The sequence below is a fragment of the Xiphophorus hellerii genome, chromosome 8 (genome assembly GCF_003331165.1).
Source record: "Xiphophorus hellerii strain 12219 chromosome 8, Xiphophorus_hellerii-4.1, whole genome shotgun sequence".
NCBI lineage: Eukaryota > Metazoa > Chordata > Actinopteri > Cyprinodontiformes > Poeciliidae > Xiphophorus > Xiphophorus hellerii.
This window is the reverse complement of record NC_045679.1, coordinates 16,100,082-16,244,260: the sequence shown is the minus strand read 5'-3', so window position 1 is coordinate 16,244,260 and position 144,179 is coordinate 16,100,082. Positions and strand designations below refer to the sequence as shown.

General features: G+C 38.4%; 1 protein-coding gene and 1 long non-coding RNA gene across 4 annotated transcripts; one reads left to right on the top strand and one right to left on the bottom strand.

The window, feature by feature from the left end:
• Nucleotides 1-59,669: 59,669 nt before the first annotated feature.
• On the bottom strand, nucleotides 59,670-131,106 carry LOC116724790 (uncharacterized). Of its 2 annotated transcripts, XR_004340278.1 has the most exons (6): nucleotides 131,003-131,106; nucleotides 111,530-111,731; nucleotides 102,507-102,575; nucleotides 75,458-75,613; nucleotides 65,608-65,699; nucleotides 59,670-63,782 (listed from the first exon to the last, which is right to left on the bottom strand). It is a non-coding gene; the product is annotated as an uncharacterized LOC116724790 (long non-coding RNA). The 2 variants fall into 2 exon arrangements; XR_004340277.1 differs by lacking the exon at nucleotides 102,507-102,575.
• Nucleotides 130,954-140,444, top strand: tbx3a (T-box transcription factor 3a). Of its 2 annotated transcripts, none has more exons than XM_032570529.1 (7): nucleotides 130,954-132,128; nucleotides 132,947-133,214; nucleotides 133,611-133,757; nucleotides 134,995-135,071; nucleotides 135,402-135,559; nucleotides 136,970-137,595; nucleotides 138,648-140,444. In XM_032570529.1, the coding sequence occupies exons 1-7, from the start codon at nucleotides 131,737-131,739 to the stop codon at nucleotides 139,089-139,091; spliced, it is 2,112 nt and encodes a 703-aa protein (XP_032426420.1). In that variant the 5' UTR covers nucleotides 130,954-131,736; the 3' UTR covers nucleotides 139,092-140,444. The 2 variants fall into 2 exon arrangements, with proteins under 2 accessions (XP_032426420.1, XP_032426419.1); XM_032570528.1 differs by having other exon boundaries at nucleotides 132,947-133,229.
• The last annotated feature ends 3,735 nt before the right edge of the window (nucleotides 140,445-144,179 follow it).

Genomic DNA, 144,179 nt, shown 5'->3' with positions numbered 1-144,179 from the left:
AAATAAGTTTATTTCTGTACACTTGCATTTTCTGCCCTTGCTGAGTGCAAGGTTGTGAGGGTTAATGGGACTGAATCATATAAAGTGAACTTATCAGATTTAGTTGAACTGAACTGAATTCACCCGATATTAATTCAATTGAAATTAATTAAACTGAACTGAATTTACAGAATTAAAGTGAAATAGAGTGTAAAATAAGTGTAACTAAACTACTTCAGTAAAGAATGACAGAGTAAAACTGGCGTGATTTAAAATGTCAAATTGAATAAATAGATATTAAGTTTGACTAACATATTATGAATTGATCTGAATTAAACTGAACTGTTTGAGTTGAATTATTTCAATTGTAGTGACTTGACGTAACCTGAATGGAACGAGTCTAATTAAAATTAGGATTAAAAGACCTTTGCACGTTTAAAGCATGTCAAAATCATTAAACAGTGGCAAAAATAGTTTTAAAAGGTCAAAGCAGCAATGCAAGAATCTGAACTTATTATCAGTAGCTTTGGGAATGCCCAATGCTTCATTGACAGCAGAGAATATTTAACTTGTTCCCATTTGAGAAAATTATACCATTGTTATTTAAATTATACTTGGATGCATTTAGCTATCTGAGTGTTTAAAGTGTTTAAATGCACTTTAAACACTCAGCTTGCATTGTAATTTATTATTTTCTCTGAAATTCATCATCTCCTGTGTTAATTTGCAAAGTAGATTAGTGGAATTGAAAAAATGTTTTTTTCTTTGGTTGTTCCCCTTGTTGATCAGAGGGGAACAACCTGTCTGACTGTCACATATACTTTTACATTCATTGTTTTTTATGATAATTAGCTGACTTGTCAACTTAACTGTGACAAGATACTAACAATTTTAAAATTTCTCTTAAGTCTTTTAGCACTAATGGTAATAAGATTGGTCACAACAATCTGACATATCTCAAAGCAAACGAAACATGGAGTCCAATCAGGGCCTTGATGCCACGTATCTATAGTCTTGGGTTCTAGTGTCATTGTCAGGAGAAATACAGATGACAGCCTTCTCCAAGAATCAGGGAGATTTATCAGTCTGGCAGATGAAAAAATATGTAGCCTGAAAGTGTAGTTTAATTTGATATTGATGGTAATTTTTCTACGGTTTTTAAAATCTGTTAAGATTACTTTTGACTATTTTTAATTTTAATTTTATTTTTTTAGAACTGTTGCCATACACAAAGATATACTTTACAGGAAATTTGCTGAATATTTAAATGCATTTAAATATTATATATTACAGACTAGAAATCCAAACACCATATCCTCACCAGAGGGCCCCAGGAGAATATGGCCGAGCTGTTAGATTGCTTGAAATCCTGCTTGTGTCTCACACAAACAATGTTTAATGATTTCCTCTCCCAAACATACAGATGTGGGCAGACAAGGCATCATAAAAGCCTTGCAGATAGTGCTAATGGGGCCGTGGTTGTTAATGGGGCCAGCAGTACTCTCATTGATAAATGATGCTTATCATACTCAAAGCACCAAGGATTTGTTTCACTTTTCCCACTGCCAATTCTTTGATTCAGCCACAGATAACACCCTAATGACCTGTGGTATTGATGTGGCTTACCATGCTTGTTGTAATTTGCCGAGATAAAGGCAAACATTTTCCTGTTTCATCACTGAAAGTACAGTTTTGGTGTGACCATGCAACGCCTGGTTAATGAAATATAATAAAGTGAAGAAATTACATTGGAAAAATAAACAGGATGTCTGCTAATAACCCGGCTGTCACTTATTGTATTTCTGGAATATAAATACAGCTCATGGTTCTTTTTTGAGCAGCCTTCTCTTTGCAGAGTACCATACAACCATTTGCCAGCCCCACATTTAGACCTCAGCTAAATGGGTGTAATTACATCATGTTTGCCTCCTACCTCATAAGAGGGGATGGAAGTAAAGGGGGATGACCCCTTACATCCAGAACATGACCTGGGAATGTAGACATGCAGCCTGTGACAATGGCAAGCATGGTGACCTGTCTAATGGGCTACAGCTGATGCCCTGCAGCATCCATCTGTTCACTTCAGTTCTGTAGGTCTTAGACAGTGCTAATCACGAGGTAAATGCATTTTTACATAGTTTGTACATGAGTTCTGTTTCAAAAATGAATGCCAAAACTTTACTGCTCATCCAAGTTTCCGCAAAAGAGCACAAACTGGAAAGCAGCACAAATGCACTCCTTCTTCCGAGTGATATTTTATAATATCTGTTCTGATATGGAAAAAAAATACATCCCTCTTCACTGCAAACTGGAAGAAATTTATGTCCTGTCATTTAATATAGTTGTCTTTTGATGCTTAATGCACCATTAGGACTATGTTTTATGTACTGTTTTATGCTGCACTCACTACCTAAGACCTGATTATGAGCAGCTTGATCAATATCCTCACGTATCTGGTTCTGGAGGGGAGAGAGAGGGTTCTTATTTAGGAAGTAAATTGAGCCCAAACTTTCCTGTCAAAGCGGTAAAAGACTTCTTGAAAATTTGTGGTAAATTAGTAGCAGATGTGTATGTTTATGCAGATAAATTGAATTATCTGGGCTTTGTTGCCCAGGCACTGGGTCCTCAGTGGCCCTCTCTAATCATGCTGTCAGTGATTTAACTGGCTTCAATGGGTATTGCCATTTCAGGAGAACTAAGGCAGGCACCAGGAAATGAAACACGGTTGCTTTAGCATAGATTGTTTAAATAGTGACTTAACTCTCCCTTCACCAACCACAAAGTTAATCTCCTTCTTTAATGTTATGAAGGACAGGATGGATTAAAAAATGCATACAACATAGAATGCACATGATGAAATATATCCTTATTGTTTGCCGATTCTTAATTTGAGCATTGATCTAATCATGTGTACAGCACAACAAGCACTTTTCACAAGCAATTATTTCATAAATATTCATATGCAAGATACTCATTTAAATGTGAAATTCTGATATTTTGCCAGTTTTACATTGTTCTTTCTTATTCCATCCATCTTATTCGAATAAGAAGTTGCCATATTATGTTAAAACAATATAGTTTTAATTTGCGATGACTGTGGTCACACTGCGTGATTTTGAGCCAAAAGGTTTTGGCTTTAGTTCAGTACAAATAAAGAGTTAAATAAAACTGTGTTTGGACTGACATAAAAAGTTCACCCTTTCAATAAGGGTTTTCACTTAAAGACTCACTGACAAGATAAAACCCCTAACAGTTTTTTAAAAATTAACCATTTTACCATTGAACCATTCTGTGTACACAGAATCCTTTAATAATACATTTTTCTTAGAGACTATTATAAATTCCATGAAATTATAGTATTTGTCTGTAGTAATTGGGCCAAACGGCAAGCCAAACTGTAAACAACTAAGGCTGAGTACACAGAGGTCATGGGGTCAACGCTCTACTGCTAACATCGTAGAAGGAGTCTACAGACAAAAATAAGAAAATCTGAAATAATGTTCTTTAAGCTGCAGGACATGCCCAGCTAAACATAATAGAATCCAACATGAACAATGTATGAGAGAATGTCTGAGGAAATGAAAGGCTATGTGTAAAAAAAATACCACTGAAGACTGTAATATTAAAAAAAGGCACATCTAAACTGACACCACATACATTGTGTTCCCATCATCACTTCAGCAAACTCTAGTACTTGCAAAAATGTTGGTTTAAATGAGACCTAGATGTTCCTGAACAAAATTAACACTACATGGAGTTACTATGGAATCACCTCAAGTCATTCCACATTTTGACATTGTTCAAATAACACTGGAAAACAGATTTGCTTCATCTTCATAAACTAACTGCAATGAACACCTGCCCATTGCTGATGCTTGTATGCCATTCACTGATAATATTTACACCAGCTCTGAATTGTGGCAAAATTCTGATGCCAAACCACTTTTCAACATTCTCCTATGTCCAAGTTACCCTTAGTATTTAGCTTTGTAGGTCAGTTTTTGAAAAGGGTTGAATATTCTATGTCAATAATCTGTACCAACATAGCAAGTGGGAATTCATTTTTGAAACAAAAATTTGCTTTCCATTTTGCAAAGGAAAATGGAAGTTTCACCACTCTGTGATGAAGCTTGTGTCAAGGCCCCACTTCATCCTTTAGCAGACCCAACCCTCGACCAGGGGAAGGTCCTTTATTATTCCCCGTCAGGTCTGCCATTTTTCACCTTTGTCTAAAAATACAATGGAGGAGGTGGGGAGGTCTGAAAGATTGCTCAAGAATTGCCGGAACAAAGGGAGCGAACTTGGAGGGGCTAAAAATACAGCACAGCGTGTGAATACGATAAAGGACTTCATGAGAGGACGCTGACAAAGCTTTGCTGACTTTCAAGTGGGAGAACAATGTGGCAGACACTTTCAGGGCGTTTGGCTGCTCGCGGTGGCGGCTGGACGGGCTGTGAAGCAGGATGTCGACATCAGCCCTCATGGAGAGAACTGAAGGCTGCCTAAAGACAGCATATGAGACAACAGGGAGCAGATCATGATTGTTATTAATATGAAAACTTGAGACTTCTTTTAGCTAAACTGTTATACTTGTGATTGTGGTTGCAAAGACAATACAAAGCAAGAGAAATAAAAAGGGGGCTGAGAAAGGGCATACCAATAGCTGCAACATGAGAAGGGCCCATGACCCCTCATCTCATTGATTTAGACAAAGAAGGACTGGACTTAATTACTTTCAATTTTCCCCCTGCCATCACTTTCTCTGTTGATCACTTTTCCCAGAAAAGTAAATGCATGTGGGCGTGTGTATGTATGTGTGTTAAGTTGTGTCTCTCAACATAATATGTTGTATGTATTTATGGCTAAATTTGTAATTTAGTAGTGGATGCTGTGCTCTGGAAATTCTGGGCTCCCTCGTCTGTAATCTGATTTCGATGGCAGTGCCTTTAGAGGTGGAGACAATCTGATTTTCTGCTTTGACTGAGCGACTGGTTTATGTATGTATGCATGTGTGTGTTTGATGCAGAAGGTTAAATACTTTTAAGGCACCACCACTCAGGTGGTCAGTATCTTTTCTGGTGAGACATTATAAGAGTATTTAACTGGGCATGCTACAAAAAATAAGGTCAATTAGAATGTAAGGAGATAGGATGAAGTCTGTAAAGAAAAGAGGAAATTATGGAAAACAGCAAAATCTTCCTGATTCCATCAAAAATATTTTAGGAGACATCACCAAAAAACCTGGAGCATCTTTTACAGCTGTTACACAAAAATGCAATGTAGATAATTAATAAATAGCTGCTCTGAAAATGACTAAAATTATAGCTCAGTTTTTTTGTTTTGTTTTTTAATGTGGTGTTTTGTTTTGAAATTGTAGGTATTTGAAACCTTGATACCATTTGAAACCAGTAACCGGTTTATGTTTACTACTTTTGTTTCAAGTGGTATCAAGATTTTAAATATGTACAATTTCAAAACTGCATATTTTCTGCCATTCTGTTCTTTCTGTTCAAAGTAAATTTAAAGAGATAACAGAGAAAGTCATGGAGTGACCAGTGTCTTCCCAGCTGTATACAACATAATGTAGTTCCTTGCTCTCCCCCGATGCTTCCTGCCAGATGGCTGACACTTTTTTGTTGCTTTCAAGGCAGACAAATTCACCTGTATTGAAATACTTTTAGTTGCAAATAAGTACCGACATGGCAACTAAGTATTTTCTAGACAGTCTGTATCGCCCAAAACAGAAAGTTACATGTAGGATTTTTTTAACAAATTTTTTTAATTTTTGAAAGATAAGTTAAAACAAAAAAAACAACAACAAAAAAAAAAAAAAACAGACACTAGAAGGACTCAATCCTGAAATACATTCAACTCCTGGTCTAAATTGATTTGGTGGAATTTTTCTGTTTGGTTGAGAAAACAGAAAAAATTGCTTTCCAATTATTCTGTTTCTAAACAGAATAATGCAAAAAAACAAAAGTGGTTTAGAAACAGCACATGAAGTGTTTGAAACCTTTGAGTTGGACATTCATAGACTAAATCCTACATGAGAGTTTACTAATGATTCAACTTAAAATATGATGACCATATGATATATAACATTCTCTACTGCTTCTCTAGTAATGACACCTACAAGGAGCCCTGACATTGTGCCTTTAGACCTTAACTGACTTGATAACATACAGTTTTCAATTAAAAAAAATCTCAAAGCAAAACTTCTTGAATGGATGCTTTGTTGATTTTAATTTAACTGCTTTGTCTCCCAGGGTACAGGTATCGCTCACAACATGTTTGTGTTTATATTAAGATTGACATTGAAATATAGCTATTAGCAATCATGCTCCTGTTTCTTTAACTCTAGAAAAATAAGAAAGAAATCACACAAAGCAAAAAACTGGACATTAATCATTGTTTAAAGATTAAGACTTTATTAATGTCTTAGAGAAGACATTTGTATTTGGTGTGTAATCTGCCTCAGTATATGTTCTCTGGGAGGAAGGGAAGGATTGATGAAAGATAAAAATCACATTCATCAAATAGGAGGATAAGAGAAAACTAACATGTTCAGGAATTAGAGAAAACATTAAGTTATAGGAAGCCTCCCAGGAAATCCTCAGCAAAATATGTAGATTATATAAAATAAAATAAAAAAGCAAGAATGGTAGACAAACAGGTCAATCAACTGTGCATGCATACACCCACAACTAAGGAGAATTTAAAGAGACCAATCAACATGACAGCCATGTTTTTGGACTGGGAGGAAGCTGTAGTATCCAGGGAAATACCACAAATGCACCGGGAGAACATGCAAACACCATGCAGACCCCGAGACAGCATTACAGTACTGTTGACTTCTTGCTGAATGGCAACAGTGCCTCTGTGTCGTCCCTAGTATTATGTATTATGACTCCAATATGCATTTTACAAAGCATACAAATTTATTGACAAAACTAAATCTTTTCTGGAAGTATAGTATATTTTTCAATGGATTATAATAGTGCATTTCCCAAAATAAGTGTGAGCTGGGTCCCCGACTGACTTGATGCTTGGTCCTGTTTGATCCAGATTGGAGCTTTTGGTATATACTGACAACTAAAAACAAACCATCATCCGAATCCTTTAAAACACCCTTATTGGATAATCAATATGAATGATTAATGACTCACAATTGCTGCTTAAGATGGATGAGTTGGACTTCTCTTTTACATGATTTAAGACTGCTCAGTTGCACCACACGCATGGATGCATGCATGAAAATTCAAATTAATACAAACATTCCTCAACATGGTACTGTTTACTGTAATTAGTATCAGTCCATTTGCAACCCACTGACCCAGGGTGACCCACCAGATCTGGGTCAACAGGGACAAGCTGCCCCACAGTGGAGACGGATGGGGATCAAGGTAAGGCAGGCCATCCATGTAAGAGTGCATTGTCATGTGTGCCAGTGTAAGCGGGGCGGAGGATGGATGTCTGGGGCTGAAGTGTGTGTGTCTACCAGGTGTCTGTTAGCAGGTGACAAAGGCTGGTGTGCAAACTGTAAGTGTGTCTGTGCACGTGTGGGACTTAGTGGCTGTGTGAGCGTACTCCTCATTGTGCTGGACTTCAGAGGCCCAAGCGTCTCCTGCTTCCTCTCGGAGGGTTAAAAATAATGTGGTGTGCAATGAGCAACGAGGAGCAAGGCGCAGACAGCAAGGAGCCAGAGCGTCACACATACACACACCCTCAGCTAATCACACTTGCTCCCGCACACACACACACACGCCGTACAGTAGTTCTCTATGGATTTTTTCCTGTTTTATTGGTAGCTCTCTTACAGACCAAAGGATTGTCATTCAAATCACTCATACTTCATCCTTTGTTTCAGAACAGATAGAAAGCAGATTTCACATCTCCTTAGACCTTTTTATTTTCATGTTTTATAAATACTTAATACTCCCACCTCATTTTGCTTCTGAGAAAAATAAGTTGCTCAGAAGTTAGTTTTTTTTTATTAAATAAATTCCATTGAAAAAAAACAACAAAAAAACAGACAGCTTTGACAGCATTGATGAACTGCACATTGAGTCTTGATCCACAAATAAAGATACATTTAGTGACACAAGGTGGCACTGGGATCTTGCTGGTGACTAAGTAAATCTTTGACTCTGGCGTACCATGTGCATGTTTACGCTGACTATCAGAAAATTATGAAGAGAGCACCAATGACTCACAGGTAAATGTCCTATCGCAGCTTTCTCCATATCTTTCTTGTCTACCCCTCCCTCCATCGCGTGAGGAAGCCAGGGCGGCAGCAGTCTCTCTCCGCCCTGAGATAAGCCTGACTCCAGTCAGCCCTGCGCACCTCCTGTCATCTGTCTGGTCTCCTTATCAGCTGGACTGTGCAGAACAGTGGTGTTGACGCTCTAATTAAACCCATGCTTTCTCACCTGGCCCCAGCACACAAGTGTCTTTGATCTACAAGTAGAACTTTTTGCTACATAATCTTACAAAAGGCTCTGTAGAAAATTGTCGAATGTTAAATGTTTAATGTTAAATATATTTGTCTTCTCTCTGTAGGAAAACCTGAAGATGTTTCCTTGAAGATTGTGTGAAATCCTTTTTATAACCAGAAGAAATAAACCACACAACAGTGTTTATGTACACTGTGTAAAAAGTTAAAATGTCTAATAATAAATCAAATACATTTTTAAACCTGCTTTTTAAGTTATGATCACCAAAATTATTATTTTTTCCCTAAGTTGCAGGATAACAAACATTTTTTTCTGTTTTTTAGAAATATTTTATAAAACTCAGTTTAGAGGGTAACACACATTTCCTTACATTTGGTAATATTTGGTGGCCTTTCAAACTGTATAACTCAAATATTTTGGGTATCTTCCCACAAACTTCTTGCGGTAGTTTAGAATTTATACCCATTCCTCTTGGCACACAATTTCAACTTAACATTTCTTCATTTGCACTAGAACACCATTCCTAGACCGAGTAAAAGCTATTCAGTTCTGCCTTATTTCACCACTAAAGTCCAGTCTTAATCTGACTTGAAGTGGGGGCTAACTGGCTGATTGACCATTACCATGTCCAGACTGTGTTCTCTTATGATGGTGCCAAGCTGAGTTTATGATATGTACAGCTCTATTATGCTGACTTGAAGAGACACAGTGGCTACTGCAACACCAGACACTGCAAACAATGATTTGTATATTTTAAGGTGCATTTCTGCTGGTACGTATTGAAAATCTTGATCGAAAAAAATGATTACTCTTTGATCAAATTCTTTTAGCACTTTTCTTAATAAGGCGGTATACCAGGGACGGCCATACTACAAAATTTTTCTTCAACTTTATCTGATGTTGGTGTGTACAAAAGTGGGAGTCTTACACTTTTATGTTCTTTTGACTCATGCATTTCAAAGATGAATTTTCACACCTTTCAGTGTTCTTATCAGTACCTCTGACCTAGAGCAATTAAATCACCTCCATAGAGAAAAATCAATATTCACAGACTTAAGCCATGACCAACAGGTTACATGGTTCCAGCCATTAAGGTAAGTAAAATGGTCTATTTTGCCTCAATTCAGTGTATCTGAAACAACATATGTCTGATAAGGAGACTGATAGAGGTCTGCAGAGACACTTGAGGAGAGGGTTGCATACAAAAGGTATACTCATAAATGTTTATAGCTCACCATTAAACTTTGCTTAGATGTCGGATGTGTCAGTCGCTGATAGCAGAGCCCTGTCAGTTGATTTATGGCCTTCCTTGAAATTGCCTTAGTGACGCCTGGGAAGGATGACTAACCAACTCAGGTAGGGTCAACAAGCTCAGACAGTCAGATAAGAGAAAGGCAGACACAGAGACAGAGACAGATAGCCCCTGGGACGGACAAAAAGAATGAGGGTCGCTTCATGTAAACATGGCAGACATCTCTTGATCTGCCCTGAAGACACAAGACCAGCCGCAAGCAAGTTTATCTGATGATGCTATTGTTTATCCCAATTTGATACAGAGGTCGTGCAAGTTAATATTTAACATTATGAAATTAATTTGAAAACCTTTTTTTCCCCCCTAAAATACTACATCAGTCATCTATTTTAAGTGTCTTTCGGTGTGTTCTTGCTGGCAAAAGCTCTAATGTGGCATTTATCCAGCATGATATCATTACACAGAGTGTGTCCATCTTTTGCACTTTCTCTCTCCTAGTTGAGATGTCAGGCCTCAACACCATTTGTCTCAATCAGCTGCCACAGCTTCCATTTGGCCTGTGCACCCATTCAATATTGAAACCAGCAGCTTCTAGTTCAGACATTAAAACTTGCACACACATGCAAACGCACCCAACCAGCAGAGCACCAGCATGTCTTGCAGCCACACATCTCACCATAATGCCATTTAGTATAATAGCTCTGCGAGCAAATAGCAGTTAACTGTGTTAACGTCTGAATCTGGTTCACAATGCCTATGTGAGCATCTGTCATCTTTATCAATAAGCTGAGGGTCTGACGTGAATCCAATTTTCTCCCCAAACCTCTTGTTCCGATGTCATCTGAATTTAGATCCAAACACAAGCAGTTAGTGACAATAATGTCACAGGTGCTTGTCCTGTCCTCTGACCTCGAAGGTATGTGTGTTTGCAGAGATGGACTTTCTCTTCTCCCAATTAAGGTACAACGAATCTTGTCAGCGCTGCCCTGAGCTGAACCCTGGCCATAAAAATAACACTAATTTTCAGGAGGCGAGTTTGAATTTTTTATTTTGTTGGGAGGTGGGGTGGCATTGATGGTTGCAGAGCTGGGTCTTCCCCCTGACACTGACCTGCTGACCTTCTTGACCTCCGAGGTGGCTCGGACAAAGGAAGCCTTTCCCTTTTAATTCTGCCCAGGGAGCGTTATATGGGACCTGACCCTGTGCTCCTCTTAACCTTTTGGACCTCCGGCCTGATGTCCATGATTTAGGGCAAATTTCATTACATGCATTCTCCGGATGAGACTGTTTGCTAAGAGGATACGGCAAAGTCACAACTCAGCCTGATTAAAAGTCAGGTATGGCAGACAGACAGAACACACACTCAGATGACCAAAATGCATGATTCGTGGAACTGTAAGAGTACATTATGAATTGATGCAGAACAAGTAAACTCGTATTATATTGTGCAAATGAAAGGGTAAAGTAATACAATTCTGTAGACTTTATAGGGAGGTGTGGTATACCAGGTGCCAATGGTGTATAACATGCTAATGCAAATGACATTCAGTAGTTTGCAAAGGTATTCTTGAAAATTTTCACATTTTGACATGTTACAATCACAAAGTTCTATGTTGAATAATGATTAAAAAGTGAAAGAAACAAATCTTGGTTTTCAAAGTTTTAGACAAAAAAAAATATTCTATCAGTTCCTCTTTGCACGACAGATAAAACCCAGTCAGCTTGAACTGAGACAAACTTTGACTTATTTGACTTAGCCATTCTAGCACATATAAAGGGTTTGATCTAAACCATTTAATTGCAACTTTACCTAAATGGTGAAGGTCCTAGTTCTTGTCAACTCTCACAGCTGTTAACATTTGAGATATTTTCGTATTGCTATCCATCTTCCCATGAACTCTAACCACCTTCCCTTTATCTGTTGAAGACAAGCCTCTATGCACAATAATGCACTACCACCTTGTTTTGTCATGGGTATGGTGTTTTACGCCACTCTTCCTTTAGTCCAAAAGTTTCAATATTGGTCTTATGAGATCACAGTACATTCTTCCGCATGATTGCTGTTTCAACCTAACATATGTATGATTTTCTTTCAACAATGGTTTTCCCCTTGCCATGAAGGACACTCAAAATCTTCTTTCTGAGCTTTGGACTCCTGCGGTACCTCAAGAGTTAACATGTGTTTCTTGACTGCTTCTCTTCCTCCCCAGATTGAGGAAAGATTAACCAAATGGCTAAGTCATGAAAGGTTTGGAGCTATGCTATGCATGTTGTATGTTGGAAGGATGGTTTGAACAATGCTCTGTTAGATGTCCAAAGTTGAATTGTTGTTTGATAATCTAAAACTGAATTAATCATGTCTCTTTCCTTAATTTTTCTGCTGTGTTGCTTGGCTTTTACACTGCTGTTTGTTCTCTAAAGGTTTGAGGCCTTGAGATAACAGCTGAATGATTACACACTGATTAAAATGTTCACATATCTCCCTATTAATGACATAGGGAGCCTATTAATGATAGCTGGATCCAGAAGGCTGTACCAGGTATAAGAATAAAGATTGCATACAAATGCAAATCCCATTTTTAATTTTTTTTTATTGTAAATAATTTTCTAAGAAATGCATAATTTTTCTTTAGCTTTGCAATTATGGCAACTTTTTGACAGTGTGTTCCATAAAAACCGTATTACTATACTTTTCAAGTCACTGCACATTGTATGTATTTGCAAGATAGGCTTTCAAATTGTGGGAAATCTAAGTGGCATAAAGTTATATTCTCATTCTCAATATACTTTCAATCACCCTCAATGCATTTAACTCAGCAGGGAAAGTTTGCAACATCCAGAAAAAAAACAGACACAGGTGCCAACAGTGAAGGAGACAAAGGATAAGTGAGAAGTGTAAGACAGGAAAGACTCTTGAGGGCTCCTGCCACAATTGGCGCCTCGTCCTGTGTGCTGTCTACCTGTCTCTCTCCCTAGTTGCCATGTTCTTGTCAGTGTTGACACCCTGTCAGCCCCACCTAGCTGAGGGCCTGTAGGTAGTAGGCAAGCAACTGTGGTGGAGGTACACAAAGCAGGCAGTCTGAATGGGAATGACTGGGCTTGGCTCTAATGGAGCCAGCCTTCCAGACGCACACAATAGCGAGGCCTGAGGCTGGGGCCTGTAACTTGAAGCCTCGGCCTGGTATTTTAAGAGGCCTGAGTGGCTCTGGAGCCAGTTGTCAATCAATTGCCGTGCACAATCAGGCAAAAACAAGACTTGCCACAGTGGAAAAACTGAGACGTTGACAGGATAGAAAATATTGACAGAAACCCCTTAAAATGAGACTCAATTTTTTTCACACATTCCTGAAGCCTGCACAACAGACTCTTTTCAGCTTAAGCTTTCTGATATCAAGTACGTTAATCAATAGACAACGTAGGTCTTTCATTATTATTACATTCACTTGCATCATTTTATATTGAGGGAGAGTATATCTCTCTCCTCTATCCTCTTGCTAAAACTGAAGATGTGGCAATGCTACTCTAAAAGATGGATATCTTTGAGAGTAGAAAACTGCAATAATTGTTGAGGCCCTGCATTTTTTTTATTTGGCTATTTCTTGTGCTGACTATTCTTTATTGTCAGTCAGTGTGTTGTTACCTGTCCATTTGCTCTGCAGTTTGATTTTTTGGTGGTGTTGCTGATAATTGTACTACACAGTCTCTTCTTATATCTTTTCATCTCTAGCATTGGAACATGTAATTCCAAAAGTTCAATTCCAGCTAGAAAGAAAGAGAGGGACAAAGTGTGTATAGCTTTAGTTATGTTGCATCAACATGTGTCTTGGACCATACTCTGCTCCTACTAGAGTGAAATTCAGGATTGCCTCATGTGAGTGAAGAAGAGCTGAGCGCTGCTAAAACACTCCATTGCATTATTTGCGGAAAGGGATGGATCCGTTTTCTTTTAAGTGGGGTCGAACACTGTATAAATGAGCAATCAGTGTCTTACCTGCATTAAAGGGATCAATCAGAATCTCTGCAGTTAAGTTCTGTTTAAAGGTTATAAGGAGTCAATATCTTATATGCAGTAAATAACGCTTGTAATAAAGAACACCGACATTGGCAGGACCTAGAATCTGATGCTAACATCTAGCTCAAAAAAGATATAGACCAAACGTGACTTCTACCTTTTTCAAACAACTCTGATCTAAAGAACTTGCTGCATGAACTGTGAACTCTGTCTCAAAGAAAACATCTTCACAGTAAAAACTGGTGTGACACAAAGGTGATTTAATATAGAAATGTAACTGCTTAGAAGTTTTGAGCAAGTTTGCTTTTTTCACTCATGCTGATACAGATATCTGGTCAATACTGATGTGAAACAGAAAAACAGTGTTGAATTGATTTAAAGCTTTCCTTATTTCTAAACACAGACACAAATGTTCTAAATTAGAAATGTTTTTGATAGCTCTGCACCAGTCCAGCATTAAATACACAAATAGCTTCACAAGCTTGGTAAAACATGTAAAATCAGCACAAATTACTTTTTTTTTCGGTCATTGCAATTAAAAGTATGCCAGGCAATGTTAAATAAATAATAAAGACATGGAAGCTGACAAAACAATAGGTTAACTACCATTGTCAAACTTATAAAAAATAAACTGCAACAACCCTGTCAAATGGTTCAGAAGTGCAATTAGGAATTCTAGACATAATGTTATATAAGTAATAGCTCAGAGCAAAAAGCATAGAATTAAAATGAATAGATCTGCCCTTATAGATCGAGCACATTGCCACTGATACTCGATTTCGAAATTTTTTTTCAACACAGATACAGATATTAATATCAGATTGGTGCATCTTTTGTTTTGAGGGATCGATTTGTTTTTTTGTTTATTCAAAAAAAATTTTTTTTCCATACCCACTAAATCCTTGCACTGGGCAAGATGCAGGACAAACATTGGACAGATCACTGTCCATCATATTTCAGATGGTGGGAAATTCATCTCGACGAGTTCTTCGCTGAGTAAAGGTTTGAGTGACTCTGACATGAAAACTTCTGAATGAATCTCCAAACGTTAATCAGTCTCATTCCTTACTACCACTCCCTATTATACCCAACCTTATAAAATCAGAGGTTCCTGTAATCCTACAACAGACTTTAAAATTGCAATGTCAAGACAAAAATCTTTTTTCTGGGAGATTTTGAGGACTTGAATGGACAAATTAATGTATATTAACAAAAAGTTGGTAAGAAATAGTATCTTAATAATACCACTATTTATCATTTTCCTTAATAAATAATGGTTGTCTAATTGTAATCATGCTTTTATTAAACTTTTACTTAACCATCAAAGCCCTGCTGGTGATATGTTGGCTATCTGGAGACTGGACACAATATGTTGCTTGAGCCAAGAGACACTTGAGCTGGAGGTGTCTGAGATTAAAAACATGCAGGTCTTGACTGAAGTGTTGCAACTCTTTCTGCCAGCAAGATAGAGATTAGAAGTGACCAGTGGTACCATCAGAGCGCGGTGCCTGCCACGTGTTTGTCAGTGAAACATGCATCCAGACACATCTGCAAGCACTTGACGGGGCCTTTTCCTGCCGCCCTGTTTCTGAGGGGTCTGGAAGGTTGACACGCCGATGCTGACCTTATTGTGCCCCACCTGTCACTTAACCTTTATGTTAGATGTCAGTTCTCCCTGCCACTGTCGTTCAATCGCCCCAGCCCTGATGCCAAACACCATGCACTGTTTAAATAGTGACCTCAAATTTCAGCCTGTGAAGAGAAGCAGTCACAAAGCAGCCAACAAGCAAATGAAATATTCCCTTGAAGTAAACTGCAGAGGTGCTGAATTTGGAGTGATAGCAGCATGAGAAATAAAGAAACTAGTGTGTCATGTTGGAACAAGGGCTTCATGTTAACCTCTCTTTGTTATAATTAGAAAAAGACCCCCTTACCCTGCCTCATAAAACTGAACAGGAAATTGTGAAAACTACTACTTTCTCACCCAAAGCAGTTATGTTCCTCAGTCTTTGAAAGAGCAAGGGTGAGTGTGATAAACTGTTTAAAAAAGTTTACATTTTCTTTGCCTCTGGAGCCTTAGAAACACAAGCTCACGCTGTATAAATCTGTCAGGGCTACAGGGCTGAGCATATACAGAGTCTTGATTTACACGTTCCAGATGCAGGATTAAACTTCGGTGAAGCGCTGGAGCATCACACACACCGCGCTCCGTTCGTTGCCTTGCTCCCCTTTGATGAAAATCTCTCCTGCTTTGATGCCGACCATTAAGATTCCCCCAACAAACAAACAAAAGCTCAAAAGACAGTCATACATAGACTTCCAGGGTGGTATGCACTAACAATGAAACACATCTGTCCAGTTTGGGTTAGACAATGTATTTTATGATCGTACAAGAGAAATTCCCAGCTCATGAAAGCAGGCGCACTGTCAGAGTTTGAGTTTGAGAAGATTCCCCAATGGTTTAGTACAATAAGACATTGTCGATTATGAATTCAAACATTGCTTCACATTTGTCTCCTGAGTGAACTTGCATAATGACACATTTTAGAAACAAAAGGCTTACAGAGAGGAAGAGAAGGCTTGTACTGCGGTGGGTGTGTGGGGGTGTGTGTGCGGGGGGGGGTGTGTGTGTGTTATGCTCTGGCTGATGTGGTGTAGCCACACTCCTATTTCCTTAAGGGTTTAGCCAGGGGTGCGTAAACAGTGATCCTATGGTGCTGGGCGGAACAATTCAGTGTCAGAGAAAAGGTCAGCCATCGCTGTTGAGCTCCATCGGGTCAAAGAGAAACACAGAGAGAGCAGGCTAAAGTGGTGAGGGCCCGGAGAATATGTTTCCAATAGACCCTCGTCAGGCTGTGTTAGCATCTGTGTACAACACGTGCACCACAGGGATCATGACCCTCCACTTCCCTTTCCCTTGTTCTCCCCAGTGGGCAAAGCAGCCCTGCAAGGTCACCACAGAGCTGAATGGGGCAGAGGAAGGCACAAAATAAACTGACTCCCAGCAAGCACCTTCCCCTAAACAACCATCCCCTCCTCTCTCTTTCAACACACAAATATGCATATACACCCCCTGGACATTTCTAGAGAGGAGAACACCAGAGAGGTCCTACCCCATCCCTGCCAGGGTCACTGACAGCCTGCAAAATCACACCAGAGCCCAAAGTATCAGGCCAGAGGGAATGAAGCAGGCAAGGGCCACACACATATTTCCTCAATGGCAGTGCATGTGTGGCGCTTATGTTGCTGAAACTGAGCAACAATATGCAGTTTGTGTGACAAATCATTGTTTGGGTGGCACAACGAAGTCATAGGTTTTGCAACACAGACAGAACACAAAGGCCACATGACACACTAATAGGATTACAGAGAAAGTAAATATATTGTTCTTTAGATTACAAATTAAAAACATATTTTTGAGTCCTATTTAAAGTAAGCATTATAGTTAAGGTGGTTCATTTTTGCCACTTCACTCAAAGAAACAAAAAGTGTCTTGAAAGTGTGTTCATATCCCTGGAACCATTAAATATTTAACACGGTACAAACTTTAATGTATTTTATTGGTCATTTTATGTGTAAGTCCAAGTTATTCTTATAGAATATGCAAAACTGTCAACTCCGGGAGATTATCGATGTTTTTATGAGACAATTGTGTTTTTTCTTATGTATTTCATAACTGGCTCATATCATCAGTAATTTGATCTAAATGGTAAAAAAAAATATATATATCCAAGATGTATTGGAGTTATCTGTATTTTATTTGTTTGTTATTTCAACGTTCAAATTATTGGACTTTCTAGGGTCTTAAAATAATTTGATCTGGATCAGAATACAAAAAATTACCACATATTTTCAAAAATGTTTAACATATGACCAAAAACATATCATTCCGCTTCACAGAGGAAAAATAATTATTAATTAAAATGCACTACCTCCCTTAATTAGCTTGTTTGTGGAGGAAATGAAAGGGAAGGAAGCCTAATCAAAATATGTGTTTTTCTCCAATACATGGCCATGAAAATAACAGGAAGGACTGGAGGAGGGCAGGAGGTAAAAGAGAAAGGAAAAACATTCCAGGCTAATTTAAATACAGTCTTATTAGTCTAATGACCACAGTCTGTGATCACTACTCATCACCATTAATGCCACAACTCTCTCGTGCTTTGATTGCCCAAGGCTTGGCTTTTTCCCCCCCTTAGCCCACATTCGGCTGGGGAACCAACGCATTTTCCCTTCCGCTACACATGAAATGTGACATGAGGACGCTAATACATGTGGAAAAGGGATGGAAAGCAGGGATGTGAGACACTCTGAGCTCCTCCTTTCACGGTTAATGACATGACGTGCTGCACGGAAGCCAAAAACTCCACTCTTTTTAAAAGCCATCAGCTCTGAGGCATGTTTCTATTAAGGAACACTCCTAAATGTTATAATAGGTGGCCCTAACGAGCTTTGGCCTCGCTCTCCTATCTGCCTTCTTCAACTACCATATTGGCCGCATTGCTGATGCTTATCAAAATGATGAATGCGGCATTAAGTTCAAATGAGTTGGAAGATTGGGAAAACGGGGAAAGCTCGTGTTTATCATTGCATGATTTGGTCCTGTTTTCTGCTTCACATTGCACAAAGACTGCTTGTTATTTTAACTGCATGTTTTTCGGAGGTCTTCAATTGTGTAATAAGACTATAATATATGAAAAAACATGCTATTCTTATGTGGATCGTTTGGGAAATTGAGGAAAAAATCCTTTTAGTGAAAGAAAGATGAAGAGAGAGAAGAGTAACTGTAGTGATTGGCTAGAAAAATGAAGATTCTGGCCACACAAAGAGGACCACATGGCTCAACTAGACTGTTTTACTTTAGCGTTCATTTTCTGGAATATTCCCCCTCTCTCACAACACACACACACACGCCCACACACACATAGTGCCCTTTAACCCGTCTATCTTTTGATAAGAATGAGTTAAAGGCTTTACTCATCAGTGACATAAATATTGTGGTGAAGTTGAGCTATTAATAATTTTTTGACACATTTCTTGAATTAATCTGAATCCTCTTGTTAACCACACTGGGATAAAATTAAACAGACGGACCCAACTACATACAGGCATCCCACTAATATTTGTTCATGTCATCATGATGTTGTCACTTCCACAGTTCTCATTTAATAGTGTTCTTAGGCTTCAAAGCCTCACCCTGACTCTTCTAAACAGGCCTAATATCAAAATTTAAGTCTGAGTGGATCTTTAAATCCTTTTCCAGAAGGAATTTGGCTTCAGTGGCTCACTGTAATATTCAGTAATACTTCAACGCATTGATGCTTTAGAAGGCTTTTTTTCTGTTGCTCAGTGATACTCTGTCAGTGGATATGCAAAACTGGCTTCACTGTGGACTGGGGGTATCGGTGATTTATAGGTTTTCATATTATGACAGACTTGAGCACTGGTGGTTCCTGGATTATTATTTTGTGTCAAATGGGTAAAACTGGAACACATTTGGGTGTTCCACCGTAAAATAATCTGAAGCACAAATCAAAACCAGACAGGCTCACATTCTGGTTCTAGAAAGCTCTTAGACCTCAACCTTTTTTAAGATTCTGTGGAGTTTGCCAATAAAAATAGTTCTGTGCCAGGAAAGCAACCAGTTTAAATTCATGCAAGCATTGCTGATAGGAAAACTGGCCAAGTATCCTGCCAGTGTTATGCCAGCTGTTATTGGCTACTAAAAGTTTGTGTTCCACTTGTAAGTTGATGGGGAACATTTAGCCAAGTATTAGTGAGGGTAAATGTTTGTAATAAAATCCATGATAAATTCCAACTTTTGCACCAAATTCTTGTGTTGAAATGTATTGTACATTTGTATTTTTTAATCATTCCATCCTCAAAATATGTTTCAAATTACATTAATGACATTCATACCCCTGCGACAGACTGGAGACCTGTCCAGGGTGTAGACCCGCCTCTCGCCCGAAACGTTCACTGGAAATAGGCACCAGCACCCCCCCAACCCCACTAGGGACAAAGGTGTACAGAAAATGGATGGATGGATGGACATTCATACAGTGTATGTAAACTTTTGACAGGAACTCAGTCTTATAATGTTATAGTTTTCTCAGAAGCTGTGGAATGTATTTTTACAGATTATATATTTTATTGTTAGAAAGTGCCTTGCTACCAGTTTTTACAGCCCTTATACAGCCCACAATAAAGAGGTGCTGTCAAGGGCAAAACCCTAATGAAGGAAAACCTTGGTTTATAATATGACAGCAAATGATGTCTGAAGTCATTTTAAGCCGTGGATTAACAGTTATTGTTATTTGAGCACCACCTGTGTTTCTGCTGCTGCTCTATCCCCAGTTTGTGATAAATCCAAAAGGCCAGCGAACATTAGGTGAAAAAATGAAAGTCGCACGTCTAATGTCAGAATCATGCGGTGTGCTTCCACTCTGCTTGACAGAGTGACACAGCTGGCAAAGAAAAGAGCAAGCACAAAGCAGGCAGCGTGTTAAATGACCCTGGGATGTGAACAACCTTGGTGACTGGGGAAGGCCAGCATTAATTAACGCTGGGCAGCAACATTGGCTGTCAGGGATTGTTGCAGGGGCACAATCCCTAGATTCCACCCCCTAACCCTCCTGTTCCCTCATGGGTGTCCTAGTCACTACCCATGTTACTACCTCAATGAAGACCCTCAGGAGAGCTTTTCACCCCCTCTCACGCCAAGCTCGACCTCACGCATGATAATGAGGGGGATGTTTGTGGGACAAGAAAACCGACCCAAACTATGCCAGTTTTAGCCTGCTCACACCCCCATCATCATTACTGTCAGCTCCTTTAATCTCCACTCCATCACTGAATCAGTGTTCTACTTTTGTAAATATACCACTTAAAATCTCATAAAACTTCAGCTTGTATGAGATTTTTCTGCAAGATATACTTGCTCGTTTATGCATGACCGGACTAACATTTTCGCTTCTCTTACACACTGATAGGATCTGGGCTAATTTTGCCTCGGCATGGTGTGCTGGAAGTGAGAACAAACCTTGCAGCAAAACATGACTGCCGATCATTTATTGAGATTTTGGAACGATGCCTTTCATACAATGATGTTGCAACAAACTGCATCTTCTCCCACAGTGCTGCTTTCTGAGGCTGTTGCAGCACTACGGAATTATTATTCATAGCCAGCAGTTTATGGATTAATTTATCACCCACATCTTATTTGTTTCCTTTAATCAAGCCTGGGGGTGTGACTATGGCCTTGGCTGGCCACCAGTTCTGGAGCTTTATTCCTCTTCACACGGCCCTAGTGTTAACGCCGCTGGCCAAGTTCACAGATTTGACTGACTGTGGACTTAATGCTGCTTGCCTTGTTTTCAGCACTTGTCCCTCCAGATTTGCCACCCTGGCTGCACAATTTCCTCCAATTCTAATTATTCATCAGCTCATTATGCCCGTTCCCGGGCGCCTCCCCTAATTAGAGGTGGCGTAGGGTTTGGTCCCGGGCTAGCCCCAAGTCAGGGAACCAGTTCAGAACCAGTCCAAACCCTGCGCTCATAAAGACTGGGTAACTGCCAGCCTCTTCAGATGCATGGGGGTTGTGGGTGCTGTCTTGACAGTGTGATGTGACGTGCCTCAACACAGTTTCCTTTTCCTCACACAACACACACATTATTCACGCCATTATGTTCCATATCTGTTAGCATAACCCCTAGATATTTATAAGAGCCCTCAAACTAGGGAAATTCTTTCTATTGGTGGTGTTGTGCTTTGCCTGCATGGTGTGACTTTTTTGTTGTTGTTGTGTTGGTTATGGAGCTGTGAAGCAGAAATTGGAAGGCAGGGCCACTGAGAACAATGTCAGTGGGCAGGGTAGAGGAGCGTAAATTATTAAATCATTGTTTCCTAATTAGCATCAGGCGTTAGAGAAAAAAAATCTTGCAAGCAGTGAACAACTGAACTTTATTGTTAATGTGACAGCAACTAAGTCATCACTGAATAAGCAGAACACGAGCAGCTAACAATCACTAATAACTGTGATAAGAAATTTTTATGTTCTGTTTTAAATCGCTTGATCAAGAAGAATGAATAATTTCTTATAATACTGATGCATGTCTTTTCTTATGGAATGAACTTCTAGTTCAATGTTTCTGTGTCAAGCATGTGTTTCCTTCTTGAATGAGGAAGAGTTCTTCCATGTACTCTTAGCTTTTCTCTCCAGTAAATAACACTATTGGGTATGTGGTTTTATTTGTGACACTTTATTTAGCACATTTTTTTAAACATAGCTACCTTTTACTCTATGTAGTCTTTGTTTTTCTTTTCCATAAAAATTACTTCTGGCTGTCCTTAGCTGTGTTTCCTTTTCGAATGAATCCACCGACACAGTCCTTCTGTATTTAAAACCACTGTGTTCTCTTTGATTTTCTTTTCCCATAAGGAGTGATCCAAGCCCAATAGTTTCATGCTTAGCTGTGGCTCTTTCCTGGACAAGGCCTTGACTGGACTACCTCTGCCTGAAAACTCCATCTGATATGTCTTTCTTTTTCATAAAGAGCGCACCTGGTTCGGTTTCTCTTTTTTAAAATGTGCTTCTTAAGAAATACACTAACAGAAAAATCAATTAAAATGGCTCAGATGGAGTTCTTGTTGTCAATACCTCATGCTATTTTTTTTCCACAGAAAGTACTCGTGGTCCAGTGTTTCTGTGTTTAACTGTGGTTTTACCTTGGCACAGCAATAGGCTGAACTGCTGCTGCTCTTAATTTTTCTGTTTCCCTTTCCCAGAGAAAATTATCTTGGCTCAGTGTTTTTCTTCCTTTATGAGGCCTATAATAGATCTACTGCAGCCTATGTGTGCTCTTTGTTTTTCTTTCCCACAGAAGGGATGCCTAAACCAATGTTTTGTGGAGGGTTTTTCTGTGTCCATTTCCTGCACTCTTAATTCCCAAAAAGGGCAAATAGATGGGTCATCCTTAGTCTAGGTCTACTGCTTAAAGCTAGTTTTTATTTTGCTCAAGTTAAATAATTACTGCAAACTCAATGGCTTGATGCAAAAAGCTGAGTTTCTAGATTGAGCACTCTTCTAGAAAAGGCCTGTAAACTGATTTTGACTGAATGGGATTATCATTTATTTTGAATTTAACTGTATGTATGAAAACTAACAGTATGATTAAACTGATTTGATTTAATGTTGGCCAGTAAATGTATTTAGGGTGATAGTGAACATCAAATTATTTATCCACTGCAGTTTGATTATTTCCTGCAGCACCACAGGCAGAAACCAAAGTGACAACATTTTGTCACCAGGCCTAAATTAATACTTAAATTGAAAGACCTGCTAAAATAAAGTATTTGTGACATCAATGTGAGGCTTCCCTTGATAGCCTTGAGGTTTTATGTGGCACTGTTATTCAATTAACTTTTCTGGGTGACTTTGCTTGTGTGTTGTTTGTTCAGTGCTTTTTGCCCCTTACCAGACCTGCTATCACCGTTAAGTGTTACTCTCCACCTTCTACTCACCTTTCTCATTTTCTCACATTTCCTACCTGATCTTGTCAACTATAACTGGCCTGCAGTCAGGGAGAATGAATGAACAATTCCATAATCACACAAACTCATGATGGTGAGCAGAAAGTTTAAGGATGCAAAAGTGAATGCGACATACAGGAAAACTGCACAGCCTGATACACTTACTCACACTGTCATATGCAAACATACGTGCAGAGAAAAAATGTAACACGTGTATGAGAACAGTAGTGCTAATTAAAGCCCTCACTGCAAGCAAAAGAAATATGTAATGCTGACATTTAGTCAAGGGAGATTTGGGGAAATGAGGAGAAATTCTAGCGCTCCGCTCAAGTTGGGCCTGGGGCTGGCTGGCAGACAAAAGGACAGCGGCAGGCAGAGAGGCTGGGATAGAGAGCGGCGGAAAGGTCATCTCCGTGAAAAGGCTAACGTGTCAGTGCTTTTGTTCCTGGCCCTCGGAACATATGTTTGGCCCTCCTCCACGGCCGCCCTGGCTATCAGGATGAAATCTAACCCCCAGCACCCCAAACGCAAGAACAAAACTCGCTTAGACAGACAGGCTGATACACCCACCCACACACGCACACCCACACATACGGTGGTTATGTTACTATACCACAGTTGTTTAGGGTAAATGGATGAAAGTTGGGCTGAAGGTGTTGCCTTACTCAGTGCCAGAACACCTGTCTGCTTCTGTGCTCAGAAATAGATAGCAAGATAAGCAAAAGGTGACAAAAGAGGATAAATCAGCAAGTGTGTTGGCAATGGATGCACTGTTTGAAAATTGGATTAAGGTCCATATAGAAACGTTTGCTAGTTAATTGACTAATGGCAAAAGATAATTAACAACTTTAACCATTTTTTTTCCTTTTATAAGCTGATAAGACAGCAACCTGGGAACCCACTGAAATTTGAGATGAGCGTACATCATAAGGATAACGATGTGCTGTATTTCACACCTGGAATGTTCTCATTTACCTCAAGTGTTCACTTTAAATATCCTGAGATTTTCATGATTATGTTCATTTAAAATAATCCATTTTAAAAAGAACCAACAAAAATGCATGTTTTAACCAACCAAGCAAGCTCTTTTGCTGATTGGCCAAACGGTGTTTGCTAAAACACACTAACATAAGTACTTTTTTTCCAAAAGTTAGCCACACTTGAAAAATTATACCATAAAGTTCTATATCTTTCCACACTTTTCAAAAACTGTGGAAACAGTGCATCACTAAACGTTCACTGTTTAGTGAATGTGTAATTTTGTAACGTACTAATGCTGTTTTGGTCCTGGTATTCAGTTCTTCTAGATTAGGGACTAGAGGTCCTATGCTCCTTAAGACTGCACTAGTGGTGGCAGATTTTGTTTTAAACATGACCTGCTTAGACCTGGTCATGTTTAAAACAGAGATTTAAAACAGTCTTTCTTTAGTTGAAAACAAAGGATAATTGGCTCAACTGCACTACCCGGAAGACAAAATGTAAGTCTACATCCTATAAAATGCATTTACAAGTTATAAATGTTAAAGTTGTGTTTTAGGGTGTTGTAGCAGCAAGCTTAAGTTAAATTTGAAGCTTGTCATTTGCATCTTATATAGATTACATTTTTGATTGAGTCCAGTCACACAAATTGCCTTCTCACACATCCCAATCCACGAACCATAAAGCAGATCAGTTATTCTGCTCCCCTAATCCCGACTCAGTTTCTGCCTCAGTCTTGCCCCAACCCTGGCCCCCCACCACCCTAACCCTCACCCTCAGTTAACCCTTCACACCAATTGCAAGTGCCAAGCACGATGACCTATATTTGCATGAAGCCTGTGTTGGCAGATTGGGTTGAGGGAAAACTCCACCCACTAATCACTGCCTGGTGGTCAGCCAAGTACACCTGTCAAAAGAGGTAACAATAAGGCAGCAGCAATAGCTCGTGATGTAGTGGGATCATACTCATTGAAATTACCATTTTTTCATAAATGTAGGGTAGAGTAAGATGTGTAGTTGTGTGCATTTAGGAACTCATCTTCATCTTTTAAGTTATAAATTGAGACAGATTAAAGTACTGAAATAAAAGCCAAGCTGGAAATTGTACAAATAAATAAATGATGGTGTGAGAGCAGAGTGAAAATGGCAGCAGAAGATGCAGAAGACAAGAAAAAGACAGTGATTAGGCAACAAGAGCAGTTTGATAGGCCCTCTCTTCACAGTCTCTCTGGACCCTAGAGATGAGCCTGAAAGGAGGTAGGCAGACGACATGGCAGCCTTTCAGCCCACATCAGACTGTCGCCAGCTTCCTTGGCTCACCCAGGAGACCATAGCGTGCTCGTTGAGAGAGCGAACAGATTCATAAAAGCTATTATTGCCCAGATGGTTTGTGCTCTTCTCAGTTCAAAAGCTGTCAGAGCTCAATGTTTGGTGGTAACAAAGAAAACAGAGGAAGGAGTTATAGTACTAGGCAGAAAATAATAAGTTATGATTCATTTTCAGCTCACCTTAAACTTGCCAGGCTTTAAGAAAGGCCTCACATTTTTATGTTTATATACATTGCATTGCAAAAGCACTTACTACTAGTACGTATTAAAGCTTTGTACATTTTGTCCTGTTACAACCACAAACTATTTTATTTCAGGAGAAATTTATTTAATAACATGATTGTGAATAGAAGTAGAAATAACCTTCATTGTCTCTCAGTGAGAAATTCTGGTGGTGTCAATGTAGAAGGAAAAGTACACATGGTTGTCACATAATTTGCAATAAAAAAAATCTGAAAATGTAACATGTATTTCTCATGGGATCAGCCACCCATGGGTAAATGAATTATTCTTTTTTTCTTTTCTCAATACTTTACACTCTGTCTGAATTAGACGTGAAAAGCCAAAAGTCATGATACAAATTTGTATTTAGATTTTGACCTTAACTTTAAATAGCATGTTATGTTGTATAATTTTAGATTTACCTAATTTTGAAGAAATCAGTGTTTACTTTCACATTGAAGTTTTTTTTTTCCCCAGAAGGCCACATTTTGCTGATCATGAATGATTTGTAAAATATATAAGAATAGTACATTGTTCAAAGGCTCATCAACTACTTTGTCCCTGTGGAAAGAAACACATTCCCACAAGTTGCCTCCGCTTTTTACCACCATGGGGATGGTGTGTTCTAAATGTAAAGTTTTGCCAGGAACTGTATGAAGTGTTTCTGTCTAACGTCGACAAAGCATAGAAACCTTGTGCACTAATTCTCAGAACAGCCTTAGCTTTGTGTGCTGACCAACGGAGGCGTCTCACAATCAGGGCGTGAAATGCTAAAGAGCTCCCAGCTAACACGTCTGCATGGTGTTTTCTCCCCACTACTGTTCATTTGACATTTAGTAAATCATCACTGCAGTCATGCCCTCAGGAAACACTCACTCTCTTTCTCTTTCACACACACACGCATGCACGCCCACATGTATGAACACACACCCTTGATGATAACTGTTTATTAACAAGTTAGGTGACCTGATTTCAGCTGGTTGCCAAAATTACAGCATGCAGAGGTGTGTGATAAAATCCCCTGAAGCCTGCTGACATTTCATTCAACTGATTGTCAAAACAACAAATTGTAAACATTTTTTAAAATGATTTCTAACTGAATTTGACTATTTTTATACCACTCATTGTTGAAAAAGTCTATAATTCATCAGTTTAAATAAAATGATAACATTTTTGAACACAGTGTTACCGTCCACATGAACAGACATTTACTGACAGACGTTCACATATCATAGACAGGTGCTAAACTTCCTCCAAGCTCTTCAATCAATGTTTAGCCAAGGGGGTGGAGAGAGAAAGATGCTAAAAACCAAAGTGATGTAATGGCCATAGATCCGTCTGTTTGCCTCCCATTGCTTTCCCATGCACATGCTGTCAGCAACTTGGTACCTTGAGAACATTTTCAGACATTGACAGGTGACTAAGAGCATTTAAACACCCCACCAGCAACGTTTATGTAGGCATATACTGGCATGATATATGTCTGAACATCATGGCAACCTTGACTATTTGCTATGAGGTTTCATTGCATGTTGGAAATATCACTAAGTAAATCCATCCCTTTATCCACCCATTATCCTACATGCGTATCCCTGGTGGGGTTGTATTTGGAAAAACTCTTCCACAGTAAGATGCATTAGTTGTGTTAAGCTATGTGTAGGTGTCTTAAGTTGTTTATTGCAAATCATAAGCACCTTCTAGCTTGAAAAGTTTCCCCCAAAACCTAATTGCAGTCAGCTTTGAATAATTTTAGGATCAAACCTATTTTTAAATATGCAGGATTCAAACTATGGTACTTTTTTCTCCTGTCATTTTTTGAAGCCACACTGCTTGCACGATGCAAAAGTATCCTAGCAAGGGTATTTCCTCAATTTATCAGCAGGACTCACTTAACTGCTGCAACACAGATCACCACCCTCTTAATTAATGCAAATGCAGCAAGCAAGCAATGGACATTGCAGATAATCCTTTGCCTTTGTCGTTATATTGTTTTATCGAAGTGCTTTAAGCCCATTGTCTATATGACTAGCTAATAAAGAGCTCTTAATGCCTTGTCTTGCACTCATAGTGCACATTTTCCTTTTAATCCATAAGCTCTTAAGGCGTCCATAACTGCCTTATGCACGTCAGGCCAGAAGTGAAACCAGTAAAGGGTACTAAAGCAACCTTTATAGTCCATACACATTCACACGCACTTAATATCCAGGAGTGAAGGGAGGAGAATTGACTGTGTAGATGAGAGCAATACCCCGCAATCAAATAAATATGAAGCTCAGAAGTGAGACATTTTAATGCTGGCCTTGAGAGCCCTGAGTGGGCAGAATCAATAGAATAAGAAAACATAATATATTTTCCCTTTGCGTATACAATTTGAAGGGCAAAATATACTTTGAAAATACAATAAGGCCTATAAATTATAGAAATATGAAAATGACTCTTCACTTTTACAGTGTCATTGAGAAAACAGGGGAAAAGACAACCACAATGACTTTTACAGTGCTGCTTTTTTCCCCATGTTTGCCTTGCAGCCTTTTGGACATAAACTTAAGTGTTTGACAAAGATGTGATATATTCTAATCTCCAAGGTTCCACCTTAACTCTGGCCCCTCTACCCACCCCAACCCTGCCCCAACACCTCAACATCGCTTTGGGGTAGGAGCTGAGCACTCCCTTGTCTTCCTAAGGACAATGAAGCAAAATGTTATGTTTGGGTTGCATTGCCCTCTCTGACACAATAAGGCTTATCTGGACTCGGATTCAGATGAGACTGAGGGAAATGTCCACGTTCAAACCCCACAGGCAGGATGGAGAAACACGCTGAGGTGGGGACTTAAGAGGAGAGATGCTATGACTCTCACATGGCAAATCTACTGCACCTCCCCTCAGGGTGTACGCTGCATGAGTGTGTGTTGTGTAGAAGTGGGAAGGGGTGGGTTTGGCCATCTCTGCAGTAGTGGAACTAACATGGGAAAGGAACAGACAGAGGGAGAGAAAGAATTGAAGAATAGGTCATTAAAATTATTAGTAAGGGCAGAGGTTGAGATATGGCCATTGCCTTGAGCCTTTGGTCATATTCATAACGCAGATGAGGAATTAAAATGTAGAAAAACTACAACAGAGAGGAAAATCCTCACATGGGTATTTGAACATGTATGACACGTTCTTTATTTGCCTTATGTCATGGATGGAGATATAAGAATGTTCTACTAATTCAACCTTAGACCATAAAAGTTCGCACCCTTCCATTGTCTTGGCAAATATCAGGGGTCGGGTTGCAGGGGCAGCAGTCTAAGCAAAGAGACCCAGGAATGGGCCAGCTCCTCCAGGGGAACCCCACAGCATTCCCAGGCCAGCTGAGAAACATAGTTCCTCCAGCATATCCTGCTCTGGGTCTCCTCCCAGTGGGGTGAACACCTCACCAGGGAGGCATCCTAGAAGTATCCTAACCAGATGCCCGAGTTACCCAACTGACTCCAATCGATGTGGAGGAGCAGAGGGTCTGCTCTGAGCCCTTCCCGGATGACCGAACTTATCTCTGAGGGAGAGCCCAGAAACCCAGGAAGTTCATTCTGGCCTTTTCATCTTTTGGATCAACTCTCTCTTCACAACATATTAGTACAAAGCACAAACAGTCAACTCATCCTACACACAGGCTGAGAAAGGCTTCAACACCCAACAAAATACCAATCAAATTTATTCTTGTGGTTGTAACTTGACAAAATGTTAAAAAGTTCATTAAAGTACTTAGAATTGGTTTGCCCTGGCATATTTCACTGTTTTTTTCTGTGTAGTCCCCTGGTCAAACATCTTACATGAATGAAAAATGATTACTTCAAGCTACACTGTCTTAGTGAGTAAATATGGTAAATAGCACTATACCTCCCAAATATCTATATGTTGGCATCATTTTGAACAGCAAGTTTAAAGCACTACTTTTTTCATTAAAGACTGTACAAACTCAATAATGAGAGTTATGAATAAACTCTGTGTATGACCTCTTTTATGTTTGATACTTTCGACTGTTTCCAGATGCATCATCTCCATCTTGCCCTTTCTAAATCAATCATCAGTTCAACTTCGGCCTCAGGGGACAGCTCCCTTCCCGTCTGGGGATCGATGGCTGTCTATCTTGCATGCCTTCATCATACTTTGGCAATGGCTATGTGTTCATAAATGTTGTGAGCCATTTTTCTGTCGCATGCACATAGTTGTTTAAGGTCCCACATACTTCTATGTAGCACTATGGAGAGCACAATGACTCTGGCAGTTTTACACTCCCATGACAACTTTCCAACACTGTGACCTTTGACATACTTCCTGCTGCGCTGAAATACCCCCTCTTGTTACATTTCAATGGATCAGGAGTTCACAGACTATTTGTCATCGTCCCAAGGGGCTTGAGGAGTATTAAAAAGCTCAAGAGGAGGAGAAGCAGGTCTGCTGTTATAGATGGGCAAAACTGTAAGATTACTATGAGCTTTAATAAGTAATACACTTCAACAAAGCCGTTTTGACCCAGTTTCAATGTAAATCCTGAGTAATTTTTTGCTTGAATGCAGGCAAATTAATAAAATACTTAATTTTTATTGGATTTAAATCTTGACATATTTAAGCAGAGAATGTTCCTTTCACAAAAGGTCCAGGAAGACTGGATTCTAAATCCTCTAATCCTGCATGGATTTTAAAATATTTATTAGGAAAGCTTGCAATGTACTCTACATTGTTTTCATAGGCAATCCGCTTTAAGAGATTTTTTTTTAATCTAATCAAAATATTCCATTTTTATTTAAAGAGTACATGTTGAGAGCATCACATTTTAAAATGAAATGGAAGAAAGAAATTGTAAAAGAATCTAAACTAATGGGAGACTCTCAAAGATAATCTTTCACCTACAGATAGGTAATGCTTCAACTTCTTTGAAAATAGGAAGCAAGTTTACATTTTGGTAAGATGTAGTACAGGATGTGGGGACTTCTCCTCTATAGTCTTGTTTGTACTGTGCAAAATGTTTTCTTTTGAATATTTATTGTTGTGGATGTATTAAGTTACCTTTAGAGAGCATTTCTCTATTACTTTGTCAATAGCGGATTCAAGATATTCTCTGACCTGGGGAAATAAAATAAAAACTATAAACAGAATGAAGCTGAGCATCAATGCATTCAATGATCTGCAAATATCAATATTCTATTACATACAACAACAACAGTACCTTTCCTAAGCCACAGCCCCTGTTAAAATTACACCTGTGTGCATTTCTTTTATCCCAGCATGTGGTCATGGTTCAAGTAAATATAAATACAGAGAGTGATGTGGTGCAGAAAAGGGAGACTGTATGCATTTGAATGGACAGAGAGCCCCTCAAACAGAAGGGCTAACAAGAAGAAGGCACACCAACGCTGTATTAATTTTTCATAACATCATGCTCAATACAAAATGCAATAAGTGTTTCTTGTAAGACGACTCCTAGGCACTTATAGCACTTGAGTATGCGGCAAGGTTCTCCTCTGAGGTCCGGATTGCGTGTTTGTCTGATTTCCGTGGTGGGATGATATCTGATGCCCAAGATCTTCGGAGTGTATAGAATACTGTATACACATGGTGTGATCTGAAACCACCAAGGATGCCTCTGTTTCATACTCAGTTCATAATGAACATTAAATATTTAACTCAAAATTGAATATTTAAACAGGCAATCTTAAATAATACGATTCAAAAAATATTTAGAGTTCAGGTTTTTTTTATTAAAGTAATGCAACATTAGAACAGCATGAGGTTATACATTTTTGCAAAGTCTTTAAACCTATGCATTTAATTTTCTGAAAGAATTAATCTGTACAGTGGGATAATATTTTTATTCTTATTCAACTTTTTTCACATTTAGTCTTCTAACCACCATGTCCCTTCAAGAAAAATGAACATGGAAGCTGAAGAACAATTTTCAAGTCTTGGAACAAATTAACAATTGGATTTATGCTTTAGGTTCTACAGTATGAACCTTGATCTAAACCAATTGATGATTTTTCTGGTTATATGTTTAGAGTTGTTCTCCTTCTGATAGGTGATCATCTGCTTCCCTAACAGTGTCCTCCAGGATTGCCCTTTATTTAGCTTCATCTTCCCATCAACTCTGACCAGATTTGCTGTCCCTGCCGATGAAAAGTATTCCCACAACATTATGCTGCCACCATCACACTTTATCATGAAGATAAAGTGTGATATATTTAGGATGGTATAAGGTGTTAGTTCTGTTCATGCATTTTGCATGTAGGCCTTTCAACAGATGGACAGCTATAATTCCCAGTAGTTAAGCAACTTTTTCTGAACCGATCCACCTTGTTGATATTCAACTTTTAGTTTCAGCATAAATTGAAATTTATAGATAATAAATATCTGACATACAATTGTTCCAAAGGATTAAAATAAAATACTTCATCATAACGAGACTGTATAGCCGGCAGCTAGCAGAAGTCTCATCAATTCTCATATGAGAATTGATGAGACTAAAATAAACTCTGGAGCACATAAATTAAAATCAACATATTAGGCCACACAAATATTGTAACTCCATTTATGAAACCCAGTTTTCCTACAAAACAGGAGTATGTATTGAGAGAATATAATTTCTATAATTTTAACTAAAGGCTGCAACAACTTTATACCGAGTAACCCCAATTCATTTAATTTAGCAAACTCTTTTTTGCTAATTGGTTCAAGTCCGAAGGAATTTGAGTAATCTCACAATTTGCACAAGTCAGCTGTACGTTTGGGAAGGCCTTTGAAGGGAGGGTAAAGAGAGACATTGACATGCAAATGATTGTCTTGAACTTTATTGAGCGGGTACATTTAAGTTAATTTGCCGTTGGGAGTGGCTAATGGAAGTAGGCTCCTCCAGTAACTCTTAAAGAGTCAATCCACCTGATTTAGAGGAAGCAAGTGCATAGATCTCTTGATTGACAGAGCTGTTACTCTTTGTATGGCAACTGATGGACGGAGAGGAAAAATAAGAAGATGGGAGGGAGCTTTTTTAGTAGGTCTGGGTTCTCCAGCACATCAGGACACTCATGTATGGTATATTAAAAAGTGTTAGCAATATCCAGGCAGGAGAAGCAGCCAAGTGTTGTTTTAAAGCCTTCAGGGTGAATCATAAATGTTGCAGGTGGGACTTTATGAAAAATGCAATGCATACACTCCTTAGCTAAAACAGAGTACTGCTGTACCTCTGGGAGTGAAGTATGCTGTTTTGCCATCATGCTAGGATTACACTCAGGACAAGGAATGAGCTTGTCCAGGATTACACTGTTTAAAGCAGAAACTTGTTCAATTTTGTAGCTGGAATTTAATTTTTCAACTGTATTTGCTTAGTCAGTCTTTGATTTTGGTCACATCACTGTAGGCCTAGGGTGGTACAGAAGATTGGTCACAATTAACAAGGCTACAGGGATTTTCTATTACTTAAAGCCTAGTTCACACGTAGAATTTTTAAATTATCAACCAATTTTCAAAACCTGAGAGCCTACACATGTGAAGATTAAAAATATAAAAGTATAAAAGGGCTGATTGTATCATTTATGGCACAAGTGTTAAACTCCAGTCCTCAAGGGTCAGTGTCCTGCAGTTTTTAGATGTGCCACAGGTACAAAACACCAGAATGAAATGGCTTAATTACCTCCTCCTTGTCTAGATCAGTTCTCCAGAGCCTTGCTAATGACCTACCGTAATTATTATATTCAGGTGTGGTGCAGCAGAGGCACATCTAATAGTTGCAGGACACCGGCCCTTGAGAACTGGAGTTTGACACCCCTGGTTATGGTGTTCAGCAACACGCAGGAGCAACAAACCGATTTCACTCACAAACATTAAGTTTCCAGACAGTAAATTCCCTAAAATCCTGAAACACCATACATGAATTTAGAGTAACCCAGCATGGCAGATGATTTGGAGACAATGGCGGTAGTTTGCGGAGTTCTCTTAAGCAATGAAGAACATTACAAAAAAAAAAAAAAACACATTGCATAAAAGAAGTGCTCTATTTGCTGCACTACAGATGAGTTGTTCAGTTTTTTCGTCATTAACCTGTGTTACATAGAGTTTAGATTGTTTTCTGTTTTGACGTTTCATTTAGTTTCACCAGTTATATTATTTAAAGTTTTATTTGTTTTAATGATACAAAATATTTGCATTGCATTTGACTAGGGTCAAATTCAAGCCCTGGCTGAATGAAGCCAGTTTATACATTCATTGACAATTCTTATGTCGATGAGTTGATTATAACTCATTGACATAATAACTTAATTCATTTAATTACCTAGATTTTAACACGTTGAAAATCAATCACAGATTTTTGCATGCCAAGGTTCCAATGGGAATCTTTGTATTCATGAGTTTATACTGTGCCCGTAAAGCTGACGCACAAGAGGCATCCACAAAAAACAGCAATGAATTACGAAGCTGCTTCTCTTGGCCCAACTTGCTTCATTTTTTGAAATAAGTCAATATTTGCTTCAAAAAAAAAAGGGACGCTGGAAATGTGGTGTTCAAGTTGGGCTAAAAGAAGTTAGCCGAACACCAAAGCTTTTCATGCCTAAAATACCATCTCAATGCACAACATGTTGCAACAAGCGTGGACGTCTGCTATGATGATGTTGGAGTCCGCAGTCCACATTTCTAAAAAAAGGTATTTCTTCAAAGAAGTTACATAAATGATCAGGGGTTCCTGAAACACTGAGGGATAATCCTTTGCTCAAATGTCTGTCAATAATTTAGCAGCAAAAAGGGTTTGTGAATTGAGAATGCTACTTATTTTGTTGATATAAAGTTTTTGATAAAATGTGATTATTTACAATTATTTAGTTACAGATCAAAGATTTTAATTGAGTCGCACCATTAGTAGAAAACTATATGATTTATTATTATGGAGAGATTTGCCCAGGGCAGCTGTGCATGCAAAAGCAAACACTATTGGGTAACATGACTAACAATTTGGATAGGTGTAGGGGTCAATCACTTAACATACCATGAAAGAGAATTCAGATTAACTTTGTCTCCTTCTGAGATCACCAGGCTTCTTTTGTGTTACTCTGATACAATGTCCATGCATGACAGTGTGACTGAGCACAAATATCTTTTCTTAAATGTGCTCGGTGCTCACACACGCCTGTCACTTCGTGTGTGTGTGTGTGTGCTTGTTTGTCCTTTTATAGATGTGTGTGAAGGACCCGGCAGAGGAGCTAAAAGTAAAGCGTCAAGCCATAATTGGGTTACAGGGACCAGTGATGGATTAAAGCACGGCTTGGGAGACGCTGGAGCAACATTAGGGTGTCTGAGATGTCAGGGGCAAAGCGCTCTCATTAATCGCCTTGGCCCTTACATTACTGCATTAGTTGTATTAGCAGCTAGGAGTCGGCAAGCACTTTGGGATTTCTCGCTGAGGCAGGCCTCGTGCCGTTCTTTCCTTTCTAGTTACTAGGCTGAAGTGGGCATGATCTCTCTTTTTGCCTTGGGAGAGAAGGAAGTCCAATTCATTTGTTTGAAATGCCCCTTTTATATTTACAACCATTATTTCGATTTTAGCCAATAGCGAGAGTATAGATTTACCATGAGAAACTCAAAGTCAGGAGTGTAAAGTTTCATTGAAAGTTGCTAGGTAATTTAAAGTAAGTGCACTCACACAAATACACACACACACAAACATGCGGCCACTTGCCCATTTTCCCAATCAGTCATCTCACTTCTTAATAACCTAACAGTCTTCCTGTGTGAAAATTGATTTTTAGGAGCCTGCTGCATGACCCAAATCCCTGCCACCGCCAAACATAATCTGAGTCCGCTTTTTCCTCTTTCATGTCCATCCATCTCCCTTGCAGTACATATCTTTACACTATAGCTGTTATTAATAAACTGAAATTGATTTTCCAGTGTGGTAAAAACATAGCATGAGCGGTCAGAGCGGTGTAGGTGACTTGACCCTGTTGGTTATTGGCTGAAAAAGTGGGTGGAGTTTTAGCCTTTGCCTGATGGAGGGGGAAAAAAGGTGGAGCAGCGGTCCTGACGGAAACACAGATGAGGCAGTATTGAGTAACATTAGCGATCCTTAACATTCAACCCTAGTCTGCTCCCTCTTAGAGAAGTGAGAGGTTTATCACTCCGCTAACCCCAAACATCACCAGGTCCCCCACTTCTCCAATCCTCCAGAGAATAAAATATATAATTTAATCACTGATAGCGTGGCTATGATTGCCTTAAAACTGCAAACCCCAACTGCCCATGAAATCAGACTTTATGACCATGTTATTATTCTTTGACCCTAAACATCATGAAGCATTCACTTTGAAGGATCAGGCTTAGTGTCTATCTTTTTTTTAATATAATTTTGTTTCTTGTGTTTTCTTTCAAGTCATTAATAAGTTATGTGTGTACCAAAGCAGTTTAATTTGCTTCAAATATTTTAAAGTAAATCAAACTCACGTACAACCTTCAGAAAAAATTCAAAAGCAGAAAGACCAAAGTTAAAGAAATCACCAAAGAGTAAACCTAAGGGAGAAATTTACAACTTCTGGCATTGCATTTGTTCAACAGATCTCATATCGCTGGCACAATGACAGTAAAGGTTTCTGCAAAAGTGCAGCATGACAGAGGAAGTTCTATATTATCTATCCAGAGTGGATTTTAAGCTCACCAGGACATCTGTGCATTGGATTTTCAGTCCAACATCTTGTACCAAACTTGTAAATTACCATGTTATCATTGAATGGTGATGATTAGCTTAGTATGAACCTAAAAGATCCCACTTAGCCCAAACCTATAGACCTTTGTGTCCAGACCTGATCCAACCTGACTGACCAACTGTAATTAGAAGTCTGAGCCAAAAGTAAATCCGACATATTTTAATCTGCATCCGGTTTAGGGCCATGAGTGCAATAGCTGTACAATATGCTGCACTTGTTACAGCCTACCTTATCTCTTTTTTTTTAACAGGGGTGGGCACAGTTTTCAGGTCCACCTTATCTCATGCATAAAATTCCTTTGAAAAACAGATTTCCATTACAATGGGCGTTTTTTTAAAAGTTGATACCTGATCCACTTTCGACAAATGAAAAATAACTTACAAGAACAATTGACCATTTAAGCACCATTTAATCTGTGCCCTCTGAGTGGGAAAAGGAAAATCCCATCATATCGTTTTCTCATGAAAGGATGAATGGTGAGGGTAGCATGTGCTTGGAGATGGGCAGAGGAAGGACTGTTATAGGATCGCAATCGCATTGACTACAATTTCCCATGTGAGTGCTTGGGTACCTGATCTGTGCAAAGAAATACTGGTCCCCTTTTCTTTTGTTCCTCACATACGATTGCGCTACGACAACACACACAGCCCCCCACACACACACGTACAGGTATCCGTTTGACTTGTGCCTCTGTTCACATGGAAGGGGTTGTCCTCCTGCTCTAGGATGAGGTATTAGCTTTCCCCGGAGGGAGAGTTCTAATTAGGTAATTGACTGATGTATAAAGCAGGTGCATGTATCCGTTACAGCTGGCTCGACCTGTTCATTATTAAACAGTGACCCTCTCCACCACTCGTGCCAAAGCCTTCGATACAGAGGAGAAAGTGGCCAGGAAGGGCTTTTACAGGGATCAGCATACTCGTAATTACACTTGCCGGTTACCTGAGTCTTTCCCCGTTACTGTTGCATGCTGAACAAGAGCTGTGCTCCTCCTTTTTCCCATAAACCGACTGCTACAATGCTGTCATTAAAAGGGATTAACAAAAGTTTTCTAAGATGGAAACAAATAATTTCAATTGTGCAACAAATCAGTGTAATTTTATACTGAGCTAAACTCATGATCACTGAGCTGCTCAAAATAGTGTATCATGACAGCTCTGAAAAGTTTTCATCCTCACACATTTGTTTATTGACAGGCAAATGAAACTTGAGCTACAGTAGGTCAGAAAGGAGTGGGAAGTTTTGCCAAGAGCCAGCAGGCAGCACTTCATTCTGACACTTTGACATCAGTAAAATATATAAAGTATTGTGTTGCTGTTAGGCCTTGAGGCCAGTTTACTCACATCAGTATTCCCACAATCTAGATATGGATTGATAGCGGAGAAGAAAATTGATTCAAAGGAGTGTGTGTGAACATTTTGTGTTTATGCTTCTGACAGCAGTTTTAAAATGTGAGCTGACCAATCCATTGTGTTTCTGCTTTGGAAAGACAACAAATGGTTTTTGGGAGACCATTTTTTGAAAATGGCTCCCTCCTCCTCACTCTCTTAATTAAAAAAAAAAAAAAGATTCAACATTGTTCTGCGTTTTTCATGTCATCCTATGTTATTCTTACAGCGTCACAAATACCTACTTCTATGGTTTGTTTAGTGCTACATCCAGTTGTGTGGACACACGGTTTTTCTTAATAGTTTATAAAAATGTATCTTCTTCATCTCCATGTGGCTGGGGTCAATCCCTATGTTTATATATTAATGACTTTGCATTAGTTGGCAAGTTGTTTACTTAGCCGTTTTATCCATTAAGCTTTATTTTTTAGCTTTTTTTCACAAAAAAATATACGTTTACTACTACCATTATTGTTTAAAGTGTTTTAAATTGGATCTCAATGTTGTCTCAAGAGATAAGTTTGCAAATACAATTCAAGTAAAATGAATTATAAAACATTTAGGCAAACTGAACTTTGGCAAAAACATTACTAAGTAACCTAAAAGATGCTGTTTAACCAAGAACAAGGTTTGAGTTCAAATCTGGAGCTTAAATTATTTAAAGCACCTGCAGGAAATTGAAAGTTTGCAAGGGAATCATAAGGTAAATCTAAATAAAACCACATGAACTAGCAGTAAAGAAAGAGACGTGTGCCATGAACAATATATTAAAGGGAGCTAAACCTACATGACGTAAGATTGCTGAAAACATGAAGAAAAAATATATATGTAAAGTTACATTTTAATACTGAATTTTAAAATGTATGGGCCCTAGATGCACAACACTTTACTTTGTAAAGGCCTTTTACAGTGCCTTATAGAAGGATTCATTGTCTTTCACATTAAACCACAAACTCCACTGCATTTTATTAGGATTTTACATATTCATGTCATATTTTAATAAGCACCAACATACCTTACAAAAGTTATACATCTTAAATTTTATCTTGAGCTGACCATGCCAACATTTTCCTCACGCAAAGTATTGGTAATAACACAGACAGAAGAATTACCAGCACAGGTTTCATTCTGTGTCGGATCAGAGACAAATCTCTTGTAATGCACATCACAAGCCTCAGATTTTTGCACAGGGATTGGTTTCTGAATAATACTGATTGTTTATTTCCATACAATCTCTAATCTAATCTGATCTAGTCTAACCTAATCCCATCCACAGTGATCACTGAGATCCACACATGCTAAATCTCCAATCCCTCTGAACTCTATTAAGAGTGAAGACATTGTCTTAACATTTTATTAATACAAAAGATGAATAAGTTCAAGACACATTTAAAGATTTCATACAAATTGATTACCATTTTGAGCTGAATTATTTTACAGCCTTAGATTAAGATATGCTGAATTATACTGTAGCAGTGTAGATTTTGCTCTCTGTATCAAAAAGCATTCCCTTCGTCAGAGTCAGTGTTGTAGCAATACAACATTTTTAAACGTCTTTGTACTAATCCAAGATACTTTAAATCAAATTTTTTTGTGATTATTCACTGTTCGCTCTGATATCTACATCTGTTACAGACTGACTGGTAAAAAAGCCCATAGCTTGAAATGCCCAAATCCAATCATGAAGGTTTTGCAGTTATGAGATTCATCAGACAGATGTAACCACTAGACTGCAGGATTGATTGACCCATAATCCAGTCAAGATTGTCTGGAGATTTGTTTGATGAAGGGTAAAATTGACATGGATTTTATATGGACTTTGTTCCTCTTTTGGGGATTTTTAAGGCCTCCGGTTTTTCAAGCATTCAACTGAAGCCTTTCAACATTTGGCCTTACAAGTTCAGTTGTATCATGTTCTAAGTGTGCTGTCTGCAAATTAATAATACAGAAAAAAGACTGGCTATCCAGACAAAATGGATCTCCTCATTCAAAAGTGGCCATTTAAAAACAAACAGCTTCATTGGGAAAAAAAAAAAGTGATGGATGTGGTGAAAAACCTATATCCAGATGTTGTAGTGCACATATCCAAATTAAAACCTTAAGTAGTAGTGGAAGTGGTGGGATCTAAGCTCACCCACTGGTTAACATCAGTTGGTTACCATGGAGACTCAACTCTGGTTGGTGTTGTGAGGTTGCTGTCTGAGAAATCCAGCTGATTTCTAAGGCAATATCTCCTGGTGGCTTGGTCATGAATACATGGAACCTGTGCTGCTCCCCTCCAAAGTGCTGTTGGATGTCTTATATCTGAAGAACAATATAATATGCTTAGAAGAGAAAAAATATTCATCATTGATCAAAGCAGTCTAATCAAGTTTATTTGCATAGCACATTTCAACAGCAGGACTGTTCAAGGTGCTATACATGATTAAAACAGAATATAGCAAACAGCTATAAAACAAGTCATAAAAATTTTATTTTGTCAAACGCCAAAGAGTAATCATTAACAAACAAGTTGACTAGTAACCAAGTTGACCCTTAGGTCGTTTTTATTAACGAAAACTTAAAAGTTTTCGTTAATAACAAATATGAATAAAAATGAAGCTGAAAATTTAATGTCAAGGAGCCCTTCCAAATTCAAATATTTGAAGCTCATCACAAACGATAAATCATGAAAATATTATTGGGAACATTATGAGAGGAGTTTGCTTGCTGTTAAATCACAAAAGATCTTCATAAGTTGTTGCAAAGGCTGTAAGTAATTTCTGCCAGACCATATTACTAAAATTTAAGTTAAATACCGATTTTATTTTCAAAATTAATGCTATAGGTGTCTCATTTTCGATTTAATCAAAATCATTTTACCCCTAAATCTAAAACTGTATCCTAGAAATTTTTGGCATAGGATAATTTTGCTTTAATAGGAAACATTTGCCTACACTGTCTGACATTACATATCCTAAATTGACCTTTAAGTGTTGTTTTAGAATCAGTTTTTATTGTTACTGACCCCTAACCTAATGTGAAATCTAAAAACATGCCATTAAGTTACTAAAGAATGTTAACTTTTGACTTTACTGTCTAATCTCTGGAGTGAGAAGGCGTTTGCTGATATTTTTCACATTAAACTTCAATGTCTTGCAAAAGCATAGATGGAATGACTTCAAGCCCAGCTGACACTGCACAGGTACTTTGGTTTCAGACTAGATAAAGTGAAGTGCTAAAGGCTCACCTCGCTCCATTCTGAGTCTGAACTTTAACCCTTCAGAAACGCAAAACTAACAGAACACTGACTCACAACCTCTTCCTTTTGGAAACACTTTGGAAACACGTTTGGCATACATTTGAATGGAAAATCTGTGACATATGGGAGCTATGCCCTAACCCTTGCAGATGGCAAGATAGGGCATCATGTAATCCCTCCTCCATGATCAAATGTCTGCCTCCATGCACAGAGGACCGTTAAAGTGGGAAAAGTGCAAATAAAAATCATTTTATGAGATAGTAAAGAGGGAAGGAGCCCCCTGTCTTAGGGCCTGGTCAAGTTCGGATTTGACGATAACGTTCCTCCCTCAAAAGATCTGAGCAGAAAGTGTCAGCAGTGATGCTCTAGCAGTTCGGCTATAACAGAGGCAGATGATCATCAAAAGAAATTATGTTTTTAATTTCTTTTTATTTTATGCTAAAAAAAATAAATGACACTGAAACAATAAGAGGTGAACCGCAAATGATTTTGAATCCAAATATTTTTACCATAGAATCCATCATCTTTCGGTCAAAATACACCCAATCTAAGATTAAAACAGTAAATCTGATTAGACTTCTCCTTCATCTTTACCAAGAGTCCAGAAAATGTGGGAGTCATTTTGGTGAGTTGGATCCAGCTTATTTAATTCCTCTCCCTGCAGGTGTGCCTGTACAGCATGTGAAACCTGAGAGTAGATTAAAGTACCAATCTCCTAAAAGGGAAAAATGCTTTTAGGAACTTTTAACACTGTGTTTAACAATGTGTTTTTAGTGCCCACTAAACCCAACACACCACACCACATGGCCAAGAAGGGGAGAAGGAGCATCCTACAGACGGTGAGAGGAGAGAAAGACAGAGGGAGGCTTAGGCTCATCACCTTGCTTCAGAAGAGCATACATGGATCATATTCATGTAGTTCTTTGTTGAACAATTGATATAATCTGCCTCTAAGACTGGTAAACTACTTATATACAGTATATATATATATATATATATATATATATATATATATATATATATATATATATATATATATATATATATATATATATATATATATATATATAGAAATCTAATGTCTGAAACTTTTGATATATTACTTCATAAGTATAAAAAACAAAACCCAAAGGTGTAACTGTAGAACTAACTGGGTTATTCTCCAAACTATCAGGATAAAAAAAATACTCAGTATTTAAACCATAAATTTGGGTTTTTCTAGCATTGTATATTCCTTTACACACAATCTTATTATGTAAATGACTTTCTGCCGTTTGATACTACAGGATGTGCTATAACATACCAGCTTCTTCTAGAAAATATCTTTTCAAGAAAACCTTTCACAAATAATGTCCTTTTTATGATTTTGCTTGAGGCTTGTTAGAAACCATTTGGTAATTTATTTATTGATTTATTTCTTTTACATGTCCTATCCTGGATTGTGGCTCTCAGAATTGTTCTATGAGTGTCAAGGTGAGGCCCACCAGATCTACGTCAATAACTGGAATATTACAGCTTTTGCTATGATCCTCCACTTGATAAAACTTCATTAAAAATTGCTCTGTTTATTTTAAAGGTAATGAAAGAGAGAAAGGTGGAGAGAAAGGGAAAAAAGAGGTAATTGCAGGTCTAGAAGTGTACTTCTAGGCCAACATTTTATCTGAAAACATCAGAATCTAAACAAGTGTGTGTGTGTGTAGTTTATATATACTTTATATTATAATCTTGGTGTTATTTGCTTGTTTTTATGTACTTTTTCTGTTGATTTTTTTACAAGTTCAGGGTCACCCTTCCCTTCCATACTTCACTCATCTCAGTTCATCAAGTCAGAGATTGAAAGAATCTGTAAGCATATCTAGTGATGCCTTATTGGAAATCAAGTTCTGGGGGTCACTTATCTCATGGATTGACCGACCTGGACTTTATCTAAAGCTTCAGATCAACTGCAATAGTTTCATGAAAAAACCTGCCCTCAGTCCAGTCCAAAACACTCCACTTGCTCCAGAATTTCTCATAATTACATATTATTACACATTAGTCATTTGTGTAAAAAGACAAGATTTTTCCAAAAAGGAATATGACAGGTACGGTAATTAACAATTTTACTTGTAGCATGAATCATATAAAAGTGAACAAGTTTTTTCCTATCCAGATGCAAATACAGATACACATATCTTTAGAGTTGATGAATATTTAACTTTTGTTTTTTAGAATCTTAGACAAAAAAAATTGCACACCAACTACTTTAACAATCCAGTTTCCTTCAGTGGAAAGGTAAAATAAAGTCTTAAAACTTAAATGTTTACTTTTATCACAAATCCTCACATCCACCGATCACAACTGGCAGGGTCAGAAAATCCTAAACAGGAATAATAGGTCAGGTTAAAGTTTGGAGTCAGCTAATGAGTGGCAGGGTTAAAATGGCTCAGATATGCACTGATGCAGGAAAGTTGAAATATTACACAAAAGATTTTGACGATGGCCTCACAACGCACAGGAAAAACAGGAAGACTGCAGAAAAGGTTCCCATGAGTTATGAAACAGAGTATGAATGTTGCTATAACAGAACACTGAAATGCAGAGCAAGGATGTGCTTCTTTCTGGAGCAGTAGTTTTTATTTTCTTTTAATATATCAATAAGGAAATAACAGTCAGGGAAAGAAAACTGAACTTACTTTTTGAAGAAAACTGTTTAAGACTAACCCTATAGAAGGACATTTTTGTAATTGTATAAAAGAAAGACGCAGCGTAATATGACAAAGCCCCTGACAAGGGTGTTTTTGACCTCTTCATACCTGTGCTTGTAAAAGCAGCCACAGGGGGTCCCAACAAGGGAAGAAATGGAAACCATGTGACACAAGACAGTGCCTATAAATATGGTAGAGATCACAGGGGCAGTTTATACAGGGGTGGGCAGACTGCCTTTTTACCAGCGCGTCTACAACATCTTTAAAAGTTTCTGTCGTGTCATATGAAACCAATAAAAAACGAAATACTTCCTCTCTTGCAGAGAGAAGAAGCCTTAACCTAGTTCAGCCCTCTTTTTACTAATCTGCAAGACACTCTTTACCTTTGTTTTGTTTGAGCTTTTCTTAGCGTTGCTTTTATGGTGTTCAAGGTTTTATTTGTCAACCCCCTGTGCTCTTTCTTTACCCTCTGACTGCCATATGTGGGTCTCTTTGTCCTCAACACCTTTGCAGGCTCTTGACAGGTACGTTTACAGGAGACAAAATATAATATATGCAGTATGCTAAGAATAAAAATGGAAGCAAATGCAAAAAATGCCTTGCAAAAATATTCACAACCCTTTTTAATTTTCCAAAACATTGTCACCTGACTAAACTGATAAGCTATACAACCATCAGAAGAATATACAGTACGAAAGAAAGTGCCCTGGTCAGATTAGAGCAATTTTCATCTTCTCAATCTCCATGCAAAATGGAATACAGAACAAAAACTAACATTGAAAAGAACCCCGATCATATCATCCCTGCCAGGAAAATTTGATGTTGGCAGCAGTATACTATGGTGATGCTTTACTTCCTTAGAGAGAAGGAAGTTGGACAGAGTAAATGGCAAAAATGTGGGAAGACAAGTACATGGCAGCGCAGGAAGAAAACTGCTAGATATAAGATTGAAACAGAAGTTCATTTTCAACCAGGACCTACACATTAGAGTTACAATGTAGTGTTTTCGACCCGAACATATTACTGTGCTAGAATGACCCACTCAAAAGTTCAGAACTAAACTTTCTTAGGAATCGGAGGCATGAGTTGAAAATTGTTGTTCGCATGTGTTGCCCATTCAGTCCGACCCAGTTTGACAGATTTAAAGCTATTTTGTAAAGATGTTTTTCTTAAATGTAAAAATGAAAATGACTGCCATGTATCTCTCTCTTTTGGTTTTACAATGATGAACTACTTTGTCAATCAGATAAAATCATAAAAAAAATAAAATATTTCACAAAATGGGAAAATGTTAGTTGGATGTGACTACTTTCTCATGCATTGTACATCTGTTTTACTGTTCAAAAAATTTAACATAATGAGCAGACAAAAATGACAAAATGACTTTTTATTTATTTTATTAAATTATCTGATAGTGAGGGGGAAATGCAGTAAGTAGCCACAGCAGTTACAGAATATTGTTTTTCCCCCCTGAAAAGTTAATTATTAATATATATTAATTTAGAAGATGGTCTAATAAGGAGCTGTAGTTTTTCTCTCAAAGAGAATATCCGCTCAGACAATATCAAACAAGCAAACAATGTCATACGTTACATTTATGAAGGTAAACTTATAAATTTAATCAAAAATTAATTTGAGTAAACCTATACTTTAGCCAAAGAATTTTAAAAACACAATTGTGTTTCTGAAAATGTGGAGTTTAACTATATCTTGTCACTGTAATGACTGCACAAAATCTAAGTTTTCCCTCGTTAAAGGTTAGACTTGTCTCGAAGAGTCGACATGGTCTTAAAAACACACACCCCACTCTCCCCTTGATGTATCATTGACATGGACAGTAGTGGACTGAAGACTCCTACTCTGTCTTTCTTTGGGACAATGACCATCTTTAATCTGGCCGTAGCCTGCTAATGAATGGGGGTGGGCACACAGCCCAGGGAGAGGAAGGCAATTTCTGGAAATGATTACAGACTCATTTCCTTGTTTATCCTGCCTTTGAAAAGAGAGAGAAAGACTCCCCCCAGCTCCCTGCCCTCCACCCACAGAGGTCCTCCACTTATTGTGTCACTACCCCCACCTGACTCCCTCCTCCACCCCAACCAACAGCACTTGTCAAATCTCTCATTGGTCGTTTGTCAAACGCCCTTGCTTTAAGCTCTTTCACTTTTGCTCCGGAGCTTTGACAGATTTGTCTCAGTCAGTGAGCTATTTTCCTCATCCCTCTATCCTTTCTTACCACCTCTTGTGTTGTCTCTCTTTCTTGCCCTCCCAACAATTGTAGAAATGAGGCTCCCACTTGTAAACAATTTTCCTACAAGATCAAGCTGGGTCCCATACCTTTTTATATAGGAGCTCCAGCCTGGCCCGGCTCTTGTCTTCTTGAAGTGGACGAGTTGGCCCAGACTGAAGCTAATGGCTGGAAATCTCTAACTAACCTCTCCAACAGCTGTCTCCAGGGTCCCCTCTTTTTGTGTCCTCTACTTCAGCCTTGTGTCCCCTAGGGTTTTTGTCCCTCCTCGCCCTTTTGCTCTCTCCATCGCTGCCAAAAAGTAGGGGATGAGTGCACTAGCTGATTGGGGAAATAACCTTCAGGAACTTTTCCAGAAATTTGCCTTTTCCTTCAACAAGTGGCTCAAGGCCGGAAGAAAACTGAGGCGGTATAACAGGAGGTAAAATGAGGCTCAAAAGCTTTTTTTTTAATTCTGTATTTCTTCTTTTCTCTTCCCTCCTTTCAGTAAAAGAAGAATAAGAAAAGACCCTCCACTGGACAAGTCTTTCATTTTGAAACATAGGTTCAAAGCCACTGAGAGATTTGGGGCTTTTGTGAAGGGTTCAAGGTAATGATGAGAGGGGAGGAACAGCATTCAATTCCAAACAGCTTCCTGGCCTATTCTGTAGAAAATCTCTCCAAGCCCTCGGCTGTAGGACCGAGACTTAATCCACACAAATCTACTCTAGTCCGAGAAAAGCTGTTTCCAGTCTTCAAGTGGGTGAAAGTACTGCTGGAGTGGAGACTGCTGGCTGACTGAGGAGTCCTGGTGGCTGCTTGTGTAGCTTTCTAGCAAATGCATAAATAGAAGGTCAACAGTCCTGCTGAATTTATAAGATAATGGGCACCATCATTAACAAACCAATGAATTTTCATAAACAAAGTGGTTTCCTAAATGGGTTGAAACTAATGTTTTAAAGTAAAAAACAAAAATACATGAAGATACACTTTTGCAAAAAGTTGGGAAAGTTATTTTCCCTACTTGAGAGAATGTATGAACATGGGGTCAGTGTGTGAAAAGCAAGCAGTTATAGACTTATGTTTAGGATATGTCAACCTAAATATGTTTGTTGAACGTAAAAGTCAAGTGTAGCAATAATAAGTCATGATAAACCATATTAATATTTCTAAACGTTGATGGAAACTTTATTACAGACTCAAGGTCCAACCAAAAACAAAACACAACAAAAAAAGAAACAGTCCAACAGACGCATATATCCACAAACATCAAAAAGCAAGATAACATAAAATTGGTCTTAAAGCCACCTACAGTTTAATAGCAACTGTACCAATGTTCCCACAACTGCGACCAGTATCGTGTCTGCCCATAAGGATGCAGCATATAGAGGCATACAGTATGCTTCAAAATGAAAAAAAAAAAACCTTCTCAAAGCACAAACTGATTTTTTGTGAAATGATATTAGCCTGAGCATAAAACATACGACACTGCCTGTTATTATCACCATCATCTGCCAGATGTTTTGTAATGAAATTACCAAGATATTCCATTTTAGAATGAATATAGAATGAATTCTACTTTTTAAGCTGCAGGATGTCTATTACACATTTGAAAACAAATTACGTGATTTTTGTATATTTCTCAACTTTATTCACAATCACAGACAAATATGATTTAACTAACAATCAATGGAATGACAAACAAATAAAAAAGCCAATAGAAAAACATGAACTGAGTAATTCTGTTCTGCTAGGTGTTATAGGGCATGTTCTGTGATAAGGGAATGAATAAAACCTTAGCTAAACTAGTTGGAATCTGAAAATGTCCAGCAGGTTGAAGGGTTCTCCTAAACCTTTAGAAACTTTTCGTTCCTCACAAATTTAAAGAAACAAGTACTATCCACCTATTCTGTGTTACAAGATAGCATTTAAAATGCCTTTTTATAAAAGAATAGATGTAAAAAGGCATGTGAAACCAAAGCTAAGAACTCACAAGATATGAGAACTAGAACCACCAGTAAAGAAATAGAAAAAGAGTACTTTACTTTGGCCCTGTGACAAAGTGGTCCAGTTTGAGTTTACCACTTGTCCCTTATTCTTATCTCTGACTACTTTAATCTTTCTATAGTTGGTCATAATGCTTTAATTGAAACACTAAAGCATTACAACTTTGCTTCACTCATCATTCCGGGTTTGTTTGTGGTAGCATTATGTTGCACTGTACATCTATGCAAACTGGCTAACACTTTTAGCTTCAGTTAAAAGTGTTAGCTTTAACTAGAAGTGTTAGCTTTTAGTCAAAGCTAACACTTCTGGACCCTTGGATGAATATGCTTCTTTTGTTTCAAGGTATGTTCATGGTATATTATTAGTTTTTGCTTTTTTACTCACCGTTGTTTGTCCCTTTTAGATGCAATAGCTTGAGCAGGTGTGGGGGAGGGGCCGGCCTAGCATTTCCTGCTTAAATGGCTGGATGATGTCATTGATTGCATCACTGGGTTCTACCAAATGGAGGGTTTTCTTTTTTTGTATGGTATTGTTTGTTTTTCTTTAAAGTAACCTTTTGAGTTGTCATGTATTACATGTTTTATTTTGCAGAGTTATGTACATGAGTTTGTAAGTAAGACTAATATTCTTACTCCTGTTTCTCTGTTTAGATGTTGTTGTCTGGTTTGACCTGTTAAATCATGGCGTGGTCTAATGAAGTGCAGGTGTGTTGCCAATATAAGATCAGAAATATTTCAGCTACTCAAGATGGATGTCAGAGCTTTAAAAAATACTAACCAATAAAATTCACCAGAATAACTTGGAACTTGGAGCTGATGCTGTTTTTTACTTACCTGTTAGACCACTTGACTAGACTATTTCACAGGCCCAACACAGTCAACATGGATTTCTTGATGCCTCTGCTAGGCTACAGCTAGTCCCCTACACTGGAGTGTCTTATGAATGCTCAGGCTAATTAGCATGGCCAATGATGATAGCGGATAAAAAGTTTTCCAGTAATGGTAAGTTGTTTATCTTCCCTAATCACATTAAACGGTCTATACACAAACACTATGTCATAAAATATGGTGTGAAAAAGCTTAAAGACTGAAAGATGCTCAAGTACTGTGGCTCTGACCAAACCCAGTCATTATTTTGGCAACATGATGCTTTACTTTTATGAGCTCTAATCAGACTGTTCTGCAAAAGTGCCAGCTTTTGTATAAAAATATTTACTTTCCTGTTTGTGTATTACTGGAGCCCATTTGCAGCAGGCTGGTACCACCTGATGACTGTTATCTTGCAAAATCTCTTTGTCTTCTAACAATATCAACAAAACAGGAAAACCACTTTTATGGAGTTCCCCATCTAGATCCAAACCAAAATAAAAGTATATAGAAAAACAAAACGAAAGTCGATGGGTTTTACTTGACACTTTTCAAATTAGGTGCACTTAATCCATAATTACAACTTTATAACCCAAAATATACTAAAAGTAGTTACTTTTGTTGTACAATTGTTATATGAGTATTGCAAACAGAAATATTCACAGATAGCTTATGAATCAACTAGATGTTTTGACTCTGTGTCAGTCCTTTTTTACATCAATGCACACCTCCTTTTCATACCCACACATTTTCCTTTTTTACTCAGTAAACAAATTATTTCAAATACATGTTCTAAACTAAGGTATGCCCATAATTTCTTTAAATATTTGATACATTATGGAAATAAATAACCATAAAAAAGCTAAAATGTCACATATAGTTTCAGTTAATTACCTATGATTTTATAATGCAGTTTTTTTCACTGATTGTGGTTCCAATCCCCAGTTAGGCTAGTCAGATAGTCATGCAGGTATTATTAATTGGATTCACGTTATCATATCATCATACAATAGACTGTGTATGTTATAGAAAAGTACTTTAAAGCATCTTTGCTCCCAGGCGGTGACAGTGGGAGTATTTGTAGCAGAAACGAAAAAATCTTACTCATTGTGACAAATCTCTAGTATGTGTATAAAAATGTATGTTCTTACCATTGATTAGCTCTATCCATAAATAAAAACAACTTAGCCAGTAAATACAAAGTATAGCGTGAAACATGGATTATTCCTAGATTATCATTCTAGTCAATGCCTTGAATGCTATTTCATGTTTTAGTATTGTGTGTTTTTAAGATGATGAGACTTTCTTTTAAATGAACGTCTGTAAAATGAGAGGCGCTGCTATCGTCAGACACTCAAATGCCCTGAAGAGGAAGGTGACAACCTCCCATCGTGCCCACCATGCCCTCTTATTGTGGATGACACATTTAATTTGGCCTGGCAAGTACAGTAAGCATTTGACCCAAGAATGCATTAGCTGACATTCTAGACCAACTGGCACAAAGACGCACACTGCACAGGGCCTCACATACCTGCTCAAGCTGCACCGACAAGCTGGGACCACAAAATGCTTTTGGAATATAGAACATAGAAATGCAGCTGAAAATGTATTGTTTTAAAATCCAACTGACCTACAAAATAAAATATGTTACACTCATATGTAAGCAAATATTCGTATGTCACACTTAAATACTGTTACAAAAAAAAAAATGAAAAAAGATGCATAGTGTTACACAAATAACTTGAAAATATATAAATATGTATGTTTATACTCACATTGTTCATGTGTTGTCAGAGTGATGGTGGTCACGAGCCATGAAGACTGATGAGCAAGATGCTGGCTGACATGCCCTGGAAGAAATGATTTGTTGTCATCCTTCATCACACCTACCTGCTTTTTTCACACTTGGCTTCTTTCACTCTTTTCCGTCCCTCCCTCTTACATATTTTTTTTCACCTTGCTGAGCACATATTTCACTGCTTCAGGACTTTATGGAGCCATGTCTCCCCCACGCCTTCATCTGGTCATCAAACATGGGCACCAGCTCACGGTGCCATCCTGTTTGCCACCTGCAGAAAAACAAAAACACAAAACAAAAACCTGCTTCCTTCATCTGTCCTCAGACAAAGAGCCCCAGCATCCCCTCTCTGCCCTCCCTGTCCCTTGCTCTGTCACTCCTGTCTAGCTTTTCACTTACAATTAGCTGTGGCGGGCTTCGCACTCATCAACTGTCGCGAGTTTAGCACCCAGTCATGAAGGGCCCTGACAGATCAAGCTAAGGCACCCTGACACCACTGGTGTGAAAGAAGATTCTAATTCTGGATAATTAGCTGACGAGAGCATGTAAGAGGGCGAAAGGAGGGTGGGGGTCTGCTGAGGCGAAGTGGCACTGCGTCGTAAGCACTTTCTGTCAACTTAATGTTGATCTCTGTTCAGTCTTGCCGTCTCGCGTCCATGCAACAATTTATATCTCTATCTGTTTTCTATATTTTCCTTCACCTCTCCCAGCTTACTCTTATTTACACTTTCCTGCCATTTATTCCTGAAGCTGCATTCTGGTTTTCATCATAAATTTATTCAAAAATTTGTCAGGAAATCCTTTTGTTTTGGTAGTTTCCGGTTGTCCTCACTCAACGTAGAGACACATATTTAAAATAAGACTGTATAGTGTGTATGTCTTGTTCAGGTATAAAAGACATAAACAAAAAAAACTGAAGATGTTGAGTTTGGAGAAGGGTCTTCTTTTTTGATGGCATCCTCTCAGTCATGACAATATAAAGCTCATCTCAATATCGATAGTGACACCAGTGCTTCAGTAATATTCAGTTTGTGGCAGGCTTGTTCCACAGTGGTTTCTGGGTTGTTGCCTCTATTAGACAGCAGTGAGAACAGTTATCACAATGCTAAAATTAAAGATATGTACTTTCTCTATATGCCTCTGTAATGGACTGGCAATCTGTTCAAGATGCACCCTGCCTTTCGTCCAATGAGATAGGCACTAGTTTCCCTGAGACCTTGCAAGAATAAGTCTGTATAGACAATGGAAGGAAAACTACGGAAGAGGATTAGGGCCACCAAAAAACAAAAAGAATCTCACAAAAAAAAGACTTTAAACTCAGAATTCTGACTTTAAACTCAGAATTCTTTTTTTTTTTTTTTTTCGGTGGCCCTAATCCTCTTCCGTAGAAAACCTTGTCAGAAGTCCTTCTTTTCTTTCACTTTTTCTTATGACACTGCATAAGAAAGCGCATTAAATTGTCCAGCTGCTGAAATGTGCCATACAGACAAATGTCTCTGGCTTTGTATTAAATAGCAAATAGTGCAAATTAAAACAGGAGTGTGACCTTGTGATTTGCTTGAAGCTGATTTGGTGATTCCATATGCAGATTCTATTTGGATGCCCCTGGTGCCTACTTGTTAAAACAGAATTGTAAAATGCCAAGATATATAAATCCTTTATAGAAGTTGTATTTCATGCCAGAGGAATGCGGTGAAAAAGAGAGAACTATTAATGCAAGTATATTTCCAATGGTGGTGCTAAAAGCGGTAATAATAGCTTGTGAAAATATAAGCAATCTTAAACATATAGAAACACTTAAACAGATTTACACACAATAATACCAGAAAGCCTCATTATCTTGGAGCAAGTCTTGATGTAATGTGGAGATAATGCAGAGTGACACTTGTGATGTCACGTTCTTCGCACTACCGGCTGGGTAGTTAATGGCGATTAGAGGCTGTGTGGGGCTTCTGATTGGTGTAAGAGGACAATGTGACAAATTCTATAAGCATGTATGTGTGCATCTATGATATCTTTATTTGTGACCTGCCCAGACCAGACATGGACCACATCAGTGCATTTATTCAAAAATTCAGAAACGTACCTCGGATGACGGATTATGCATGTGGATACTTTCAAGCATCTTCTGTCTCCAGCTTCCCGGCCTTAACAACACATTTACTGAGGTAATCATCCATGAGTGTCTACATATCAGACCGTGACCCAACAGTTAAGACCGGCGCTGGGACCTCCATGTGCTGGACACACAGTTTGATCCATTCAACTGTGGAGAAGGTGGGCCCCAGCCACTAGGCTCGAGCCAGACACAATGGGGAAGATGACGGATTTTGAGATGATATCTATTACTGTTAGTGACAGCAGTCCCAGAAAGCGAGCTTTGACGCTCCCAGACACTGACAAGCCATGCAGAGTGACACTGATGGCTGTGGGCACAAATCAGAATTGCTTTACCGCATCGGCAGCGCCTTTGATGCAGCTATGCTCTCCCTAACCCTAGCAACAAACCTGTGCCTTGTGCTGCTATCATCTGAACCCAATAGTGAGAAACTAGTACTAAACCTCATAGTTAAGTAGGTAGGTAAAATAACAGAGAGAAAAACAAGTCAAATGTTAGTATTATGGCACAGAAAGGGGCTTGAGCTTTTTTTCTTGCTTTTTTTGCCTTCTTTTTTGTTTTTGTCTTGTTTAATTTTTTTTATACTGGGAAAATAAATTAAAAAAGACAGTCTTTTGAAAAACATTGCAATGTCTATCATAATGGTCTAAAAAATGTCAATGATTCTTCGACTCTTTGGTGCCAACATAGTGGCAGTGCATGTAGTTTTAGAACAGATACAAGTAAAATGTACAAAAAATGGGAACAATGACGTTCCACAATAACTTCTCTCCTTATTGCAGCAGATTCATGTAATTTTTTCCAACTTCTTATCACTGATGTTGACTATACAGATGGAAATGACATACAGTAGATTGTCTGTCTAGCCATTGCTCAAAGTAGTGGCAATGCGTTAAGGCCTGGCACTCATTTTCCACTTCAGTCCTTGTGTGGAGTTTTCACAAATTACAAACAGATTGTCATTTTAAAATGAAGTACTTTCTTAATTTGAACATTTTATATTTTGTGTCGATTTTTTTTTTTTTTAAGAAAAAAACATGGCGATGATTTTAAAAATATAGATACCGTAAGTAATATTGGGTTAAATGTCCCTTTACCAGTTGCAAGAACCACTTTAACTTTTGTAGCCATAAAAAGCTTTATTCTGATTAAATACATTCCCTCTAATGAGAAATGATGGCGCTCGTTTTGATTGGTGGATTTTCCGTCACAGAGCTAATGCTTAGCTTAGTGGGCCAATTCCAGAAGCTACATGTTAGCCTGCTTTGCCCATTCTAAATCCAGTTTTGATGTGTTTTTGTGATAACAAGGATCCAAAAACAACTTTTTATTTCCCTTTCTTGCTAATTTCCCATTGAAAGACTTTGATATCTAGTTTTAAAACAAGGTGATATAAAAAACACTTTCTGTAAAAATGCTTGCACAACTAGGTAGAGATAAGCATGTAAAAGAATGAATAATGAGTCCACAACGGCATCAGTTGTTTAACGTGTGTGTGTGCACACGCGTGTAGGGGTGTGTGCATATGATCACCAGCATGTAGCTCCTTAGAGCAAGAAGGGAGAGGTAGTGGTCCCCGCTGAGCTGAAAGGCCTCTGGCCACCATGCCAGCACAATCTCTTCAGCACGTCGGGACCCCCATCGCTTGCATGTCTCCTTTTCCTTCTCTGCCTCTCGCCTTTCCCCCAACCCGCGTTTATTTCTGTCAGCTTCCATATTCTTGTCTTCACAGCGTGTTTGCTCGTACTCACAAGACATTTCTAGTCCGTGCAGACGAAGAGCTGCCGCCAACAGTGGGGACCCCTGGTGAGATGGTAAACAGGCACACCAGCTTCTGCGGGCAGGCACTCCGGTCGTACACGGGGCCTGAGGCCATGTCGAAGTCAGACCTTCCTCTTATCGTTCCCCTCCACAGGGATGATCACTATCCCTTTTGTGGCCCTGGTTTGACACTGCCTGTCCTGTGAGATGTACCAACACGGGCACCCGGCTCTTCCCCTGCAGTCGTACGGCCTCCATATGCACACATCACTACAATGAGTGTCCTTCGGTGAAGACCCCAGCTTTCCCGATTTTAGAGATATTATCTGAAAAGATTGTTGCCCGTGGATAGCAACAAAAGGTCAGAGAAGCATTCACTGATCATGACCATGATAAACACAATGCAAGCTCCAAGTAGCAATTGTGAATTGAGAGCTTAACTGTAATATAGCGTACATACTGAAACGAGTTTAACTTAATTAAGTGCCTAAACCTTTCTAAAAAAAGATGTTCAACAACTATTAGAATTTGACAAATATTTAAAAGAAATAACATTGCATTCAGCAATGTACAAGTGTGTAAAAAGACATCCTGTGAACTCTCAGACAGTGTAACGAAAACATAAATAACATACATTGCAAACTATAATTCAGTGTTACCATTTTACTAATTACAACCAGTTTACAACTTCATAAGTAATCTTAAGATATTTTTAAGAATAACTTCCCCATGTTGAAATTCTGGTCCACACAAAAACTCTGTTATTTAGAGAAGACCATCATTCAGCTTGATAATCAATCCTAAGGTCAAGGAAATACGAGGTAGATGAACCACATGGGAGCAGGCAGACGGAAATTGAAATCAGGGGTGGACAACAGGAAAGTTATAAAGGTGGATTGCATTGCTTTAAGAACAAGAAATAATAATAAAAAAAAACTATGCATGCTAAAAAGTATTCAGCTCTGATCTGTATCTGTAACTGTATACAGTACTTTTGTTAGATTTCATGCAGCTGCCTCAGTGTACTTTATTACTTGTCTTTATCTTTGCAGCTTCATTATGCTTCAGTCACTGATGAACATCTTGGAGCCAGGACGGCTGTCCATCTGCCCTCTAATGAGATGAGCAGGAAGGAGGTCTTCAGGAATTGATGGCTGTCATTCTTGTAGGTTTCCTCCTGCTCCAGCCTCTGTACATCAGTTAGAGGAGGAAAAGCCCGTATATAATGACATGAGGGTTTGTTTCACTGATTTACAGCCCTGACTCACAGCATACCCTTACTGCAGAGAGAAATGAACATTTGCCAGTGAATGTGAGTATTAACAATGTTTCTGCACAACAACCTTTTCTCGTGAATATGCTGGATAATGAGCTATGGGTGACAAAATGTTTCTTGACCTAAAAGGTTTAAGCATACATTTCCAAAATGCATCAGTTAGATTTATGATGCAGGAATTTTGAGGATTATAGAGCAAATAATTGTGGAACCCCTAACATTGACTTTTTCCTCTCAAACATTAGATATTTCTTCCCACTGAATAAATAAAAAAATGATTTACACATTGCCAAATTTATCAAAGTTGCATGGGGGGGCTATAGTAAAAATAAATCTGACTCATGAGCCAGCAAAAAATTCAGCATTAGTGTTTTACAACTTTTTTCGAAACTCACGGAATATCAAGGTATCTATTATAAAAAATAAAAATCTGATATTTCTTTTCTGGAAGAGGAAGTTAAAAATATACGTATTTACAAATAACATAATGACTGTGTTTTACTCCACAGACTGGGTATCCTGGTTTAGGGACTAAAAAGGATTCATAGGACAGCCAGTGTATCACTTTGTAAGACCCGAATGTGGACCTCCATCGCTGCCCAACAGCCAGAGTTTTCTGACAGATCGTAAAAGATAATTGCATTGCCTGGGCTTTTTAAAGTTTAGCCGAGGAGTCCTCCAGGGTGGGCTAGGAGACCTAAATGTGATCCTGCAAACACATTGAGACTAGATGCAACCACAGAACAGAGAGCAGATAACACATCAATTCTGTTCAGCTACTTATGCAGGTAGAGAAAGAAGAAAGAAACACTTTCTTCTGCAACCTGTAAGTTTATTACACACTTACAGGTGTGAAGTAAAAGATAATTTCACACCTTTGCAGCATGGTGTGAAATTACCTGCAGAGGTAATTTCTAGCATACCTCTGCAGTTTGTGGCAACATGGAATAATCCTGTAAGTAAGTATGGAAATTTGTCAGATTACCTGTGATTACAGCTCTGCAAATGTGTGTTTGTGTGTATGTGTGTGGGCCTGGGCAGACCCAGACCCAGCAGCCTATAGGGAGTTGTTGCCCCGTAGGCTTATAGCCCTGCTATAACTTCATTAGGTGTAAGTAATGGCACTGAAGTCCAGGAGCTCATAATGTAGAACCAGAGGCCCCATCGGCAGCCAACTATACCCCATCCCCCCCACGGATATTGCTCTGGTATGCATGTGTCAAATATTTAGTTGCACGGACAGAATACATGACATTGCGTGTGAAACTGAAAGCATACTGAAAATTTGAACAAGAAAACTAAATAAATACATTAATTCTTACCAGACACATACAGGTCTACAGAATAAGACTTGTATGTGTGTGAATAAATGCTTGGATCGAATATAGATAGGTAAAAATAATTGATCCTAAACTCTTGAAAATCCATACAATTCACACCACTGATGTAATAAACACAGTCCAAACATGGTCAAAATTCTGCTGACAGGCAGATTGAGGTTTTTCCTTTGTTGAGGTGAATGAAAGGATGAGCAAAAATGTGCTGCTTCTTCAAAAATAATATATTAAACTCCCAGTTTAAAGCAACTTAATCTTCAACCATTGCACTCTCAGGTGTAACAATCGATTTCAAGAGGTAAAGATTAAATTGCCTTATCTCATTATCCATATATCCCATTGCTTTGTAGGTTGTCACTCACCCTTGGCAGTCAACCAGATGAAAACAAAGTCTGCAGATAAAGGAGAGTTTCTATAGAGCTGAATTGTCATTATAGAAGTTACAAGGTTGAATATGCATTAAGAAGTTGGGATGTAATGAATTATGATACATGTCACAAGAGGGAGATGTAACAATTTTGTTCAAGATAACAATATGAGATGAAAGTAATAGTTTCACAAAATGCTTTGTACTTTATAAACAGCTTTAAAGATTATGATAAAGAACATTATGTTTTTTTTAAAAATGTCTGACTACGTGCATTGTATTAATTTGTTTTCTTTACAACAAACAACATTTCCTACACATTAACTCTTTTATAACAGGATCAACAGGCTGATGTAGCATCCTGAATCAAATGTTGGGGACAAACTGGATTTAAACATTTTTGGTCTGTTTTTTAGCAGAGGTGTTGCATTGCAATTTGGGAGTAAATTATTTATTGACAAACAAACCACAGTTTGTAAAACTGAAGTGTCATGTGTCTGTTCAAGTGGTGAGCAGCACAGGAGCACAACAGGGGACTGTACTCTCACCATTCCTTTTCACTCTGTACATCTCAGACTTCCAGCACAAAACAGACTTCTGTCATCTCTAGAAATACTCAGATGTCGTCTGCTTTGTAGCATGGAGTAGAAACAATCATCTTGAATGTGAACCAAAAAAAAGAGATGATTATAATTTCGATGGAAACAGGGTGAGATCAAATACTATTTCCTACATTAGAGAAGAAGTGGTGGAGGAATATAAATGCTTCGGTTTTCAACTGGACAATAAACTGGACAGCTTTAAGCCCACACTTTCATGTAGAAAAGTCATTAGAAATAGCTGTCAGATGTTGACAGGAATTGTGAGACAGAGTTTACTTTGATGTGAAATATTGTAGTCATTTTACGAAAACTCACTCCATGAGATCTTGCTATACCTTCACTAAACAGAATAATTTCTTATCTAGATTTTTTTTAATTTACCCACCTTTGAAACCTTTTAGGATGTTATTCTGAAAGACAGCATTCGATATTTTCCTGGATGTTTGATATAAAACGTAAGAGAACATCCATCGGGAAGCAGAGCCTGACTTCTATGCCATCTACTACTTGTCTTTACTGGTTTTATTTGAGTGGACCAAAAGATATGTCTTATTTGAATAATCAGTCTGGTCATAGTCAGCCACACACACTGATTGAGGCACACATCTCACTGCCAGCGTTGGGCCCTGTTTATTTATTTGTTATATGTCTGAACTTGCCTGTCTTGATGTTGTTGTGTTGTAAGTGAGTCAGAAAGGGGGCCCTTAATTTAATCAGTGGGCTCTCCTGTTGGATTGAGACTATCCCGCAGATCTATGGTAATACACAGCCCGGGGTGGAGGACAATTCCATTAGTGGAGGACAGTGACTGGGGCTGATAGTGCTACAGATAGGACCCCCTTCCTTTTTCCCCTGGCTCCCTTTGGCTGACTGGCGCTATAGCTCCTTCATCCTCAAGTTTTCAGAAGGCTTTGTGCAACTCGGAATAAATCTAGAGCCTGCAAAAATAATGTAAAATAAAATATTGGCATATATATATATATATATATATATATATATATATATATATATATATATATATATATATATATATATATATACTGTATATATAATCATAATCTAATTTCTTAGCCATTTATTACAGAAGTGCACATGTAAGACTACATTTTTATTATTTTGATCATCATCTTAGCATCACTTGTGTGTTGGTGTATCAAAAAATGCATCACAATTTGTGTCTTGTTTTTAAAATATATATGTTGCTTACTTTCTCTTACCATTTCTGGTCTTTTTCCTATGTCCAAAAACAGTTTGGAATAAATATTGAAAGCTAAATTAATTAAAATGTAGGTCACCAGGATTTTCATTAATGCAGACAGAGCATTTGCATAACATAGCATTAGATTGACAATGCTGTTTGGGGGTTTTCTGCTGTATTTGAGTAGCACTGAAAATACAAAAATTTAATTCCGTGCTCTTTCCCCGTTTTGGAAAAACAATGGATTATATTGGTCTTAGCAGAGTACAAGGTGTAAATGAGACAAATGAAACATAGTCAACCCTTTAACATTGGATCAATACAAGATATATATTTTTTATTTACTTATTCATTGAGACTGTGTTTACACCAACATAGACACATAGTAAAATTGAGATTATTCTTATACAAACTTATAATTTTTAGCTTTTGGGAGCTAAAAATTAGAATTTAAAAAAAATACTTTAGGGTTTTAACAAAAGCCAAGGAACACTTCATTCATGACTACTATTGCTTTTTATTGTAGAAACATAACAGCCAAGAAAGATATTAATCGGTTCTTTCCCCACAACTTAAATGATGGTATTCAGCTTCCAATGTAAGCTTAAAATATTGTATGAATAAGAAGAACTATTCAAACACATCAAATGAAACATATGAGCTACGGTTATTTTTCAGAATCTCGTTAGCCTGCCTGTTGTATCTGCGCTCTGAATCTTCTTCTAGGCTTTGATGAGGTTATTGATTATACTCCTACAGGTTGACCATTGGTATTTGACTGGAATCATCAGTGACTTTTTGAAAACCAAAATCAGCTTAACAAATGTTCATACCAGTGCAGTAAAGGCCCAAGGCAGCATAAAACATGTATTGCTCCAGTGTGTATGCTATTCAGAGACATTCACAAGGCATGGCTAGATTTAGTTTACATTTTTCAGCCAACCTTTACAAAGTTGGGCCAGCAAATGAGTCAGACTTGGCCAGGCTCTGATAAAGCCTGTGATGAAAGCCCACCACTCTTGTTTTTATTGTCCACTCTCCACCAGGCGGAGTGTTGTGGGAACTCTGGAGACTTGTGGCTGCTGTTTGATCACACTCTGGGAGTCTGACCTGTCACTAAGTGGTGGCAAACACAGCCCACACACAGAGCAGCGAGCATCGACAAATCTATATGTGTGTACGTGTTTCCCACACACAGTGCCGCATACCTCACCAGAGGAGGCAGGTCACAACATGTCAGAGTGTTGAGGATTCATAATGGCCATTTAGCCTTCAACAGCTAATATCAGCACTGCTGATTTACAAGGAATTGGGTTGTTCTGTTCCTGTACTCAGGAGCTGCTCAGGGCAAACCTGTTTGAAATTAGACTGTATTAAAGTGTCACACTAAGGAACACAGATACTGCACCCCTTTATATGTGAACCTTGATGATAAAAATAAAAATAAACTAATTCCAGAATTTGATTTCTAACCATCACAAACCTTGGACTCGTTTCCATAGTTTGAAGAATGCCAATTGGTAACCAGCTGTTTGCAGCCAGAAAGAGTGACAGGGACCGCAGGGACCTACTGAAACTCTAGGGAATGACAGAAGCATGGTGACAAGAGATGACGGCGCCCTCTCTCATGCTTGTGTTCCTAAACTGCATAGGACAGCACCCTCAGCAACAAGACAAGATGGAGATCATACACAATGCTAGGCTAATAGCCACAATATGCTCTGTTGAAGTCAGCTTTGATAGAGGCTTGGCTCCATGATCACTGCTGATAGGGGAACAGCGTGACTCGTGGATGTCGGATTGCATATCGGAAAACAGTAATGCATCGTCAAACTGGTTTCCAAGACTACAATGAGAACTGGGCAAAAAAATTTTATAAGTTACAATAGTGTTTAGTGATGGGTAAGCAATGATGAGCTACAGGATTTGACCTTAAATTCAACTGGAAAACAAATTTCTGAAAAGTGTCACTTAGGTGCTAATGGAGACTGTGTTTGGTGTTTGTTGGATATATTTGTGGCAGTGGTGGAGTGTACACAACATGTCCATGCAGATTTGACTAGACAGCCAAGCAGATAACATTCTGTAACAACTCTTTAAGCTTAGCTTCTTTAAAAAAAAACATGCACATTTTACTGGCCTCTGTGACCAACTGGAGACCAGAGAGACATTGACATGACCCAGATAATAGGCCCAAAGTCTTGCCTCCACAATTTGATCAATTTGCAGTTTCCTCACAATCGCAGGCACCGTGCTGTCCCCCGCAGCTACTCTGAACCCCTCTTCCCTCCCTTCCCCAACACCCATCCATGCAGACACATTGCATAGTCGCCACAGCAAGATGCGCTGCCTTTCTCCCCTTTTCCCCCCAAATCACTGCTAAGCCTGCATGATGCCTGCTGCCGGGACACAAACGTGCTCTTGCTCCTGTCATCTCTTAGCAGGCACAGACAGGAGAGAAAAAAGCTGACAGTTTGTCTTGTACCATATGCCACGTGGCAGCAATGCCTAACTGATATGGCCAGAGTTTGGGTCACAGCCAACGGCTCCTTTATTCTATCTATTTTATTTTCTTTCTTCCTTGTATGTGCGTGCATCTTGAGTGGAAATGTTAAATATAATCGCTGTGCTGTCAACAGGGTGGATTTACTGCCTCAGCCCAGCAAGACGAAAGAGCTGTGTTGGCTGTTATTTAAAGAATAATAGTACTCAGATATCTTACTCTTTAGTGAAATTGCTCCACTCATTAGACATAGGCAGTGGTATACAAAAAGATATTTTTTTTTCTGCAGAAAAGGAGAGTTAACATTTAGTTAAATCCCCTCCTCCCCTTTGCCTGAAGAAATATTAGTTTTCAGCACATCCTCTCAGTCATGAATGTACCTGTGGGGTCTTTTCTTACACAGATCTAGGAGAGGAATTTGAGCAATGCTGTAGGTAGTTTAAAATTGACTTGTGTAGTTTTGGCTTAGTGAAAGCAAATTTGTTGCTGATGATGTTTTTAACCCCTAAGATAGCACAGCTTTGATCCTTTTCCACACAACTTGAAGAAAGGCAAGTCACAGACCCTGAGGCTACCCACAAATGTCAGACAATTAGGTGTTTGCTTACACCTTGGATGGGAGTGAGGAGGACATGTTAGGGTGAATGTATTTAGAATATTTGGACAGCAGGTATGGGAAACTGAATGTGATATGCTCAGTGCCTCTAAAACAAGCTGTAAAGTGTAATTTTATATAAATAAAAACACAAGGAGAAAAAAGCCAGCTGAGGGACATTTAAAACAATAAAAGATCACTAAAATCAAACAATTTCAATAAACCCCATTTGCAAATTAGACAAAAACCTCCCAAAAGTGAATGAACAACATACTCAAAATCTCTATAAATATAAAATGTCCAGGTGATGATCTTGGACATTGTATTTCATCAAACAATACAAAGCAGAATAGTCGAACACTCAATACTGCGGTTTTATATTTTTGTACTTGAGGTTAAGCTTGACTTCCTATTTTGTTTAGGTTTCAGTGTTTTGTGTAACTTTGGTAAAACTTCACTGCAAGATCTGATCAAGACATTTATTATTGTATTTATTAAGCTGGTATTGAAAGTAGTTGTCTTTATCATGTTCTAAAATGATTTAAATGACTAGTGTAACAAAGGCCAGTTCTAAATGAACCCTTTATGTAAAAAAAAATAGCAAAGTGGCACAGTTATTATTTTAAAAATATTTACACCAAAGAAACCTCTTCATTCGATGGTCCCTGACAAAAAGCCTATGGATGTCAACATTAAAGATGGTGCTGCTCAGTAGTTGGTTACAGATGACATTTCAGATTAAATAAATGTTGTGAAACAGTAAGCGCAAACTGGTAGAGCAACTCTCGGACTAAAATGGGCTAAAACATTAGAAGTCCACTGACAGCTGACAAGACGTCTACAGAATACAAATGCAAATAACTTTTACCTTTAACATTATGGCATGCCATATAGACAATACATACAAAACATGCTTCTGTTAAAGGTGAAAACTAACATTTTTTCTAACGTTTTGAATAATCTGTTTTAATATGAGATGGCTATGATGCGTCATCTGTTGCAGCTGCCAAACCTGGAACAAGGACATCATGGTCACCATTTTCGCTCGGATGGTTCCTTTCCCACCTTCGCTGAGAAATCAAAGGGGAAAACAGGAGCTGATGAAAAAAATGACAAGTGAGTGACAGATGCCTTGAGGAGCTGGAGGGATGAGGGGAGGGTGATGGTGGAGGTGCGTTAGCCGGCAAGGAATAGCACTACGCCACAGGTAAGAAGGTGCCAAAGTAGACGTCTGATGCACCTTTGATGGTGCCGGCGGGCAGCGGTGACACAGGTGAGAGGCGAAGTGAAGGGGGGGACCTTCCAGGCTCTTCACAGCTGCTTCTTTGCCCCTGTCATACACATATTCACATGAAAGGAGCTTGAGAAAATCCAATTCTGTTTTTTGAGCAAGGAGGCCCAGTCAAAATTATATGACAGTTACACAGTAAAATTACAATTTCACCTTTTTATGTGGCTATGTAAGGTTTTCAAGTTGGTAATACTTGAAAGAGGTCTATAACTGCAGGACAGATAGTGCTGGGGAAAGCTGGTTTGGGTTGCCTGGAACCACAATTTGTCTTGTGCATTGAGTTCAGCAGTTTTTCACTTGTTTTCTTTCTTTAATCCTTTAACGTCCCCATTCTCATCCCACTACTTCATAACAGGTGCATGTAATTATTGACTGTCTCATTATTCTAAATGGATAATGTGCTAATTTCTTTGTAGATAACCCAAACATTAAGCATTGAATTTGAGCCTTCCTTCTGGAATTATCTAATGTGGAGCAAACACCAATGTCTACAGCTGACCTTGATATGACCAGTGCAGCCAGAGTTTCTTTTAGCTTCGCAACATGTTTATTTGTTGTGTTGTGTGTGCTTTCCAGACTCTTTTCTGCTGTTTTACTTTTGACAAGACGACAAAATTGTACAACAATTATGTGTGTTCTTTTAAACCAGCATAAAAACAGACAAAAAGTTAATTTTGAAGTCTCATGATATCCTCAGTACAAACATTTTGCAAATAGATAAAATTTCCAAAGGAGACAATAACTTATTCACTAAAGTCAGTTGCCTCTTTGCGTCAACAGTAAGTAAGTTACTCACTGATAAAGAATTTTTTTGTTTATGAAACAGTGGAAATCCAGCCTTGTTTTCTTACTTGTTTTTGAGGTTTTCTTAATTCCAAATTGGCTCAGTTTCCAGTGATTGGAAAAGCATCACCAACATATCCTTCAAAAGGTGATATACAGTGGTGGCAGTGTGGAAATACTTTTCTATAGCAACAATAGAGAAACTGTTAGAGGATGCAAACTAATAGAGAGTGAATGGAGATTCACCCTCCAACACAACAACAACCCTGAACATGCAGCCATAGCTACAGTGAAATGGTTCACAGTAGATCATAAAATCATATTCAGTAAATAAAAATACGGTTTCCAGTTAAGCCAGTTTCACCAGATTAAACGTACCTTTGAAGAAAATAACCTTTAAGCAGGTATAAAACAAATTTTATTTGTAAAAGAACATTTAAAAAATCTTAATTTTCCTTTCATTTCAAAATACAGCTTTTGTTGGTCACATAAAATGACAATGAAATAGATTAAAGTTCGTGGCTATACCGTGATTTTTTTTTATAGTGCTACGTACTTTTGTATGGCACTCTATCTCTTCAAATGCGGAACCATTTAGAATAACTGAACATTTAACATTCATTTTCTTAATAATTATTTTTGCCTTTCTAATACATTTTCCGGTATGTTACTTGCATTTAGAGAATACTGGAACATGTTAATAGTCTTCATCACATCTACCGATAGCTGTCAGTCAACCAGAAGTATTGGTTGTTTTAGTGAATGGTAGATCACTCATAGAAAGCCCATAGTTTTCTATGGGTGATATGGTGTTGAGGACAACATGCAACCCCACACTGCAGATTCAAAAGAAAGATTTGAACAATCAAAAAAGCAACTCTGCTTTTCTCCATGCAGATGAATTATAAATTAATCAGAGGTTTAATATTTTATTTAGGCGCCCTCAGTGGCGAACGGGGCACCCATCTGTCTCTCTTCTCTCTAGTCAGCCATGGCATGTTTGACTGAAGTGAAAGAGAAAGAGAACCTCTGACTGCCTGCAACGGAGCTCTTTGCTGCTGCTCAGTGTCACTGCCACTCACCCGCTGTCCTGATGTGTTCGTTTCCCTCCACCTCCATTAATGTCACTGTATTCCAACACGCTTGCAAATGGAAACCCATACAGGTCCTCAAACTGGGGAGAAGGGGAAAATTTCATTTATGTTTTAGGTGTACATGGATGCTTAAAAGACAGAACAAGAGTGGTATTTTTTGGCATATAAGGTTTGCATTAACAGATCTGTCTTTGAAATTCTGCTTTAAAAAATCTTGTTTTGTACTTTGGTGACCTGGTCTACAACTGAACTCTGCCAGTTGTAATCCAACTAGGCTGGCTATGGCCCCACAGTTGGTGAATGGAGATGTTTAAAGCACACTGAGTGACAAGGTGCATAAGAGGTCAGCATTCTAGAGGGGCGACCAATTGGATCATGACCCATGAGGGACAGATATGGGCAAGGGATTTAGCCTCAAAGGTCGCACCGGGGTCAAGGAGTGTCTTGCATTCCAGACCCCTAATCCTTTCCCTGCTGTCTGGAACGCTGGCCTTCACTGTTCAACACATCCATCCCCACATGAACAAAAACACACACCTCTCGAATATGCTGTGCCTAAAACAAACTTGCACCTCCTGCGTCCACATCGTCACCCTATTTGCCTTGAGCAGAGAAAGCGTGGACTTTAGGTGCCCCCTCACTCAATTTTCTGACCTTCCACTTAACCACCCACCTCCTACAGGGCCATAGAGTTTCTCCTCTGCTGAGACATCAGAGTGGCAGGGATGTAGGTAATTTGTCAGGGGAACCCAATCCCCACTGTTCACGCATGTGTGTGGGGGTGTGCGCACGCGGTGTGCGTGGCCAAGCATGTGCGTGCACTGGGGGCTTTCTCTGGGAATTTCTCAGACTGTGTCGCCAGTGGAGGCAATCCCAGACTGTTCAGTGTCAGCGGCTATGTAAGCAGTGACCATAATGGCAGCCATGAATTGGAAGCTAGGGCATCCTGGCTACAGTGATTCGAGCCATCCATCAGCCTTATGTGAAACGCATGTCATCCAACACCGTGCAGCATTTTAGGCCGCCTCTGTTGAACACATATATCTTACATGCAGGACAGATGATTTTGGAAGTCGAACCTGTTGACATTTACTCCCCAGTATCCTATCACACACTTAAAACCCACAAACACAGTGGCAAAACTACCCCTGCTGTGGCTTGCACTAAAACAGCTTGTGTGCAGCAACATACACTAACCATCAGCCTCTAAATGTTTGTGTTGGAGCAGCCCTCCTGCCGGGCTTTAGTTGAACCCCCACCCCCAAACCCCCTACTCACTTCCTATCCCACTACGCTATACCAAACAGAGCCAAATAAAACACAGGCTAACATAATGTAGCAGCATGTCAGCGGTGGGCCCTGGAGCAAGTCTGAAACATGACCCACTCTGTACCAGCCATTAGGACAAGAGTTAAAGCAGCTACGGTTTCGTTCTTGCCGCACAGCCCTTATGTTGCCCAGTGCAGGGCCTGTATGTGTCTGCTAGCAGCAGATTGAGTGATGTATCCTGTGTGGCTATAGTGTGTACAGAGGACCAGAGGGAAGTCCCAGTAGGGGACTACTTCTCCCTTGGCCCACAGGCCACTGCACTTCATCAGTTTCTCCAGTGGGAAAGGCTTGCCACTGGATCTCAAGACATGACTAAGCTTACACAGAAGACAAAATCAGGTAATCCAAGCAAAGACACAAGCTAAATTATAAAAGGTGTCATTTCTGATTTAAAATTAGTAACAGTAAGTGAATGCACTAAGTGCAAGTAAATATCTTTTGAAAATAGTTATTAGCTTGTGTTGTGACTACTCTCCAAGTGTCAATTATGGAAGATTTGGCAGCAATGAAATCCGTAGATCACACAGTTCGTTGGAATTAAATTGTTTAGATGCTACACCCAAAACACAGGAAGATATTTGCCTGTCTGTGACACGAGCAAAGTGTGTCGGGAGAAAAATAAATTTTGAAGAGATTTGCAAAATGTGGTCACTTGTAATCACTTGTGTTGCTAAAGCAGGAGGAATTCTGTTTGAGGGAGCACCTCACTAATTTCTGCCTTGGAGACAGAGTTAAAAGAATCACAAGCACATGGGCACATGTCAAAGCATATGGTCTGGCACAGTTCCTAGGCTCAGATACAGGCCACAAGCACAGATTCAGTGAAGGTGAGAAATACCTTGCCTTCTCTTGCGTTGATGATAGTGACTCCAAAACTTGAGAGGCATGTAGGGAATTTCTCATGCCTCAGCAGGAAGCAGGGATCCCTTCTCACTCTTTGCACAGATAGATTCAGAAGACATACCACTCAAAACCTTGCTAATCTTGAAGCATGCAGTGTGGCTACTGGTATCAAGTGAAACAAGGTCGTCTGACAAATTTTCTACTTAGAAAAAAAATAACACATGTACCAGATTCCTTTAGCTTTCATGATGCAGACATGTTTTGTGCAAGGCCTGCAGTCAGGGTTAGTATAAGCTTTACATCTCGTAAACATATTAGTCCTTATTAATATTTTAGTTTATTTTTTCATATTACAGCCACAAACCTGATAGACCAACACAAAGTTGTCCTTAATTGTAAAGTAAACAGAACATGATTTTCAACATTCCTTACAGATACAAATCCCACTTTTATTAGCAAAATACTCCACTCTTAGTCAGACGGAACAGAGGATATTTGTGAATAAATTTTACGACCTGAACTGGGAATTTGTACAGCCCCTCTAAAGCTACACTTTACCTGTTGATGACTTCTTTAATGCTTTCTTACTCAGTCTGTCAGCTTAAGTGGACAATTGTGTCATATAATTTTCATTTTCAGATGCTGAACTTTGTTCAAAGCTATTTAGACATAAATAAAACTTATAATATTGTTTCACCACAAGCTTCAGGAGATAAAAGAGGGTTCAGGTGGCTTGTTGAAGCACTAGGGCATATTTTAGAGAAACTCTTTTGATAGAGACTCAAGGCGAGGGAAGTTTTGAGTGCAATTGAAAGAGTCTCCAAACTTAAAGCAGTGATGAACAGTAGCATCATGTCATTAAAGATTGACTCAGACAGAAATGAGGAAACAGAACTTGATAAAAGCCTTGAGAATGAGATGGACTTAATTCACCAAGAAGATCATCTAACTGTGTGAGAAATTTAACAATCTGGCAGAAAGTGGAGTCTGGACCCGGGCATTTATGAAGAGTGTGTATATGGCTGAATAGAAACAGCTGGCCTTGCTCACCAAGACCCAATTCTGAAATTAGGAGAGAGGAAGAAAAAGAGGACAGACAGCCACAGACTGGACTGTGGCAGCGCTCACGACATGTGGAGCCTTTTTCAAGCTTTAGGGGTTGAATCATTGCTTCGTGAAGTGAAGAGGAAGCTTTGGAAGGAAAATAAGGAAGAATAATCGAGAGAAATGGAACACGAGCCAGAGCAGGCGAGGAGAGTTGGTTTACAGTGCAATCAGCATTAAGGAAATTGGTTTGCACTAGCTCTTTGAGTAGAGAGAGGTGATTGATGCTAAGTTAGGCTAGCAGGAAGGAAGTGGAGAAATTAGCAGCAGGCCAGGGCACTGAGAGCTGTCAACTACTTCCTAGTCAATCCAGGGGTGTGAGGTACCCGGAATCCAGTGCCAGACCTCACGTACCACTTGTGTTGGCTTTTCATAGTTAGCATTGTGCTGATATGATGCATGTACATAACGCAGAATTTTTCCACAAACTATTTTCAAGCAGTTTATTTGGCCCCTTTCCAGAGCACAGCTCACTCGCCTCACAAACCTTCAACGGCACTTCACAACAGCACAGCAGAATCTCCGGGGCACTGTGTCAAAACTTGGCTCAACGCTTGCCAACAGTGTAGCCATGTCAAGCCCCTGACAATAGTGGTAGTAGCATGCAGGCATTGTAATTAAGCACGGCAACAGAGGACAGATGCAGAAGGGGAGAAGACACAAAGATGCCCTTGATACCAGAGTGTCGCGTTGACAGCATTTCCTCTGACAGCTTCATCTCGTAGGCCACTGCAGAAGCCCTTACGTCTCCTGACATGTGCTTTACTCATCCCTGCCACAATCCTGTGTTTCCTCAACTTGACAAGAAAGATGGGTTGAAAGGAAAGAGAGAATGAGTTGGATGCAAAGATATTATGACGGTCAGTGTGGGCTTATAATAAGGGGAAGAAAAGGAATAAGTGGACAGATTTTACTGGCACAAGGAGATATGATGGTTTATTCTGAGCTTTAGCACAATGACAATTAAATTTGAATTGTGAATCAACAGTATATTTTCTTCAGATAGTTCAGCTCTGGCAAAAGATTAATTCTAAACATCACCCTGACATGTTACTACCAAAAGAAACATAATACACAGCCAAAAGACATTTTAGTGGCTGTGGCACCTTGTAGTGCTAAATATCACATAGTTCATACATTCTACTCAATCTAATAGAGAACCTTTCAAAGCTAAATAGGTCCTCAACTTTCCTGAGCATCTAATGTCAAACAGATCAAACAGAAACTGAAAAAATATTTTCAATCAGTCTACCACTGAATACAAATGACTATCACATTAGACTGAATACTCAGCAGTTTTAACTTAAAATAGAGAGAGAACAAGCTTTAAGCAACTGGCTGAAAAATCTACACATTGATTGAGTTGTTTTGTTTAGTGTTTTTACCAAATAGACCAGTAACATTCCTGGAAAATACATGTTGTCATGTCCTAATGATGTTATGTGTGAAGAATTTACAAATAGCTGCATATATATTTGCATCGTCCTCCAGGAAAATGACATTTATTTCAGCCTTTAAGTGCTTTTCAAATGGAGGAAAATAGAAAGAGTATCATTGAGGAAGAGCTGCATGGCTTACTGCTGAGAAGGTAACCAGATAACTGAATGTGGATGCACAGAATATAGTGTGCTTGGAGATGTTTGTGCCTTGGATCACAGGATGAGTAATTTACTGCTCAGGAAGAGAATATAGGCAAAAGACTGCTATTTACAGGAATTACTCTAAATGCATCTGGATCTCTTAAGCAGACCAAAAATGTTTGGTACAGGTGATCAGGTGGTGGGCCTGCTGTCTGAGGCCCAAAAGACAGTGCTTGAATCTGATTTTTCACTCTTCAACCGGGTTTTTACACACAGAAAATGACTCAACAATCCCTCTAGATCACCAGAGTCACAAAAGTGACAGTATGTACCGGAAATCAAGCCAACATAAACACTAGCAGATCCCGCAGCAAATTCGAGCATGGTTCCTGTTTCACTCTTTTTTTTTTTCTTTCATTTTGTCTCACCCTATGTAAGTAAGCTACTTTTTTTGCAAGTAAAATACCTTAGTTTATATTTTCCCTCAAAGCAAATGTGTTTTATTTTGCCACTGTGGCTCACTTTTTCTCATTTATAACATTCTCATCAAATTACTGTGCAGCTCAGAACAAAACAGACCTCAGCTCTATCATGGTAAACAGTCAGAGACACAGTTGCAGGGAAAGGTGAGCAGCTTGTGAGGCACCAATGACCTTAGCGTGTTTTAATTGCTGTGTACATTATCCAACCCAATTTTCCATTGGAAAGGTTACCAGGACAGATCCGGTGTGTTTTGGGCTGTAGCCGTCTGTCCTGTATCAGAGGCACTTCTCAGAGCTATGAACTAGTGCCATTATGTAGTGTAGCAGTTGCCTATTATGGAACCTATGGACACAGACTGGTGGAGGGACATTGCTGGCCAAGAAGTACAACTGATTTTCTTGACAAGTTCTCCAGCTGTTTGGGTGTCAAGAGTTGATCCTCTCCTCCCAAGTCCTGTTTGATCTATTACATCTGAAGGGAAATTCTAATACGGCAATAGGCTCTCCACAAGAAGAATGCAATTTGGTTTTATTATATACTCATTTAATTAAATGGTAAAAGTTATAGTTTTATATGAAGTATGTACCTTTTTAAATATGCCACAGGGATGTTTACTTAAAAGTTAAAGGAATAGTTAACTTTTAACTCATTTTCACCAAATGACAAAATATTACAAGATGTTCAGAGGAGTGAGGCTGAATTACCAGTGAGAACAGTTTTCCGTTGAGTTCAGATTTCTGTTCACAAGGACCATATAGCTGATCAAAGAAAAGCTTTCATTAAACTTCCATCACTTTTTAATTACTGACCCTGGGGAGTTGGCAAGTTATCAATAACATTTTCATTAAGATGTCTGCTGAAAAAAAAGAATCATGTCACATACTACTTGTCAAACAACTGAACTGCAAGCTTAAAGCTGTTTAAAACACAGTGTAACAATCAGACTGCTTCTTTTGCTGGATATGCTTATTGATCTTTTTTTTTGTATCTGCTCCTCATGAACCATTACTAATATTGGACTTTGTATTGTTATTGTCTTCACAAAACTTAGCTTAGTAAGTTTTCCTTTGAGTATAAAATCCATAATTTACTATGCACAGTAGAAACTATTTATGCAGGTAGAAATCTGAGAAGGTAAAGGATGAATATGCTTTGCGACAGATTTTGGATGACCATGGCCACTTTTTTCAGGCCAGTAGACTCCATATTTTTGTTTGTCAAATGACAGAGGTCCAGAAGAAAAAGGGCTTTTATGACCTGGTCTAAATGTAAATGGATGCCAGAATAGGTTAAATTCCAAAGATCTAGTCTCTTGCTTAAGCATTCCAGATTCTCACATGCAGAATGTGTTTATAGAGATTGCATGGCAAAAAGCCAAAAGCCATTTTTTGTAATTTGGGATCCTTAAAAGAGAGGTTCAGTGAGACCAGCTTAGTGAAAGAAAGATGGCCATTACAAAGAAGCCCATTTTTTACAAAGCACTCTGGTTCTTTCAGGCAGGATTGAGTTAATGTCCCTCTCCTCCCTCCAATCCTCTCATCCCTTCGCTGCCCCTCCTTTTTTACCATGACTCGCTGGCTTGATTTATCTGATGGAAGGAATTCTCCTCAGAGCTCTGGCTCTGGTGGTATCCTTATACTGTAACCTTTTCCCCCCACCAGATGTTCCTCTCTCAAAACATGGTAACGATCACCCCTCAAATCCCCCGGACAAACATATCAAGTGGTCTATATGTGTTTACGTGGATAGCCGCCGACACGAGCAACATCCACAGTTACAGAAGCACTGGGGGTTGGAGAGAAGGAAAGAGAGGAAGAGACATATTGGAATGGCCGATACTTTAAGTTCAGCAGTTTCCTGAGATCTAAGCACCTGGAATGATTTATCGTATCCTACGTTTTTACCCAGAATTTTCCTTTTACATGCTCTTATGATTCAGTGTTGTGCATTCCAGTGAGAGAAAATGGCTGGGGAGATGCTATAAAACCTGCTTTTAGCAGAAATAGTAGCTTATAATCCCAATTCTTATACAGACAGTCCTAAGATATTGCATGTTGTTAAGTGCAAGAAAATATACAGTCTCCAATATACAAGAGTAGTAAGGATAGTTAAGGGGATTTTTCAAAGGGAGGTTGTGTGAAGTTATCACAAGTATTTCCTTTACATGTACTAGGAAGATTTCATATCACAGTAAGTTTCTAGAAAAGTGAAGAAATTCTCAGACTTTCTTTTGAGTCTGATAATTTCAGACTCAGAAGAGAATTTCAGACTCTAAATTCTTCCAAATTCTAGAAAGCTAACATCTACTCAGATGTGCCATCCTTTTGTTGCAGATTTGAACAATTTAAAACCACTCTAGATTAAAATGATAATACATAGGGGCGTCGCGTGGCACAGTAGTTAGAGTGGGTGTCTCAAATACGGAGGCCATAGACCTCAATATAGTCATCCCAAGTTCAACTCCCATCCTTGGTTCACTTGCCACTTGTCTTTATAATTTAAAATAAAGGCCTCTAGTGCCAAAGAATTTATTTAAAAAATATATATATAATATAAATGTATTACAATACAGTGTTAACTGAACCAAATTTATCACGTTTTATTTTTTCCTGCTGCCACACACCTGACTAAAATGAATGAATGATTAGCAGCACTTGTTGGCATGAAAAGGAGGCAATGCAGACTTAATGTCAGATTTTTGCTTGTATCATCTTGTAATGCTAATTTGAAATAACATTTTTTGTCAAACTGAAATCAATCTCTTACAGCAAGAGTTATTTTGAGATCTACAGTATTTGTCTCCCTGTTGTGTTAACAGTCAGCTAATAAAGACTTCTCATTTTAGCCAAAAGCACAGTGTTACAAAACCATTAAAAGAAACCTCCCACACTTTTGAAACATTAATCTTAAATGATCTTATGTAGAGACAAGTTACGAACATTATGAAAGTGACTAACTGGTAGCTACTAACAAAGCTAAAGTTGATGGTCCAGAGCTTGATATTTCACAATTTTTTAGTGAATCTGAACTTTGAAACAGATAAGATTATCTTCAGTTAAAAATAAAAAAAATACTTTGACTGACCAAACCTACACAGATTAGGTTTTTTGTAGTCTACTGTATCTTTTTTTCCTGCAAAGCAACATGTACTGGACTAGTCAAACCTAGACTTGAATCTTTTATACTAATTAGAATGCAAAATGGACAATACTTGAGACAGGAAACGAAACCAAAATTTACAGCCATGTTTGTAAAAGTGCAACCTTTTATTATTTGCTAATATAGTGCACCATGTGTATGATAAATTACTGGCTGACAAGCTGTTATTCTTGGTTTTCTTCACTTTTCAACAAATGTAAATTACAATTATTGCAATAAGTTGTCCTTTTAAGGCTTATTCAAACATTGATTTATTAGTGTAGTCTTTAAAGACTTCAGAATAGGGGGATGTATTGTTTATACTGAGTTCTGCACACTTTACACAATATTTATGCATTAGAGATTCCACATAAACAATTATTACACACAGTTTTAAATGCCTATAATTTCATAATAACACTTATCGTCTTCACAGATAATAGAGGATGAGCAGGAGAGATAGAACAAAACATAATATTGATGATGATGGTCCTACAAAGGATAAGGAGGGCGTACGCTACATCAGGGCTCTGACAGTTTTAACCGCCTCAGCCAATGTTTGTCACATTCAGCATGCATGAATTCTTGATTCGATGTGCCTTAATTGATTCAGCTCTGCCTGTCCCTGTCTGTCTGTCTGCCCTTTCTCACTCACTGCAGTTTTCTGACAATCTAGTATTACAGTTCCCTGTTCATCTGCTGATGCAAGGAAGGCGGGGAGGACGCAGGCCAAAGTAGACACATTGTAGGAAGAAGAGCGGCCATAGATGTTGCCCTCTTGTGACCTCCTCTGTGATATAGTAAGCCTCCAAATGGCAGACATTATGGAGGATCAAGTGCTTCAAAGTGTGCCAGGCAAAGATGAAACCCTACAGGACTCATACATGATGAACAGTGTTTTTTTTTTTTAGCAGGAAAAATCCATGATGTAGCCACCATGACACCCACACCCTGGAGAGCAGGCCTACCACATGTTGCATCAAGTAGCCGAGAGGTAAAGTAAGAGATATTAAGGGGCGAGGCTTCTCTGAAAGTAGTTAATCATTACAAAGTGCTGGTTTATGGTTTGCACTTGATACACTTGCATCAGTATTTGTTTCATTTTTATCAGTATTGACAAAGGTTTACTAACCGTCAATTTTCATCTCATCTGTTTACAGATTTTGATTATGGGCTTATAGAAGATCAATTTTTTATTTGGGGTTAACATGCCACTTTTAGCTCACTGTGTCCTGTTACCATGGTGTTTTGATCAAGGGTGGCAATTGCATCTTTCCTACAGTGTGTATCAGGGTGTGTAGGCGTGTGTGGGTGTGTGTGTTTTTGTTTTTCACAGAAGAGTTGTTGCCTTACACATTTACCTTGGTTGTTCTCTAATGAGCCCTGCCAATCACAGCCAAAATTGATTTCCTCTTCCTTTTATTGTCATGGCAGAAGTATGCACCGTTTTGAGTGGTTCCGACTACAAGTGATGCCCTTCTCCTCATCTCATCCTTGGACTCGGTGAACGGTGGGACCTGAAAGGGATGGACAAAAAACATGCTTCATAAACACCTCAGTCTGTGTGTGCATGTCAGAAGGGCTGATGGTGGTCACAAACCATTTCAAGAAGGAACACAAATGTGTGTAGAAAAAATGTCTTCTTTTCGTTTAGTGTGTCATTTGTGATATGAAAACAATACAAGTTAATAAGATGATGTATATAGTGATGAGGAAACATGGTGTTTGTTTGCATAGTGGGCTAATCTCTTCTCATTCTGTGTGAACACAGGTGAACACATGCCGCCATTTGGTCAGAGATTGTGGCATATTCAAGATATGGGCAGGTAATGCTCTGGTTCTATTCATACGGAAAGCTTCTTCATGAGTTCCCCATCTGTGGGACAAGGTTTACTACACAATATGCCACTTATAATGCTGCACTGTGAGACATTGCAGGAAAAAAATATTGTGGTAATTTTATACTTTATGTTATTTTGCTGATTGTTGTTCAGCATTTTCAGTCATCATTTGGTAGGCCACTGCAAATGGATTCAAGCAGACCTTTAAAGACTGGTGAAGTTTAGATTTTTACAAAGACAGTCATATTTTGAGCTGAATGTCTAAATATATTTAAAGTATTGTTTGGGACTATGTATAGAATATATAAAATGTTAGACATTTTTGTTTACATACTGTACATGGAAAGAAAAGAGCCTCTCCGTTTGCTTTCTTAATAATTATAGATACTTTTAGTCTCAATTTATTTTTCACATTTCTTGAAAAATGTCAGGCAAATAAGAAGAAAGAGGTTGCTTTTTTTTTACAACAAGCACAGCAAAATGTACAGAACATGTCAAGTTAAAATTTAAATGCATGCTTGATTGCTTTTAAATTGGGTGCCGCTGATATCCAGCCATGATGTTAAGACTTCCTTGACGGGTGGTAAAAGCCTGAGAAAAACTTCTTCCAGGCAAAGATGTAATCACAGTGTTGTGTTCCTAACCCGCTCCACTCCAACCCCCGCACATTATGCTGCTGTGCTGATGTCACATTGATTATGCTGATCATAAACTGCCTTTGTTTGTCCCTCGCTTTCCTCCATCAGTCATCTGTCCGTGGGGATGAGCAGAAGTCACACTAAAAGCTCCCTTTTTCATGTTTTCTGCATTTTGAGGTTGTGCGGGAAAGATCATTCGTCCCACTGGAGGCAAAGGCGGCTCGCCTTTTTCTATTGCACTCCAATATATTAATTGCTTTTTAATGTTTCCCTTCTCTCCTGAAAGTTGCTGCTTACTAACAAATCAACAACAATAAGGTTCTTTTTTGCTGCAATTGGCCCCAGCCTGGACTAAAAGGGTATCCAGTCACTGAATAATCCATGTAGGGTGCATTGGAATGAAGGCTTCAAGCTGGTAAAAGAGGAGCTGAAACAGGAGGCCATTTGGCTTTCTTTTCTCTTCGTCCCAAGTGTCTTCAGCTTCCAGCTGTGTGCATGTCACAGAATGGGATTATGGTGTGAGCAAGAATGGAAAGATGTAATACTGATCCAACTAATCCAGCAAAACCCAATGAGGCATTGTGACATTCCACATCCCTCTTGAGCAACAACTTTGGGAAAAATTAGTTTTTAGCATTCATTATTGATCTGGGAAATGTTTGGTATAGCTTTTTAGAGAAAGTGGAACAATCTGTTAGGCCTGAAAATGAGGAAAACAGATTGTAACATATGCGAGCAAACATTATATTTTAAAGAAGACATGAAAGAAACTTCACTCATTTTTCATAAACGTAGAAGTTGCTTTCATTTCCCGCAAATATTGAATGCTTATCTTTTTTTTTAAATATACAGAATTATGTATTTTATTTTCTTTAACAAATAGATTGACCCCTTCATCTATGGAGTCAGTTCCGCATTTTATCATATTAAAATAACCAACTTCAATGTTTTTGGGGATGCTTAGAGATTTGGGATATTAGTCCTACACAAAGCAGAGCAGTGAGAAAATCTGTTAAACATGGTTTTACTTCCAGTTGACTCTTCTAGTCGACATGTGTTGAGAAAGAGTATGAATTTCCATCAAAAAACATCCTTTAAAACCATCCCAATGGAAAAAGGTGGTAGTGGCAGTATCATGATCTAGGGATGCTTCTCTTCAGCAGGGAACAGAAACGTGGAGCTAATGCAGGGCAATACCTGAAGAAAGCCCGAGACTGAAAAGACATGTTGTGTTGGTCTATCACATAAAATCCTGGTAAAACACATTGAAGTTTGTGATGTCTCAAAACGGTATAAAGTTCTTGAGGTGTAAATATATTTGTGTAATATAAATAGTCACTCTGACATATTTAGGTAAAAAGGTTAAGATTATAACACCTAACTGTACATAATGACCATCTTTTCGCAAGGCTAACACACTCACTATATCAGAAACAGGAGCTCTTAGTATTGAAGCTCACTAATCTGGCACTGTAACACGATTCCTAAATCAGACTACTGTATTATTATTATTTGCAGTATGAATTGATAACACTTATTTTATATTATTTCATAACATCAGCAGGTTGCTCCTTGCTGAGAAGTTTTGTCCCAACAGAAAACATACACACAAGTTTACAATGTTGCATGTTATTTCTTTAAATTTCAGCTGAATTTTCATTTTGAGTATTTCTTTAGAAAAATAACCAAAAATTTCCTAACTTGTACTTTACATAAATCATTGGTGATTGTATTCTTATCTTTTATTGTAATACGATTATGGTGATACGTTTTGGTCTGAGAAACCAAAGCTAAATTTTGTTAGTTGTTTGCATTCAAACTTAAGCTTCAACATTGCATTGAGTGAGAAACACAGGGCGCAGAGGCAAGTGTTTGGAGCTTGAGTTACAGGGCCAGCATCTGCCATCCGGCCATCAGGCCCTCATATCCATCACTGGCCGATGGTGTGGTGCAACCCAGCGTTTGTAAAAACACCCAGAGGAAATGGAGTCTCTGGGCCAGACAAGAATAAAATTAGCTTGATGACTAAGTTCCTCCTTGGGTCCCAGTGGGAAAAGAACTCTGCCATTTGTTTTCATTACTTCCCTTGGCTGCATAAGGGAGGACAACGTGTGTGACTGTGTTTGTGTGTACGTTTGGTTGGAGTAAACTAGTGCAAGTGTATGTATTTGCCTGCTAACAACCCTGCAAAGAAAGAGGGAAAACATATAATCACCCTAAAAACTGAGCTTTTTGTAATTTCCAGCCTTGTGTGGGTTTAATCAAATATATTTACTCATAAAAACACCACTTTGATTCAAGCCCTCAGCCTGTGTATAATATTAGTGCTTGGTTCATAGAGGTGACATTACTGTTTGGAACTGTTCCACCACCCCTCATGGCATACTATATTGGCTTTGGCCACTTTATTGCATTTGCCTCAGAATATCTAATAAACACACAAAGGTTATAAAAATTGATCTGCACACAAATGTGTTTCCATTCATTACCAACGCAGTGACCTAAGCCAAGTTTTTCTGAGCTAGATGTGGCTTACCCTGGACAGCTTCTGTTATGCTAAAACATAAACATATGATATACATGTAGCATTAAGCTATGTTCAACTGTGTGCATAAAGGTTTAACCTATCAGCATCCTAATAATTTCAATAATGTATCAAAACTTTTGCCTGCTGATAAATTATTTCCCCCACAATTAAATCTTCAATAAAAATGTAAGGATTCAAAGACATTAATATTTACTTTGGCATCATTCAAAAATAATTACGCTTGAATTAAGGAATTAAGAATAAACATAGGATTTAAATAAATAATTTTTAGACAAGATTTTGGGTGTCATCTGCATAGAATGAGAACTTGTCATGGGTAAATCTGAAAGACTGACTAAGAATATTGTCAAAGTATGCTTATTTGTAAATATCTATTCCTTTGGATTAAAACTTCAGGTCTGCATTGTGCTACATTGAGATAATGTTGGAAATACTGAAGATTATGTTTGGAAAAAAAATAGCTGCCATTAACTCTTCCTTTCATTTAATCTCTTTAAACACAGAATAAATCATTTGGACATAATAAGAATTCAAAGGGATCACTCAAAAGGCATGAAATAATTAGTGAGACTGAAGCTAATTATTGATCTAAGCAGTATCATCAGAGCAGAGGAGAAAAATAAGGCAAAAACAAAGCAAATGCAATAATTTTAATTTAAAAAGTGAATAACAAGTTATCACTCCCAACTACTTTTTGAACTTAGAGTGGCAAAATGACCTTTGAACTTTACTTCCTTAGAAATGCAATGCGGCACTTTCGGTGATGTTTTTTTAGTTTTTTTACACACATTGTGAAACTCTCTTACACTGAGCTCTCTCTCACACACACACCACAGATTAGTTCCAGCTTTTACCCAGGGTGCCTGTTAGGCCTGAAGTGAGGACATCTTGTTGTTCTTTAAAGCATGTAGCATTAACACCCTTGCCCCCTGTGTAAACCCCGAGTACTGACCTACACAAGAGGCACTCAGCTCTTTGCAACGCAGCAGTGTGCAACTCATAGGCCTGAGTGCAAATATAACAGCAGGCACCAACACTTTACAGCCTCTGCTCCACTGAGGAAAGAATCAGTAAAAGGGGATATTGAAGGTGAAGTTAAAAAAAAAAAAATCTGTAAAAAAATTTAAGTCAGTATGATTGCGTTCTGGGACATGAGAAGAGAAAAAAGTCATTGGGGCTTGTCTTAAATGTGTGAACAATGATATCAGAATGAAATCAGAAATCAGTAATTTCTGATTTCTAACATTGTCTTGGACTCTCATGGACAGAGTCACATTTACTACACATAGGGCAGCTGAGTCAGATAGTGAATAAGCAAAATGATGAAATAATTCATTTTAGTGCAAATGCTATCTGATTTATTTAATCATTTACATATTTAAATAGACCCTCTAAAGATGTTTGCTTTGATTGTGGCTGTATCAATCATTTACTTTTATCAGATTAATACGGACAAAAAATATTTTGGAAATTCAAAATTTTCAAAAGTTCTGAACTTGTCTGCTATATTCCTTCACAATTAAATAGATATAATACAAATCTATAATAAAATCTTATAATGAAGTCAAACTATTTGAACACTGTTTCTTAACTTATATATATATACAGTATATATATATATATATATATATATATATATATATATATATATATATATATATATAGTGCTACATTTGCAACATGCTTTGAATTTTATGACACAAATGGAAGCAGAAGCTCACGTCGCAACACTGCAATCTATACATGTCAGCTGGCCATAGAATAATGCAATTATAAAAGCATTTATGGTCAGATAGAGGGAGCACAGATATCGGAAGAATTGCACAACTTCCTAGAGCCATTGTTGCTGAAAGGGGGAAGTGATTTTCTCTAATGTATCTCTGTGTTGTGTCCTTGTCCTCCCGCAGCTGGCCTGGACAGACACAGTTCGGGGATCCTGCAAAATTAGGGTCAAATCAAATGCGTGTATGTCTGTTTGTGTATGTGTGTCTGTTGGACTTCAGCAGAAAAAGCGAGAAAGTGTTTGCCATCGACATGGCAGTGAAATAAAGTATAAAAAACCTCTGTTTCCCCAGTTAAACATACCCATGGGAGGAGGGAAGGAGGGACTGAGAGGCAAGACAGAGGTTATGAACCAACAGTTCTCCTGCAAGGAGCAAGATTTACAGCTACCAAGTCCTGAGAGCTCTACCATGCTTACTTCTATAGCCAGTTAAAACAAATTGGAGCCATGTTTCAGTCACCCACATCCTTACATCTCTCATCCATTTGGGTTGGGCTTTTGGCTGCAGAGCTGTTTCTTTCTTAATTTCTCTAAAACAAATACTTTCCTCTTGTGAGGTAATTTTTGTCTGGAAAGTCCCCACCTCCACCACAAACTTCACCACCCCATATATTCTACTCCCCCTGTGTGCTTCTCTGCAACTTATTTCATTTTTGCAAAGGACCTGCAGGAGTGTTACATGGAAATATAGGCTGTCTATCAACATCAAGCTTTAGACCTGAATACTGGTCAAAAACAAGCAAAACTGAACAGCTACAGCAAACGCAAAGCTCTGCATCACAAGGCTGTCTGGGACTAGTGAAAGAATAAGAGCACATAAATTGCACACACAGACTCTCTCTCGTCTATGTCTGATTGCAACGTTGCAGTAGAAATCTTGTGTAACCCGATATGCTGTTTGATTTGGGTTGAAATGAGAGTGACCAGCATCAGGCGGAGGAAACAGAACAGGGGCAGACGATCTTCAGGGGCAGGTATGGGGTCATTAGAGTGTCTTTTTCATGTTGCAGATTAGAAGCAGATGTCGGTGAGATTGCACCACCAGTGTCATCACTCAACCCACAGCTCCATCTTCATCCATACACATAATAAAAGCACCAACAAACATAAGACAGCGTTATGACATGTTTATTGCTATTTTAAACTATCCATGTAGCTACTCTGTAAGAAAAGAGTAAAGATGACTGATGTGGAATTACAGCTAAATTATTTTATGTATGGAAGAGGGGTTTCTTGCACATGTATTGAAGAAGAAAAAGGTGAATGTGATTGCTAAGTCACTGGAGAACTGCAGATCTGGTGGGGTTTTCCTGATTTTATCTACCTATCCTGAGGGTTGAAAGAAAAAACTGTGTTGACCAATAACTGGTTCATGGGGAGCCAAGGCTTATTCCCAAACATGGTGCCTAAAGTGTTGGCCCAAGTGGTTTTATCCAATGGCTACTGCAGATCAAAAGAAGTTAACGGTGGTTTCAATATAAAGGTGTCAGAATACACAATGCATCTTACCATGTTACATAATATAAACTGTGAACCAATGACAGAGCCACAAGGCAGCAAAATTTGGAAATGAGACCATTGAAGAACAAGGTCTGATGTGATTACATTTTCTTATATATCACATGGATATATGATAATGTGCTTTACTGACCTCTGAAAAACATTGCACTATGGTGACCTAATGTGTCTTCCTGGATACATCGGGTTCTACGATGTGAAAGTTAATTGCACATATACCGGATGTTCTTACAAAAGATCTACTATAGACCTTTTCATTGAAACTATGTCTGGGACAACAACCTTGAGCAAGTTCTCAATTGTCTGTCCACAGTTGAGAATCTGTGAGCAAACAAGTCTGATCAACAGATGCTCCACATTTTTAGCTTACAGAATATGGTGCTAATGCTTGATGCCAGGTACCACAATACACCTTGCAACTCCTAGTGGATTCCAATCTTTTACAAGTCAGACTCAGCAAAAGTGGTAACAATACATGATTTAACTGGTGGTCATAATGTTATGTCTCATAAAATTATTTCACCAAAATGATGGGAGTCAGAACAGTTTCCCTGTTCTGCCTCTTATCTAGGATGTGGATAGTGAATAGTTTTCGAGATGAGCCAAGAAGATCCATCATCTGGTTGAGCTAACCATGAAGAGACTCTAAGTAATTCAAGAAGACTACCATCTACTTGATATTGCATTTGACTGACCTAGGAACACTTGTGGCATTGCCAGCTGTCTGGTCAGTTGCTCAATCTTGCCTTTTTTGTATGTTAATAGAAGCTCTCGGTTTCAAAGCTTTCACATGAGACATTACAGTCAGGTAAAGCAGTGCCTGCTTTTCCATCCCCTCCATGAAATTGCCATGAACACTGAAGTATGTCTTCCCATAACAACAAATGTAGCAGAGCCTGATTAATACTGATGACAACTGATGGTTTTTTTTTAAGTTTTACTTCCAAATGCCTTAACAGTAAAGTTCCAAAACTGTTTGTTTTGATTCTACTGGATCTCAGAGCTGCATTCAACTTTGTTGATAATTTCCTGATTGATACACTGAAAATGCGAGGGAGGTTGTCAGGTACTGTGCTAAACCTGGTTCAGATCTTTTATGGAATACCAAGGGAGTTTTATCCTGTTTAATGGTTATTAATATATTCAAACAAATATAATTGGGGTTGCTGAAGGCAAAATTCTCTGGCCACTTCTAATTAATATGCTCCTGCTAGCTCAGACCATGGAGCATTACAACATTTCTGGCAATATCTATGTTCATGATGTATAATTTTATAACATTCTATCGCCAATTTACAGTAGTCCATGACTCAGTTCCAACAACCACACAAAGTCTATTCTAATACATATCTACTACAATCTTATTAACAAAACCAAAATTTGAGATTTTACATGAAATATTACTCAAAAATACAATGCACGCTTTATTCTGTAGTGGTATCTTTGGTCCACATTGGCAATGAATGGTTGTCATCCCAGATTTCAGAGTCACTGTTCAGGTATGGACACCCTCAGGTTAAAGTTTTTGCAGGACCAGAACTAAACAAGAGAAAGCAATACTTTTCTCATATGCTCTTCAGCACTGAAACCAACTTTCTGAAAACCTGAGACTGGCAGAAACTATTGCCTCTGTTAAATCAGGGCTGATATTGATACTTTTTACCTCAGCTGTCCCCAATTTGTCCTACTGTCTAATGCAGTTTTTTAAATATAATTTATCTTCCTAAAACTATCTTTTTAGGAAGAAGAAAAAAATACACAGTCTAAGAAAATTCCTATTACTAATCTCAAATGTTGAATCAGGGCTTAAGATTTGTAGGCCATTTAGTTGTAATAAAACTAAGAAACTTTAATTAATCCAATTTTAGTGGTGCTTAAAAGTCTGAAAACATGACTGAATAAAACAAAAGTAGCACAAACTTGACTTTTGTTACTCTCCAATATGATAATAGGTACACTGCTGCTTAATCCCTCTCTTATGGCCCTAAATCTTTAGAGAGACCCACCCCCAGCAATGACCTCAGCGCCAGGCACCTCCGAGGGCCCTTGAAGTGGTCCCTGTTCTAGAAGATAAATGAAGTGTCTAAGGACCTGCTGTCTGCAGAAGGCTTATTGGAGTACTTCTGAACGCTGATGTAAAGCATCTAATCCTGAGTTTACTCGATCCTTCCCATGTACGAATGTCTGAGTATGTGAGCATTTAATGTATGAACAAATAAGAGGGATAACGTACATGTTTGTTAACCAAGCCTACAAGTGGGAAATGGATGCGCAAAGCCCGCTTTCCTAAGATGTTTGATCTCATTGGCAGAGCTTTGCTGCGTGGTGTATGTGCTGAAGACAGAAGCCCAGAGGGTCCAAACTTTGTGTGAGGAGAAGAGGCTGAACTACACAGTGCTTATTATTCCTGACAGAAGCCACACTGGGGCTGTGAATACAGTCACAGCTACCGAGAACAATACCATATCCTGACACTGCTTCATTATTTTGACCATTGTAGCCAGCTAGTGGGGCCTGACAGTCTTATTCTACTGGAAGTCATGAGTCTTGACCCTGTAGGTCAGAGGTAACTTGGGATCAACTATGGTTGTAGGCACTTGTAAAGGATTTGTAGTCTTATGAATAGGGAAACATCTTTGTTTCAAGAAGATTTTTCCATGTGTTTCATATGACATTTCTGCTTGCTGGAAATGTGAAGGAAAACTAAATCCTTTTGCGGAAAAAAATACAAAAATAGAAAAAGATCCATTAGTCTGGTTCCATAAGTGTGCACTGCCAACCAATCATTAATTATCAACCAATTACCAACTATTATCAACCAATATGTTAATAATTTTGATTAAAGTACATGAGTTTGCCACATTGTCACCTTGCAAATCTCCATCTATCAGATTATGAAGACATTTATTGTCAACTCTGACAATCTGCTATTGAACAAACACCTAAACATACTGGGTCAAAACCTTTAAGTATTTCAAACTGTTCATAATTTTTTCATCTTGACAAAAACCCTAGCTCTATAATATAACCCCAAAGTATAATTCTGTCACCTCCAAGTTTCAGTGTGGGTATGATGCTCTTTTTTATGCCAAATTGTACATTTTGTCCCAAAATTCACACCAGATCACACTTTCATAACAGCTATATAAATATTTTAGCCAGCCATGGATGTTTCCCTTAACCCTTTCATGCATAGTGGTCACTACAGTGGACAGCTATCTAAAAGCCATTGTCCTGTACTTCTTGTAGATTTTTATGTTATAAATGCACACAGGCCACTGAAGTGGACACTAATGCATCATAAAATACACTATCAACTACTGGCCATCAGCTGCAAATGCAAGAAATAACTTTTTATTAAATCCAATATGGCCGACAGACAACAAAGCATGCCAACCGACCCTGTCCCTCCTTCTACTGTAGATGAATCTTGCAGGTAAAAAAAAATATATTGTGTCATCAGATAACCTCTAAAGAACAATACTACTGATGTATTTTTCAAATAACAACTTTGTATTTGGAGAAAATTACAATTGATTACCTAAAATAAAATAATTTTTTTTTTTTTTTTTGCAAATTGTTTTTCCTACCCTTTTTTTTTGACTTAAGAAAATCAAAAAAGAAAATTGGAAAAAAAAATCCTGACACAAAGGATAATAATTCATGAATGAAAGGGTAAAAGAAAAAAACTTCAGTCTTATAACTTTGTCCTTTAATCCAGAAAAACATAGATAATAGGAGATTGCACAAATAGAATCTAACAATAATTTCCAGGACCTCAAGGACAATTCATGAAAAGATGCTTTGTTAGATGTTTTGAATTTTTATATATTTTTCCTCTAAGAAATATTCTTTCTTGTTTTTAAATTAAAATGAAGGGGTAAATAAAAAGTATTTATGTCAAAGAAACTTTTCATTGAAACAGAATTTGCTTATTTTTAATAACCTCTGTATGAGAACAATTAGTATCATTTTTAATCTGTAGCAGCACTGAAGAATATTTGACCTTTGAAAATGTTTTCTGGTTGCATTCATGAAGTAGAACGTTGTGAGATGTGAGAATTTAAGCTCCTTTGTGCGTGTGGGTGGGTCGGTGTGTGTGTTTGTTGTTGGTGTGTGTGTGCGCTCTGAGATCAGAGAGTCGAGACAGTTAAAGTTCCAGTCAGAGTCCAAAGGTGGGAGAAGATTTAGAGGCGCTGCTGTGGAAGCAGACAGCCTGGTGGAGATTAAAGAACTTAAGATAGACGGTCATTCAGAGAAGTTCAAAGAATGGAATAATAAAGCCCCTGCCGCTGCTGCACTTAGTCTGCACATAACATTTTAGCAATTATCAAGCTTATGCTTTTATTGTTTGTTCAATTTCTTTTTCAGTTGGATTATAAGATTTAGAGTTTGGAAAAACAAATCAGCCATGTAGTATTTGTAATATTTTCTCTGCTTCTTAAAGTTGTAACTATGACTATGCACAATGTTGCTTTACCTTTTTAGGTTTGTCATAATGTAAAAAAAAAGAAAAAAAGAAAATATGCAGGAAAAATGCACTAATTAATTTCAAATGCTGCCTGTTATAATTTATATTTAGTTTCAAAGGATAGTTCTGTCCCCTCTTATCTCGTTCACAACACAGCGACTGCATGCAAGCCCCAAGAGCTTTCTGAGAACAACCCTAGAGACCTGGAGAGCACACTCCTGAGTGACTCCCTCCAAGCTCTTGACCCAGCAGTACAGCATGTAGATAGCTTTAATTAGGGAAACTGGAGCCCACGAACAATATTATTTTTTTAAAAAGAACTTTTGATAAAACCTCTTCCAAGTGGTTTGTTTGGATGATCAGATAATTTAATGGAAGTACAGTTGATAAGAAAAAAGTTCACATTGAGTTCAATAGCTCTTTCACCTTTCATTAGGTTCAGCACAGAATTAACACAAAACATCATTGAGCATCATCAGTTCATCTGAGTAAATTACAATCTCAGCGTTTTGTCAGAGCTTTAGAGCCTTAGGAGATTATCTACACCCCTTCAACTTTTTTTACATCAAGCTATAAACAGAAATGCCAATGTATATTTGGGGGGGATTTGTGCAGAAGAGCAGGTGAACATGTTTTCTTCCATGATTGCCCTGTATTTAGCTCCATCAGTATTTACATCAACTCTGGTAACCTTCTCTATTCCTGCAGAAGAAAAGCATCTCCAGAGAAGATGCTACCATCACCATGTTGCACATCAACCTTATTGGCTTTTTCAGGGTGACGTGCAATTTAATTTCATTCAGATTTTCTTCCATATTTTAATTATATTCCCCACATGGCCTGTAGCCATTTGTAAAAGGAATGTCTGGTTTTTATTTCAATAGTGGCTTCGTTTTTAGTATTCCTGCAAAAGCGCCAAATTTGTGAAGTGTACTCTGATTAACAATTGTCCCACGAAAAGGTTCGCTCTGCTGAGCTGTGGATCTAGAGCCACCAGAGTTAAAATGGTCCTTGGTGTTCATTGTGCTTTTTGTTAATTAATTGTCCTTAAACATCTGGAACCTTTGCAGAACAGCTGGATTTACACTTATATTAAATTACAGTAGATATGGTTGGACTCTTAAATATGTGACTTCAACAATAGGTTTGTGCCACAGGATTTTATCTTGGGTTATCAGAGATAATTGAGCTGAAAATAAATGGGCATCCCACCTTTTACGTTTTTATTTGTAAAAAAATTAGAAACAGTACATTGAATTCCTTAAAAAAATGTGTTTAACTGTGTGTTAGTCTGTCATTTGAAATTAAATCATCACAACACATTTTAAGATTGACACGTCACAAAATGTAAAAACTTGTTGACATCACGAAGCCCAAAATAAAAAATTGTGCATCTTGGAAGGATTTCAAATTCAACATATTACGCTTCTTGTATTTAAAAAGTAAAGTAAGCAGAGGAGAACACAGCTCCTCTGGTATATTTATTTCATAATATGTATTTATCACTTTAAAATCAATGTCAGTTTTGTTTGCATTCCTTTATAAAGAAAAAATCAGCAAGATGTAATGTTGTGGAACTACTTAATATCCAGAATAAGTGGGTCTCAGTGAAAACAATTCTTCATATTCAAACTGAGGCCACTCTAGTTACTTGACAAGAATGATGATTTGGGGGCAAACCAATCATGTGCTAAAACAGCCTGCCCTAACAGCAATTACTGATGCAGCAAAATGTAGCTAAAAGCCATTTATTCATGTTTATTCCTCCTGATAGCCTTGACCTGTTCCTGCATTCTGGATTTATGTGTAAAAGCTGCTCCCTCCGACCTACAATTAACCTTATTGAAATCAGAACAATGCTGAGTCTTTTGCGTTTCTAGATGTCTCGCAAGTGTGCAATGGTGTGTGCGCACGTATGGACGCATGTATTTATTCCCACATCCTCTCCCTCCCTTCTTTTTTAGTTTCTCCATGTTACTTTTCAGCAATTGAAATCAAGGTAATGACTAGGCAAGGAAAAAAAATGTCCTTTCAATAGATAATTAGGGAGATTGGTTTACCAGGACCACTCAAAGCCTATTCAAATGCAGGGCTGAGGCCAGGCCTTGTCTGCTGAGTCCAAAAGGCTCCCTAGAGAGGCATTTGCCTTGGCTTCATTTCTCAGAGCAGGTGCCTGGCAGGTAGTCAATGGAGACGGCCAGTTGAGACATACATGAAGCCCATCCCCCTGTACAAGGGGTCAACATCACAGTTCAGGGATCATGAGCAGAGGTCACATGGTCAATGTTTAGCACAGAGGACTGACTGGATGACTGGAAGTGAATCCCGGACAGCCCAGGTATCAGTTCTGGAAGTGGATGTGTGAAGGAAATGAAGATACTTCTGCTGCTGATTGACTGAGACTTCCTTCTTTGAAATCTGTCAAAATACGTCAGGAGACATAAAAAAGAAATAAATCAAACAGCCCATTTCTAATTGTACTTAAGATAAAAAAAAAATGTTTTAACTTTTTGAATGTGACTTTTGCCGTAGTGTAACTATTGCATATTTGAGAGTTAAATGCAGTTTTTAATAATTCACATGCATCTTTTTTTGTGTTTCTTGCTCCTTTTTCACATTTTCACCAGTTGAAGCTCTACATAAAGCATAAAAAATAGTTCAAGCACCTTAAGATATTGATCAGAAGCATATATAGCCTAATATTTGTCTAAATTGGCCATTAAACGTTTCTTCCTCCAGCATTTGGTCTGTGAGAGATTATGTCAACTGTTGAAGCTAAGATTCATACCAGAAGCTCAGTGATCTGAAACACACACCACAATTTGTTTGAGAATGGAAAACTATGGTAACATTGAGGTTGTGGACAGGCCTTCTCGAGTACTCCAATGTCCACACTATTGAAAATGTGTGGGTTCTGCTAAAAAGGGAGTCAAGTGCCAGGAAACCAAGTTTAAATGAATCCTATGAATGCTGCCAAGATAAGTGGTCATATAGTCAGCCAGAATTATGGAAAAATCCTGCTGATGCAACAAGCAGCCTGCTGAGCTGCAACTCTCTTTTTCAGTCAATTATTTGTGTGTAAAAAAATTATTCTCAATGTAAAATTTTGAAGAAATGTGTTAGAAAAATCTATAAAACCAGTCTTGATCAACCAGTTGATGTTTCTGAATTTAATTGTGTACAAAAAGTGGGATTCAAATGTTTCTTAAAAAGCAAACAATGTATGTTATCATATACAAATGATGCTTTCATACAACCACAATGAATGGCCACTCCAAAACTGTCATTCTGTGCTTTTTGGAGCAATTCAAAGATTGACTTGTTGGTTCACTTATATCCATTCTCCTCCCAAATTTTAAGGCCCAGAGCAGAATTAATGGTTCCATCAGTAAAAGTAAGTCATCCAGTTCTTCCATCATATTTAAGTAGTGCTAAATTATATTTTCTGAAAAATGCTGTGTTGGTTTTATGCCATTTTATCTGAGATGTACAACTTCCAAAAGCTTCATTTTTGTTCAAAAATGTCAGGGATCAACTATATATTTTTATCTCTTCCAAATGTGAAATGGGCCTTTGTGACCTTTTTGTTATCAGTTGTTTTGGCCTTGAAATTCCCCCACTGATCCGTTTTGCCCAGTCTCTCTTTCTTATTGTTGAATCCTCAGTGCTGACCTAAACTGGGGCAAGTGAGACTGGTAATGCTGGGTTCCTCTGTGACCTATTTGGTGAGTCATCTGTGAGCTCTTGAAGTAATGTTTGTTGGGTGATCACTCCTGGGAAGGTTCACCACTGTTTCATGTTTTCATCATTAATGGTTAGTTTGCTGGAGTATTAAAGATTTAGAAATGACTTCTCAACTTTTCCAGACTGAAACATATCAATTACTGAACTTTTGTTTCTGTATCTACCCTGGTAATCATTGTCAAATATCAAAATATTTGATATTCAGATGATTTGTTTCATCTGAAATACTTGTGACAAAGCAGATGGAAGATGTAAGGGAGAAAACACATTTTGAAAGTACTGTACAAATCAACGTGTTTAGTCTTCCTATCCATGAGGACACCAGACAAGAATTTAAAGTCAAGGGTGATGTGCTCCAATTATTAATTGAATCTCAGTTTGGAACAATGATATGTCATTGCTACAATGCCACTTTTGGCGAAACCATAGCTACATATGTAAGTGGATAAACTCTCCACGTTCATATTTCTCCCAAACACCACCTTGAGCTCTTGAGCTCTACCCTAAGGGAAACACTATATAAATGTCAATGCACTGACTACTGAAACTGTCACAGCTGTCAAAGGGAAAGCACACGAAGTACAGAGGGGATTTTCTTTTTATCGCTCTAGCGGTGGTTCCTGGAAATGCTGCCAATGATTGAAGGCGCGATCCTGTTACACAGCTCTGTGCACAGCCTCCGTGGTACAGAAATGTTAATTCTGCAAGGATGAGAAAATAAGTGTGCAAAATCTCAGCTGAATAAAATATGCATCCAAAAAAAAAAATGTAAGCGAAAATGGAGAGAAACTCCACAAATCCCAATTTTCACTCTATCTACAAACAGTTCTCGGCAAGCAACTGACGCTGGATGTGAGAAGGTGCGGCAACATATCCAATATGCTTGTCAATTTCTCTTTCTATAATCAAATAGAAAGCCTGTGAAGTAAATATCTATATTCTTACAGCCGGCTGTTTACAACAATGGGTGCGGCTATAATAAACAGTGTGTAGAAATGAAGAATTTCTTTTAGGGAATCGGTGTGGCCAGCATATGCTCGATATAGGAAACCCATAACATCAGTGGCTCCTTATTGGCGGCTGAGGTCAAAGGCTAGGGAAGGTCAAAGGTGTCATCCTCCTTTCTCATCATGAAGTGCATTAACATCTTCTTCTTGTCCCATCTTATCCAGATGGCTGACCAGGCCACGGGACAGATGCCCCATTTTCGAAATATCTGAGGGATCCAAAAATGGACCATCGAGAATAAATATGGCTCCATTTTTAGGACATCATATTTCAAAGGAATATAAATACCAATAGGGGAGAACGTGCGGTGCATGAAGGCAGAATGTGTTAACCACGCCTTCATTGATTGCTGGTACAGTTGAAGCAGCTTCTTACTGCCTACTTTGTATTAAAACTGTCAAAGTTTTCTTAAATACCAGGTTTAGAAAAAATATTATTGTTTTTATTAAATACTCTCTCTTGAATAACTATTAGTATTTCTGATATTTTTCAATTTTTGTTACAGTACACCATTTAATTACAGCAATCTCAAAAAGTCTGTTTCATCTGACCAGAGTACGTTCTTTGACATGTTTGCTTTGTCCCCTGCATGATTAGTTTGCTAATTTTCTTTCAAAACATTTTGCCTCCTCCCCGTTAAGGAGAGAGTTGGGGAGTGCACAACAAATATTTATGTCATTAGATTGTAAGATTGTGATGGAGCTCTGTAGCTCCTCCAAGGTTATCATGGCCCTCTTTTCTGTTTCAGTATTAAATCTCTCCTTGCCTGGCCTTTTTATTTTGATGAATGACCATTTCTTAGTAAGTTTGCAGTTTTGCCATGCTATTTCAAGGACCTCATCAGATGTTCTGAGCTCTCTCCAGCTTTGACTCCATCCTCTCTTGTTGCTTTTGGATTTTAGAGAGGTATCAGAGTAAAGTGACTGATGCCTATACCATGCCAAAATAATACTAAAGCACATGTATTTCTTTCCTACCAATTGGGACTTACTTTGGTGGTCGATCACATACAATCCCAATAAAAGATATTGAAGTTTGACATTGTAATGTGCCAGAAAAAGTCAAATGTTGATATATACCTCTAAAAAACAGTGTAATGCATATAGATTGAGGCCATTGCTTAAAGAAAATGTACAACTCTTTTTTTGCCATCATATACTAAATAAATATTTCCAGTGAATTACAGATATGTTGTTTTTTCACATTGTTTTAAGGAAGTAAAGAAAATATGCAGGTGGTTGGTACAGGAGGAAGTGACCTCACTTATGTGCCTGAGTAATTAGATCTCTCAAAGATGGCATTTCTCCATCTTTGCATAAATATATCAAATGATAGCCAAACCAGCTTGATTAATTGCATTGGGAAGTTGTCCAACTGGTTGCTTTTAAAGTGCCAAAACAAATGTACCCATATGAGATGATTTTTCTCCATATTTCCCAAAGTTATTTTGTCATCAAAAGTCATTCGTCAATCCTTCACCATCTCCACTTGACCAATCAGCTCAGCTCATACTCAGATGACCCCACCTCCCTGCAGAGTCAGTCATTATTTTTACATCACCAAAAACCCCTCCAGGCATGTTCAAAGTCAAACAAATGGATACTCTCCAAGCCAAACAGAGCAAGGCTTCCTGCCGGTACCTCGGGTCTGGCCCTTGCTGCAGCTCCTCGGACATACAAGCGGCTTTAAGTGTGTAAAGAGAAGTGACTTGTACATGTTTTCTCATATGCACATCCAAACACACAGACAAACATATATGGCATGCTACCCTGCCCAGAGACCTCTGACTTGAACCTGCTGCTCTCACTCAGCAACACATAAATCACTGGGCTCTAAGCGGCACTGCTGGCCCTCATTGCCATGCTGAACTTGACTCCACGGGAATAAAAGTCTGTAACTAGATACCAAAAACTAATCCAGGCCAGAGACAATTGCTGGCATATGGAGGCCCTGAAGGTGCCGATACCCCCTCGGACAATTTGTTGCCTCTGTCATGAGACCTTTGACTTCTGGACCAACTTCTGCCCGATTCCACTCGTCAGAGACAAAAGCATCGGAAGACTGAGTGAAGACATGAGGAATGATGACGACATAACCTGTCAAGTCAGCTCCACTCTTGGAGTGGCCATCTGTGCTTCTGAATATGTCTCCTGCACACACACTCGTGTTTAATTGAGACATCATGAGACTAAACACCAAGCAGTTATTTTTAATGACTGTTTTACTTATAATGTCTATTTATTTTACCACTAGCATGGTTGTTAAAAATTTGCAAAATTGCAGACAAAATATTAGGTAAGAATCTAAGAATATCATCGAACTTCAAAGTTCTGATAATTATGAATAATGCCAAAACAAGTATAAGACAAAAAAAAAAAAAGGTTCCATAATTTAAAAAAATTGTTTCACTGCTGCAAAAATGCCAAAATAATTTGTTCCTGCAGAGAATAACATAGAAAACATATCCTGGTAATATTTTAAAGTGCATCTATTTTGTTGAATTACAATGTAAAACTAAACAAATGTCCCCTCCATGGGAATGATGCCTTTCAGAAATTTTAACAATGTGTTTACAAGATTTTTTTTGTAAAATACAATGTTTGTAAGTTTTTACTTGACTATATTGCCACTGAAGAAAAATTATTCAAAAAACGACCACAAATCTCATCCACAGAAAGTACATAAACGGATGGCTGGGCGGACAGATACACAACCAAGTAGTCTTTAGCTCATTTTTTAAATCACACATGGGTGGCTGTAACTTTGACTTTTACATGACAAACCTGTCTTCTCTTCCTGGTGACAGTGGCTATATATCTAAAAACACTTTTTTAGATATAAAATTTTATTTTAGATGCCTGAAGTTTGTAACACATATTACTAATAATAGAATACCTCCTGTTGCAAAAGACCATTCTGACAATCTTTGTTCACCATCTGTCTCTTTAAAAAAAGATGTGCATTTTTGTAGATGAGTAGAGCAGAACTTTATTAGATTTATAGCAAATCCTTTCTTTTTGATTAGGCCTTTTCCTTAACCGCTCTTGACATTCATTGTGTATCTTTTCTTCATATTACGTTTGTGAAAAAAAGCTTACCTCTTAAACAAGGTACTTACAACTTATTTAACCACAATTTAATAAATGCAAAAACACATATTATAAACTGAAGGTGTAGACAAAAAAAACAAACATATTTTGATATATTTTATAAATGCACCCTAGTCACTAAATGACTATTTCCACACATAATTGGAAATCTTTACTATCTTGATGTAAAGCTGATAATTTTTATGATGTGCCAGGTCTTGCCTGGCACGTCTTGATCCCTCAACAATAAAGAGCATATAGTGATCCATTTAGGCACAAGTTTCATTTTCATGTGTAATAGGGTGAGTCTGGGTGGGAAAAAAAGGGAAAGCAACAAATTTCTAACTACAATCAATAATAAAACATGACATATCAGCCATGAGCACCACACCCAAACTGTAACCAAACAATAGAAGTTTGCCGTGGCCTCTGCAGTAGCCACAGGCCTGACACTGGCAAGAAATACAGGAATGCCTCAGTACTCTTCTCTCCTGATAGAGAGCAGTGACTGTTTAACCATGATAACATCAGGCACCGTCAGGGCCAGCACAGCTGCAGGGCTCCCAGATCCACTTTAATGACTTAAGTATCTGGGAGTGATATCTGCAGCCATCAGTTCAATGCAACCTCATCACATACTTACATTGATGCTGACACACTCTTCTTCATTTTGCAGATGCACACTTGAACTTAGACTACAAAGAGACATGAAAAATGACTGAGATTATTATTTTTTCTTGGCATAAATGGTGTGCACACTTGAACTCACGTTGGTGTGTCTGTACTGTTCGTGAATCAACTTCTAAATTTTATTTTTGCCCCCAAATTGCTAATTTAGATGACCTCTTATCACCTACTTAGTGTTTCTGTTTCAGTCTTCAATCTAACCATTTATAAGGTCTTACTTATACAAATAAGTACAATTACACAAATTACCTATAGTTACATAAATGTGTCAATATTATTACTGAAAAATATATAAATGTGAAATTCTATTATTGAAACTTGACATCACTACATGTTGAAAATAATATCTATTTATTTATTGCAGCATTTTTTTCAACAAAAAAAAATTATGATTACTTTGCTGCAGTATGCAATGAAAAAAATTCATCTGTCAAATTACCTGAATGGTTAACTTGAAAAGAGAATCAATTCTTGACCAATTATCATAACTAGACCATTGTTTTCCCTAACCAAAAATTTCATTGGGGTAAGCTGGTAGGAAAAATAAATTCACTATGCATTTTGAGAATGTAAAAATACTAAAATAATTATGATTAACATACATCAGATTGATTCAATAATGACTTCCCCATATAATTGTTTAATATATACAGTAGATTAATAATAGACTGAAATAGTTATAAATACAGTTATTTATTTCATGTATATATTTCACATGTTACTTAAGCTGTAACATACTGTAAGTATTTATTCAGTAATTTATCCATTTATTGAATTGTGGTGCTTTTAGTAATCAATAACTTTGAGATTTAGTCTTGAGGAGTAACATTGCAAAATCTTTTGTAACAAAAAGAATGCAACAAATTAAACAAAATAAAAATTTTGACTGTTATTTATGTAGAATTTTATTGCATGACATTCTGTCTGAGCTACAATGCAAACCACAAAACACAGCAAGCATTAAGAAAATTATGTTTTGTTTTTTCTTTCTTTCTTTTCAAATGTCCAAAACTCCGGTCAGAAGTTCAGTAAGCAAAACAATGTCTCAAAAAATGACTTATTCTTCAGGGAGGAAGAAAAGAATGCCGCAAAAACTCTTCAGAGAAAAAAATGGAGAAAAAAAAAAGAAAAGAGGATAAATAGAAAAAAGCCAAGATAAAGGTTTGTTTTAATGTGCCTTGGTAAAGTAATGTAATGTAAAAGACTTGTAAAGCTGCTAATAGAAAATTAGCTGGAACGGTCCAGTTCAACAGCCAAACATTTATGCTAGGGTCTTTGTGTTTGTGTGAAGCTGAGTTTTATCTTTAAATGAGTTGATTCTCATGGTTGGCTCTGTATATTTCTAAGGTATTTTTGGCTTCAAAATGACATTTTTGATAACATTTGATAACAATAATTAAAACTTGTCAATGATTGACATTGTCTAGCAAAATGTTTTTACATCAAGCTACATAGCTGCTACATTGATGAGCTACTCTATGCTGTAGTTGGGGATATGTTGTTTGCTGCTGAGCATAATCATTTTGTGGGTAAAACAAACATTATTTTTACATCAACTTCTAAGTTATGTGAAACTTCTGTTAAAATCATTTGAAGGCACAGAATCATCCCAGTACCAATCCACATTCTCAGGGGAGAAAGACTCACCTGGTATAAATTTAATTTTTAGCTATTGGAGTAACGCTTAAGAGAAATTAATTTAATCAAAGAATGTCGGCTGCACCGATTGCAGTTTTCTGGCCGATCCCCGGATCTTTAAAGAGTCTGAAATGGCGATTTTGATTTTGGTTGATAAGAATTGTTTTTGTTTGAAATGTTGCTAAATAGAGCAAGAAAGTCGTTGGCAATAGAGGGGTGAATATTGTTAACTACAAAGGTGCAGACCTGACCTGGTGGGTCGGTCTGTCAGACAAACCTCTCACTGCAGAGCAGACGAGGACAGAGACTGATTTTTAAACCTTTGCTGATGAAGATAAGATTAGGGGATAAGATGGGCTTCACGTGCAAGTATCGGCCGATCACGATCCCCCAAAATTAAGGAAATCGGCGCCCAGAAATCAACTGGTCAATAAATCAGTTGGCCAATAAATGTATCCTATATTATACATGTATATAATGTAAACAGCACTGCCAGAGATGCAATAAGTTTTATAGCAGGTGTGTGAATGATTTGGTGATCGGACTGCTGATTGCAGCAGTCCGTTTTGTTCTGTTGTTAGCAGAACAAAACTAAATTTCGCTTAGGGCCCCATGGAGGCTTGGACCGGCCCCGTCTAAACCTTCCGGATTTATCAATATCAAGAAAGTAAAAATGTGGGGACCAAAGATCCTTGCTTACTCTGAAATCAAACAAACCTTCCAGAATACATTTGAAAGTGATTAACAAAACCACAACTGAAGCAACGTACCTAGGAATCAGATGCAAAGCACAAACGTTAGAACCCAAAGTCAAGGCATTATTATGCAAATAACTTATTTTACTGGTTGCCCCATTTTTTACGCACCAACAAGCACTGTAAGCAAGATTAAATACATTTTACAAAATTTAAGAAAGTTCTTGTTTTCAGCTGCTATAGATTATCAAGTGCAAGTTAAAAGTCAGCTTCCATTTATCAGTGCAGTAAATCTGACATTACGGTGCCAGGCAAAGGCATCGTCATCCCTGGAATCTTTTCTCATGACATGTTACAATCAAACCTCAGTATATTTATTTAACCAACACAAAATCTGTCATGTTGTGGTAAGGAAGGATCATTTTTGAAAATAAAAATCTGAAGTGTGTCAAGCATTTGTATTGAGTACCCCTACTTCAATATTTTGCAGAACCACTTTTTGCTACAATCACAGCTGTCTGTGAAAGATTTATAGTGTACCTATTCACGGTTCATAATTCGCTGATTCAAATATTCATGGACATTTCTTTGGAACACCACTCAAAATTTGGGGAAAAAGTGCCTATTCACCAATGTTTTTTTGTTTTTTTTCTGTGGAGAATTTCCGAAATGTTAAAAACAAAATGCAGCTTGGGAAGCTGAAACACCAAAGGACAGTGTTACCTGACACACTGTTGCATGGTGTTTGTAAAACAGCCAATCCAGGATCACCATTTAATTTCTGTTGTTTCTGTTGAAACAACAGAAATTAGATTCTGTTGATCTGTTGATCTGTAGATTCTGTTGATCTACAGTCTTTTACGAAGACTGTAGATCTTTGCTTCTGAGGTAAAGCTAAGACTATTTCCACTGTGCATATTAATGCAGATTAAGGTATAGCAGGAGTCTAAACTATTAAAATAGGTAGCTATAAATCTCAAGTATTTGCAGAATTTATTTGCAGCTGTGGTTCGTTTTCCCTGAGCATATATACTGTACACATGTAGAATCTGTAGCTATGGTTGTATATTTAGGGTCATTCCATGTTCACCATTATGAAGCCTTCACATGTTTTCTTCAAGTATTGTCCAATATTTGACTCCATCCATCATTCCATCATCCCTGACCAGTTTCCCTGTACTTGCTAAAGAGGAGTATTCCTATAGCATGATGCTGCCACCTCCATGATCAAATATGGAGCTGGTGTTCTAAGATTACTTAAGTTCAGCTTTTACACACACACAGCATTTTGCATGTTTTCTAAATTTCTAGGTTTAATTACCTCATCTGATCAGAGCTCATTCCTCAATGTTTGCTGTGTTTTCTACATGATTTGTAGCAAACTGGAAAAGTGATTCCTTATGGTGCATCCTGGCTCTCACCCACTGATAAAGTGATGCAGCTAGGCACTAAGTCCCTTGTGAGCCTGGAAGAATAAAGCAGGAGTAGAAAATGGATGCTTGGAAAGATATATCAGTCTTCCATAAAGATGTTTTTAATGAGAATCATAGACTTATATTCCAGCATTAATAATAAAGTTGATTGATTGAGACGTCTCGATTGGTAAGCCCTCTAGAAAGTATGAAGTGGGTTTTACAGCTAAAACCTTGTGCTTAATCTGTAAATCATTTATTGCAGCAGCCACTGCAAAAGACCAAAAAAAACTCCTCTGTGTCTCAAATAAAACACTCTGAAGGCTGAAGTACAACTTGTCCCATTAAAGTGATGTATCCACTTCTAAAAAACTCTAAGAAACCAAACCGTCACTTCGATCACAGACCCCTGGCACTGCAGACGGTCTTCACTCCTCCATGACCCAAGAAATTGCAATCTGTGTGTTTGACGGACAGCCGCACTACCCTCTTCCCCATTGATGGTCAGTCACACAAACAAAAAGAGGGATGAGATGAGTTTCTCAGGGGAGTGAGGATAATAAAATCAGGGTGTCTGTGTGTCCTGAGAGGGGACAATGTTTGATGCTCTAACAGAATGAAGGTCTTTGGCGGCCTGAGCCGGCTGTCTTTTAGCTAAAGCAAGCAGATTTCTTTGAAGCCTGGCCACCTTTGCTGAAGAGCCATTACTCTCAGGCTTTTCTATACATTAGCCATGCCACAGCAGCACAAGTGCATTACAGGCTGCCGCCCCAACAGAGCCCAATTGTACTCCCTCTTGTTAAATATTACCCCAACAGAGCTTATGATTTTATTTTCATTTTTTTCCCTCCCCATTGCTCTTACCCTGCCCCCCTCCCCCGATCGGATTAGGATCGATTGCTGCGTGGTAGAGCCGGCCCAGACATGAGGACCAGAACAACGCTCCAGCATGATTGTGCTCCTCAGGTCCCGCCTTGGAGACTATTCAGGCGACTAAATAGAAAGATTTGCCCTTAGATGTCAAATTTCCTCCAAGACAAGGATGTCAATACCAATTAGATTGTCTGTAGTTGCTGTAGTTACGCCAGGCTGCAGCCACCCCCACCCCAACCTCTTTTCCTTTAAAGATACACTTGCTCTCTCTTAACATCTCACTCACATCTCTTTTTTGTAGGCAGAGTGGTGGTCTCGGCACCAAGCCTTTAGCCTCAAATCAGTTTTATGACTGGCGCTGTGCAGACATTAGGCTAACTCCATTAGCCTCTGAAGGAGATGGCCTGAGGGGAAACAGAGGGGCCAAGATGGGCCTGGCTTGGACTGCATGTGTGTATGTAAGCGCGCGCATGTATTTGGTGAAAGGGTGAAGGGGTAACATTGTCTCACAGAGTCTTCTGGCATCTCTTTAAAGGTCACTGTCTGCTTGTCAGATGAGGCAAAAGCCCACTGGAGCAAGAACATAAACAAGAAAGAGAAGTGGACAGAAAATGGATTAATGAACAAATGTAATTAGGAGAAAGGGTGGACGGCGAGAGTGGGAGAGAGGACTCTGTCTCCACTTAGTACTGTGGCTCCTGCAGGCGCTCAAGTGCTAACATGACAAACAGATGTTGCTGTGGCTGTCTGGGCATAGAACTGCACAGTGACACTCATTCAAGGTTATCGACATATGCACAAAAACAATGTGCCTTTTACCTGAGTGTCTTTTTTATGTCTTCTAAAATTAAACATACATTAATTAGAAAAACAGATTGTGACATACAGTCTCCCAGGTATGAACAAGAATGGATCAGACAGTGGCAAAATAATTAATCCCTACCATCTTAACTACTTTTACATTTTTATATGAAACAAAATGCAAACAGCTCAAGTACTGTCACGTTGGAAGGAAAGCATCTGTGAACAATTGTCCAGTGTTGCCATGGATTTGAAATTAAATAACAAACATTAACTAATTAGCACAGCTGTGAAGGGACCTGATTGGACTGCATTTTATTTATGGGGATTGGAGTAAAGGGATCCACATACATTTGATAACCGCTTTGCATCTTTCTTTAAGTAAAAAATTGAAGAATATGTCTATTTTTCTTTCAACTTCACAATTATGCAATTTTGTGTTGTCTTATTGCATAAAACCCAGACAAAAAAAAAAAACAATCAAGTTTCTGGTTGCAACAGGAAAAATTACAAAAATGTTCCAGTTGTATGAAACACCGCAACACAATAAAGGGAGCAAAACATAAAACCTGAAGCAAAAAATTCAGAAGTGCAGATGTTAATCAAGATGTTTGAATATTTACACTATTGTGTCATTTTACTGCCAAACTACACTTACAAAAGCTGCAGACCCTTTTTGCTTTGATCAAATGTTGTAATATGACACTTAACAGCATGTCCAATATCCAACTACGGATTTTTATTTGAAATATTAAAATTAAATATGAGATCATGATCATAAAACCACAGAATATCTTGTGGTAAACACTGCTTTACAGCACTGCACAGAAGCCCGCACACACATTTATGAGAAAAGTATTGTGATCTGGGGAGAGCTACATGATAAATGTTTAGGAGCAGTATGAAAATGTCTGAAAACTTTACAGCATTATCTTTATTATATTTTTATATAATAATCACAGTGTCAGCTTTTTTCTGTATATGAAGATATATGTAGAATAAAATATCAAAGAAACAAAGCTAGAAACTTGCTCACAAACATTTATGTGCAGCTTGAAACTTAAACCAATGCCACAGCATTTCATTATACAGATTAATTGTTTTATTTGTTTGTTTGTTTATTTCTTTACTTTTAGCTGCAATCATTGGTAGTCCTTAAAGCTTGCTTATTTGCTTACTGAGGTAGTGGTGTTGTGACTGAGATGTCAAGAATCCTCTATGTTGTTTTAAAGTCTTTGCTGTAGCATAAAACTAATATCATTATTTTTAAGACAACACAAAGTGATGAATGTTGTTATCTTCAGAGAAACGTATGTTTTAATCTTCTGAAATCTATACTCATAAAACAAGAGAATTTACCAAAAAATTGTTGCAACAGTTTGCATTAGTTTATTAGACTGTATATTCATTTCTATTTATGAGTAAAAAATTATGTAACATAAACAGGAAAATGACAACTAAACATACGTATATGAAGTCTGGCCATTTAAGTAACCTACATACTTAACTATCCATCCATCCATTGTCTACACAAGTCAGTAGGCATGCTGTGTTTGTCTATCTCCAGTGATGACCCTGGACAGATTCCCAGTCTATCACTGCAGACACTCAAAAACAGCGACACACGACACACTTGATGCTAATCCCTCAGATAGGCCACTTACCCTGGCAGTCATTTTTGGACGGAGCAGGAAGCAGGAGCACCCTGAGAGAACCTACACACGCACAGGAGACTGTGCAAAAAGATGCATACAGAAAGATAAAAGTTAGCATAACCGTGCTTATAACGGCACCACCGTCCATCAAAAAAAGGAGTTATGAGAAGTGAAAAGGGTAAGAATTGGAGAAAGGAATAAACTTTAAAAATGTATTCTGACAGGGTAGCTTGTCATTTATTTGCAATGACCATCTCAGGCCAAACAAGTCCCAGATTGCTAGAAAGCTTGAATTAAGCATTAGCAATGTAGCAGCTCTAGCTAAAGATAAACAGAGTTAAAGTTTTACTCCAAGACAAAAACCTTCCCAATCATATAATAATAATCCAGACTTCTATGTAGGTTTTGCTACCAAAATAAAGTAGTGAATGTTTTTCAATTGTCAAGCTTCACATTTAAAAGCTAGTATATTTCATTATAATTCAAATGAATTGAATAGCTAATATTGACAAGGTAGCTTTTAGCAACTGCAAATCACTAAATTAAATTTATATTCTTCCCATTTTGTTGAAAATCTAAGAGTATTTAATACTTGTACTTTATTCTTCTATGAAACCAATAAAGAAATGTGTAACGTAAAGCACCGATTGAAATACTTCAGATACAAAGTAACAGTGATCATCTTTTTTTCAAAAATAATGCAGTGTTTTCCACATAAATTCATTCTTTCACTTTCATATCAAAGGCACTTACAAACTAATGTAAGCCATCCCCATGATTGCAACACTTCTTTTTTCTCTTTCCTGTTTCTTTTCTTAGGGCACAGAGCTCTGCAGAGTCAATTGAGCAACAAGGAATGAAAACAGGACTTGCATTTTGAAGTTGGCTTAACCTTGCAGTGACACCTATTGCAGATGGTTGGAAATGGTTGAGAAGAATAGTTTCCGCATGGTGGAATCCACAATTAGGTAGCACATCTGCACCAGTACCCACCCCTCCGCCCCTTAATCCCCTGAATCTGGCGTTCTTTGAGCTCAGTGTTGGTTGACAGCCAAGGCAAACAGTTTCTACTACGAAACTGTTTTCAGCCAGGCAATTAGGCGAACTTCAGATCTGAATGTTTTCAGCAACATATAAGAGGGAAAGGGATAGATTGCTGGAGTGCAATGAGTGAAGTCAGAAACAGGAGGAGTGGCTCAAAGTGAAGAAAGTATAGGTAGGATAAACAGGAGCACTTAAAGGAGGGGAGGAGACATAGTGACAGCCATAAGACAGAAATCTACAACCAGATCATCAGTTAGCCACTCCAATCACAATGGATCAAGCCATTAAATGTAAATTTTTTTTCCCAAACAACCTCATGGCTGACAGGCCCTACACATCATGAGCTTATATCGATGTTCAATGGAGCACTTTGCACTCCCGACGTCTAAGATGTTCTGTGTCTGTCAGTTAATTCAGCACATTTAATCTAAACTAAACTTGTATGTCATTCAAAGAACAGTTGCTTCAGAAACAAAGCACTAACGCCTCATCTGAAGTCACCGTGTCTCTCATTTCTCCTGCATTTACTGGTGCTGAATAAGCACCTGATGTGACCATTAAATGTATTGCTGATGGAGAGACAACGGCAGAGAAACATCAATATTAAAGTGAACCTGAGTTCTCTTTAATATTGACCATCTGTGTGATTTAACTGGATATTTCTGAGTGACATCAGCAGTGGGTTAGACACAGTGTATGTGAGGTGAAATCTAGACCTGACGAGGTTATCTGCAAGATGGCTTTTACATGCATGCATGTGGGAATGGATTTTTTTCTCTCTCTTTCAATAATGAAACCATTTAAAAACTGCATTTAATCCAAATAAAACAAGTTCATATTCACTTAGAAACAACAATACTAATGTTTTACCTCAGGAAGAGTTCAGAAATCAATATTTGGTGGAATAACCATGAGGTTTTCAATGGGGTTCAGTGTAGTGGTCTCTTAATTTTTTCCAAAACTCTCGCTCTATATGTAGAGAGAGTCAGTTAATGTTGAAGTTGGCAACATTAACTCAAAGGTCGCTAGAAGTCTGTGATCCTAGTGGCAATTGCAAAGTAAGATGTTTCACACCAGTCCCAAAATCAAAGTTTGACATGACTGCTGTGCACATAATATGTGTTGATCGAACAGTAAAAATGTCTTAATTTGATCTATCTGATGAGTTAAATCAAAACCACAAAACATTAGTTTATTTTATTGGAAATTTAGGTGACAAATCAATACAATGTATTGGATAACTGAAAAGAGGGGAAATGGTGTAATGTTTTTGAAATGTTTTACAAATGAAAATATGAAAAGCTCATCATGCTTTGAGGTTCCATCCCACCTAATGTGATACTTCTAAAATAAAATCCAGAAGTTATTTAATGCTAAGGTTTGTGGTATTTGCTGTAGCTTACACTACTAATAGTAGTTAGCCTTATCACTGACCACATCAGCTAGCAAATCCCACTGGGTTCAATGCTTGACCATGAAAGTAAACTGGGTCTAAGGTCTGGGTCTTTCCCAGTTAAAAGTTCTAACTTGGATCATAAATGTACCAGGATAAAAGGAGCTACCAGGAACTGCACTGATGGCGTCTTAAATTCACCCAGGGGAGTTTTATGTTTATTCTTCATTGTATTTCTTTTTGGAAAGTTTATTGTTAAGTAAAGAGCTGTACAAAAAACAACTGATTTGAATGTTGGTGACTTTTAGCTCTTCATTACATTGAATTTGTTTGTATTTACTTTGCAAATAGTCATGCCTCTCTGTCCTCTAATTATGGGCAAAAAGCTGGCCAACAAACATCTTCCAAAGTCTGTGGAAAGTTTGAAAATTTAAGAGAAACGTTTATTTTCTTGCACAGGATTAATGCCTTCAGCTTCTGTTGTAGAAAAAAAAATACATGAAACAAATAGGACCTGTGGACAAGGCAAGCTCCAGAAAAATCCTACTTTCAGCACCTCTGAAATTAGACCTAAATTCCCCCCAGAGGGGCTATTAGATGACAAATCCTCGCCATTGACCAGAATCTGCCCTTTGCAAGCTCATGAATGACGTCTAAGCTCTTTGATGTCCTTCGCCACAACATCAGCTTCACTTCCTTTACTATGAAGAGGGTAAAATGTGAGTTAGGTTACTCCTTTTCTTTTGGACACTCGAAAAGTTCAGGGGAAGGAGAAAGGAGACCCACAACATTCCAGAAAAACCAGATGTTTGCATCCCATGCTAACATGTGGAGGCATTCTCTAGCCGTGGGCCTGCATTAATGAAGGTGGAGATCCATCTGGGGGTGCTGATAGGAAGTGGGATGCAGTTTGATAGGCTATACGCACACAGTCTCCAGGTTACATATGTTAGCAATAACTTCACGTTGCTGCCATTTTGTTCAGCCAAGCACTGGAAGCTGAGCTGAGGACCTTTTCGCTGCCGTGAGAAAAACAAAGAACTGGATGCAAGTAAGAGTTCCACTTAAACTCTGCAGAGTTTAAAAAATGTGGGAATTAAGTTTACAAATGAAAGAATTCAATCTCAGTTGGGGAGAGGGGAAAGCGAATATATAAACCTTTTTTTTTTTAGTGCTTAGAATTTCTGAAGAAATAAATTAATAGAATCTACACTGGATAAATATATCATGTTTTTTTTAGCATTTAAAGCTCAAAATTGTGTGGAACAATAGTGCAAACACTGTCAGTCTTATTGTGCTTACACGCAATGACATTTCACAATTTTTTATTTACTTGAAAATAAAAAGTATTCGGCATAAATGTCAAATTATTATGCTTAACATTAATCAGTAATTTTATATTTTAAGTTAATTTGCAAAAAAAATTCTATTTAACCAACAATTGCCTTTTTCATTTCTTACCACCTCGGTTTCTCAGTTTACAATCATGACAGAATGTTATCATTTGTAGTTCCCTCCATATTTTTAAAATCCATGCAAAGACATTGTGAAACGTCATAAAATAAATTAATCTTTCATTGCAAACTTTTCAATTATTACTCTTCTCTGGACTCATGCTAATGTACGTGACTGACTGATGCATTCTTCTAGTAATCTTCTGATTTATGAAGCTCAACGGAGAATCAGAATTCACTAAATAAAAATTTGTTTCAGCTTAAAAATATCTAAATTTGAAAGAAAAAGAGGCTTCAGTGACATTTCTTCTATTGGACTTGTCTAGAATGGAACTAGTTGTGGCACGGATGGGTTTCCATCTTGTTTTATTAGATGGATGCTTTTTTCCACCTGAATAAATAGACAGAAATTAAATGTTTTTTGAGTGAAATTATTCTGTTTGGACAAGGGATTTGTTGGGGCCACTAAATGTTTTAGGATGGACCCTTCTCCCAGTGCAGGTGATAAATAACATCATTGTTGGACAACGTAACTCATCCCACGCATGAAGCTGTTGTTGAACTGGAGAGCTCCTTCCGTGACAGAATGCTGCATCCTAGGTCCACATCGGAGCGTCATCACAGATCCTTCCTCCCAGTTGCTGTTAGACTTTATAACCATCACTGCTCCCAACAAACTCAGATTTAATAAGTGTTAATATCTGCTGTTATTTTCCCATTTGCAAATAAAATTCCTGTTGTCATTTTCAGTTCCTTGTTTCGTTTTGGTTTTTTTTTGGGGGGGGGGGTTAAGTCCTGTAAATTGTTTTCTCTGCATAAGTATGACATGTACATTTTGGACATTTTTGCTTTTTTCTATTCAGTTGCACATTTCTTTGTATCAAAGTGTGCTTTTTTTATAACTGCACAATATTTTCTTATACTGTAAATTTTGTCTGTTATGTTATCATTTCTTCTATTTTAGTATTTTTATTTTGTGGAATTCTACATGTTTCTTCTTACCGTTGGCTTTTCTGCAGGTACACATGAATTTCGTCGCTGAGGAGGACAATAAAGATCATTTCTACCCTACTCTATTCTAAAATGAGGCATGTGGTGTTTAATCCAGAATAACCATAATAAACGCAACTAATCAGAAACAAATTACATAGCAATTTTAAAAATGTCAATACCATTATTTGTATCTAGTATCACTGTGTACTTCTCTGGTAACAAAGCACTAGTGTACATGCACTAGTGTACATGCACCAGTCCACCTGTCAAGCTGAACTGCTTCCTTTGTCACGTCATAGAATTACCAAGAGGGGGATTACTGTGCTGCTATGTTGTTGCAGTAGTTGAATAATGGCTCTGTAAGACTCGAAGGCTTTATTTTATATTAGCATATAATAATAAACTTTGGGGAAATTAAGATTAAGTGTGAAGAAGATACAGTATTTTCATTACAATGTGGCTCACATCTGTTATGGCAGAACAACTCCTGGGCATTGAGCAGAATATATTGTATGTCAAAGATTGTTTTTCTTAGCTGAAATACAGTAGGATTATATTTCAAAAAGAAAGCCGGAAGAGCCGTAAAGTGGGTGAAGGAGGATAGAGAGGATCAGGGGTGAATGAAAATGTAAAGATTGCATGGAATGCTCCCGTGTGAACTGTAAATGAACCCCCAAAACTCCAAATCCCCCCAGCTGCTAAACTCTGCTCCTTCACACTGACACGACCACAAAACATTTGCAGCCCTTAGAGCAGGAATGTCACATTAAGATCTTTACAAGCTATGAAAATGAATATTTCTCTCCCACAGGTAGTTCTGGAGAAATGCAGCGTGTCTTGCAACATGTTTTACCCCTTCAACTTCAGTCACTAAATGAAATGCAGTTCATAGGGATTTTCTTTGAAAAAACAACAGAGTAGATTCAAATTTTGAAGTGAAAGATGAACGCGTACAACAAAGAATAAAACTTGAAAATGGTGATGTGCCTTTTAACTCAGCCCTCTTTAACCAGGTATCCCTAAATAAAACCAGGTGCATAAATTGCCTTCAGAAGTCACCTAATAAGTTAAAAAACAAAAGAAAAAGAATACAGTCTGTCCGTTGCCTTCTTGTGCAACTCCGCTTGAAAAAAAGTTCTTGCTTACAGCACAATCTGGGTTTCTCCCCATAACTCGGATTGTCTCCGGTCGATTTTTAACCTGGTCAATCAGCAAACAGAAGGCGAAATTGAGGACGATGTCAATTTTCTATTCTGTTTTAGAATTGTAGTTTTAGCAATGGCAGCAGAGGAAGTGAATAAAGCCATTCAGTTCAGTTTGGTCACACTTCCAAATATCGAAATAACATTAACAGTCGTCTAGTTCGGATTGGCCCTTCCCTCTTTGCAGTGGAGGAAGGTTGTTCACAGAGCAGGCAATTTCCAGTAAGCTTCTTAGTATTGAACTGGTGCATCACTTACGTCACAGGCAAATGTTAGCAACTGTGTAAAATTTAAAACCTCAACACAGTCCACGCCTCCAGGAAGCAATCATTTCTCAATGGCCGAGAGCCCAGACCCTTTGTACGGAGCAAAGCATAGAGCAAAGGGATGGCTTTTACCAGGCTAACTTGAGACATGCCCATCCCTAAAATCATAGGCTGGTCAAGACGTTCAAAGTAATTCTGGAGGAGCTGAAGCATCGCTCAGGTAAAAAAAAATTTGTTGGCAGGAAAATTATTAGCTGTGCCGTTATGAAGAAAGGCGCTGTTAAAAGAAAATGATAGAAAATACTCACTAACAGTTTCCCTTGAGCTATGTGAGGGACACGGTAAGGAAGAAGGTGCTCTGGAAAGATTCACCTAAAATTGAATGTTTTAGCCTTTAACCAAAACACAGTGTGTGACAGAAAACTAACACTGCACATTACCCTGAACAGAACACCCCCACAGTGAAACATGTGGGGCTGTTTTTCTTTAGCACAGGCAGGGAAGCTGACCAGATTTGAGAGGAAGTTTGATGAAACCGGACAGAGCAATCCTGAGCAAGAGTCAGAGAGGCTGTAAATGACTTATGACTGGGATAGACATTCACCTACCAACCAGACGAACCTGAACATACATCCATAGCTATAATGTAGTAGATCAATGTATAGTCATGTGTTTGAATGACCAATTAAAAGTCTAAATCTAAGCCCAAATGAGAATCTGTGACAAGATTTGAAAAAAATTGATGTTCACAGACATTGAATTTGACCTAGCTTAGGATATTTTACAAACATGTATAGGTACAAATTTTAATCTCAAGAGTTGCAAAGCTGGTCGAAACATACCAAAACGTTTTGCAATTTTCTTCAATGAAAATTGTTTGCAGAAAGTACTGACTCATGGGGGTTAAGTACAAATGCAAGTCACACTTTTCAGATTTAAAATGTAAAAAAAAATGTTAAAACAATGTCTTATTTTCCCTCCACTTAGCGGCTATGCACTACTTTATCTTAACTCAATGTATACAAAATAGTAAGTAAATACTGACCATCTTTAATAAATCTTTTCTCATTCTCGTAGGCCGAAGTACAGATAGTCATTGTGCTGTAAGATGATGAATAATTTTTGTTTTTAATTCAAATGAGAAGACCAAAAAATAGACACTGATGAAGTGTCTGTCATCTGTGAGTTTAACACCTCTATGCTGCACAGCCACTGCTAGTTTTCTGATCTCTCATCATTTGTCATCAGTGACAGGTTACATTTGTCTGGCACTGACTGGAGGTAATGATAACCAATTGCGTGGTAAGAATGGGATTTAAGGAGCCTAAGAAGCTTTAATGCCTTGTTTGTTTTCCTATGCTCTCTCTTAGAGGTACTCTCAGCCACGCTGGTGAGAGTGTTGTGATTGGTGTGTTTTGCATGTGTAGGAACACTCCCTCTCCTATATCAAGCAGGCCTTTTCGCTTTGCTTCTGTCCACGTCCCTCATTCACTCACTCACTTTTCCCTGTCCTGCCTTTTCTTTCCCTTCTTATTTCCCCCTCTTCATGTCTGCATGTTTCCTCCTCCTTTCTTTAGTCTCTCTCCTCCCACCGAAGCTGTATGCATTCCTGCCAGGAGGGGCGGAGGTGTCTGTGATCCGGATAAGGACCAGACCTTCTCCTCATGCTCACCCTCGGCCCTCACCCCCTTCCCTGGGAAAATGGGCGCAGCCTCCTCCCTCTCAGGGCACCAGCTCAGCTTTGAGTGAGCTGCCAGGCATGGCAGCAGAGATTTAGCATGATTTGTTTGTCTGCTGCTGCGTATTTGCACCAGCACCCACCCCCCAACCCCGCTCTCTACTCCCAAGCTGGTTAGCTGGTGCAGATCTGGATCCAGGCTGCTGGAGGCCAGGGGAGCAGGCCGGGGTTAAGGGGGTGTTAAAGAGGGTGAGGTATGGAAGGCAGCAGTTAAAATAAAATGTGGAGAGCAAGAAAACACACATGTACACCCACACACATGCAAGACAATCTCCCTAATCATTCAGTTTGCATTCACAAAGACTTCAGAGTTTTTTCATTACTCCCCACCACTCCCCCACCCTTCTTGTGTTTTGTAATTGGCTCGCTTCCTGATGCAGTGGCAGACAGCAGCCACGACAGCGGCTGCCCCGCCGGCCCATTGATCTTTCATCAGCCCATAGAGTTAAAGCTGAAGGCATGAGGGGAAAAGCTGGAGAGGCAGCCCCTCGTTTTATGGCAGCCCACTGGAGCCTGCCGAGGATTGTTCCCTGCTTCCTCAAATTGTTTTTCATTTAGTCCGGGTGCAGCGCCGTGCTGCTCGGAGGAGAATGAGGTGGAGTGACGCAGATATTTAGGGGCGCACATAACAGCCACAGTCTGGGTAGGTGAATAAAATAGTGTGTTTTCCACTTGTTACATTGTTCTAGGTGTAAATGTGGGTTTGTGTGACATCTCTGTATTGTTCCCTGTCCCAAAGCACATACTGGTTCTCATCCAGGCCTACAATTGGGAAAGTGATGCTGAAAGCTGAGAATTAATTAAACAAAATTCTGTGTAGCTGTAAAAATTAGTTACCCTGGACTGCACATTAAAAATGTATGAATATTAAACACAGTTGAATGTACATCCAACGTACTTTTAAAACCCCAATTTTGCTTTTATTGAAGGAACTTTAATTACCTTGCTCAATTTGCATGAATCCCGACTGGGTGGTCAAGTTGTAGATGGTAAAGAAAATCAGTGCACAGGTGTTGTCCATTGAATCCGCCCTGCAATATCCTCGCGATCCGAGCTTTAGCTGTCATGTCATGTGGGCCCTGCCTTGGTCATCTAACCGACATGTGATACTGGTATCCTTCTTTGACATCTGCTCCACTGGGATCTTGTTGGAGGGAGGCAGAGAAACAGATTTCAGATCAGCAGATCCATTTTCACAGGACTTTGAATATTTCATGTAGAGGAGTCTTGTAGCAGGCATGCAGATATGATAAATAACAACAACCCCATCCAGCTACATACACTGTACAGCGGGTTATGTTTTCTTTATTGAGTAAGAAACATTTAAGTCATTCAAAAATCAAGTAGAATTATTCAATACATCACACGTTTACAGCCAAAACTCACACAACTGCGCATTTTTGTGACTATACAATATAATTTACATCATGAAAAAATATGTGTGAAACATGCATGCACAGTCAGGTTAGAGAGTAGTTGTGACTGCTTTCTGTTTCAAGTTTCAGCAAGCACGTGTTCAATGTAAGGCAGCAATAACTACTCAATACCGTTCCTAAATGTGGACACAGGAGATAATATTCTGGTGCAGTGCATGGTACAGATATGAGGGAAATACCTCTGTTTATATGTGAACTAATTTGTTCATCCAGGTTATTAATTTATCAAATTTCTATATCCGTATCCAGAAGATCATGCCAGATCGTAAAAGTTTCTGACACAAACATATGTAAAAACAACACTTAAACATGAGAGACCCTGTTAAAACAGACAGTAAATCAATCCTGGACATCAGCGATAACGACGCAAAAAGATCTCTCTCTCTCTCTCTCTTACTGCAAAACCCCACACCTGACCCCTAAACCTTCACCCACAGAAACGCTGCCGTTTCAAAAACTGTCTTTGAATACTCTTCCTCTGGAAAGACGTCGTTGAAACCGGAGCCATCCCGGGCCGCTGTATGTGTTTATTAAGTACGCTCTCGGACTGGCTTACTCCCAAGATGGCTGTAACTGAGAGATTTGTTCATGTAGGCATTAGGTCTGGCTATCAGTGGTGAATTATTTATTGAAAAAAATCTTCCAGTCCTTGGCGGCTGAGAGAGTCTGTAGACTGCTCACTGACTTCTTTTTATGTGTAGGACAGGTAGTTTGATTTTGATACATGGTATACTGAGTATCAAAAGAAGTGCAAGAAAAATATATATATATTTTTCTAAAATAAAGAAAAATGGTGAAATACTGACAGTGGATACAGAAAGACATCTGGCAATATATATTATGTATTATCTGTTTGTGGGATATTTTGTTAAAATAGCACAAAGGCCGCAATGTGTCTGTATTTGATATTCACAAATATAAACAAAAGAAATCTTCCTAAGTGAGCAGCATATCTGATGAGTGAATATTAAATGCATATTTTCTTTTGTCATTATTTTTTTTTTTTTTTTTTTTTTGCAATAGCAGATTCGGCAAACAATGAAGTGGAACTGATGGCCTTGCAGTGTCAGAGACAGATCAGTTTAGAGGAGGGGAATTATGGGATATTCAGATATTCTCCCTGTTATACATTTAACTTTAATGAAATAAAGTCATGACAGGCTGTAACTACATTAGGTAATATATTGGACAGGCCATGTAATTAAACAAGAGGCAGAGGAAAATAGAAGAAATCAGGGGGAATTAAGCAAACAACAAAAAAACTCATCTTAAAATGTCATAAAGAGAATGACAGTTATTGTATGTAATATAAGTGATAATAGTATTAGTGTGTAGCAATTCGTACAATAAAATGCATCATATGTAATGCAATGACTAAGCAAAATTCAGGCAAAAAAGACAGCCATGCAAGAAAGAAAAAAAAACTAAAAGATGTCCTTGGATCTATAAATGTCATAAAAATGTCTTTAGAAACTTATGTAGGGGTATCCAGATGTTGCTATTTTTAGTCATTTTTAAATTTAAGTCAAACTTTGTCATGCTCCTCTTCAGACACAGTGACCAAACAAGTGGTGTATTTGCATGTATTTGAGTTTGTATGTTTGGTAATAAGGTATTGTATTTACACTTAGAAAATATGAAAGATTTATTTTTATTATGTTTTGTTGGTGGAATGTAGTCTGAATTACAAAAAATAAATCATTATCATTATTTTTAAAAATAACTAACATATTGAGGAATTTTTAAGCAAATTAGTCGACTGCAAAATTGTGCTTAAGGTACCTACATACCAAAAATATGCTAATTTGATAAGACAGCACATGGTTCTGTAGCCCATGAAAAATGTAGTCAGGTAGGATATGTCATTTTCGACATTTTTATGCACTGAGGTGTGCAGAGAGGTTGAGTCTTTTTTTTTTTTACCTATAGGGCCCAAAGTGAGTGGCAAACACTTTAAAAGGGACTCTATGAAGAACAAAAACACAAAATCATAATATTATAAATACAAAGATTGATAAATAAGACAATTCTGGAAGCTTGTCCTTTCTACTTTTAAATTCATGCATGAACATTTTTGTATAAAAATAGAATTTTCAGGGTTGGAAATTAGGGCAGCTAATTTATAAGGCCTCCTCACCCCCAGGCTAAAAGTTACATTTTTGTGGGCTTAATAAATACAATAACCTTTCAGCCTGAAATAGACTTAAAAACTATCCATGAATGTTTGAAGGATATGCTCTGCTTATGGGACCAGTAGAAATAAAACGAGAAGACTGTCTGCTTAGACAACATATTGGAGCCGCAAGCACTATTTTTGTCCAAGATAATGTCAAATATGAACAAAATGGAGACATGAGTCTCACCCACTTGGACAGGAAATTCAGTTATCATCCATATCTCCTCTTCCAAATTTAAATCACAAATGATTTGTTCAAACTCGAATAAATCACATTTGGTAATTTTCTTTGCCTCCATTATTGCGTTAGGGTTTTTTAAATGTTTATGGTCGTCAGTGATAGAGAAATAGAGACCACTGGAGAGGTCTGGCTATTGTCATTCAATGGCCAAGCCATTTTGGAAATCACCGCTTTCCGTCTGCCCTTGCTGTTTCTCCTACTCTTTCTCTCTTTCTCGGTCTCTCTCTCTCTGTATTTCCTCATGGGCTTTATTGAATGGGAGACTTCCTTTTATAATTTCCAGGTTTTTTTCATATGCTGCCAATTCCACGGCATCTCAGTAGAAGAACGGCTGAATGGGTCAACGATTGAATGAGACGTTAGTTAAATGAGGAAGAAGTTAAATTTATCTTGGATGGCAAGATTTATGACATAAAACTATTAACCCTTATTTATCATGTAACAACAACAGACTTTACTTTGGATAGCTGCTGCAAAAAATTTCCATGAATTACTTTAAAGGACTGATAAAAATGTGTTATCTCCCCTGCCTAAGTTTAGACGACCCTAAGTTATACTCATTTGTTGCCTTTGAACTGAATATTTTCCACAGATTTTGGAAAATACATAACAACCGATGAAGGGTATAATTTGAGAGCAGCTCTTCTGCTGGCTAACCTCATTTGAAATCAACTGTTCTCCAAGATGTAATTCCCGTTAACATGTCATTTGGGGTTTGTAAACTTCAGATGTAATTTGAAGATATCACTCTCTGACTTGTGACCTACAGCTGATTTGAAACGTCTCTTAGCCACCAAGCTCCCATCTGACATTTTATATCTTGTCTCTTTAAAAAGAAATATTCGAAACATCTCATAGCCACCAAACTCCAAATAGTCATTTTATATCTTGTCACATGAAAAAGAAGTACAATTATAACATGTTTTTTTTTATCACCGAGTCAGATATTTTACTGGCAAAAAGTAAGAAAAAACATAAAAATGACAGAGTCTGGAAACAAATTAAATATGTCCAAAACAAATGACTAAAACTGAAGTTAATTCTAAAAAGTTGAGCAGGAGATTGCTGATAGTATTTAAATTGCAGCAAACCAGAGGAGAACATCTGTGCTGCCTGTGTCACATTGAGAAAGACTATTTCCACCAGAAGGGCATGAAATCCACTTGCAGGACTGCCAAGACATCATTCCCACTGCTGTGGTCAGCAAAGTGACTCGTAAAGGAAAGCCACTGTGCAAAATTTGCAGTTTCAAATTATGTGTAAAGGAAAGAGAGAAAGAAAATTAGGAATTAAAGATTTGTGTCCTTAGGGTTGAAAAGTTGAGGCTGACTTCCAATTAAATGTTGATGTCTGCAGAATTAGCTAAATATTGTATGTGGCGATAAACATTTAGTATTTAAATTAGGAGACTTTCTGCTCCTCTCACCAAAACTTAACAAAAGCTCCAAAGCGCATCTCTGTTTCTTTAAAGCATCTAAATATATGAACATTATGGTTTACCAAAAAAAAATGTATAAAATTATTTAATTATATAGTGCATTGATTGACCATGGATCTGAGTCTGTGTTGCATGATTGGCATGGGTCACTTCACATGAAAAACCTCTGTGATTATTTTTGACTCCAATAATCCTGGAGGATTCATTTTTTTGTTATTTTTATAGAATTTTGCTGTAACTTCCAGAGCTCAGAGGGTTTGGTTCAATCCTGGGAACTGGAGCTGGAAATGAAGTTACACCCCAGAAGAGAATGTTCACTTTGGAAAACACAGTTGGATTGGTGATTGCTACAATGCTTACTATTTTAATACTATTCCATAAAATATGAATATTTGGAGAGAACCAAGCATTGGTTCCCTCCATTATTGCTTTCAAAAAATAAAGCACAAGTTTGCAAAATATATATTGCCGCATTTTGTGTGCTACTGGGTTACAGAGAAGCAACGTTGCCAGCAGAACTAACAACTAGTTTATAGCCGCAGCTCTCACTGCACCCTGTATCTGCAAAGGCAATGTTGGATCCTGAACTTGGGGCTGCTCAGAGAGCTTTGGCTTTCCTGGGCAGACTTCAGGGGCATTCCTGTTGTGGGATCAATTGAAAATGTATGTATTTTAACTTTGAATCTGTATGATTTCTTTAATTTGATGTTGTACTACAGAATATATACTGCTATATGTGTGGAAAACAAAAAACATTTTGCATGTTTTGCAAAATGCCGTCAGATACTGATTGTTGTGAATCGGTGCAACATAAGTCAACTGAAATAAACTTTTACTTTTGAGCACAAACACCACCAATACAGGCTGAACAGAAGATAGGAATTATTGTAAAGGATGTTTCTTGTGTGAGTTAGCCTGATACTGGTTTGACTTCTGTAAAAATTCTTTGGGCACTCTTTGACCCACCTGCTGGTGTGAAGCTACTTCATTAATTTGTGCCATGCTGTCAAAAATAATGTACTTTCAAATTATGCCCTCTATTGCTACTTCTTGGTGTTCAAATCAAACTTTTCTCTGTCATATACAAGTTGAAGATGTTGTGATTGTGCCTTTTCTCACTCTTACAGTGACTTTCTGCATAGATTATCTGATGTTATCTGGGTTTTTGATTTGCAGGCCATACAAGGCAGTCGTTAACCTTAAGGTAACTGAAAGCACACAGTAAAAAGCCTGGGAACGGGACATGAAAAATGTAGATCTGATTAAAGCCGAGTGATGAATTAATGACACTAATGATGACACGTCTTCTGCTTTCAAGTGATGAATGTTTTTCACAAAGTTGAAAGGGTTACAAAGAGACCTACTGACGCACCTTTGGATAAACCTATAGGAGCTATGCATTGGTGGAATGCAACTAAGTACATTCTCATGTACAGCATTTAATTTACTTTAACTCCACTGGTCGCTGCAGAGAATCTTTGTTCTTATGAAACCACATTTGACTTCAGAGATAAGTAAAAATCTCTTGCAAAAGTATTCAACGCTTGAGATTTTACAAATTTAGTCACATTGCAGCTTCGAAAATCTAAGCGTTTTACTGGGGGTTTTGTACAAATTAATGTGAATTCTATTCTACCAAACAATTTAAAAATCTGAAAAATTTGGCATGTGCTTGCATTCAGCTGCCTTTAATGAGATACCCCTAAGTAAAATCAGTGCCACCAATTCTTCTGGAGTCACCTTATAAACACATAGTGTTCACCTGTGTTCAATTTAATTGAATTTTAGACTTCTTTTAGAAAACATAAGAATCATAAAGACAAATGAGTACAGACAGGTCAGATAATTTTAAACAATGATTAGGTTATGAAGCAATTTCCCGAGCTTTGAACTTCTAATAGAGGTTTGTTCAATCCATTATCTGAAAATGGAAAACTGTAAAACATGGTGGTGTTGGCATCATGCTGTGGAAATGTTTTCATTCAGCCAGGAATGGGACTCTGGTCAGAGTTAATGTGAAGATAGATTGAGCTAAAGATGAGATTGGATGAGATTTCACATTCAGGTTGGAATATGTGGCCAGATCTACAATAGAATGGTTTAAATCAAAAAAGTATTGATTCATTATACTAATAAAATCAGAGTCGAGGTATAAATTTTTCTCTAATTTCCTTTCACTTCACAGTTATGCAGTGTGTTGCATTGGTGTATCACAAAAAAATCCTAATTATGTTGAAGTTTGTGGTGCCAAAATGTGGAGAAGCTTAAAAAATAACTACTTTAGGAAGTGTGTATATCAGGCTGAGGTATATAAGCCATAAAGGAATTTATAATGACAATAATTATTATATAAAACTATAGGGTTATATATTATAATGCTTTTCTGTGAAAATTTACAACATTCTGATTACAAAAGTGTCTATTATTATATAATATCAATAATTATTGCAAGAGATATTTGCTACATTTTTCAAACTTAACATAATTAACTTTTACTTCAAAATCTTTAAGTGTAGCTTAAGCTACGTATGCTGAAGTAAAAGTTGTGGTTACCTGTATGGTGACATCTCTCATCAGTTAAGATGAGGAACGCAGCAACAGGTAAAACCGGGGTCAAAAAAAAAACAAACTGGGCGTGTATGTTACAAAGCATTAGATTGTCATGTCATCCCAAGCTCTGTTTTACATTTAACATCCCTTACAACAACAAGCGCGTCCTATAATATACATCTGCAACTATCCTCTTGAAACAAGGTGTCATATATTCCAAAGCTCTCTTGTCATGACGAAATGGCTCCTTATCTGGTTACAAATGTCCATCAGCCGCCTCCCAGGAGTCTCTCCAGTCCACAGCCGAACAACATCAAACGCTCATCAGTATTTACATGACCGGAAAGGGTCCGGAGAAGTGCGGGGAAACGGAGTGCAGAATGATGCCCATGCGCTGCTGCCGGGCAGCACACGGGTTGCCCCGCTTGTCGCGTCTCCGCCCTTAAAAGCGTGCAGTTTGCGCGCCGGGGCGCCAAGGAGGGTAATCTGTTTGCAGTATGCGCGCTGATGGTCATTTTTTATGATGTTGTTTAATCCACAGTGGGAGAAAAAAGAAAGGGATGGGGGTGAGCGGGGGGGATGTCTAGCAGAGCCCCAGACAAGCTGGCTCCAGCGGCCATCTCTGTAGGCTATTGGCTTCTCTATTTGAGCACAGAGGCAGGTGTAAATCTCTCCTGCGATCTTTACTCTGCACTCTGCGCGACACTCACCTGGAGGTAAATAAATGGTTTATGACCAAGTAAATGAACCACCTCCTCTCTCGTTTTGCGGGCTTGTGCAAATAGAGAGAGAACAGCCCCGGGGAGGAAATGTCAGCATTGTCATGCACTGAGGTGTGCGGAGAGGTTGGCCAATGTATCCATGCTGCCTGCGATGCTTAGAGGCATTGTAGGCAGCAATGCTCTTAAGTTTGTAATTGCAGTGGCTATATTTTCAGGACTTTTAGCCCTTATTCTCTGAGTTTTGGGGGGGGGTTTGTCTCAAAAACAATGAACAGTTGCATTAAAATCGGTAGATAGACGTTGAGCAATTTCACTTACAGCGTATATTTACAGAACCACAGGAGCCAGTAGCAGTGCTTCTTCTATGAATGCCTCCATGACCTTTACCCCTCCTTCTTAGCCTCACCTCTCACATGACCAAATGTACAAATGCACCTCCATGTAAAAAAAAAATAAGTGGAAAAGAAGATTAAACTGTGACTGTGTCGCCAACTTTGGCTTTAATTTCTGGTTATCTTTTACAGCAAGCATTTTTTTTACAAGGCTTAAACTGTGTGTACATCACTAATGCCGATTAGTGATTTATTGCCAATATCAATAAAAGTTGCCTATAACATGAATGGCACTTGTTTCTTTCTCTTTATTTGAGGGCTGGGGGGGAGGTGTTTTCACACCTGTCTCAATTTGATTGTGGATCAAAATTGCAATATTTGTTACATTTTTAGTTGGTGCTTTGCTTTCAAACTCCACAGGAGACTGTCTGACAGTGCTTTGTCCACTGTCAGACAAACCAAACCCTTTCACCTGTTTACCCCCTCTCCTGTGGTGGCATTGCATCAAGAACCACCAAAGAAAACCACATGAAGACTTGTAAAGAAGACACTGAGCGCAATATCCTTCTTTACAAAATGTAAATGGAGAAGGATTTCTCATTTGTCTTTGGTAAAAGACCACGAGCCATTTCCCCCACCAACACTGGACTTGTGCGTTTGTTTTGGTTGTATCCAATCAGAATGCCCTGCTCTATAGTCCACTTCAACGAAAGCGATACCAAGGTTTTTAGATGGAGCAGAATTCGCTTTTTTGGTCTGCATCAGAGTTCAATTACGCATCCACACCTCCACAGACAAACTGGACTTTCTATGCAAATGAACCAGTTAGATTAAAGCAGACCAAACAGAGATGGTCTGAATGCACACTTTCATTGCTTAAGGCACCCATGAGGCCATATGGCCCATTTTTAAAAAGAAAATTTCTCTTGTTCACCATACATTGTAATGTGCATATAATTAGAAATAAAAAGGGTTTTTTTTAAATAAAAATTTTACAGGATATTTATCAAAGAGTAAGAACATTATTTATTTTTGCTTGTTTTATTATTTTTAAACTTTTCAGCGCACCACTTTTGAATATTTGAAAGTCACTGAAGTTTCTGGTGTATTTCAATGACTGTATGACATCACCAGATACAGACGAGTAATCAGATTACAGGTTACTGTAAAAAAAAATATATATATATATACAGTACTCATTGAATTCAATGAGAAGGTGTGTCCAAACTTTTGGTTATATTGAGTACAGACCAAAAGTTTGGACACACAGTCGTGTCCAAACTTTTGGTCTGTACTGTATATACTGTATATATACTGTATATATATATACATATATATATATATATGTGTGAAGAAATTTATAGGAATTAGTTTTAAACTAAAGTTTTTTGTGAGTGCACCTGTTGGCAATTCAGTCCAGTATGATTTACCTATTGAATGACTCCAGACATTTAAATATTTCAATTAATGTCACTAAAACATTTTGTATTTTGGATACATTCCCTAGCTTTTTGAGTTTATGTAGGCTACTTTTCTGCCCTCTTATTTTACATGCACTGATACCCAAAGGTGATCTCTGCCTGTCAGGGTCACATTGCCACATTGTCTTGCACCCTAACTCACGCAAGTGTGAGCAGGGGTGTGTGTGTGTGTTTTCAGGGAGAGAGAGGAAAGGAGATAGAGGAAGTAAAAGGGGGGTTATTATATCCCAAAGTTCTCCAAAGTAGGTCTGTGCCATTCTTGATTAGAGCTTGTTCCCAAAAGATGGTTGCAGACATGAGATAATGAGGTCCTGTGATAACGCGGGCCTCCTTTAAGTTTTTCCCATGAAAGGAAACTGTCGCCAGTCCACAAAACGACACTGTGCATCGGCACCACGCTACTCACTTCTCATTTGTCAAACACAAAAGCTGATCCACCCCAAATCCGCACTAACAAACCAGGGGAGCGGGAGCGAATCATATAATGTTCGGCTGTATTCACTTCGCCACTAATTAACTGCAATCCCACCTTATTCGTAAATACAGTGACCAATTAAACCCCCATGTATGCCAGAGGTCTCTGGGGCCACATTCGGTCGCCAGGAACATTTGTGAAGGTCTGCGGCTTCACTATAGGCAATGGATCTTATGAGGTGAATGACCTCAGTGAGGAAAGGTTACAGGCTTTTTCACTGCCCTCTCTTGGAAAACTAAGATGTTTCCTAATCGGATTTTAATTGGTTGGTTGCCTGGTTGGCTGGTGTCTTCATAGGCGCCCATTGGGATGAATTTGGTGTTTTTGTTTCAGCAAGGATGTGCAAAAATGAAAAGCGAGCACATAATAGAAAGGGATGACTTTGCTGAAAGAAAACAAACTCAAACGGTGGTGGTGTCTTTTTCTAGGTGTGGTGCAAAATAGGGCTTATAAGATGTCAGACAATAAATGAAAGCAATTTGAATTTTAGCAAAGCATTTCATTTAAAACACAGTGTACAGCAATGGAGACATTTAATCAATGTTACCTATTTTATGTTGGTAATGAAGCCTATTTTAACAGAAAATGTTGGTTTAGTCAGCTGTTATTTTTTTCATTTGCTATCATACAGGCAGTATGTAGTAGTATGTATACATATCAACATTGTCAAATGTTATAACTATCATAGGAACATTTCTGTTTTAGGTCAATAATTTTTAGTTAGCAACAGCTCTATTGCTAAAGTCAAGCCAGTAGAAATCTAAAGTGTTAAACTGCCACCAAACCATAGCCATCTAGCCAAAGAAGATTAGGATGCCACTTTATTGCAAAATTTGTGCCCAACCTTAACTTGTTTGATGATAATGCTTAAGTCAAACTTGCTAGCTAGCTAATTTACTCTGAGGAAGTTGTTTCAAACAAATGGCAGATCTTAACTTTGCCTGTTAGGTAAAAGGTTTAAAGGCAAACTTGTTAGAATAAATCATGAAGTTTGCACCAGATTTTAAATCATTTGATGACATGCTGTGCTAATGCTAATGTCAGGCTTGCGTGGATCCCTAATTCCATACTTCTCAGGCAGATTTTGCCAGGAAGAGAAAGATCTTATTCGTGGTTGTCAAGGGAAAGCTTGAAATGCCAAGGCTAATGCTAAATGAAACTTAGCTAGCAAGAACTTCATTATTATAAGTTGTTGCAAAGGAGCAACAGATAAGATAAGATAAGATAAGATAAGATAAGATAAGATAAGATAAGATGTTATTTTGTCTTGCACCAAATGCTAAAGACATTTTCAAAAATGGTCGATGAAAAGATAAACGTGTTTAAAACCGTTTCAGTAACATTGTACGTTTTCATTATAAACCAACTGTTATATTGTGTTTACTTTTCAAACAAACCAGATGATCAAAGTGATAAAAAGTTAACTAATTTAGTTTAATTGTAAAATTGTTTTTCAGCTGTTAAACTTATATCATACTTAGAATTATGGATCCAGCCAAACAATATGAACGGATTTTGTCACAACAATTTTATTAGTTGAATTGTAACAGTTACATTTAAATTACAACTCGGAACATGCATACATCTGCAACCGTTTTATTTTTTTATTTTTTTTAACCTGTAATGTACAATGCCGCAAAATATATTTGAAAGCGGACATAACCGCAAAGGATCATCAATCTAACATTCAGTCCCACTAAAGAGAGGCAAAGCCATATTTTCTACCCTGCAAATATATATTTATTTCCCCTCTTTGCAACAGTGGCATGAATCCAGTCCCCGAGCTTAATCGAGGCTATCCTATAAGTTAAAGCCGCCCAGGTTCATCTTACGTTCAAATACTCCCCCTCATTACTTTGAAAACGTCTTTATGCAAAACATCTGTAGGGAGTTCAATAAATGAAAAGCGCTGCTTCAAACCGCATCCTACTCATTTTGATTCTCATGTGGCTTCTGGTGTATTGTTTGACTTTAAATACGGCCAGTCTCATATTTCAAATGTCACAAGTAAACCCTTCCAATTTCAACATGAAAAAAGCAGCAAGGGCAAACAGCTTGTAAAAGGAAAGAGACAAAAAAAAAAGGGAGGAAAGTGGCTCTGAAGCTGTCTGACTCGGGTCACGTTTAAAAACATATAATTGAAAAATAGGGGGAAAAAAATCAAAGTTTCACTTTAATTCTCGTCGGCGGATCTAATTTATTTCCGTTGGTTAAAAAGGTACACTTTATGTCAGACTTAACACACACTTAGAATAAATGGCATATAAACCAGATTATTGCACCTGGAGTGTACAAGCCTGTTGATGCATAACACAGTGGCTAAAAGTAAGCGCCACAAAGCAAAAGAGCTCAGCCCTCTATGTGTTCAAGCATTACCGCCTGATAAATTACCCAGCAAAAAGTTAGGTGGGGCCACGCGGTTTTGGAAATCAGACTGGATTTTAGCTGCGAAGGAGCTTCTTTGATTCCAGGTGTTAACGAGTATAAATAAATATGAAAAAATGTGTGCTTGACAACATGTTTTTTTTTTTTTTTTAAATGCAATTATTCACAGGAATTTCTCAAACGCAAATAAATGAGTAAAAAAAAACATGTTTTGAAAAGGATTCATCACACTGCTCTTTCTGAAGTTATGACTGATTGGGTCCACTGCTCGCACTTACTGAGTTGAGACGCATGTGGGAAGGAGGGGTGCAGTGGGGGTGGAGGTTCAATTGACCGCACTCAACTTTGCCGCCGCTCTGGCTCGCAGCATAACTCTTGAAAATGTTATTCTCGCTCCTGACAAAACAGTTAATTCACCCAGAAACGGGGAGGTCAAGTTCCAGGGAAGAGAAAGAAGAAAGGGGAAAAGTAGTCGACAAAAAAAAAAGGAGACATCATTTGGGGAACATGGGACGGCCAAGGCGGCTGCATTCAGAAAGAAAAAAACCGTCAATAAGGCAAAGCCGGACCAAATTACTATCAAACAAGGTTGCTACGTTTGGCTAATGTATATCCTAAAACTTTAAATCTGTTCTGCTGGTCAAAAATGAGTTCACTTTTAAATGAACTTTAAAATAGCAAATTTCACATTCTTAATGTAAATCCTCATTTATATAATGTTTCTCTAGTTTAATCATTTCTGCTGCTTGGATTAATGCACAAGTAATTTTGCGTACGCTGTAGCTGCAAAAATAATCAATAAATAAGTAACATTTTCCCATGTGTGCTTGTAAACAAAACCAGTTTGCCCCTCCTCCCAGACTCAAGCCTGCCTGAAACACTTTACTCTGAAAACAACTTCCAAATCAAACCAGTGAGTCAGAGAAAAACATTTTTTTTCTCCAAAATGTATTTACCGTTATTTATTACACAATTTGGAGTAAACAACTCGAAGACCAACCCAAACAGATTATGATAGACAATTTACATGCAAACAGTCAAGTCTGGATGGTTTCGACAGATATTATTGGTGCTGATTAGTTGAGCTGATTAGCTTCACTAAATGTATGGTTTTTAATTACATAAAAACATGTAATCATTTTGGCATATTTTTGTAATTTCTTTTAGAATTCTTTTCTTTAAGAAAATGTAAATAATAAACTGTCAACAGTTTAAAATAAATATGTTTTGTGTTAAGAAAGTATAATGAAAAGTAGCCATCCAACTTTTGGGGGTTTGATGCTTTAAAACAAAATTAAAAGATGTTTGTAAATGCTGCCTTTCACAGAGATAATAGCAAAAGTTTGTCTAACAAAACAAATGCTGTTTATTCTTCTGACTGTCTACCTACATGGAGTAAAACAAAAAAAAGATCAACTTTGGTGGAGTCAAGCCAAATCCAAACTGAAAAGGTGGATTATGGGCTCAGGCCTGCACACAGCACCTGCAGGGAGTGGTTGCCGGGGAATATTTCCCTAAATAACCCTGAAAACTTATCCCAGCAGGTCTGCAATGAGGTCCGACAGGAAAAATGACACACCACCTGAGGCACAGATCCAGGTAGACCTGGGGTTACCTGGAGGAAAACTGACACCTCCGTTAGTTTTTACAAGGTCATGTAGGGATGGGGTGTGCTGCAGTGTGCATAGTGTAACTGTGCTGCAAAATTCCTTAAGTGCACTTAAGGAGTTGGAAGCTAAAGACAGAGCTATGATGTGGTCAGTCTGTGAGCATAAGCATGGTGCCTGAAACCTCCTCATTTCCTATTAAATGTCTATCGCAGTTCTTACCATGGATTTAATTTAAGGGTTTGTATTGCACTTGATCCATTTACCTCAACCATCATCCCCTGACACGGAATGCCTGGTTGTGCCGCATGATACACATAAAAGACGCGTATTCAACCATCCTGTCAGTCGAAATGAATGCTGATTTCTTTTACCAAACTGTCCAGACTGCATGGCACTTGCTTTTCCGCCTATGGTTTTCCATTTCAAAGCCCTGTGTCTCCATGTAAATACCAAAACACAGTAATCCAATCTGACCCCATTGCAAATTTTCCAGAAACTATTGGGGGGTAGTGAGGTTGACATGAGCCACACACTTATCCCACTTAACCTCCAGAGAGAAGCCACCCTAACCCCTTTAGTCCAAGATTCCTCTCATTGAAGGAATGCACTCCTTTTCTGCTGCTCTACCCTTAAACAGATCTGCATCTTGAGGTTGGACTTAGTGGCAAAACCTTAGAACTTTGTGCGGTTGCGAAGTTGGAGCAGCGCAAAAGAGTTGATGCCAATGGTGGGGGACAGCAGAAACCCACATCAGGGCACCTCTCTGCTCACTGCACAGTGCAAACCAAAACACTTTTGATTCAAGCTCAAAATAGTCCCCCAACAGATGCCTCTCATGAACATTGCAGCGACATATTTATACTGCGCTAACTTGATGACAAATAACCCGAGGATTTGTCTGGTTCCTATTTGCTATTGTTTGCTTTTTAGCATGCAAAAATTCATCGGCTCTCCAAGTAGAAGGCAGGGGGGGGGAAGATTCTTATCTCCCATGTTAGCGAGCAGAGAGCTTCTGACACATGGTCCACATCTGAGGCTTTTGCCATTAGTATCTTGATCGCACAGCTTGTATCGCTGCAGAGAAAGCCTGACTGCTGTTTACTGGGTTGAGCAGGCAAATCCCTCACATTATGCTCTACAGGTGATGCATGCCACTGGACCTGTTGGTTAAAAAAGTGCAGCTGTGAGAACTTTGCCCTGCAGAAGCAAGTGATAACAGAACTTCTTTTTCCATGCTGGTTTGAAAATCATTATGCATCATCACTAAGCTTTTCAGCAGGCTTTTAGCCAAACAACGTCATGTAAAGATGTGTTTTAGCAAAATTAAACTTTGGACTTTTTGACCAGCCATTTTTGTTTAAATTTTCTGCATTCATTCGATTTTGTCACATTACAATTAAAAACATCAATGGATTTTACTGAGATTCTTTTATTTGACAAGCACCGCAAATTATCACATAACTACACAATGGAAGGACAATGATGGATGGTTTCAAAATGTACTACCAACTTATTACCTTGTTAGGTTATAAGTCGCATGAATTTGTATTTAAAATCATAGTTGGAAAATGCTGAAAGAAAACTATATAAAGGGGCATGAAGGAATGCATTCCGATCTGGTGAAGCAGAAACTAATATTGTTGGTGTGCATGCTGCATACGGTGGAAAATTTACAAAGACCATCTTAAAATACCACCCCCACTGTGGGACATGGTGGTGGCAGCATTATGCTGCGATCGAGATGGAGCTCAATAAATCTTATAGGGGTTTCAAAAGAGTCGAGTCTGAGGCAGAGGTTCATCTATGCAGGGAGTCTTAACAAACAGCCAGGGTGTTTTGGTCAAAGCATATTTATGAGTTGGAATAGCCTAGTGAAAATATAGGCGAGAACCTGTTGCCAAACTTAAAAAGTGATATTCACACAACGTCTCCATGCAATGTGTCGCTGAGCCTGAGAGTATTTACAAAATTGAGTGAGCAAATATTTCAGTCTCTAAATGTGCCAAGACATACCTCAAAAGATTTTCAGCTCTACTTGCAGCAAAAGGTGATTCTCCAAAGTACTGACTCAGGGGAGCTGAGTGCAAATACATAATAGTGTTTTTAAGTTTCTATTTATATGAGCTGGTCTTTCATATAGGTTCAAAGCAAAATGACATGTTTATGGATGTCATTCTTTTTCAAAGCAATTCAGATGTTTTTAATTGAATACTTATAAGTTAGAAGTATCAAAAGCAGAAAGTATCTGTTTCATCCTAATTTTCTTTCCTTTCTGATATGGCCTAAAGTTAAAAACCTGTCTCAAACTGTGAGCACAGCACCATTTTCCCTGTCAATCTCCAGTCAATCTGCTGCCATCAATAAGCACATCCCCTAATTAACTAAAATAGTATTCCATCAATAGCCATAACTAGCCAGTGCGGGAATTGATGGGAGCAAGGGTTGAATTGACTTACAAATGCCTGACAGAGACATTTCACAGACAGGTAAAGAGTTTATAGTTTCTGAAGCCAATTGACTAAAACAGCCCCGATTCTGCAAAGTGCAGTTTATGGTTTATATTTTTCTGGGAGCTGCATTGTCTCAACAGATCAATTGCCACTCCACCTACATCTTTGAGGGAAACGGTTTGCATTTAGAAAGTCATTATGTTGTCAATTGAACATCCTCCCCTCCCACGCGTTGCGTCGGGGATGTGCGTAACGAAGTTTGCAGTCATTACAGTCGCTGAATATACTAATCTGGTGATGTTTCCTTTCCCTATCACGTCCTGTTAGGGCTGACGAGTCTCACCAGACAATCTCCTCCATTCAGGAGTGGTGCCACCAAGTCTGTCCTTGCTTATCATTAACAATCTGCAAATAAACAGGACAGCATACATTACATCACTTGCAGCTCCGTGATCAATTCCAGGAATGTCTTTGAAGCTTTGCTTAATGAACATACACAGTGTGGCTGTTGTGTGCAGTCAGGGCATGAAAGTCCCACAACCAAACACCTCAATGCATTACTTTTTTCATTTATAAAACTAATACAAGCTCAAATAATGTCAACTACACATATAGGTTGTTTGAATTATATTCAGAGGAAGGCTTTTTCACCCAAATTCCTTTACAATGCAGCATATCTGTAGATCTGTGCACCACCAAAGGTTACCAACCTCCTGCCACTTGTGTGGACAGGGCAGATTTAAAACATGAGTCGTCACTGGGTACTTTTAGAAATGCACCCACGCACACAGAGTGAGAAATTTCCAACCCTGTCCAGTCAAATCTACTCCCTTCTTCTTTGATTGTGATATGCATGATCTGAGTGGATGCATAAAAAGGGAAGCGCTGACAAAGTTTGCTTCATCAATCAGTCATGTCAGCTCGGACCTTTTTATAGCCTCTCCAAAGTCCCTGGGAGCCCTAACCCTGTAAAAGTTTATATAGTGTATTGACCATCTCCTACTTGCTTAGCTAATGAAGCCAGCTCAAGAGAGCCTGAGTGTCAACACAGCTTCCTATTTGATGACACCTTCCACTAAATTGAAATGTGCTTCTAATGGGGCAGAGTGTTTAAAGAAGAGTAAAGCCCACTATTTGACACAACCCTGACCCCACTCACCTAAAAGGAAGGGGTTAGGGTTAGGGTTTAATGCCATGTGAAGGTTTACTGGCTCTCCAGCTGCTGCAGTTTGGAGAGATCTTTTTTTTTTTTTTTCATTTATTCTGATGCTGCTGCAGCTTTTCAACAGCGTTGCATTTGTTTTGTGTAACAAATCAATAGCACACAGCACATGCCAGATCCCCTTGCCACCCCACCCAAGGACCGCCTTGGGGAATACTGTACTTGCATCCACGGCGCTCGGTTTCCTGCGCACACACGCACCGTGTCTACGCAGAGGAAGGCAAGGTTACACTTTATTTCGACAGACTCAGACCGAACTCGAATTAACGCAAACCCGCAGAACTCCTCCAAACAATCCGTTTTTGAGAGCAACTGGTGTGAGATTCAGCTGTAGCTCTGCCGTTATCGCCGCCCAAGTTAAACCCCGAGGCTGCAACTGACATGTTCAAACTCCAAACTTCAAAACAATATAGGCTTACATTGTTGTTTTATGTGCAACAAGTTCATCACACGTTTTAATAGCTGACGTGAGAATGGATGAGACAAAAAAAAAAGAAAGAAGAAACGCCACCACATAAAAAGAAGGATATCATGGTCCCTTTTTATCGGTTTTCTCGTGAAGCCCCCTCAGGTCCCCACTCACCCACCTTCCACACCCTCTGAGGACTTTGAGATCCACGGCTGGATCCACGGAGACAAACAAGAGACTGAGAATTGATGACCAATGTTTTTCCTCGGTGGCTCACCTTCCGTTGCACTCTAGTTTGCTCGTGAATTTGTGACAAAATTACATTTTGCAGACAAACGCTTTGCTGCAAAGGCCATATTATTTCATGGAATAATTATATTAATAAGATACGTCCTTTTTATTAGTGATTACATCCTGCTTAGTCCGTATCCATTTCCAAAAAGGACTGACTGCAACCCAGATGGTGATGGGATTACATATTATAGTGGATGAAAAACAGATTATGACAGATATGACCAACTTCTGAAATAAAATGAAAAAAATTAATAAATAAATACACTCAAGCATCCTGTCACACAGAGAGACTGAGACTGTTTCCCTGAGACAGTCCTAACCGGAAAGCGAGGCTATATTTAAACACTCAATTGATTGGAGCAACTCGAAACAATTGACGTTTTTAAAGAATATCTGATGATCTAGAAACACAAGTAAACACGTCACTGAACTCTGCTCCGATTCAGGATAACGCGTAAAATTTGAAAGAAAAAAGAAAAACAACTTGGGTAATTCTTCAGATCGTCATATTGGGCAAAGAAATGCGCATAAAATATATTTTTAAAAAGAAAAAACTAAGCTGATAATATTTTTTCAAAAATACACAAAGTAATTAAAAATATAAACTGAAACAAACCATTGCGAGGAGTGTAAAGCGGTTCTTTGTTATTTTATTAATAAATAAATAAAAATTGCATATTTATGTCTGATTTCTAGAGGAGAAATACTACAGGAAATGTTCGTGTAGGTTACCAAAACTTAGCTCAGATAAGCACAGCTCTGTTTTCTTATTGTTTAAAGCACAAGGGAACAGAGCAGAGAATGGGAGTCAGCAGCGCAGCAGATCGGTACCATCTCCCCGCCTCACAGAGCCGCTCTGTCGGGCTCGACTCTCACAGACCGGCCGATCGCGCAGCTTCTGCAGCTAACGATGTTGACATATTCACACAACACCCGACCGAGCCAGGGGGTTGGCGTTTCACGGCGAAGCCCCTCTTTTTTCCCCGAGTTCCAAACACCTTTTTATAAGTCTGAAAGTCTGTCCCCTCCACCCGACCTGTCAAAACCACGCCCACGCAGCCACCCAATTGGTCCGAAAGCGTCAAAGAGCCAATCAAACGGAGCGCTGCTGGTTGTAAGGCGCAACACATCCACACTGTAAGAAGCCCTATGGGCCACAGAGGCGCTAGGAAAATCACGGAGCTGGGACCTTACCTCCTTTCTCTCTCTCGCTCGCTCTCTCTCTCTCTCTCTCCGTCGGACTCCTGTCTCTCTGCACACGTCTTTCTCTCCTGAAAAGTGTGTGTGCGCCAAAGGAGAGCGCAGGAATAAAGCGAATGTTTGTGTGCGTGTGTGTGAGGGTGCATGTCCGGAGCGAGTGAAGGCAAGAGGGGGGGGATTATTCGGCGCTATCGAAATATTTCAACACGTCGCGCTCTCGCTGCAGGACTGAAGCCAATAAGAAGGAGCCCATTTTAACAGGAATGCCGATATTGTAAACAGCAGCGGAGGAAGAAAGGAGAAAGAATGCGCCGCGGTCAATTAAGAGACTCACCCCTGTTGGTTTGATTCGAACTTAATGTCCGAAAAGGAGCAGAGAGGTGTCCCGATGCGCGTCAGCCTGCGGAGAAAATCGGCGTCGCAGCGCTCCTGAAGATTAATGGAGATCACTTTTGCTGTTTTGCTTTGCGGACTTTTGATTAAAACTTAACAAAAGGACAGCAGAGATTTTGCCCGAAACTCGTCACAAATTGTGGATGTTTGTCGGCGTCTTGCTGAAGGAGGAGTTCTAATTTCTTACGTCTTTAATTTTTTAATATATATATATATATATATATATATCTACATATATATTTTTGGTTCAACTTGCTGCTCCTATCACTCAAAGTACGATATTTCAAGAAATATCGCCCTTCTCTGTACCAACCCTATTTGCTGCCTGCACTTGGATGAACTTCCTGATGAGAGATCCAGTCATACAGGGATCAAGTATGGCATATCATCCGTTTATACCTCACCGGGGTCCGGAATTTGCCATGAGCGCGATGCTGGGTCACCAGCCGCCTTTCTTCCCGGCCCTGGCGCTCCCTCCCAGCGGTTCCCTGTCTCTACCGGGCGCCCTGGGGAAGCCGATTATGGACCAGCTGATGGGAGCCGCTGACACCGGCCTGCACTTCTCCTCGCTGGGGCACCAAGCCGCGGCCGCGCACCTAAGGCCTCTGAAGACTCTGGAGCCCGAGGAGGAGGTGGAGGACGACCCCAAAGTTCACCTGGAAGCCAAGGAGCTCTGGGAACTCTTCCACAAAAAAGGCACGGAGATGGTGATCACTAAATCCGGAAGGTGCAAAATTATTATTATTATTATTATTATTATTATTATTATTATTAAAACTCATTTCTCACGACATTTTAAAGATGTGATCTGCAATTCTTTTACACAGCGCGCCCTAACCTTTCTTCTTTCTTTCTTTTTTTGGGTTACAGAATTCAAACTATTGTAATTGCCACACAAATGACATGCAATCACGACCTTCGTATTGTTTTCACTATAAACTCAGACAATTAGGTCTCCAAATGATAAGCTTTAACATTTGCTTTGGTCCCCAGTAAAACAGCATCTTAATTTATGAATGAAGTGGGAGATTTTTAGTTTGCTCGCTAAAAACCTTATTCACAATATAGCAACTATTTATTAAAAATATATGCATGCACGCGACTCCGATAGAATTTATGTGCAATCATTTTCAGTTTAATTTATGAAAAACTGCATTCTGTCTGCAAAATATATTGCACAACTTTTCATTTAAATGCTAATGTTTATTGTGAGTCAAACTCCAGCAGAATTCTCTTCGTCATCGTGGCGTGACAGCGTGCAAAAGCTTTGCGTTTCTACGTGTGTGTGTAGGGCTGAAGAGGCAATAAAAATCAAAGCAACATTCCTTCAGTATTTAAATTTCTGTTGTGGGTATGTTGTGCTTTGAGAGAGGATGGATTCAATAAGAGTTATGACAGCACAGGACATTTTTTTTTTTTTTACGCTGATAGATTTGGTTTAGACTTGCAAAATTGAAAGAAAGTCACGTGCAAAAACAAAATCCAGTTTCTGTGATTAGATATATATATTTATATATATTTCTAATTGCTTTTATTTATTTCCAGACGGATGTTTCCACCGTTCAAAGTGAGGTGCACTGGTCTGGACAAGAAGGCCAAGTATATCCTCTTGATGGACATCGTCGCAGCTGACGACTGCAGGTACAAGTTCCACAACTCCCGCTGGATGGTGGCGGGGAAGGCCGACCCCGAGATGCCAAAGAGGATGTACATCCACCCGGACAGCCCCGCCACGGGTGAACAGTGGATGTCGAAAGTGGTGAACTTCCACAAGCTCAAGCTGACAAACAACATCTCCGACAAGCATGGATTTGTAAGTTCAACTAATGTATGTCAATTTTTACTATTTATCAAATTATTCACTTTTCTTTGTAAATGCGCGTGTTTTAGAATGCATACAAAAATCATGTAAACTTTTTTGTACATGCCTTTACATTTTCATAATTTGTAATATTTTATGGTTATAATATTTTATTAATGTGTATTTTTTTAAAAAAGAAGAATTTCACTGAATATGTCGGGCTTCGAAAGGAATCACTTTTCAAGTCCTTATTTTCACCGAATGCGCTCGTTCTTTTTATTTCCGCAAAACTGAGATTTTGCTCAATTTACATTGGACTTCCTATGCACAGATTCTCCTCACTATGTGTGTGCTTGCGTGTCTGTGCGTGTGTGTGCGTGCGTGCGTGCGTTATTTTTGTTTTTGCAGACCATACTTAATTCCATGCACAAATATCAGCCTCGTTTTCATATCGTGAGGGCCAACGACATCCTCAAGCTCCCGTATAGCACTTTCAGGACCTACGTGTTCCCCGAAACGGACTTCATAGCCGTGACTGCTTACCAAAATGACAAGGTAAGATCAGCAGGTTTTCTTATTTCATTTTTTATTTAGTTATTCAGTTATCGTTGCACAGTCCCGATCAGATTATTAAAGTGTGTCTTCCGAATATCCAGTGCTTGTCAAACGAGCTTTCTTTCTCGCTTTGTGTCGCTTTGTCGTCATAAAATATGGAAGACGACAGATTTGTTTGATGCAGAGAGCTGTGACTGTAGGCGTGCGCATGTGTGGGTGTGGGGTGGGGGAAAATGTAGCGTGGAGGGGTGCAGTTTGTGGTAGGAAAGTAATAATTCTGAGGAATGTTATATACAGGTTACCTTTCATTTATTTAATCACGTGGAAAGGATTTGGCAGTGGCTCAGCCTTTTTCTCGCTCTGTTAGCGTATTTAAACGAGTGTGTGTGCGCGTGTGGGTGTGTGCGCGCGTGTGGGTGTGTGTGTGCGTGCTTGTAGGGTGTGTGTGTGTGTGCAGAGCTAACAGGGCAGGGGGTTGGAAATGACGAAAAAGTAGAAAGGGGGGACTTCAGTGGGGGAGAAGAAAAGGGAGAGGCACTTTTGACAGACCGTGCTGCATTTGTAACATTGTATTCTCAAAAACACGCAGCGCAAAACCAACCAGCATATCATCTCAGCAGTCTTGTGAATTGTTGGAAAACCTTTTGGCACCGCATCTGTGACCTCCTTTAACCAATAGCTGCGGGGGAATCATTTTTCATAAAAGCTACAAACACACGGACAAAGGGGATAACAAACCGTGCATTTTGTGCGCTTTTACGCTCGCATGTCCTTATTTATTTGTTTCTTTTCTTTTTCTTTTTATGTTGTTTTATGTTGTCCTAAGCACTACTTCTATTTTTTTTTATATTTATTGAATTCTACATTCCACTGTATAGAAGTTTGAACAACGCGGTTTTAGCAGCTGATCTATTTACAAACACTTACGGTGTGCATAAAAAAAATTCCCAGCTCAGACACAAGCAGCAAAAACTGTGAAATTATCTCTAAATGAGTATAAATTATTGGCCTCTTCATATAACTTTTAAACCACAAAGGTTTCCCTTAATAAATGCAAATCAGGTGTAAATTCAGTTTCTCCTGCACCCCCTGCCCCCCAGGTAAGCAGGGGAACTGTAAGCAGTCCCAGAGTGCGCTTATGCCTTCGGCCAATCGTGGATTCTGCCTGGTGTTGTTTTATTAAAGGGGACGCTTTGTTTTCTATGTTAACATGAACACACGACTTTGTTTCTTTCAGATAACCCAGCTGAAAATCGACCATAACCCATTTGCCAAAGGATTCCGTGACACCGGCAATGGGAGACGGGAGAAAAGGTAAGCCAGGAGGGGAAATATACATTAACATTAATCAAAAAGAGAGGGAGGGGAAAAAAAGCAAAGACGCCTTACACTGAAAGAGAGAGGGGGATCATGGTGGATTAAACCATGCGTCTAAGCTTCCACATTAACCCCCCGGGGAGTCCCCGTCTTGTCTCACTTTCATTTTAAACGCTAATTCTGAACGTCTTAACCTCTGTAACACCGGGAAAGTAATATTTGCCCAAACAAGTTTCCTCTGGATCTGTGGGGTTTATCCTGATGCTGCTTCTGAGTGAGAGCCGTGTGACCGGCGCCACCTGTAATAACCTGGACACTTGTGCGCAGGAAACAGCTGGCTCTGCAGTCTATGCGATCCTACGAGGAGCAGCAGAAAAAGGAAAACGGCGCTTCGGATGACTCCTCCGGCGAGCAGGCTTCCTTTAAGTGTTTCGGCCAGGCCTCATCCCCTGCCGTGTCCACAGTGGGCCCCCCACACCTGAAAGGTAGGCCCCACCGCTACTCACAGCTCTCGTCACAAGCAATAAAATTAGCAATATAGAAAGATTTATACTGTTTACTAATGCCTTGTCTCAATTAGTGACCATGAGCTGATTGTAATTAAGTTGGTTTGTGCTTGCAACAGATACGTTTCTGTCTGTTTACTGGAAATGTACAATGATCGTCAGAAAAAAATAAATAAATAAATAAATAATAATATATATATATAAATGACGTGTTTCAATTTATTTTAGACTATTCTGCAAAAATCCATTTAAAAAACCTATTTAACCTTATTAGAAATAGCATTATGCTCACTGCATAATAATGTGTTCACTGATAAATATTATTTTCCTTGTGTTGGGGGACAGACAGCCCTAAGTGTAAAGCATATTTTTATAATTATGAAATAAAGAGAGAAACAATAATTTGCAATTAGAAATGAACCAGCCCAGAGATAATTATCCGATTATGGTTGTGATCGACTTTTCTTATCTAATACTTAATAATTTGACCAATCCCATTCTCTTAAATGTATCACATCTAATAAGTCCCACCATTTTCATTTTACAACAACTTTGAAAGCAGCCACTTTTCTTTTACTTTATTAACAAAACCAGGTAAAGATTGAAGTACTTTGATGGTTAAAAGGGGAAATTCTTGTTGTCACTTTTTGATTCAGAATTTACGTTTATCAAAGAAGCTAGTCTCTTATGGGTTATGGTTCTTTGGAGTCAACATCAGAATCAGCTGATCTTAAAGGAAACCAGAAATTAGTATTGGCCTGATTTATTTATTTATTTATTTATTGTCATTTTAGTTTTGCCCTTCAGTTCATGTTTTTAATATCCATCACTAGTTTATATAGTAGTGATGGATAGTGTTAAGATACCGAGTATCTTAGCAAAAATAATTTTTAAAACAGTTTCAAAACTAAGCGAGTCTGGTTGTTTAAAATAACCTAAGTTAAATATGAACATAATTAAATGATTATACATATAAATGAAAAAAAAAAACTGTGTTTGTATTTTAAAATTAGGAATGTTAAATCTAGTTAGCATTTCAAAAATATGTGCTAACCCATCAGATTAAAAAAAACAACAAAAAAACATGGACTAACAGTTCATGACAGCAATAAGAAGTAAAGTTAAACTAAGTCTTTTTTTTCCCAAAAAACTTGATGAACGATCAAGTTTTTTCATGATTATTTTACCTAAACTTCCACTTTTTGCTATAGGAGAGCATAGCATACCAAATAAAACTCCTGAAATTGTGTTCTGGCTTTTGGCGTTGGTGTGCTGCTCCAACGATTAGCACTGAGCTTCAGGTGGTCGTCCATCACAAACTTTGTGGAAGTGCCCCATTGCCCTTTGCTGAGTCAGCAGTAACGTAACATTCTGCTCATTCTCCCGCAGATTTCTGTGACAGCGAGGAGGACAGTGACGATGAGAGCAAGGATGGCAACCATAAAGACGGTCCGGACTCCAGTAAGATCTCCACCACCACGGGGGACGGAAAGGATCACGAGGCCAGCCCGGCTAAGGGACATCCCTTCAGTAGCAGCGACTCCACAGGCAGGAGAACTGAGAAAAGTCAGGCGGACTCTCGGCAGAGTCCCATCACCGTCATCTCCAGCACCACGCGTTCTGGGGAAGAACTCAAGAGTCCGAGTCTGGACCAGTCCAAAACAGACGAATGTAGGTCGATAAGCAAAGACAGCTTCATGCCTTTGACTGTTCAAACTGACAGCGCGCACATGGGCCACAACCACTTGCATAACTTTGGATTTCCGCCGGGCCTGACAGGACAACAGTTTTTCAATCATCTGGGGAGCGCACATCCGTTCCTCTTGCACCCCGGTCAGTTCAACATGGGGGGCGCGTTCTCGAACATGGCCGCTGGAATGGGACCGTTACTAGCAGCGGTGTCTTCAGGAGGGGTGAGCACCATAGACACAACCAGTATGGCATCCCCTCCACAGAGCTTGACAGGGGCGCCTGGCCTGCCCTTTCACCTGCAGCAGCATGTCCTGGCATCACAGGTAAAACATATTTTCTTTGATTGGGAACTTGAGACTTTTTTTTCCCTGCAGTTCAGCAGACTGTCATCCATGGAGGCCAATAGTGTGTTAGACAGTTTAACACTTCTAGTTTAACTCAAGGATTTTTGCAGCAGCTTACAGATTACATTTGATACAGTTAGATCCATGAGTGCAGTGATTCTATTTAGTCCTTCACATTATTATTATTATTATTATTATTATTATTATTATTATTATTATTATTATTTTATGTTAGGTTTTTTCCACAAATTCTAACCAATAATAAGTATACATACATTACATAAATTATATTAAAAATGATTTATCAACAACTTATTAATTTCAATCAGATCAGCTGTGCAACAGGTGAATATCTCATGGCCTAGGACAGCAAATTTTCCAATCACACTGATTGGCAACCGTACTGCCCTCCTGTTTGCCTAAGCTGCAAGGACAGAATCTGACAGCAATACATATTTTTTGTAATTAGTTGGATGTGTAACTTCAGAAAAGTTTTAGTCTTTTTCTATGCTTGAAAGGACTGACTTAGAAAACTTTTTGTTGGCATATTTTGGTCAGAATTCTTATTTTTGATTTTTCGCTAGAATTTATTTTTTTGAAAAAAGCCTATCGAAGACATATACATGTATGTGCTTATTAATTCTCGGCATTAGAGCTGGGAAATGGTGCATTATAATGACTCATCAGTTGGGAAAAGGAAACATCGTCATGTTTTAAAGGGCAATAAATGTGTTTTTCTCCTATTCCTTGTCAAACAATCCCAATAGCTTCAGCTTTACTGGAATCCCGGAGAATGGGCTGATATTTTTTATTATTATTCGCATTACAAATGCGTAAAGCAAACGAGAAAAATCCGTTTACGTGGAAGCTAAAAGTATGTATTTGCTGCAGGATGTTGTTTCGCATGGAGAGGATTTAAGAAAACTAGACAGTTTTCAGCAAATAATAAGAATAATTGGCACATATTCTCTTTGGATCCATTTCTTGTATAGCCTTCTTGTTTGACACCAAGTTCCTCGGTTTATCCACAGGGCCTCGCCATGTCACCGTTCGGCAGTTTGTTCCCGTATCCCTACACCTACATGGCAGCAGCGGCCGCCGCCTCGTCCGCTGCCTCGTCCTCGGTGCACCGGCACCCGTTCCTGAACGCGGTGCGCCCCCGCCTCAGGTACAGCCCTTACTCCCTCCCCATGACGGTGCCGGACAGCACGCTGCTCACCACCGCCGTGCCCCCCATGCCTGCCGGCGCAGGAGGCGGTGGTGGGCCCGAGCTGAAAGCGGACGGGCTGGTTCCGGCCAGCCCCGCGGTCACCCTGGACTCCACCTCGGAGGTGACCAGCCACTCCTCTGGGATACCTTCCGCGTCCCCGAAGGCCTGCGCGGAGAAGGACGCTGCCAACGAGCTGCAGAGCATCCAGCGCCTGGTGAGCGGACTGGAGTCCAGTCAGGACAGGCCCAGGAGCGGATCCCCTTAACCCACCCACACCCACAGCCCACCTGCTGCTCCTCTGGTTGCTGTCAGGAAAAGTGAACCGTCATGACGGTGATGAAGACTCATGCAGGTTTTTAATAGAAAAAAAAAACAAACTAAAAGCTTTTAGTTTCTGAAATGCACTTTGTTTATTACACATCTAAAATGTATATTTCTATCTCCTCGGCTTTTTTTTTTTCAGTTTTCGTTAATTTAAGCTACTCTTATTTTTCCTATTTTCTGTCATTTGAATACCGTACAAGTATTGAAACTGAAACGCTGGCATGGGTGTGAATTATACGGATTACGGAGAAGTTGCTGCTGTGTCCTGTCTCCTGTAACTCTTTTAAAAAAAATATGCACTCTGAATTGAATTGACTTATTCACGACCGTTTTGACCTACCTTTTTTTAATATATAAAAATACTGCTGTATTTTCTCGTACGCTATGAATTCATAGATTGAGCGATTGATGCATGCCCTCGAAAATTAAAATCCGACTTTTTTAAATGAAATAATTTCCCTTATTTTTTTTTCTTCTTCTTTTAATTAGATTAGGAATTTAAAATGAGTTTCTTCTAATTATTTCAGCTGGGAAAGGTCTACTGAAAGAATGGTGCTCCGGGACAAAATTAAGGCGCAAGCATGCGGAATTAAGGGAAGCAGAAATTTTAAGTAAATATTGAGGAAGAAAAAGACGAATGGTAGTATTGATCATTGATGTAAATAGGGATATATAAAATATTTATGTAATTATTTGATATTGTTATTGCGTGTAAATACAACGGAGTAGTTTGTTTCTAGGGATCTGTTCTTAATTTATTGTTGATATACCTGTGTAAAGACAGTTTGTGGACTATTACCCTATCTGCATTTATATTTCCCTTTAAAACACGGACTTCATATTCCAACCCCTTAAAAAACATCCTCACAGAGAGATAGTTATTCACACTAATGTGCCATTGTATTTTCACCTGTCCTTGTGTGTGAAGTGCTACTGTTTAAAGCGAATGGAAAAGCGACAACGCACTGCACCAATGGCTTGAAAATAAAATACTTTTTATCTTCTTTTTATTTTTGGTCTTTGAGAAGTGTCGTTGAAGTGTGACAAAAGTGAATTTATTTCTCTCTTGTTTGTTTGTTTTTTTAAAGAAAAATCTCTCTTTTTTAAAAAAAAAAAGTGCCGCATAATCGAAAATATGAAGGTTTTCTCTGTGTTTTTTTTTTTTGTTTGTTTTGTTTTGTTTTGTGTGTGTTCCTTAAGTTGTCTGTGGGTTACGTTGTATTGGAGTTATGTCTAGTTTACATCATCGACATTGTGTTCTTGAAAGTTTCAATAAAAAAATATTGAAATGCTGTTTTTGCAGTGTGTGCGCCTCGCCTTCGGCAGAAAAAAATCGCAGCTTTTTATTCAAAATCTTGATTTATTTAAATTATGAAATCTTGATGTAGAGAGCATGACCTAATTTGAAAGTAACATTAAGTTGCGTGCGAAGAATCAAGTTAAGATGCGTCTAAAATCGACGAGTACCTGAGGATCGCCTGAGCGTTTTATTTGTCTACTGCTTACAGGGATGACTCTTAGGTCAGGATATGGAAATTAACGATGGCAGTTAATTTCACTGTAGGGAAAAATGGGGGACGGGAGGCGGGAAGTTATGCAAAAATAAAATGAGTCATTTTTTTTCCTCTCCTAAAATTGAATAAAACAAAATCATTGCACTTTGCTGAAAAGCAACAGCACGAAAAGCCTCGCTGACAAGGCGTCATCTCATACTGAAGAAGCTATTGCTTTGTGACAGCAGTAAAGCACAAAAAAGCGGCTCTCCCTGATTACTGCTCCTCTATTGCACCTTAAAGTCAGGAGTTTATCAACATCATATCTTCATTTGTGTATCGCCTGGTTAATGTGTAGCAGGGCTGGCGCGGGTGGATAGGTGTAAACGCGATACGAACCGTCTGAATTGGTCCGTCTTATTGCTCACCTGGCGCCTTGCATGAGCATATCTTCCATTTTATTGCACGGAAGGCGACAATGCGTCTGTAAATGGCGACGCCCCCTAGAGGTGGCTGCGGCTGAAGGAACTTTTATTAACCAACAGAGCAAAGGACAAACCTGGATGAGAGCTCACTGAGGAGGCAAGAATCGGGTGATAAGGATATTTGACTCGGTCACAGGTCTATTGCAACCTCTATTATGTTTGCTAATGACTAATAAAGAAATCTTGAATGAGTCTGAAACAGCCTACAAAAACAATGGAGCAAAGTTAATTTAGCTGCTTATCAAGTAGCATAAAAGCCTAATCATACATTTTGTATCCCAATCATCACTGCAAGGATGTATGCTATAAAACAAGGATTTTTTTTTTCTTTTTCGTTTTCTTTATTGCAACAAAGAAAACGAAAATAAATTACTGAAGCATATCCGTTTTCTTCTGTGTACATTAATAGACAAAACCTACTATACATTGCACATTAAAGCTGGATATGTCTTGAAGGATTTTTTTTTTCTTATCTTATTTTTACCCCAGAAATTATGACAACTTCTGCTGTGAAGAACATGGCTTCATCTTTCTTTTTTTTATTTTTATTTTAAGTTGCAATATTTTCGATAACGTTGCTTTCTGTGCAGTTGCGTCATCTAGCGGCTGTAAAGGAAAATCACTTCTCTTTTCAGGGTTCCCATGCATTCCAATGGGAATGAAATGAAATAAATTTCAGTTGAATGAAATTTATTTTTAAAAAAATGTGTAGGGTCCCTCAGTGTTGTTGTCATTTTTTGCAAGATTAAAAATGAGCCTAATAACATTTGTAGATGATATGTCATGTCATCGGTGTCCGAACCTTTTGCCATATAGGCCAAAATCGTCAAGCTCCCATAAAATAGTCTTTTTTAAGTTAAAATTTCCAAAGATTTGTATTATTTTTAAACTGCTCAACAAAAAATACTTTAGTAAAACTTCACTTTAGTGAAGAAAATCCTTTTTATTTTTCTAAGAAAAGAGCTAAATCATTGCAGAGCCATAAAATGCAAAGGTTTTTGTTGAAAAATATGTTGAAAGTTTTTATGTGGTATTATCTCTGTTGCTATATGTAATAACAGGATTTTAGTAATTCTGTCTTGGAAACATGTACTATATTTAGCCACGTTAACAAATCCATAAAACGGAGATTTGGATGAAGCCAGGTCTGCTTCTCACAGAAACTTGCTTGATGTTGCGCCTATCAAATTAAAGCAAAAGGAATACGCATAGCTATTAAAAGATGAATACTTTATTATGCTTCCTAGCATTTTATACTGTACGAATTTAATTTAATAGACCCGTAACAATTTTGCTTTGGCCATCAACTGGGCTGCTTTGTGTGTTCGAAATATTTCTTAAATAAGTATCATTGTGTGCACAAAATCTCTCCAGGAGCCAAAAATGATTTCCAGACTGAACTTTTGACACCTCTACTTTACATTTATTCCATCAGATTTATGCAATAATGGATCAGATTACCTAAATGTAATCATCTGCTTAACTTATCTGGGATTTGCAACAAAGGTAAAACAATAACGTTGGTGTGCCTTTACATCAAAAGCTTTAACTTAATTCCTAAAATTGTCTCTTGTAATCTGTTAAGTATGTGTTTATATCTGCAAGAAAGACTGTCCTGCTCAAGAAGAGACTATTCTGTAACTCAGAAAAATATTAAATATTTTTGGTAGATATTCATTAGTTGAATATCTACCATATATTAATGAGATAACGCTCTCTAAATTAAAAAAGCCTTCCAAAACTGCTTCAGCGTTATCTCAGATTTTACACGTTGATGTAAATGTGAGCAGGAAAAACACTATCCAACCTTTTAGTTATTTTATTTTGTAAGCTCATATTGAATCAATTCCATACTTTTTATTTTCCATCCATCCATCCATCCATTTTCTGTTCACCCTTGTCCCTAATGGGGTCAGGAGGGGTGCTGGTGCCCATCTCCAGCTACGTTCCAGGCGGGAGGCGGGGTACACCCTGGACAGGTCGCCAGTCTGTCGCAGGGCAACACAGAGACATACAGGACAAACAACCATTCACACACACACCCCTAGGGAGAATTTAGATAGACCAATTAACCTAACAGTCATGTTTTTGGACTGTGGGAGGAAGCCGGAGTACCCGGAGAGAACCCACGCATGCACAGGGAGAACATGCAAACTCCATGCAGAAAGACCCCGGCTGGGAATCGAACCCAGGACCTTCTTGCTGCAAGGCAACAGTGCTACCAACTGCGCCACTGTGCAGCCCAACTTTTTATTTTTAATTGAGTAATTTTATTGTGAATCACACTACTTGAATACAATTTCTGGGTATTCTTCACTGAATGAAGAACAAACATATTTTAACCAAAAATTTGGCAGATGCAGAAACAAACCTGCAGTTTATGTTCAAGTGATACTTTCGCTTTAGCACAAGGTTTGTTACACTTCTGACATTTACTGTCATTTATAGCAGAAGCTAGTGTGCCAGTAATACCATACATTGTCATAGAAGTACTTTATGCTGTTACAACTTATACATACATTACCTATTGCAGTGCATATATTTGTATTTTTCTTATTTTGTCTTTAAAATACTAGAATTGACATGAAACTTTATTTTTAGTCTGTTTGATGTTATCAGACTATAAAATTCAACCCTTTGGATGGACTTCACCTGTCCTGGATGTCATCCCCTGACAAACAACTTGGAGAACAAGAGGCTAAAGCATGCACAGTATATAGCATTATCACATTATTCAAGAAAAATGCTCCAATATGTTTCCTCATGTTATTCAGACATAAGGGTATCTAATGACAGTCTTTTTCATGGCATCTAGCTTCTGGAATAACCTGACTTTGAACATAAAGATTGCACTGACAATTGATCCTTTGAAGTCTCTTAAAAATGCATTTTTCCCCTCAGATTTTGAGTTGCAGATGTCCTAAACTTTGTGATAATTGTTGTGCAAACTCATATTTATTGTTCTTTTAAGTAGTGATTTTATCTGGTAAAGTTTTATTCATCAGATTTGTTCAGGATGATTTTATGCTTATTGCAAGACATTGTTTGACT

Coding starts and splice junctions, on each gene's coding strand:
- tbx3a (XM_032570528.1), top strand. CDS start 131,737: ATGAACTTCCTGATGAGAGATCCAGTCATACAGGGATCAAGTATGGCA. Junction 133,758..134,994: donor CTGCTTACCAAAATGACAAG/GTAAGATCAGCA, acceptor TGTTTCTTTCAG/ATAACCCAGCTGAAAATCGA. Junction 135,072..135,401: donor AATGGGAGACGGGAGAAAAG/GTAAGCCAGGAG, acceptor ACTTGTGCGCAG/GAAACAGCTGGCTCTGCAGT.